This window comes from Gymnogyps californianus, chromosome 5 (assembly GCF_018139145.2).
Source record: "Gymnogyps californianus isolate 813 chromosome 5, ASM1813914v2, whole genome shotgun sequence".
Lineage (NCBI taxonomy): Eukaryota > Metazoa > Chordata > Aves > Accipitriformes > Cathartidae > Gymnogyps > Gymnogyps californianus.
Window position 1 is genome coordinate 9,234,829 of NC_059475.1, and position 109,466 is coordinate 9,344,294.

The window sequence follows — 109,466 nt, forward strand, 5'->3', positions numbered from 1 at the left end:
CAAGTAACTCTTCAGTCATTAGCGGTGTCTGTTGCCACTGGTTATTGCTTCTCCAGAGTACTTTCTCTGAAAGTGAGATGGTGACTTGGTGTGCAATAGGACAATGTGTTACTGTGTTCTGTTGGGGGATGGGAGACAAATGTGTAAGAGGCTTATTCTAGTCAGCTAGGAAGGACTTCTAAAAGATAAGAAGTTCTTGAAAACTAATAATATGGGGGGAAGTGTAACCCTTTTTAGTAGTTATTTTTTTGTAGTTCTTAGTTTTAACTGAAAGCTTTTGAGTATAAATGCACTTTCTCAGGAAAAAGTGGCTTAACTCACTTTAAAATGTGGAGGTGGAAAGGCAGTTTCTTGTTCTTAGAATTTCTGAGTATGTATTTCTAAGTTACTTGTGGTGTTGCATCGGTTGCCTCTTCAGCAGTAGTATATTCCCTTTCTAACTCCTGATGCTGTGTGCTGTAACATCACTGTTAAGAGGATGAGATTTCTATCTGAAAAATGAGTTCCTGCCTATGGGCATTGCCTGCTGGAGTACGAGTTCTGAATTACAGATATTGCTGCACTGTGAGTCACTGGTTGGCTTTGGTGCCAAGCTTGCTTTCAGGCTACTGAAAAGCAGTCAGTCTGCAGAGAAGAACCAGGCAGGAGAGACATCTGCGAGGGTTCACTGATGGGTACAAGGCAGGGCCAGCGTGGCCTTTCCTCTGTGTGGGTGGGATACAGCTCATCTAACAGTACCTAACATTTAAGTTTGACTGAAGGGACTGATGGCCACGGTGTGAGCTGGATAAGGTGCACCCCAGCAGGACAGCAACAAAAAGCCATAGCTTCTTTCCCTGGTTGCTGGGTGGATTTAATCTAAATAAGCGCAGTGTGATAGGGGTGGACACCTATTTATCTGTGTTAGAGTCCAGGTGGAGGCTGTTAGGGTGCAGCTCTTGCTCTGGCCCAGCTGTGATTGCTGTAGGGACGTGCTCCTTGCTTAGTTCCACACAGGCAACCCCCCCCCACTGCCCCCTCAAAAAGCAGCGGGGATCCATAATATTGAGGTCCGTTCTTACACCCTTGGTGCAGAAGAGAGCGGCGCCTCATCCCCGCTCCTCTCGGCCCACTGTGAGGGGGGAAAACCCCGCAATAAACGCACAGAGGGGCAGCGAGGGCTCCTCGCCCCGCCCCGGCTCGGGGAGGCGGCGGGGCCCAGCGCGGGGCGGGCCGCCGGGAGCCGCTCCCGCGCCGCTCGGCAGCCGCTGAGGCCCGCCCCTGCGCTGGGGCTGCGCCTCCGGCCCAGCCTCGTACCGCCGGCCGGCAGGAGGGAGCCGGGGCCGGGCGCCCGCCCCGTTAGAGCCGGTGGCCGCGGCTCCTTCTCCGAGCGGCGGTAAGGCGGCGGCGGCGCGGCCCGTGGAAGGCGGCGGGGGTCCCGGCTCGCAGCGCAGCCCCGAGGCGGAGGGCGAGGCGGCTGGCGGCGGTGGGGAGGTGCGGGCCCGGGAGGCCGCCGGGCCTCCAGCGGGCCTGGGGCGGCGGGGAGGGCCCCGGGCCCGGCAGGGCTAGGAGCGGGCGCCGGCGCGGCTCCGGGCGGGAGGCTCTCGGGCCGGCAGGGCCTGCCTGCGGGACTGGGCCCGGGCAGCCCTGTCTCCGGGACCTGTTTGCTGGGGAAGGTGGCTGGGATTCAGTGCTGGCCGAAGGATGCTGTTACATCCGCTTTTCTCTCCGTGCCTCGCCCGTTTGGCGTCTGGAAAACCACCCCCCGGCTGCGCTGCAGGGGCTCGTTTTCCGTGTGGCCCATTTATGAGCCTCTGTGGCATCTGTGCCTGGAGCTGCTGCCAGCACCCCGGCTGGGCAATGCAGAGAAAGCGCCGTGAAACTTCTGAACCCATGTGAAAGTATTGCAGGAAAATTGGTGCCCGGAACTGGGGAGGGCAAGGGGGTGGTATAGTAATACTGCTGCTACGTGGTACGGTATTTTTGTTCCGATACCTTGTGTGCTCTCTTTTGGTAGACCCTGCTGATGGACCGGGACTTTCAGGGCCTTACACAGAACAGGTTGCAGATAGGGAAAACGGTAGAAATTCACAAGCATCCCTTTTAATTTGGAAGAGGGACAGAGGATGGGCTGTAGCTTCACCACGGAGAGCTGAGGTGTAGCTTGCCTTTTAGTAGATTACAAGGGAAAGTAGGTTGTGATGTGGCCGGTGAACAGAGGGAAGGGGAGAGGGTTCAGCGTTGGAACGAAGCTTGAAGAAAGGTGGCCCTCAGGGCTTGTGTGTTTGGCCTGGAGGTAAGGGGAATTGTCGAGTCTTATCTCATACAGGACAGTGGGGCCACGCTTGAAGTTAGAAGGAACTGCTTCAATCCTGTGTGTACTCCGTAGAAGCACAGTGAAGTTTATTTAACGCTGGTGTGCATCACATGATTTGAGGACCTTTGACAAAAAGAACCTGTGGAAAATATTTTGTTAAAATTTTAATTTGTTGGGTTTTCTCTTGCACTTCTGTTTTTACTAAAAATAAATTGAAGGGAAGTTCCAAGAAGTAGACTTTGTTCCTTTAAGAGTCAGAATTGTTTCTGTGAAAGGAAAGATGGTGATCATGCTTTTGGAAGAGGTATTGTCAAGCTTATTTACCCAGTGGAAAGAGAATATGTTCTAGATGTGTTCTAGCAAATAATAGCAGTAATCCAGCAGAAAAGAGTAGACTATTGCAAACTAAACAACTAAGCCAACAAGTGTGCCTGTTTGCCTCATCTGCTGAACAGTCATTTGGTAGAGTGGCCCAAGAGTTGTTGTATCCACAGCTGAAATAGGACTTTTTTTAAACAAATGGTAATTAAATGAAATTGTTGGTTTTGAGACTGTAGCTCTTGAGCTGCCATTTTATGGAAGGCGGTACTTTAGGATGTGGTCTGCATGGTAGGAATGATGGCCTGGTGGGCAAAGCTGGGGGTAGTAATCGTAAGACTGATTATCGTCTTGGCCCTGTCATTTATCTTCTGTGAGTCCTCAAGCAACTTAACTCACACCTCAATTTCCCCTCTGTAAGTAAGGTATATTATAATATTTCTCTACTTTTCTAAGGGTAGTGAGGATAAAGTGCAGTCGGAGATCGCAAGGCACTATGAAGTGCATTGTGCATTAAAGACCTAAGTGGGTCTTAGTTGAGTCATCTTTGTGCTTCAGATTTTTATTTCAGGAGGATGCTTTGTGGAAGGGAATGGATAGGAAGAACAACTGTCTAGTCTGGTTGAATGAATGTCGAAGCCTTTATGATAATGCTTTTATTCTAGCCAAATTCAACATGATGTTTCTTTCCTGTGTTTAACCAGTCCTATCTTATATTTTCTATTGCAACTGTTGCTGTGATCTTCTCTGTTAACTGCTCCTTTATTAACAGAGCTCCTTGTCCTCTTGCTGCTAGAGTGTTTGCAGTAACAGACCTTTTGTCCGCCAGACCGGAGATCCACTTGTCCTGGAGCATGTCACTGGTTTCCCACCAGTGGTTTCCCACTGGTTTCACACTTGCATGCTGGTTTGTATGCCTTGCGTTACACCTAGCTGGAGGCTATCTCTGCCTTAGTTAAAAGGGTGGCAATATGACTGCAGCTCTGCACACACTATCGCTTTCTTGTCCCAACTGGGATTATCTGTGTGCGTGAAGGGGGAGATAATCAAGCATTTGGAGCAGGGACATCAGTGACTCTGTTCCAGCTAGAGGTGGAGGCTAATATATGGGTCTAACAATACCTGTACTGATCTCTTAGTTTCCTGTGTGATTTATCCCATGCTTTTTATGCTTTGTTTCCTTTTCTAAAATAGAAATCACACAGTGCTGTGGACAAGTGTTGTGTGTTGTTGTGTATCTTGTGCATCTAGCAAGATGATGATCCTGAGTCATTGCTGTAGAACAAAACCGTGTCTTATATGCACTGAGCTTTCCAGCTGTCCTGTAGAATCACATTGGCGCAATCAATTTAAGCACTGATGGAGTAGGGTTAGTTATTACAGCTGTTGTATGAAAATAAAAAAGATCTCAGTGCTGCGTTTTATATTTCTACACTGTTGCTTGCTTATGCTGCATCCTCTTCAGTGTAGTCTTTGACGCTGCAAGTATTTTTTCCTAGTAGCTGTGAGGTGCCTCTGGAGGCTGTATCTCTTGCTGAGAGCTTGCTTCTTTCAAATTTTGAAAGTGGGGATGGTGGGATACTAGGTGAAAGAGGAAGTTGTTGTTTTTCCAGGAGCTTGCTTTTTTTTTTTTTTTTTGAAAGGCAGGCTCTTCCTGACTTCCCACTTCACAGAACATCCAGGTTATTTAACTGAGTTAGAGACAACATATGCTCTCTAATAGATTTTTGTAAAATTGAAGTCTGAACGGTAGCTTCCTGTATGATACAGAGTTTTCAGTGGTAAGATGTGCAACTTATGTTCTTCGGAGGGAAATCTGAATATGAAATAAGTGAAGACGATGAATGGTGAGACATGCTTTTCTAATGGTCATTTTTTCAGTGTAACTTTGGGTACACTGCAGGTATCTGTGATGTAATATAAATATTTAATATCTAATGTTTAATAAACTAATATTTTACATACTATAACTATGTTTTTTACTGTCTTAATTTTTTTTAAATAATCCTGATATTTTATGCATAAATCATGACTCTTGCATGGAATGAAAATATGGGAGTAGAATTTTACATTAATTTATCTCTAGTCCTTTTCCTGCTTCTTAATGCCTTTGGATGGCTCAGTGAAAACTTTTAAGTTCTGAGCAGCTGGGGCAGATCATAGTTCAGGAGTATGTTATGTTCAGGAAGATTTATTGTTATGTAGTGGAGAAATGTCTCATTTGGCATAATCTTTTCGTAAAACATGTTTGTAATACTATTCTGAAGGTGTTTTTCACTTCTCTTATAAGCAATGCTAAGAAAGAAAATTAAATATATTTTTCTTTCTCATCTGTATGCATTATGGCAAGGGAACAGTTTCAGATTTTTGTGAATTTACTAGGAATGCAGATTACGTAAATGGTAGCTGTGTTGAAAGCATCCCATTTTGTGTAAGATGGGAAGTGAATCATTGAGTCCAGGTCCCCTACCATTATGGGAATGACATCATATAATTCCTCATAAGAATTCTTTCATTCTTGATTTTTTTTTTAAATCAAGAGAACTCCTGGTGATGTTTACCCACTCAGCCATGTCAGAAAGTGCTTATTCATTCCCTGTTTCATCTTATTTTCTTTTTCTGAAAAGAACCAACTGAAAATGTCTCAGAATTCTGACAAGCCACATTCAAGTGAAGAAAAGTTGGGTGGTTTGGAGGATGGTCAAGAGGAGAGCTTGGACAACCCGGATCAGTCTATCAGAAAAAGAATACGACAGAATGCTCCAGGGTCACACAGAGATGATACACCAAAATGTAAGCAAAACTGCTTTATTTAAAAAAAAAAAAAAAAGTAAATTCTATAATTTTTTGGTGGAGACAATCCTAGCATTTTATAGCATCCTGTGCAAGGTTGACTGTTTTGCAGTTAAATATTGTGTGACTCCTGATCATTTGCTTTGAAACTGTTTGTAACATCTTTCTCCCCATTTTGTTTTAGTACTTAATAGTATACAATAACCGTGTTGCTCTGAGCCACATGTATCTTAAATACCTTTGCATGTCTGCACTCACGGAAAGGATAAGCACTACTCCAGTATATTCTAGCTAAACTGTTGCTGCTGTTTGCATTATCAGCTGAACCTTCTGGATTGTTGCAGCCTCTGTTTCTACTGCAGGGCAAGGAAGGCTGTTATCAAAAAAGTAATGTCCTGTCATCCCCCTCCCGATACAGATGGAAAGTTGTATATTTAATCCTAATACTACTTCGGGTGTCAAGCAGGACTGCATATTTTAAATTTATTCCTAGGGCATATTTTTCTTTGTCATTCTGCTTTTAACATGAGGAGCTGGATGCAATATGGCTACCAATTATTTCCGGCAAATCTATAGATAAAACGAAGGGGAAGTTTTCTGGTCCCAGGGATTCAATTAAAAGAAGCAGAATTGCTCAGATAACCAGTTCCAAATTTCTGTAGAGAGTGTCTCAGCACGTAACATTTTATGTGTTGCATTCTTTTTATTTTTTAATAGTGTTCATTATTACTTGAGGTTCAGTGTTGTGTTTAGTGTCATGTTGCACAGAGGAGATGTTCTGAGGGACTTTATGTTCTTATGTCTTGCTAGTTGTCTGATAGGAAACGTGGTGTATGTATGGAGAGAGGCTATGAACACGTGAAAGTAAAATGCATAGCACAGTCTTGCACTGCATTGTACCACAAAGAAGTTGTTGGTCTCAAGCCCTCCCCTTTTGTAAGGGAGCAGATATAATATGAGAATGAAGTAACATGATTTAAGAGCATTCTTTGGTAAATGAAAGACTCTTAGCTTTCAGTGCATCCACTGCTAGAGTGAAGTCATTTGGCAGACGGACAAGAGCACTCTCATTCAGCTGTGAACTTTGTTGTCCTGCTAGTTCTTCTCAGAATATCAATCCTTGCTGTGTTCCCAGAATCACTATGCAAGATTAAGCTCCAAGCAGAAGGAAATAAGGGTTTAGGAGGGCTGCATGAAAAGAGCAAGATATTAATGAAAATTTAGCGCATTGGAGCCATACTGTATATACCTGGAACAGCTCTGAATGGCAGACAAGTGATGGACAGTTACTTTTAAAGGACCTTTTCTATGTTACTAACTTAAGTCCAATCAAACTGGATTATCAAATGAGACAGTTTGATAGTTTGCTGAAAGCATATCTCAGTGAGCCCAGCCTATGAAGATCCCTGGTTGGTTTCTTTCATTTTGGGGATTAGTATGTTGCTCCTATGCCCAGACTGTAGTTGAAGTGAATGAACTACAGAGAGGAGTTGATCCATTAGGGCAATTCTGTTGTGGCTCTTTCCCCTGCTTCCGCTCCACTAGACGTTTTCTGGAGGAGCCGAGATGAACCTTGCCATTCTTGTCTGCCTCACCTCAGGACAATAATGATCTAGCCTTCTCCTTTTTCTCAAATACCTGGACCAGGGAAGAGCTGTGGTGCTTTTAACTTTTGGCAAGGTGTTGCAGGGCACCCACATGCACTCCTTGCACTGATGCTAGCACAGCTAGGAGGAATCTTTACCACAAAGAATCAGTGGCAACAGGTTTCACTTGGCTTCATGGGGATGGGATTACTCCCCTAACCAGCATGGCCTAGACCCTTGGCACCTTCTCTGCCTTTATGTTGACTTGTTTTTAGGGCTGTGACACTTCCTGCACTGTAACAATGCTAGCAGTGTCCCAGGAGGATGTTATGTAGTCCAGAACAATTAGGAGCTGTAATTCCCAGTGCATCCAGGAAGCAAATTAAGTTTTCTGAAACTGTCCCTGTCCCTCTTCTACCTTCTAGATTTCTACAGTCAGTCACTACCTTTGTCTCCTGCCTAATGAAAACTGGCCCATTTTTTCAGGGTTGGTGCTTCCTCCTACTCGCTTGTATGCTCCAGGGCCCAATCTGAAGCTGCTTGCCTGTCCTTGTCAGTCCCAAATGCCTGCCAGAGGAAGAGGTCTTAGGCATTGGTGCTGGGACTAGGTCTTGATGTCCTTTGTTGCTTGGATGGTGGCTTCTGGGGAAAAAAAGAGTTTGGAGAAGTGCCAGTTGCACTGGAAGCAGTGAGAATAATTAGCTACTAGTGTGTTACTGCTTAATGTTAATGGTGGTTTGTTTGCAGACTGCTTTAGAGATGAAGTCACTTCCTTGAAAAAAATAAAATTGAAATGGCAACATCTGCACAATAATTGGGGAAATAGTGTGGTAAAAATACTAGTACTTTCAATGATTTCTTCCTACAGTATGGAGAAAGATGCTAAGATGCTATTAAGCAGTCCTAAAGAAGTGGGGGTTTGGGTGTGGGGGGTTTTTTTGGTTTTGTTTTTTAAAAGAGCTTGATAGAACTTGGAAGCAGTTGACATACTGAGCCCGGAATAACAACTGGGGTTCACTCCTTTGTTTTCTGTCATACTCCAAACCTGTGTCATCCACCAGCTGGGAAAGGAAGGGAAGGAAAGGAGAAGAATCTTCACGTGATACTGTCTTTTGGCCCTCTGTACTGTCAAGAAGGTGGAAAGGGTCCAAAAGTATTAGCAGACGTTTTTCCACAGACTTTTATAGATAACTGTCTGATGGTTTAATTTATGTTGCAGCTAGTCCTCCTCGGCCTGTGTCAATAGAAGAACTCATGGAAACAGCGAAGGGAGTAACCAACATGGCATTAGCACATGAAATTGTTGTTAATGGAGACTTCCAGATAAAACCAGCTGAATTGCCAGAACACAGGTAAGATTGTTACCAAATAGATACATAAATAAAATTTGCATTTGTAGAACTGCAGAACAGCTCTAGTGGATCAGGTAAAGGCTCTGGCTAGTATCTTATCTGGCAGTGCCTGGCAGGAGGTAGAAAAAAACATAAGAAGAAGGTGGTAAGCATGCAGTTCTGCTTCCCCAGAAATGTGTGCGCGTGAAAGGTGAACCTCTTGGAGTAATTGTTTGGGCATGTGTGGTGCAAACCCCAGTGTGGTGTGGTTTCTGTCAGTGTCCCCTTTCCCGGGAGTCTGAGACTGCAGTCTTCTGAATACCCAAGTCTAGCTGCAGATGCAGGTAGTGCTCTTAGCATCTTTTAAGCTTTCAGTGCCTGTGGGAGTAAGATGAAACTCTGATCATTTTAGCTTTTTCTGTCTGTTTCTCCAGGGATTTTTTGGGAAGAGATTCCTATGTTTTATTAGGTTAGTCGTTGCTCCTTTTAAATTTGAAGTCTTTCCTTCTCTGTCTGACCTACAGTAATTCTATCCCTTGCTGAGAGGAGAGAGGGAGAACAGAAGAAGCCTTGATGTCTGGTCACATATTGGCCAGCGTAGCTGACCCAGTCCTATCTACAGATGCTTTGTCTGCTGTTCCTTTTTCTTTCACACACAGAGAGATGTGGCTGACAATGTGTTTCCTGGGTTGACTTGTGAAAGTAAGTGCATATTTCATGGAAGGAACTTGGTCCACATTGGAACCAGTGTTGTCTGTAGGTGTCTGCATTTGAGAGAGAGACCCCAGAGCACATTACCTTCACGGGTGCTGCAGGAGAATGTGCTACAGATGGCTCTTAGAAGACTGGCATTGGTTGTCCTCTATAGAAATTGGTCATACTGAGACAAAAGGTCTGATGCCTGTCTCCACCAAAACATGGTGACGGTGGTTCCTGCTAGCATTAGTAATGAGAGGATGTTGCTTGGAACTAGAATTGTCCCTGACTGAGAAGGCAGTAATGGGAACGGTCTCATCTTCCCTTCTCACCTGGACTATTGCTGTCTTTCCAGCTCTGACACCAGCGTATTATACCAGTGGTGTTTTATTAATGGCTGTGGACTGTTAAACAATAGTAACCAAAGAAAATCTGCTTGTCCTGGTTTCGGCTGGGACCGAGTTAGTTTTCTTCCCAGTAGCTGGTACAGTGTGTATTGGTTTTAGTGTGAGAATAATGTTGATAACACACTGATGTTTTAGTTGTTGCTAAGTAGCGCTTATCTTCAGCCAAGGACTTTTCAGTTTCCCATGCTCTGCCAGCAAGCAGGTGTGCAAGAAGCTGGGGGGGAGCAGAGCCAGGGCAGCTGACCTGAACTAGCCAAAGGGATATTCCATACCATAGAACATCATGCTCAGTATATAAACTGGGGGGAGTTGGCTGGGAGGGGCAGATTGCTGCTGGGGCATCGGTCAGCGGGTGGTGAGCAGTTGCATTGTGCATCACTTGTCTTTTCTTGGGTTTTATTTATCTCTTTTTTTGTGTGTTGTTATATTCCTTTTCATTACTATTCTTCTTCTTATTATTATTATATTTTTATTATTATTAGTTAGTATTGTATTTTATTTTACTTTAGTTATTAAACTGCTCTTACCTCAACTCACGAGTTTTACTTTTTTTTCCCCGATCCTCCTCCCCATCCCACTGGGAGAGGGGAGGGGTAAGCGGCTGCGTGGTGCTTAGTTGCTGGCTGGGGTTAAACCACGACAGTGCTCGTGCTATTAAATACACTGAACCTCGTGGTCCCAGCAGGAATTGCCTTTCAGTAAGGGTTGAATGGAGCAGATGAGGGTCTTTGCTATACTTTGTTCACTTGTCTCAGCCTCTGAGTTGGTAGGAAACGGAATTGTAGCCTCCTTAAATGCTGAGAACAAACAGCATTTAACTGAGCTAGCACATGACTCTTGACATCTCTGTTGTCCATCAAGACTCATATACTTCAGAGCTCAAGCAATGATTTGATCTGTCTTCTCAGCACCGTCTTCCAGTGTCTGCCTTATCTGTTAGACAGACCCAGGCAGTGAGGTCCAGTCCTCCTTTGTTGCCTTACTTGCATGTTGTGTGCAATTCATCTGTGGCCCCATGAACTGGGACCTGTCTCTAGCCTGCACAAATGCTGCCTCTGAAGCAAGCATTTGCAAAGTATGCCTGAGACATGCAAAGCTCATTCTCCCCATTCTACATTATCTTCTCTGTCTCAGCATCTTTTGGGGGAACTTCCATCCGGTGTTTTCTGCTTGGCAGTTGATGGCTGAGAATAAATTCTTCATCTGAAGTCCCACAGTTAAGAGAGTGCTGTTCTGTTCAGTGTCCGCTTCTGCTCCATGTTCCTTCAGACGGATTTCTCACGTGAAGATGTGCTGTGATAGTGGATAACTTTTCTGGTATGCCTCAGTGCCATAAAATTGATCTCAGCATTTTTCAGGGAAGAAGGGTTTTAGCATGTTTTCTTTTTTCCATCCTTTCTTCTTTCCCCGTCCCCTTTAAAAAAAAAAAGAAAAAGGAGGGGAAGAGCTGCGGACCTATGCTGTACTTTGGAAAAGTTGGATGCTTTTGCTCACTGATGCTGAGCAGTGGCTGTAGTTGTTCACCAGAGTGTCTGATTTGCATCTCTTCTCCTGATCACAGAAGCAGATGTATTGCGGAGGTGACCTTGCTCAGGAGTGCCTGGGCTTTGTGATGGGCCAGGCCTGCTTTAGTACAAGATCCCTGTATTTGGCTTTTGTGAGGGTTTTGTGTACAGCTATTTACCACCTAGAAAAGAACGAGCAATCATTCAGATTTTGCTTGAAGAGGAACCCTGGAATCTTCCTTGGATTAAATGTGGGGTTTTTGTGTGTCTCAAGCTTAGAGTCCCCTGCAGCTTGAACGTACGTGTAGACACGTGGTTGGAGGAGAAAGCAGTTGTGACTGTATTTGCAGTTGTATACGCTGTCAGTAGAGCAGTATTGGCTGCTCTGAGGGCCACAGGGCATAAGTGCCTCTGGGCGCTGCCTGAACCTCAGCTGCACATGGACTCAGAGCCTTGGGAACCTGGTGTTTGTTGTGGGCGTTCTGTATGTGCGCACGTGTAGGTGTGAGCATTTTACTTCTTCGGTGCTGAAGTTAAACCTGGTGTGAACAGGAGCCTGCCTGCTGAAGAGGAGTAACTTTCAGTATTTTGAATTGGGAATTGGTACTTAAGCAGTGGAATTCATTTATTTTTTTACACAAACTGAACTGGGCCTTTATCTCAGAGTAGTTGCAATATTTATGCATTGAAATGCAGAAGCTTTTGTGTCAGGGAAGTTACTGCATTTCTGTTAAGTTTACTTAATGAATTCTACTTAGTAGAATGCATTTACTTAGTGAGACTTTTAAAAGGAACATGAATACTGGTCTTTTGAAGACAAGCTGTAATTTTTGTGATTTCTTTTTTTTTTTTTCTTCCAGTTGTTTAGTTTAGAGGTAGCATATGATAGATACTTTCAAGGATTTTAATTTGTAGCTGGCTTTGCTTGTGTGTATCCCTTTATTAGGATATAAGCCATTCCAAATCCTGTGTCCAGTTTTTCTTGCTTTTCTGAGTAACTTAAAATGACAGAGCTCTTCTCTGTTAATTGTCATATATTCATTATTGGATTATATTCATATGATTACGTGCTGTTCTTCAGGAGCTGCAGGTTATCTTTGTAAGGTGGTGCAGAGACAAGTATTGTTCTTTTTAACTGGTCATATTTACCCACAGCTTAGAAAAAAAAGTAAGAGATATTGTACATAAAGCTTTCTGGGATTGTCTGGAAGCTCAGCTAAAGGAAGATCCACCGACATATGACCATGCAATTAAACTATTGGGAGAAATTAAAGAGGTAAGATGATGTGATATCAAGGTAAATTAATGAATTTGAGTAGCTGCATTGATAAGAATGAGCAAAAGTGGTTGAAGTTTGGCTTTTCATAAAGGACTCTCTTGATCTTTTTCATTACTGTATCATTTTCTGTGAACATACATAAGTTGTATAACCCCAGAGGAGAAATTTGAATGTAAAAACAAATGCAAAACCATGTAAGATGATTAAAGGTAAGTAATACTAGTTTCGTAAGTCCAAGCTTCCTTCATGTTATGACAGTGGTATTAGTTATGGAATCAATGAGATGCTCCAACACTGGGCTGACAAAACCAAGCACAATAGTCTTAAGTATGATCTGTACTACAGAGTATTTACCACTTAGCAACTTCAGTATCATACAGAATGAGGTGAAACATTTGGAGCTGGTGAATGGTTGGTTAAAAAAAAAAAAAAAAAAAGTGATTCCACTTGTAAAGGGCAATTAGTTTACATAAAAAGTGATTCAATAACTGTTTTGATCCTTGTAGTCTTTGATATGTAGAACTAATGCACTGTTAAAAACTTTCCATTTCAGAACCTCCTGTCTTTCTTGTTGCCTGGTCATACTAGACTGAGAAGCCAGATTACAGAAGTTCTTGATCTGGATTTGATAAAACAGGAGGCAGAGAATGGGGCCCTTGACATTTCTAAGTTGGTCGAATTTGTTATTGGGATGATGGGGACTCTCTGTGCTCCAGCTCGAGATGAAGAAATTAAGAAACTGAAAGATATTCATGAAATAGTTCCTCTGTTCAGGTACTGAAATGGTATTTATTAGTCATGTTGAGAGTCCCTTAAATAATTTTAGATGGGGGGCATTTCCAGCAGGGCAACCTGCAAATCTCTGTAGAAAAAAAGAGTGATAGGGAAAGGGATATAGTTGTGGGTGTGAAGGGGAGAGATGCTCCAGAAGTCTTTAACAAGGACCATCTTTGTTCTGGTGAATTGGAATATCTGTCTGGCTCCTGCATGTCACTGAAAGACATTTTCTTAAATGCCAAATGCATATAAGCCTTAAGATAGTAGGTGAATGGTCAGTTTGTATCAGAATTTAATATCAGAATTTAATATCGATAGCAAAAGGGGAAAAAAGCAAGCAGGAGCATAGGAAAAAGGTATTATTGTTCTCCAACCAGTTTGTCCTTTCATCCCAGTTTGAGCTCTCTTTACCTCCCACCCCACTCCCTGTATAATAACCTTTCAGTTCTAAAGGGAGTGTACATAACACATCTGGGAGCACCGAAGCTTCTGCTTTGTCACCATGTTCTCAGTTGAACAGTTCAAGGTCTCAATAGAAGAAATTTCATTAACCTTGTTTTCTAATTTGATAAGCTTCCGAGAGTTCAGGATTGACTTGACAGAAATATTGCCAGCAGGAATTAGGTTGCTCTAAAATTAAGGTGTTTTTCTTTGGTGGTGTGTGTTTGTTTGTTTCTTTTCTTTTTTCCCCTTGGGTCTGATTATTCACTTCCCACTGAGGTTGGCTTTAGAGGCTGCCAACAGAGATAGTATGCAAGCTTGGAAACCCAGATGTCTTTTTATGTAGTCAACATATGATATTGCGCATCCTGGGAAATATAATCTATGGAGCTAGTAAAGTTAATTCCATGGAGGCTTTTTTACAGGAGAGCAAGATTTATTTCCTACTTGGAAGAGGCACATGCATGCATGTACATGCTTGCTTAAGCTTTCTCTCTGTCTCATGCTCTTAAATTGTTAAGCACCCTGTTAATGTTTCCCATGCATGTTTTTGCTCTTTCCTTAGACAATCTGTAATAAATCTTGTAAATAGTACCTCTTAAACATCTGCAGCCTTGAATAACTTTTTCTGTTTGTTTGTTTAGAGCAATTTTCTCTGTATTAGACCTAATGAAAATGGATATGGCAAACTTCGCTGTCAGTAGTATTAGGCCAAAATTAATGCAGCAGTCTGCTGAATATGAAAGAAAGAAGTTTCAGGAGTTTCTTGAGAAACAGCCAAGTATGACTTTGTTCCTTTTTTTCTTCCCCTCTGACCTCCCAGTAAACTGTGTGTCTTTGCTTGTAGATCATGAAAAGAAATCAGATTTTTTTTTATAAGTTCTAGAATTCATATGGTAAATGACAGCTTGTGCCCCGAAACTGTGGTTTGAAAAAATCTGCCGGAACAACAGTTCTGCACATAGTACACCGGAGTTTAGTTTCATTTCAATACAGTGTAGGGCATAATTACCTAGCGTCGTCTCACCTCCAATTTCCTGTAGCTGTGTGGTTTTAATGTTGTTTTAGATGTTCTTCTTAATGCAATGAATGAAATGCATGTCAATAACTGATATCATGGGCATTAGTAATAGTAACTAATGGGATTATTTGGAAATCATTGGTGGAAAAACCTAACTTTGAAAAGGAATTTTCTTAACAAGATTTTTTTTTTTTCCCCTGCTCTTCCAGATTCTTTAGACCTTGTCACAAGGTGGTTGCAAGAAGCAGCAGATGATCTTGCAAAGCTGAGATGTAAAATGTTGCCTCCCCACTGTAGCAGTGATGGTGCCACTGGTGGAGCTTCCACTTTGTGCTCCACTGCTGTACAAAATCAGGCCTATCTGAAGCTCCTAAAGTGGGATCATGTTAACAGGCCTTTTCCAGAAGTAGGTATTTAACAGAAAAATTGATTTCTGTGCTTGTTCTACTTTTCTATTTCTGGGATATAACAGAAGCTGTTTGGATTTGTAGCCTTGCAACAAGTACAATACTAAGACATTTATCTCTTGATTGAGAGCTCTTGTAGCTCTTAGGTACTTCTTTTTCAGTATTGAAACTTACTTAGTTGGAAAAGAGGAGTTAATTCTTTTAATTTTGTTCCTGATACTCGCCTGCTGAGCATGTGTTGCTCTTTTCTGCGCCTTTGTCTTATCTTCACTGCTGTGAATAGGTAGGCAGCACAATGTCACTTTACAGCCCAGCAGACTGACTTTATTCTGTGCTGGCTTCTTCATTCTTTGCAGACAGTGCTAATGGACCAGACCCGCTTTCAGGAAATACAGCTGGAGCTGGAGCAGCTCCTCTTGATTGGGACAGTCCTTCTGGTCACGTTCAGTGCAGCAGGCTCGGCACTCGTTGATGTGCCTGGATTTGCTGAGAAAATCAAAACCATTGTCAAGGTGCTGCTGACAGGAATGCAGCTTCCGTGAGTATTGAATAGTCCTAGTCACACAGAGGCAGGTGTAGTTCTGTTTTCTCCCTAGTAAATATTGAGTTTAAGCCTCTTTCTGGCTGGGGACTGCAGAATATGTAGAGGAGGTGATGAGGGCTTTTTATGAGCCCAGGCTGACAATTTTTATTCCGCTTACTCAGACAGTACTGTCTTTTCTTGCTCTTGTTATTTTCTGATATGTACATGCTCCTTTTTTCAGAGCATGTTTTTCATGATGTCTGGTTGGCGCATGAGAGTGCAAGCAGGTGACCATGCTCACAGTTTGGGCCAGGCTCCCTCAAGAATTTGAGTGTGGTACAGTAAGCTGCTTGCAGACTTAGAATGATTGCTGTGCACATTATGGGTTGGTAACTGTTTTTTGCGTTAGAGCTGTCTATGTAGGCAGAAAGTCAGCTCTTATTTGTATGGATTGTTCAGGCTGGAAATCTTTAATGCTATCCTACCTCCTTGGTTTATATCTCAACTTTATTTTTCATATATATAAAATGTATTATTCTTTATAGTTCTGGCTTTATCTGGATTACGCTTCTTCCATTACATTTGATAAATAAGGCAACTATAATTGGATAGTTTATTTTTAAAAGGTGGGAAAAAAGCAAATAACTAAAGTAGCTAAGTAATGCTCTACTCCACATTCTCTAGGTCCTTTAACCTGAAGGAATCTTTGGCTACCATCGGTGAAAAGGTGTGTGCTGAAGTTAACAGCTGCCTTTCCCAGCATGGGTTTACACCATTCTCAGCTGAGAGGGAGACTGTACTTAAAGGACAAATCCAAGCCGTGGCCAATCCGGATAACACCATATGCAAGCTAATAGGTATGCTTTGACAAAAATGCTCTGTTCTCAAGTGACCGCTCGGCTGTCTTTGTCAAACTGTTGGTGGCATGTCATGCATGGTTTCTCGTTTAATCTGTTTCAGCTACTTGTTTGCTGTGTTCAGGCTTTCTGTGTTTCACATGCGATGACACTATTTCTAATTGACTCTCTCTTTTGAAAACAAACCAAAACCCTTGGTCCGATTTTTCCAGATTCTCGAATTCAAAAGTTTCTGGAGAATTATCTTGCATCTAGTCACCAGAAATCACTACCTGGTATTCCTGGAGGATTAGGCCCTATTCAAAGAGAGCTGGAAGAGATTGCTGTCAAGTATGTTCGTCTTGTCAACTACAACAAAATGGTCTTCAGCCCTTACTATGATGCAGTCCTTGGCAAAATACTGACTAAGGAAGAACCCCAACTTGTAGGGAAGTCAGAAGAATCATAAAACCAGTTTGTATGCTACCAATACGGTATTGTCAGCTATTTTAAAAAATTGCACCAATATTTGTCTAGGACAACAGCTTTCCATGTAAATACTGGTTCCTTTTAATTCACTAGTGATGATTGGTGAGGAAAATACGTGAGATGCAAAAGGGGTTCTGAAGTAAATGATGAGAGAGAGATGCATTTTTAAGGTAAGTATGCAACCTGGGGGGGGGATGTCTTGGTAGTTTTCTGGCTGCAATTTTTAGATTTTTGAGCTGATGCTAGGTAGGACAAGTTTAAGAACCAAACTTTGTATTTAAGTAGCTCATTTTAGGGCATTTTACTCTAATTTACCGTGAATTTAGTTTAATTAATCCAGAGCAGATTAGCAATGGTCCTTCCCAGAAGGGGTGATTTGGCTTTAAAAAAATCTTACTGTAAAGACTTAAGAAGAAAGCTAAAATTCTAGGTAAGAAAGAGAAACTTTAACAGGCAAAAAACAAAGCCAAACAGCACTTTATTGTAACATTATGGTTAGTATGGTAGGCTACTAGTTTTTTCTGCATTTTACTGCATTTTTAATAGCATTTTTTTGCTGTTTACCTGCAGATGTTACAAAACACATAATATATTTTTGTAGCAAATTTTCTGGTTATTGGGTAACTGTCCTCTGCTATGTACAGTACTTACAAAGGTGGCAATCTTATAGATTGCAGCTGTATTTATCTCTTGTAAAGACTTCAGAAGGGCAGAGCTAAAATGTTTTGATAAAAGTGGCATTTCTTACCTTTTTTTTGCTAGTAGTTTACTCCTTTTTATGTGAAATACTAATTTTAAAGTAAATCTTTGTCATTTTCAGAAGGTGGATTTAAAGTGTGTGAAACTTTAGGCTGAAAATTTTACTTGTTTTTTAAAACTACAACTGGAGATGGTTGCATATTCAATCATGTCTTCAAAAACATCCAGGAAGTGCAGTGCACTATCGGAAGTGATTTTAACGTACTGGAGAAGTGAATGATTTAACGTTAGTTTGAATACACAGGGAATATTTTCAGTAGAAGATTTTTTTCACTTTGTAGAGGTGTTCTTGAAACTTAAAATATTTGTAGGTCTTGAATTTAATTAGCTATATGTTGTATAGATGAGTGTTCACAGAAGAGCTCAATGATCTTACAGCCTTATTGCAATTTCAAACTCAGCTAGGAGGTAAGTACATTTGAAATTTTCCTCTAGTTGAGCACAACGCTGTATTACAGTAATCAAAATTTGATGATTTTATGAAAGCCAAGTTCATACTTATAAGCAGTAAGTGTCCCAAGTACTAGACTATCCAAAATAGAACGTGTTGTCATCTTTAAAAAAAACCCAACAAGTTATGTAAAATAAAGAAATAAAAGGGCCCTTTTATTGCTAACATCCAGGTTCATTTTATTAATCAACTAGTCAACCAAAATAATAGAACTTCCAGAAGGAAGCACTTGATTATGAATCAGCAGTGATGCTTCCCTTTCCAGTTTTCCTTTAAATGTCAGTGTGGATATGGCTGCACTAACTGTGAGTTTGGAGGAAGGTGGGATCAGTAAGACCTTTCATTCCATATTAGCCTATGCAACTACAAAACAAATCTTCTCTCATTCATTACAAACCCCCTTCCCCAAGGGAAAAAAACCCCCACCAAAACCCTGTAAGAGATCACCAGCTCAGACAAGTGATTTTTCTCTTGGCTAAACGTACTCAGATAGGAAAATGGATGTCTGTCTGTGAATCTTTCTTTGATAATTCAAACATGAGTAGGTTGGTTAGCCAGAAAAAAGGAAAGTTCTGAGTAGGTTTTTGGTGTGGTCATTGTTGGAATCAGCAAAGGATACTACAGAGGTCTTCGGGATTGCTGCATCTGCTTACTGTACTTGTTGTTAGTGCAGGGTCCACCTCAAAATACAGCCTATAGCTCTGCAGCTCCAAAAATTCAGTAGTCTGCATAATGGAAGAGCTACCAGAAACATTATTGCTAGAGATATAAAAAAATAAATAACCAAGACAAAGCTGTTTTCATTTTTGTTAAATGAGAGTTGCAGAAGTTATCAATTGCTGCTGTTACTTTGTCTTTTAGTAGTGCCTAGAAGCTGCCTTTAAAGGCCCCTGTGAACTATGCATACTACAAAAACTTAGATGCTGTAGGGGCTGATCTGAAGGATGGGGGGAGGAACAACATCATGGTGACACAACATCCTTAGAAAAGGCTTTGGAAAGTATGTGACCGATGCCAGAATGAATGGGACTGCATTATCAATAGATAAAATTGTACTTGCTTAATCTAGGAGATGGCTGCTCCCAGTTCTGGACTTCAGGGTCCAGATGTCCATGATGGCCAACTCCTGCTTACTCTGACATTGCAGCATGGATTGTGCTGCCACTAGCGCATGCTTACTGCCCGCAGGGTCGATACAGTAAGTCCCATCTCCCCTCACAGTAGGGGTTTGATCCTAAGGCTTCATGTAGAAAAAAGTGCCGCACCCACATCTGGCTCCAATCTCACCTTTGGCGGCGGGGTACACACAGTGGGAACGAGTGCCTCCGTGGGTGGGGGTTGTAGGCCTTGCAACAGTAAAGATCTAAAGACACCGTAATAAACGCCCACAAGCGCAAGTCACATCAGTGATTTTCCCAGGTTGTTTTTTTTTAATGATAGCGGTTGACAAATAGTTTCTCTGTATTCTCTTTAAAAGTAATAGGGAGATACTGCGAAGTGGCAGAGCAAAAAAGGAATTCTAGGATTGATAAGGCCAGACCCTACCTCCACGTGAACATTTATATGGTTATACATATGCTGTTTCACCTTTTCGTCTGGTAGATGGGAGCGCTGACCTACAGTCATCTATACTGCTGGTGGCGGGAATGTTCTTCAACTTGTCCAAGTATCTGAATTTCCTGTAGTCCGCAGGGGTTCTTATGGTCTTATCAGAGTGCGATTCTGAATAGTCAATTACAAGTTGAAATCTAAAGTATGCATAGAAACTGCTTCAAGAGTTCATATGGTGTTTTTGTTAGCTTATTTGAAAATAACAGGTTAAACTATGTAGCTAATATATTAACATTTAGCTTTGTACATTAAGTGGAAGACCAATGCAGTTATCCAGGAACAGATTGTGTTAGCTAGTACTCCTGGACAATCCACATACATTAGAAATATGTACCGAGTTTGTCTTACAATGCTGTCTTCTTTAAACAGTTATGGAATTAAAAGCAAAAGTATACTGTATCCTCTAGAAAAATGGAAAAAAAGCTAATTCTAATATGTATGCTCTGATCAATTTCCTGTGATGGTCTTATTAACATCGCTTTTGAAGTGGCTGAGTAATATTTAAGAAGTAACTTGTTGTGTTTGAATAAAACCAGAATGAGGCATGATATTATGGATATCCTTTTATTTTAAAGGAATGTTTTTTCCATTTTCAACTACAAAACAGATTCCATACATTCTGCCATAAATAAAAACGAACAATAAGGCAGGACACTACATGAACAAACTGAGAACAACTGTTTTCCAGAAAATGTGAATTAAAAATGCTTCACAAGTATAAGCCATCCAGTTTTTAAAATAAAACTGTTGAAAACCCACAAGATCTCAAGTGGTAGATGTGAACACCCTTGAAGAACAAAATGCAGTTTTGACATTTTGCACTTTTGGTTTTGAAAACCTAGTTTTGTTCAGAGCACATTCTAAGGTTGTTCTGGCTGTTTTCAGATCAAGAGCCATATGGGAGAAGAGGCACCACAGTAACAAAACCATTTTCAAGATTTCTTTTGTTTGCAGCTGTCCCTTTTAAATGCTTGACTTTTAAGAGACTGACGGACTCAATGCAAGTCTTTGTCTGTCACAGTAGAACTCCAAACTCGTTTCACCGGATTCTCTTTTGCTGTCGTGCTCTGTAAATGTCGTGAACAGGGGGAACTACAGATCCTTTCTCCTCATCGTCGTCGGAATCTTCATGTGGTCTCTTAACAGCCTTATTGAGCATAGCGTTATTTTCCACAGGTCCATTGCCTTCCACAGCTATTTCAGGTAGGCCTCCGGTAATTATTCGTACAGCTTCATCAACAGCTTTAGAAAGAGAAAAAGATTAATTTAATTTATGAAACTAAATTCCCTGATTAGGAATAAGCATGCAAACACGGACACCAAGGTAGATACATTGTGGAGATTTCTGGAACACGAGACATTTTCCTGCCCTGTTCTCCTACAGACGTTAAGAATTAAGTCTCAACTGTCTAAAACTCCGAGCTATGGCAAACACTAATTACAAAGTAAATGCTGCTGCTGCTTCAGCTTGAGCCCTCCCTTTATGCAAGTATTGAGGTCATTTGCAAGCTTAATAAAACAGGGCAGCCTATTGGGGAAACAGTGTAACTAGTTTGTGATTCATCAGAAAGTATGCATAGCAAGGCAGTTTCTGCTTATCAACAGAGAAAGCTTCAAAAATACCACGTGTAATGTAACTAGATGTTTTATTTTCACTCTAAAAGAAATTAAATCCTAGCTTGCTTTCTCTCTGATCATTTGTTCCTTACAGAGGGGGTGAAATGTAGCATATTATCACCTCCTGTGGTTTACATGAAGCGTGGAGTATGGATCTGTCCTGTTTTTATATTTCAGAACACCACCTTCTCTGTAGGAGTTCAGAGAACACTGCTCTTGAATTGTTCTCAAGCACCGCAACAATGTGCTTTCAGAGTTATGCCTACCAATGAACTTACCGTACCGCAAATTTGTAATTTAACATTACAGTTACAACGCTGCTAGAAATAATGCCTTGCTTCTTTTAAAGGATATTCTGAAAATCTTCATTTCTTTCTTTTAGTGGTTACCACCAAAATGTTATTAAAGTAGCAGCTGGTGATTTTCAGCTTTTTGACTTTTTGTTGATCTCCCCACAGTTAAATGTACAACATCTCTATGTAGGTTCCAACCTACAAACGCAGCCAATTCAACAGTATACTCTTAAATAATAATTACACATCTGTAAATGAGGTCTGGATTTTAGACAGCAATATCCATATGTAAAACAAAGTCATATGCAGCGCTATCACAGGCTCCGGAGCAAACAAATAACTTACTGTCTGGCAGTTTGCATCTTCTAAATATCTCCATGAGCTCATCCACTTGAACAAAGGGACCCTGATTTGTTACCAAAAAAAAAAAAAAGAAAAAGTTTAGAAGATTATTTTCAGTAGAGTGATACATGCTGTGGTTCTGTCAAAACAGAATCTCTTCTACAACTTTTTGAAGTTTTCACAATTCATTAAAACAAACCTGAAAACAAACAGGAGGTGGCAGGAGCTTCATGAGAACTACAGCTGCTGGTGGAACAGGAAATACACCACCTGGGACGGGATGTAAGCCTGGAGCTGTGGGAAGAAAAACTGTATGAAGCCAGTGCAAGACACCTAGACTTGAATTGCTTGTGCAGCATTATTATTGGATGCAAGTAATTACTACCCTGTCACTTTTGCCTCTACTACTTACATACTGTTTAGTCAGTGATCTGAAGTCTATGAGCAGTGCGTGTAACAGCTTATTACCGTTTACCAGATCCCAAACTACTTGTACTTATTTCCATGTGACCTTAGTATTAAGTAAAATATATATGCCTTTAGCAATCCAATTAAATAACAGCCTAAAATTTAAGTACGTGTTTAGATGACTGAAGACTAGGAAAGTCTCTGTGATTAGGTTCGCTGAACACACAGGTTCATAACTTGCCGCCAGGTGAAATATAACCGCTTCTGACTGAACATTTGACTTACGTGCTAAGTGTCTTGGCTGAAATGGAATCATTTGCTGAGTGTCCGGTTTTGGATATTCAGGTTTTCTGTCTACTTCATCTTTGAGAACAGGCACGATGGAGGGCGCAACCACAGGGTCTGGAATTATAGCTGCCAGCTTGGCACGGGAGACATCCTGCGAAAGCAATTAGAGAGCACTGAACTTGGCAGGATCGCATTGCTTGTTCAAATTACAGAACAAAACACCTCTCTAGACCAGTCACTTATTCTCACTTTGTCATCATTATAATTCCAGATGTCCTCTTAGAAGACCATCTGGGCAAAACTTGCATGTTTTCATCAAACATTTTAGTCCTACAGCGTCCCAGCTGGGAGTGGAAACACTTGTTTTGGTTACCAAATGGGACCATGTTTGTCATTTTTGAGTGGCTCCTTTTTTTAGGTTAAAAAGATTTAGGTGAACAGGTGCAGACCACTAGGCCTGCACAACTATCATTTCTCCCTCATTTCATTCCCTAGATTGCTTTAGCTGGAGGAGAAATAAAGCATAAGGCAGTCAGCAGGCATGCAAAGCAGCAGTTCAAACAGGATTATATTTTGGCATGTTGCAAGCAACAGAAATCAGCCCAAGGGCTGAATCATCTTAGGTACACAACCACCTCGCATGCATTTATCAAGACGTACTCTCTTGTAAGCACACCTGTAACTTCAAAATAACTTTGCCCCCATTGTGTTAAAAGAAAGTATTCAGTGGCTCAATGTGACTCTTGTTTCCACCTATCAGATTATTTTACAACTGTGTGAAGACCAACAATTCAGCTGCTTTGCTAACTTTGATGACTTCTGCATTTTTCAAAAATTACTTTTCTGTGTAAGAAATAAATGGAAGCTGAAGCACCATTTTTGAGACATGAATTGAAGGCGCTCTTCCTGTTCATGCAAATGGCAAACAGCAGTTCCTCCAAGAGAGCTGTTTCTGCCTGATTTTACAATATGCTTAAAAAAAAAAAACCAAAACGAACATTTTATTCTGTTCTAATGGTTTTTCAGTGTTATGGCCTTCCACATGACTAAAACAGTAGTTAAAATACCTGTGGTCAGAAATGAGATGGGAGACCACCAGATACAGGTGTCTGGCCTAGAATTTAAGTTCCGAGTAGCAGCACCAAAGCACTTTAGCCCTAATAAACAACTGAAAAAAAGCAGGCAGCCACTGATCTCTATAGGCAATTTTCCTCAGCCATTCGCAGCAGTCACTGGGACTGCAATATGTTGGGTTTGATATGGTTCTCAATGAAGTGAGCAGAGTTTTGCCAACTGGAGTGGAAGGGCAGCCAGCGATGTTTCATACAGGTGACCTGATTCTACAAACTTCCAAAAGAAGTTTGGTTTTTGAAGGAGCTCAGGTTTAAGTCTGACGTGGAGACCTGTAGCTGAGCGGTGATGGCATTAACACATCGACCTTTCCGTGGGAAGATGAGAGGCAAATATGAATACATGAGGTTGCATCTGTTAGTCGACTTCCTTGCTCCTTTCTGCCCTTGGCCCACAACGCCTGGCACTTCGCTGCCCAACCAGACAACAAGGAGGAGGCATACCAGGCCTGGTTTACCTGCTTTTTCTATCATGGGGAAAAAAGTGTAAGGCAAGTCCTAAACAAGGAATTGCTTAAGTTTGCTAGGACTGAAAAGAATAACAGTAAAATTAAGTGTTCTTATCCACTTACCTTATAACCAAGGGCCTTCAGTTCGCTAGCAGAGCAAGGGTACAAATCCATGAACTTATACCTGTCTACCAGCAGAGCTGTTTCTTTACCCTCATATTCTTCCTTGAATGCTGTAAACCTCCGTTTTTCAACTTTCAGTATACTAGCTAGATCACCAATGTTACTTTCAAAAGCTAAAAACCGAGCCCAGATTTCCCTATAAAAGACAGATAAACAGACAGTTGCTGAAGGAGAAAGAATTACTGATCACGACCCAATTAAAAAAACACACGAGAGGAGAGATTCAAAGGAGGTAATCTGGGAACACATGACTATTTCTATTATTTACTTTAGATGCATCTATAACATGCATTACCTTCCCAGTGCCTCATGTATTTCTATAAAAGCTTTCAATCTAGTGAATCATAAAGGACTTCGTTATGAAAAGGAAAGGATTACTGGTGTAAATGACTTCAGCATTTGAGGTAAGCTTTTATCATCAATGTAAGATGCACAGCTAGACTACTCATCCTGCTACACAGAATTTCACTCTGATCCTGATATGTGAAGGCCTTCTCAACATAGATTATGATTTAGTTCATCTGCATATACTAGCATATTCTAGCAGGCAAGAGCAATACCCTATAACACAATAGGCAGCACTTCAGAATTTTACATAGCCCAAAATATAGACAGTTACTGCTTATTTCTCTGTGGAAAATCTCATCTATAACTTAAGCAACATCTGACCATATTTCTGGACTTGATTCAACTTTCATTTGAGCTTTGGAGTTCACCTTTGAAGAAGATTCAGCTTTTAAATTCTTGGGTTTTCTCACTTTTAAAATGGACATAAAAATATTGCTCACAAAAGATCAGAACTGAAGTGCAGAATGAATGTGCACAGCAGTGCAATGTTTCATTTCTTAGGTTTGATGCCTATGTCTACCAGAATAATAATGGTGAACGCTTGGACTGCAAAGGGTTCGTAACCATTTTTTCAGAGAAATAAATTTTAAAAGTAGTAATGAAAACGTAGCGGTGAGTGGTCAATCCAAGTCTTTTCTGGTTCTTTCACTATTTTATTTTCAGCTGGCTAGGAGTTGTTCAGCATTCTCCTCAATAAATTCCTGACTCACCTTCTCTACTATAACGCTCCTGAAAGATGTTCTCAACTCCCTCTCCCCATCTATCTAAAGCATCTATCTGGTGAGCGATACAGGTCATTAGCCACGCCACCTGCTCAAACCATCGAATCCTTACTGCCCAGGAGGATTTTGCACTCTGTCCTCAACAATCCTGCGTCAATGAGGTTTTAAAGTCAATAAATTAATGAATTTCACTGCAAGTGGGATAGGGACTTTCACAAATCTGTCACAGTTGTTGCTGTTTTAGACAGCATGAAGAGGGGAAGGAACATCTGTACCTCATTTTGTCCTGCTGTTCATTTTTCTAATTTTTTGGGGATGTTTGTAGTTGAAAGGGGTTATGTATCTTTTTTAGTGTAGTGAAACTGCTTTTGCAGACATACCCAGATTTCTCAGGTGGAAGGCTCCCTGAAGTTAAAACACGTTCAAACAAAACTCTTGTATTATTGTCCTCTTTAAAAATAGAAAGAAAAAAGAAAAATCACACTGAGTAAAATATATTAAAGACAATTTAAAATCATGTCCATTCAAAGAAATGTGTACATTGAATTAAATATAAGGCTGATATTTTGACACCTGGATTTGAATTTCAGCAAGTAGAAAAAAAATCTGAACGCCTACACAAAAGTTTACCAACGTTAAATTCTACTGTGAATTTGTTATTTGAAAGTCTATTTTTGTTGATAGCGACAAACCGATTCTAATACAGGTTCTTTTATAACAGCACCGCTATTGCTTGGCATCTCTTCAGGATCTCTGTTTTTTTCCGTTTTCTTTAATTATCACAATGGCATATCTCGGTAATTTTAAATTTGGCCTTTCAATTCATCACTTCCCTTTTAAATTAGGGCAATATTAATAGACTTGTATGTTCCTCAGAAGTCTTCCCAAAATTATTAGACCTGGTTCCCAATGAGCAGTCAGCTCATATGTTGCCAGCTGGGGGAATGGAGTAGTTAGTGGTTTTGTTCTTAAAACTGCTAGTTTCTGCCCTGTCTCTCTCGCTGTGTATTTTACCATATCTTACATTTACAGGAGTTCAGACATCAATTTTCTTGTTTTTCAGTAAAGTCTGCTGGGTTGCTACAACAGAGCAATACACTGGCAAGTTCTAAGATAATTTTTTCTGATGGCACTCTATGGAAAGGCCTTGCAAATATTCATGTACACCTAAAATAATTTCTTGCAAAATTAAATATACTTTGACTTGAAAAAAAATCTCCCTGTTTACAGCTCACAGGAGAAAAAAAGCTCTAAATCTGTTCAGACTTTCAGAGCCTGAAAAAAAAAAGGTACTGTACTCTGACAGGAGAGGTTCACGTGCCTGGTGCCAACAGACCGCACTGGGAGGTTCAGAAGATCCAGCAGCACAGCTACCTGCAGCCGCTGCTCACACCGGCGGCGTGGAGGCTAGCTCACAAAACTGAGCGAGCAATTCGTAATAAAAACCAGCTTGTGTTACACCTCTGTGGTGTTATGCTACAAATACTGAGCTAGAATACTGAAGACATGAAGAAATACCCGAAGAAATCTGAAAATCTAATGAGTACCTGGCAGACAGGACTGTGCAGAGGAAGAGCCTGGGATGAACTGCTCTCCTCCCTCTTCTCTAACTCCCCGTGAAACAGGACCAGGACAGTTCCACACAAAGGCCTCCGTCAGCCCCTGCTCCCCACAGCAGCTTGGGTTTCTTTTAACATATTAACTCCCGCATCAGGGAATCCCACACAGAGACCTGCCGCCGCCGCCGCCGCCGCCACCACCTCCTGCCCGGGGCTCCCCGGCCCCCTGTGCCCCGAGTGCTGGCACGGGCAGGGAGCTGCCTGCCTTGCCCCTGCCCTGCTCTTTGCATTGCAAACCGGCTCGCCGGCAACTTCCAGGCAGGACCAATATTCACAATATTGCTTTTGTATCTTGCTCATCTCATCTATTCGGGGAGAACGAGTTTAAATTAATTCTAGTAGGGACCAACTAATCCCTCACTCCTCTCACGCTGATGTCAACCTCCTATGGATCTCTTTCCTCGGGATTTGGATTTCTCAGTGTACTGCCCACTGTTCACAGCAGATGCTGTAAAACTGCTGCAATGCAAGTGAGTTACAATCTTGAAAGTTCACTCTCCTCTATTCAGTAGAATCAAGATCTAATGTCAGTGTACTTCTGGAACTTCAGTAAGGAAAAAACAGCAGGTTTTGTTTTCAAATTAACTGCTGAGTTTCATGAAGAGGTTTCATTGCTCTTCAAGAAGAATTAAAACTAAAGTACAAAGAACTTGGCCTGAACCTAAACTCACACAGAAGGCAGATTAATGCTTCATTAGACCTCTCAAAGCTTAAAGCTTACCATTAAGGTGAGAAAGGTAGTCGATATATGCCAGTACATATTCTGGAATGTCCCCATATTTTTTCAGCCCTAGCTCAAAAATCTTAAAGGCCACAGACTTATCCTGCAAACATTAAAAAAAAAAAAAAATTAGCTTCAGTGAGCTATGCACCCTTCTGACACTTCTTTAATATCAAATTGAGCATCTACGATTACCTTACTACAATAATACTCCATTAAAGCTGCTGTAACATAGACGTGATGGCGGGTCCGGGCATCCTCTCTTGCTTTCTTAAATATCATTCTTCCAGATTTTATGCCTTCTGCTCGCCTTGCAAATTTCATATATTGGATATAAACCTAAGGTGCATATTAATATTTATATATAGTATCAGTGCTAACAAAGAATACTAAGGTATAATAAAGTTTTTTACTATATCTGAAATAATCTTTACTCACAAAATACAGCTAATAAGTCATAATAGAAACAAGACACTGTTGTGCCTCTATGTTGTTTTGCTATAAATTCTGAGGCAAAGCTTTTTATATACTTTTTTTTTTTTAAATGGAATATACCTAAGACTGATCCCCTGAAATGAGAATAGTTAATGCATAGATTTTTCACGGAAGGGGAGGTAAGTAGATGAATGTAATTTACATAAGCTGGTGCCTTCAGAGAACTAGAGGCTTATTGTAAAAGTGGTAACTTTCTAATAAAGTTAAGACATCCATAAGGCTAAAGAATAGTCAAAAGGCCTGATGAAGCATTTTACTGTACATTATACAATCCAGGATACAAATCATCCTGTCTGCAAATATTTATACCCGATCAAGGAAATAATGAATGTGCTATTTAATTCAGTGGTGAATTTGTGATTTGCATTTCTTTGGGATTTAACTTTCCTTCACTCTGACTTAGATCACAAATAAGAGCATTCCTCAAATAGGAGGAACTGGTACATGGTTTCTCAGAAAATGTGTATTTGGGAAGCATTATGATCTGTCTTTACTGAATAGAAAGTGTCAGTAAATGGATACCTTCCCTCTGACACTGACCTGTTGTTTAATTTTAGACCCCAGACCTTTTTCCTTCTCATACTTTGTCGTGTCTATTTATAAACTAAATAACTTTTTGAGGGCAGGTTACTTCTCACACCATTTGTTCAGTACTAGCACAGCTGGCACTACAGACAATGTGGTTTACTATAGAACTTAAGCAGATGTACAGCAATACTCTGATACTTACATGGTGCATTACAAATTTATTTGCAAACTACATGTACACAGGATGGTGTATTTCTAGGTAGCGAGGACAATGGGCGATAGCAATGTGCTTTTAATCAGTTAAGGGGAGGCAAAGTGAAATTTTAGTTGAGCCAACAAAACATACACCAATTCTTCTGAGCTGCGTCATGAAATCTTTAATATCTTATATCTTCATCGCTTGTTTTAAGAGATTTTCCAAAAGAGACAGAGAAGTGCACATGACTTAGTGTATCTAAGTGGATTAAAGGCTATAATTGTCAACGTTGCTGAAATTTTAATCTAATTCTGTCATCTCAGTGCTCCACCTGCTCAATCATCCTTGTGACTCAATGAACTCCTGTAAGTACTTCCCCATTCTTTGCGCGTACTCAGGTGACTATCCATGCAAATGTGGAAAAACTCAATACTAAGGATCATCTTACCAGAGTGGGATCAATGTCTTCAATAGCCAGGAGTCGGTTATATATGCTGTGTACTTTCTCATACTTCATTCGACTCTAAGTAAATAAAAAGGAAATACAGACTGCTTGGCAATACTACTACAAATCACCTGTCAGAATGCAAAAAACAATCTGAAGAAAAAACTACAATTTTTCTGTTTCCTTTTTTCCCCAGTTGAACACTATGTATGTCAGTCCTTTTACTCAGATGCATTTTCTGTCTCGTGCAATCATTTCTTTACTTCCCACATGAATTTCTCACTAGTGCTTATGTACATGCTTTTCAAGAGTCTCTGAAATCTTTTTCTAATTTAGAAATACTGCAGCAGAACTGCCATTGTAGGTGTTTGGGATAAGAAGACTGTTTCCTTTACCTCTGTCTAAAAGTAACGTGCAGACAGCTAGGAAAACCACCTTCTTTGCTCTCCAACCTACGCATTTCAAACAATCCATTCTGTTCCCTGCCAGCTGCAGCCCTCCAAGTTGTATTGGGCAACCTTAAAAAACCTAAATAGCCAGTACGCTTGGGATACAAGAGGCTGCGCTGAAAGCCAAGGAAGGCTTTTTCTTTTAAGGGCAAAGGAGTTTTTTTGCTGTTGTCCTCAGGATCTTTCTGCAAAGACTCTTCCACGTTATGATAGGTGGGCAAATTATATCCTGCAGAGGACTCCGTAGTCCTCATCTGATCACTGGGAAACGGCCTTTATTCCTGATGGTTCATGTGCAAAACCAGCCACTGTTGGGGCATCACTCATTACGGAGGCTGTGCAATAAGGCGGTAGCCTGGGTAAAGAGATTTCTCAAGAAAGGTGCAGGATAGGGTGCCTCCCATCTTCTGTCACAGCCATGCAAATGCAAACCTTAAACCCCCAAGAATTAGATAGGAAAGGTGTTCTTTATCCCCATTTTAAAAGTGAAGAAGCTGATGCTCTGGTAAATGTAAATCTATCAGCCTTTCAACTTCATAGTAATTTGAAAAATACAGTCAATATTTAAGTGGAAAGACAGAAGATTTTCAAAAATTTTGTAACTCATACTATGGGCTTTTCCTCTCCATTTTGTCAGCTCAGTCTCAGAAACACTGAATGGGGTTAAGGCTAGACGAATCAGTAAATTAATTCTATAGAATTCTGTGTATTCAGTATGTTTCAAATAAATGACATTATTGATGGGAGATGTCTTTGGGTTTTAACGTCAGTACATCACTATTTTTGCTCACCTCTTCATAATCTGCATATGCAAAATAAAGAAGCATATTCTTCTTTAATAAAGTGCTGATCGCTCTTTCATAAATATTAGCAGCCTCATCACTGAAAAGTTTAGCATTGTTCATGTCCTGTTATAAAATAAGTATGATAATATAATTGTTCAGCATCTGTGACAGTGAAGGCCAATCTATGGAATATCTTCTGTGTGTGAAAAGTCCCAGTGAACTTCCATGCAGTGCTCAATAAAGAGACAATCATCTCCCCAGTACTTAAGGAATCACAAAATCAGGCCAAAAACCCCGCCCCAGACCTAAAACTGGCCAACACTGAAATAGTTTTTCGTAATTCTTATCTCAAATGCAATTATTTTTATTTCTTAAAATAGCCCCAGTTTTAAAATTCTGAACATGGCACAACTTATGGTGCTAAATAATTTTCACACCCCCCTCCTTGGTTCTTAAGTATTTGAGGAAAAATTAACAGCGCACCATGTCAAAGCAACGAAATCAGAAAGAAAACCAATGGCAATCTGCTTACCCCTTTTTCAGCTAGCAGTTTACTAGATTGCTCGAGGTACTGTGCAGCTTCATACCAGATATCTGGGTGATGTCCCAGAACCAAAAGGCATTGCTCATAGGCAAACATAACTGGGGGGAGAAAATGTAAGAAATACTCCTTGTATATTGTCACAGAAATGGTACCATCTTGCACAATGGAAGTATGAAATACAAAAACCAGCAAATAGACAATATTAACAGTAATTGGCTTTGAATACAACGATCACAACTGCAGTTCTTTTATATTACCAGGAACTTTATGAATCATAACCAGCAGCTAAAACCTGCCTCCTCCACCGAGGAAGAAGCAGAACCCATTCAAGAACACCAGCCATAAAATCAGGCTGTGATCCACCGTTTCCTGACCTCCAGTGAAAGTTCAGTGGCACATGACTACAGCACTGTCCCCCAAAATCCGTGTATTACTTTCAGCTTGGCTTGAGCAAAAACAAAAGAGTAGTTTAAAAAAAAAAAAACACAAACACCCACACAATTCAAGAAACTTGATCAACTTCGGCTCCAGCATGAGCCCTGAACACTAAATCACATCATTACTTACGCTGGAGGTCATTAACGGAGCTAAGAAATACAATTCTACATGTCCTAGCGCAATATCTCATTACCTCTTTTTGTTATGAGAGTTTGATCTTCTGTACGCAGAGGATTGCTCTTTTCCCACTGGATGTACTTCTTCCACATGTCTACCTGCTGAGCCTCTTGTGGGGTATTTTGTGGGGGAACAGAGGGAGCATTGCGGTCCAGACCTTTCATCACTGTCTCATATTCCTGAAACAGAAGCAATGTTTTGAAGAGCAGATTTAAACACACTAAACACTTATTTTAGGTTATGCTCTACAAAACTGATACAAATATTTTAGCATACCAACTTTATTAGTCTAACACACACTTTTATTTGAAAATAAGAACCAAGCTTAATGCTAGTTTGTAGAATTAAATAGAACAAAGAGAAGTCAACAGAAGGTTGTACCTTTGCTACACGTCGTGCATTCATATAATCTCTACTCCTGTCTTCAATCATCTTCTTAGCTAAGTGAATATTGATGCCCTGGAGAAGGGTGAAAAAAGGAATTGGGAATGTGCAATTTCACTTTGGAAATACTGAATCTCATTTCATACAGAAAAGAGCTTGAAAGGGGATGCAAAAGTGAGCAAGAAGGATAAAGTTATTTTAAAATACTGCTCTCGAAAGGTACTGCATTTCTCCTAATAAACGTATGGGCAAGAACTTATTTATCAGAAAATAAACTCACTACTAAAAATCAACTGACCTGAAGCACCTCAGTATATTTTTAATCACTTACAGCTTTCAAAAATACAATGAACTTTACATAAACCTGCTGGGGGAGAGAGTGGAAAGAATGTATTTGTGATTTACATTTTTCCTTTTAAATCACGGTCAGTGCCTAGTCAGAGAGAGTCACAGCTCCCTGCCTTGCTGCTGCTTGCTGTTCACCAGGTGAGACTGAGACAGCATATGAGCAATTCAGTTTTCTTGGACAAGTAGTAACAGAGATTGACCTCCAAGCTCAAAGCTCTGCCTTCTCCTCTGTTCCTGAAGTAACTGACAGCTTTTAAAAGAAGTTATATTCAATGCACACCCTGCTATATGTGTACCTTTGTCAGCTGAGACAGGCTCGAGACCTGTCACCGCAGAGAGTGACACCCCTCCAGGACCGCGCGCATGCGCATGGGGCTCTGCCGTGCTGCTGAGCCAGAGCAGCAGGGGATTTGGGGCAGCTGGGCCCCCAGGCACAACCCACATCTCAACATCCGCAACACAGGCCTGGTCACGGGGTCCCAGGCGTGAACAAAATCTCGAAGAACCACTCTTATGGCAGGATAAGCGACCGCCCCGCCTGTGTCCGAGTGGATTTTGTTGGCGTGGCTTGCCTGGACTTTGAGGAAGGTGGGCGCAGTTTTCAGTCCTATTCCCAAGAGGCACCCGAGCTGGGTACCAACTCATCACAGAAGCAAAGGTACCGCCTGGACTCACGCGGAGTGCTGTCTGGGATAGCTATCGGGGCCAGTCAGCACACAAAACCAGCAGTGCCCCATTTAACCCAGGACTGGGCGGAGGACGCAGCAATGTTCTCCTGAGATGCACTCCCAGCCTCGTGAGGTGCAGCCGTGCGGCTTTGTGAGCCAGAGATTGTCACTTCTCTGTCTCACTAGGGGTGTTACCACTTTTGGCCATTTGTTTAATTAAAGATACTGGTGACCAACAGGCTGATATTGCTACCTGGTGGCTCCTGGTAGAGCTAAAGGGAAGCTTGCGAGTATTTTAATTGCAGCAAATAGCCAGTACACTTTCATACTGAGACCTGCACACGATCTCTGTGTTGTTGGGCTACTGACGTGGCAAATCACTTCCCCCTCAAAGAGCCCTTCTGGTGAGGAGCATTTCCTTCTCTGTGTCAGGACACCCGTAAGTAGCACCCCTTTCCCTCGGGGCCAGCCTAGCGAGAACGGGGCGTGCAGAAACCTGTGTCCAAGCAGAGTGCCGGCCCTCAGCTTCCAGCAACTCTGAACAGCCCGAGGTACTGGTTTGTGTCACAGGCGTCAGCCACAGCTGCCTCAACTAGAAGAAGGTACGGAACAAATGTAGGGCAGGTTTCAGCTATCATTTTGACATTCTCCCTACTTACTAATGAAAGTAGTAGGAACCAGCAGTGACAGCCTTCATTTGCTATGTGGGAGGGGAAGAGGAGGTTTACAAGGAAGTTATACTGGGGATTTTCCTACGCAGGAGAAGGCATGTTGCTGGTTATCTTCCCTGGTGGTCAGCAGGCTACCAGTGGTATCCCTGAATACCGACAGGGTGATGAGCTGTTACAGTACACGCTTGTGGCTGCGGATGCCCAGAGGTACTCCCACTGGCTAAGCACAGTGGCCCTATTAACATCAGAGGTCACCAAGGCTACAACTTGCATAATTAGCAACAAGGAAAGAGAAATTGTCCCCTTCTTTCCTGCTCAGTGCACAGCTGACCCATAGCATGCCGGCACCTGCAACCCCGAGCGCAAGAGGCAGGACAAGGGAGGGTGCTGTATGAGCATCCCTGCTTGACAGTGCTGAGCACCAGGGCACCTACCCTCAGTTCTGCATTCCCACCTCTGCTGACTGGGGTAGGGTAACAAGCTGTTACCAAATATGTTTACAAATACACTATAAAGGTGCAGCTACAAATTAGCCTGCAAGGCCAATGAGCTGAGGTTACGCTTGCTGAAGACAGTGTGGTAGCAGACTCACCTGAATTGACGCTGTAATGGCTTCAGGTGAAGGATGGTGAGGAGCGTTTTATATGTACTTGAGACCGTATAACTTAATACCGTGAAGGAAGTCCAAACCTTCATAGCTGAATGCCATTTTACCCAGTTCAACTATAACTGAAAGGAGGGGAGTGCCTCCTTGGGGAAGTAAGCCCTCATTGCCAGCTGACCTGCTCTAGCTTCCATTAAATATATTCTCCATCATTGATGACAGTGATTTCTAATTCACTAGCAATTCCACTGGGCCAACTGGGAAATGGGACGGTTAAATGTATCCGATAGAAAGTCTTTAAAATAAATTAAAAAAATTAACTCAGGTACCTGTAGAGTTTTGCCACAGGTCTTGGTACATACTGCACACGCAAAACGTGTTTATATTGCCAGTGATCTATTTAAACATAATTATTTAGTGGATACAGTTTGGGCACCATACTTGATTATACGATTATTATTTCTTTCTTAATGTCACAAACAAATTTCATATTCTTGATTACCTCTTCGTATTTGTTATAATCTCTCCAGAGCTGTTCTATGTTTATCATTGGATTCACGCAACCACGCTGGTAAACCCTACGGACAGCTGTTATCCTCTGGTTTTCTGCATAAGATCCTACTGCTTCTCTAAATAGTGGGGAGAGAGATTAACGTCAGCTATTACAGATCATAACTGGTATGAACATCAACATTTATTAACTGAGCTTAAAAAAAATTCTTTTAAGGTACTTACACGCCTTTCAAAAAATTGATGTAATCCACCCAGATCTATGTGAGAAAAAATATTACATATAATGAAACCAATGTTTAGTTGTACTTGTTATAAAGTTAGAAATAAAATGTGTTTTGATAAAAAAAACATACCTGGTATGACATGATTTCCATGCCAATCTTATCCAGAGCAAAATCATAAGCCTGAGCCATTTTTTCTCTGAGGAAAAAAACAAACCACAAAGACCATAGAGCAAGTGTTTAGTATTTAAAAAAATCTTTATTTAAGAGTATTCTTTTGTGCAGCAAATTCTAGCCAAACATTGAGGCATGAAAAGTATCATTCAACAGCTGCATGTAAAAATTGGCATTCAGATAGCTTTAAATTCTGCATTTAGGTTTTTTTGGTTTTTATTGAAGAAAATTATTTAAATCTTTTGGTGGCAATCTAGCATACTAACAGTTCCTGAGCCCCACCCCCCCCCCCTTAAGTAAGCGGAAATCCACATATATTATGTGAAGTTGAGAAGACAGAAAACAACTGCCCTCTACATCTTCTTAGCTGACGGATGTACCCGTGGTTTCTTTTTTGTCTCAGAATTCCCCAAACCTTATTGTAATTCTCCAGGAACACCAAAAAGCTGGGACAATTAGGAGTAGCTCCCCTGTGTGGAAACTGCCCAAAATCTTTCACATGATTTCTTATCCCCCCAAATTCAAAGTATTTTTCCCCAAATTTAAAATGTTCACAGAATATTTCCTTGGTCAAGTTTGAATGAAGACAGCTTTTTCTCTCTCCCACTTTTCTCCTAGTTTCCTTTACTCAAACGTCTTTCAGTACCTTGCTACTTCCTTAACCACATTAACAGGAAAAATAGAGGAAAGTTATATTAGATAAAAAGATGGGGGGGTGCTGATACTTTTTTAATTGTTTCAAAACAGTCTTGTAAAAATAAATTTTAAAAAACTGATTTTTTTTCTGTTAATGCATTAGTTACCTTGCCAGTTATAGTACAAAGAAATTATGGTGGGCTGGGAAAGAAACAGTTTATAGATGCTGAAAGGTACCGATATGTTTTGAAACCTCAAACAGGAAGAAAAAGCATTAAACTCAGTCCACAGGATTATAAACAAGCAAAATGTAGTAACTGAAAAGGGATGAAGATTAATACACCCCAAAATTTTGACACCGTGATCTTTTATGCCTTTTTATGCATTCCGAAACTTTATCTAATTACTGAATTATTTACTATTGCCAGTCAAATATAGTACCTCAGCTGGAATCAGTGCTGAATTTTGTGGAGACTCTAAACAGGACGCTAAGGGGGAGGACAGCAAAAGGTCCCGACTGAGGAAGAAGTGTGTTTCAGATTGGCTCAAGCACCAATCTCATCCGCAGGGAAGCGGCATGGATACGCCAGCTATTCCCCCACTCTTGTCCCACCTTGTTATATGGATCCAGGCTAAGGAAGCAATTTTACCCAGCACGCTCAATTAAAGATACTTTAAAGAAAATGTTTTCTAAATGCAGATTATGTATTATCCCCCCCCAGCACTCTACCAGAAGATCCCCAGGCAGGTTTGCCACCCGGGTTCCTCCCCACCCCCTAGTCAAAAATCAAGAGATTCACCGTAAAACTAGAATAATTCAGAGCAACTCTGTTAACTTACTTGTAACTAGGTAGCTTCCCCTTGGTTTCTCGTACATAGGAAAGGTAACATTTCCATAAATCAATGTGTAAAACCTTCATAAGGCATCGTTGAAATAACTGTTTAATACATCAAGAAGACGTGATCAGGATTCCAGATACAGAAATTAGGTTTCTACTTTTAAAGCTATACAGTATGAATTAAAATAATCTTTGTAATTATGATTGAGATTTGTAAGAAAGAATAAGTTAAACTACTCATCCTTTTGACTAAAGCATCTCCGTGCTATGCAAGGGAACTTGAGAGAATTAAGCAGAGAAATTCCTCTGCGCAATTCACTGATTACAGCTTGGTAGCAACAACAAATCGACTTTAGTGATATATCTTATCTGTGTTTCTGAATAGCGCATTCAATGAGAGCTATAGTTCTTTTCAATCTGCTTTAGCCTAATCACAAGATACTTGTTCTTGCTATAGAGATATATTACATATATTGATAGGACTCACCTTTTCCACTTTGTCATAATTTTTTGCTTTAATCTATAGGGAAGCAGAAAAAAACAAATCACTTAAGAAACTATTTTAGAATAGTAGGAATATATTCTTCACACAGTAGTTTGTACTTCGGCTGCCTAAACTAATTACATTGTCACACCATATAATGTTGCAAAAATATAATTAAACATACAAAAATCATGTACTTTTCTTAGCTTTTTCAAAATTAGCATTTTAATTTTTTTTTTTATTTTTCACTTCCACTAGGGCCAAAATTTAGGTATCAGTGGTAAAGTTGCTTTCCTGTATTCTGGTTTGGACACCCAGACTTAGCCTCTTATTTCAAGGTACTCTGTTGCCTTAAGTGCATATATTGACTTAGGTCCCAAAGCCTCTAGATCAGGATTTAGTAAATTAAGGGTAAAATACCGTATTTACAAAACTAATAGGCTACTAAATGTATTATATTTGAATATTTATTTCTCACAGTACACTTTGCCATAACATGCTGATGCTGAATAAGGGAATAATAAACCATGGAGAACCTGTTTTTCGACAGGTGCCTCTAGCCCTCCTGCTCCCTTCCAGGAGGGGCCAAACCACGCTCACATCTCGGCACTCGTTTCATTCAGACAGCATGCACACCGCAAGGGTAGAGGGTGAAACCTAGTCTCAAAGTAACAGGTTGCCTTTCAGACAGGACAAAGAAAAGCACGAGATGGATGCAGAGGGCAGACCGGCACCCTTCATGTATTTATTAGCTCCAGTTATAGACACACCCTGAAGAAACAAGGAAAATCGACAACGCCCTTAGAAGATGCTTAACTGCGTTGAAATAAAGAGCCTTTAATGAAATAAGGATTTGTTATGCTGTGTTGCGTTTTTTTTTTAAAGCATCAAAACTCTCTTTTAAATCTCATTGCTCTTTGTTTACAAAGATTCACAGCTTTTATTTTGGTGTGAAACACGAGAGCCACAGAGGCAGCTCTGAAAGCCTTTCCTTTTCCCCAAGGAGCGCGGCGGTAGGCAGCAAACAGCACCCTTTTGCACCAGGTATTAATTATATCATTTTTATATCATTCCCATTCTAAAGCACAAGAGAATTTTTAATGGAAGCGTTAGGAAACACCAACTCATCTGCAGGAGACCTAAAATAAATATGTCCTGTACTGCACTGTGCACTGCCTTTCGTGTCTGCTGTTTCCCGAGTTTCTATGCTCCTGCAACACCCCAGCCTCCGAGAGCCCTAACGGAGCATCCCCATTTCTCTCACTCCTGAACAAGATCAATTAAAAACAAGAGAATTCAAACAAGTTTTGCAGGAAAACTTTAATGGCACACATGGGAGACCGGACCCTTGTGTCTGTACCGCTTTCGAACCGGAGCAGTATCCTGCCCAGGTTGAAAGGATTGCACAAAATCTGGGTTTGCAGAAAGTTAAGCCTAATTATGTCTTGCACACACAATTTTCACACAGTCTTTCTGCAAACTATTCAGTTAAAAGATAGCTAACCAGAGAAATAACTGATTACAGAAATAACAATGCTCTGAAATAACACAGCTAAAATCAGGAGGTCGCATGTCCATGCTATGGAGAACACCTCTAACCCCTGTGGTAAGACACACTGACCCAACACACCCTCAGGTACGTATCCTACTGCCACTTTCTCACAGCTTTTTGTGAGTAGAGCACAATCTTTCAACCTTTAAAAAGCACTTACAATAATTTTGTTCTTGTTTGTTTAGACAGAAGTCTTTTATGGACACAAATTAAGGAGTCTGATGCTGCCCTACTTCTAGTTGAAGGAAAGTAAATTCTTCTATTTTAAATTTCTGCTCCACTGTAAAGTCCAAAAAAAGACATCTCCCATTTTTACTTCATCCTTTTTTGACAGCAAGAGTAACTTTTCAGGTTCCTCAGCACCTCTTAGAATACGACAAAAAGGATTCAACTCTCACTAAAGAGCCAGAGCTCTCAGCCTACGCCTCCCACTCCCTGCAAAATCCTTTTATCCTTGGTCACCGAGTGGAAAAGAACAAATGAATCTTGGTTTGTATGTCTAGCACAGAGCACAGCTGCCTGCACTTTCTTCTCCTTGTACTTACTCAAGTAAAGTCTTCAATAAGATGAGCAGAAACTTTTTTAAAAAAAAAAAAAGTGAATACCCAGGAGATGGTACAAATCCTTTTTTTGTGAAAATTAAATAAAATTAGTCAATGGCTTTGCCACTGACAAAAGGCATTGCCTTGTAGTTATTCAAGAACAAGACCAAATATAGTTTTTAAAAGCTCAGAATGAAAAGCTATAAGCAGGCAGGACAAAAATTAGCATGCCTTCCAGGTTTAGCCATGTAAAAAGTGTTTTGCATGTCTGCCTTGAGTTACTACACCAAAGACAATTCCTAGACATAGCTGATAGGGCTGTGAATGCTCTCTGCCTGCTTAGCACGTCTCCTTGCCCCTTGTCACCCAAAAGCCCAATGACAACTATTACTCAGCATAAGTGACCTAGACTGACCTCAGTAATTGTATACAGCATCAGGTAAGTGCACAGTAATCCCACTTAATTGTTTAGTAGAGCAACTTTATTAGCACCTGGCAGCACTGTCACCAAGCAACATCAAAAGACAGAGCACAAGGAGTACTTATCAATTAGACTACATGCACTTCCAATAACCAAAGACTTTGAAAAGTAAAATATTTTGCTAAGAAAAAAAAGCTATATTCTTTATTTGCATGTGTTATGACTCATAGAACAAAATATTTTCTACATGAACTATCAGATACATGAAAAGCTGCTGACCACATCCGGACTTCAAGTCCGTGTTACATATTTGTTAAATCCACACAAGTGGTTTGATATTGGTATGTGAAAATTCAGAAATCTTGGTACCGAAGAAGTTAGGAGGTTGGAGATTGGCAGGATTTGTTAAAAATAAAGAAAAAGCAATATTGGCCAATGCTTACTGGGTCTCTCTCAATGGGGAGTTTTTATGAAGCCCCCAGAGCCAAAAGCTCTCTCTCCTGCAGGAATTTGTTTGCATTTCTTGGCTCACTGCTCCCAAGCAAACATCTTGGAAGCCCTGGCTCACGGACGCCACAGGGATGGGGAAAGCCCACCACCAGAGAGGGTGGGTCCTGGCGGCAGCGTATGCCATCACATATTTCTGTTACATTTCTTGTTTTTCCTATTACAGACAGCAATATGCAGTGACTAGACATGGACAAGCATTAAAGGATTGACATTAATACTGTATTTTTGTCCTTAAAGACAAACATAACAAAGAGAACTACAGACCTTTACAGTAGATTATCCTTCAATTTCTAACACTGCCTGTATTCCTATTCTGATTGCTTTAATTCAAGAGGTAGGCATTACCCTTGTGGAGGCTAACATATACGAGTGTCTCCACCACGAATCCACCACCTACAGAATGAGCTTAGGCATATTGGCATTCTAAGGTAAAATGGGTATATATGAATCTCCCCTCCATCCTTGAAGACTACATAAAGGCCACCTAGTCTGATCAGCTATACTTAGACACTCCTGTAGTAAAACACATCTGACCTTGCCTTCCTCTGCCTGTGACAATGAGAAATTCCACCTGTTTTGATGAAAGAGTAACTTCAAATTTGATGCTCCAATAGGAAATTTAAGTCGCTACTGTATCCACTTTGTACAAGAGAATTCATAATAACAGGGTCAAATTCCTTCCCATAATACACAACGCGCTTCCCTATAACAAGCTTCACAAACATTCAAGGGCAAAATTTAATCAAAAAATTACACTGCACTTCACTCTTTTTAATAGACTTACTAAAAGACATATGTGTCATTTATGATTATGCAAAGCAAGTGATTTTATTCATCTAGAGACTTAAGACTACTTGTAGTTGTCTGGCAACATACAACACAAGGCTAAAAAGTGTCCTAGTTTTATTTTAACCTTTTCAGTGTTTCTTGGTTTCGATCAAGCTCCTAAGGAAGCAAGTTTAGTATGTGGTACTCAACAATCGGCATGGCTTTTTCTGCCATCCATTTCTATATCCCAACTCCATCTTCTTTTTCAGTGGTTATTTTCCAAGGAAAAAATTTATTTTCTCAAGCATAAAATCTAATGTTCCCTTATCCACTGCCTCCAGCTCTCTCCCTGGTGAGGTAGACCCTCTTGCCCTCTTCTCTCCCCACCACCCCTGCACTGCTCTCCAACATTTTTTGGAACTTTTTTTGGAAGAGAGACCTGAAGAGAAACACACTGGCAGACTGCACCAGCTGATGAGGGACAGGCTGGGAGAGGAGAAAACGCCACAGCAGCGCCGGTGTTAACTTTCCGAGGATTTAGTTCATAGTGGCTGGTATTTCTAGAACTACTATTTCCTAAAATGTGGTTTTGTTATAAGTATTACCATGTATGCAATATCTTTAATGTTTTTTTAAAAACACATACACAACATATGTTTCAGAGTACAAAATTACAACCAGAGCCTACATGTATGTATTTGGAAGTATTGCTTTTGTTTATTAACTGAAGGGAGCTCACTGTGAAAGACCTATATTCACTCACAGTTAGGTGACTAGGTATTAGATAATTAAAAAGTTAACATTTCAAAAATAAAAATCAGACTACACAAAACTTATCATCACTGAATCCATGTGTTGACCATTTGCCCCCCCCCTTTTTTTTATATCTTGATTGTTAAGGTAAATTATCAGTTACCCACTGTCAAGCCCAGTGGGATGTAATTTGGGTCTCTACTAGTACAGAACTGTAGGTGTAATAAAATACATTCACATTTCTCTACCTGTTTCCAAAATATAGGCTAGGGCTGGCTGGAGAGATGGTTGCACTTTATTTGCAGAACAAATACTGCTTGGACCATAACAGTTCAAACGTTTCAGACTGCCCCAAAGAAATGTAATCTTTAAAAGGATGGAGAGAGTGTAACATGCTAATTCACTCTTGTATCTTTAGCACATTCAGCCTTTTGCTATTTGCTGAGGCTTCCAGTCAGTGACTAACTGTGTGAGCACTTTCCTACAGGTCAAATAACAGCAACTACCTTTGCAAATAGCAAACCAAGCTCTGTTCAAGTACACAAAATGCAGGTGAAATGCAGGACTAACATTGCACTTGCATGTGGTCATTAACCCAAGGAGGCTGGATTATAACTGCTTAGATAACTGGACGTAAGACTTATGTATGCTGAACAAAGCACATATTTCATTTGTGCAAGATATTCCAAGGCTTAACCAATGAAATCCCTTATTTAAAAACGTTAGCAATAATTGCAGATTATTATATTTCTGTAATATATAATTTTACTACAATTTGTACCAGATAAGGATTGAATGATTTGGTATTTTTGCAGCCTTCATTCGGAGTTTTAATATTCCTTGTGCAAATACAGCCTTTATCTTGCCATCAGTAAAGACTGCAAGGAAGAGATACAGTACACCGAGTATGGGAAAATTCATTTTCTCAAAATGTAATAAGATGAGATTTAAGTATTTTCATTCAGTATGGTATAATTTTTCACATTCACATCATTATGTGTCTCAAAGTCTGCCATAAAATGGGATCTGAAAAAGTTCCTTAAAATTACTCTAAATGAAATGCCTCCAACTACTATTACATGTATTATTTCTAGAGCTTCCAGAACCATGGCATTACATCAAAATTTAAAAGTTATGTTGTTTCCACTAGATATATCATCACTTGAAAAGCAGTCACAGCTGCCATATAAACGGCTGTAACGTAGAGCAAAAAAAAGCACCATTTTGCAGTCTGCTTCTGAGGAAACCTAAGAACAGAATATTTCAGCTGGAAAGGACCTACAACGATCATCTAGTCCAACTGCCTGACCAATTCAGGGCTGACCAAAAGCTAAAGCGTGTTGTTAAAGGCACTGTCCAAATGACTCAAACACTGACAGGCTTGGGGCATCGACCACTTCTCTAGGAAGCCTGTTCCAGTGTTTGATCAACCATGCTTCCTGATCACAACTATCTTTTAGGTTTCACAGTTGTTTTTTGATTAACAAAATAGTGGTGTCTCATGCCCACAATCATGTATTTATATTTAGATATACTTTGAATTTGCTCACAGTATTTAAGAATAAACAAACTTGTCAGTAACTAAGAATATTGTTTAAGCTAATGAACAGGACCTGTAATTCCGCAAATCCAACTACCAGTTAATATCTTGCATACATAAATACAAGAACAGGCGCTTACTGAGGAGCTAGTGAAAATGTTAACTTTCTATAGCAAAATTCTGGGCCACATCACCATTTTCTGTTAGACTAAAGACAAAAAAAACCAGTAAAAGGCAGCCACGTCTACAGGAAAAGTGATCACTAGTAAATGAAGGGCAGCGTTTTTCGTAAGGAGCTAAGTTGCAGTGGGAGATTGGGACAGGACAGTGGCAGAGCTAGAGAGAGCTGCTGCATGAACAGCCAGCAATATGCAAGGTTGCTCCTCACTCGCTAACTTCTCAAAAATTGTCATTACAGCCTCATGACCCCAAGCCTTTAATAGCCTTCAGGAACAATTAACCAAAGCACATCAGGTTAACACACTACCAACCTTTCTCCTCGCAGAGGCAGCAGCCTAGAGATCTCTCTACGTGAACATCTCCACCATCTGACTAATTTAAAAAAAAAAAATAGGCACGACTGAAGACTTGAAAAGGCTATTTCCAAAACTGTGAGCATAAAACTAGATTTATCTGGAAGTTCGGGAAAGGGAGGAACCCAGCTGTGCCTGCCCGAGGGCGGTGAGGAAGCAGCTCAGAGCAGAAGTCTTTTCAGAAAAGAGTGCAAAAGAAGAAATTGTGAAATACTACTCTGAAGACAAAGTAACATATGCCCCAGCTGAAGCAGAGTTAAATCACTCTTAATTAAAAAACCTACAAAACCAAGTAATTACTAATTAAAAAAAATCTGCACATGGAAGATGTCTTTTTGTTTCATCTGTTAGACTAAAAAACCCAATACCTTTAATTTTCAGATGCATCAGGAAAGAAATTAATCCAGAAGAATACATGAATATAATAATCCTTGGGTATCAGCAAACTGTCTGCGTTCCAGAAGTGCAGTAATGCAAGGATTGAGAATCAGGACAACTTTGCTGAACAAACTTACAGTAAACAGACTGTAAGAAGTGAAGAAAGATTAATGCATTGCAGTAAAGAAACTTAACTTTGCTACTAATAATATAGTTTGGAATATTAAAGAACTATCTACCCCATCTAATTCTTAAATATCTACTCTAGTGTAAAGAAGGACTTCATTAAGAAATAAGAGACCTCAGCATTACTAAAAAATAGCTATTGTGCTTTAGTTTACACCTTAGTGCAATTTGATTTAATTTCCACATATAGACAAATCTTTAGGACTAGCATCTGCCTCTACTCCCTTACAAAAAATGTTGGCCTCCTGGTCCTGCAGTGAGGCACTTTATTCACGTTAATACTTTGAAAAGCAAGCATAACTTTCAGGCACCACTATCAAGGGACTAGCCAGAGGCTGTACAGAGAAATATTTATTTACAGGCAGCCTTAAAAAAAAAGTTGTGTGGTGAAAAAACCATTAAATTATTTTTCTAGTTGGAGAATAGTACTGAATTGCAATCACTGATTCACTCACTATCTCATTTATTTCTGACGTCACATATACTTCTCTTTTTTCTTCCCTTTGTTTTCAATCTGGATTATAAAAATGAAGAAGTGATTTCTCAAGTGTATTTCCTCTTCCATCCCATCTATTGTGTTCTACTGCTATCTCTTCTCATTTTGCTTGTTTGTGCGTTTTACTTCCTTTCCAGAACACACCTTCAGAAAAAACATTTCAGATTTGCAGTTATGTTTAAACACCAAATCCACCTTATGTTTTTACTTGCACTGCTATTTTCCTTCCTGACAAACTGAGTCCCATTATTGCAAATCTCTTGTGGATTAGTATAATTCAAGTAAAGCTGCAGAAACAGCCCTTTTCAAGTCATGATGAAAAGCACACTCCATGCTCTTCAAAAAAAAAAAAGAAAAGACAACTTCAGTTATCTGTTACTTCTCTGCCCTATGGATCTGACATTTAAAAATTGCCTAGAAATTGGGGGTGATGAAGAGAGCTGCTACATCTCTAAGTTTTGTTTACCTCAAGTACTGCCTCAGTCTACTGAACTGACTGTTCTTTGCTGTATTGGGTAAAGCTCACATATATATAGCTCATATAAAGCAGCAGCACTGCCAGCTTTTCTTCCTTGTTCTATTTCCTCAAACTCTTCTGTGAAAAATGATTAAGTTTCTTCTATGAATGTTTTAAGAAAACTGTCCCCAACAGAATCTGATATTAGGTATATAATCAACAGTTACGCTTTCCCCCACAAATCACTTTTCATATATCTGCTCTTTAGGTAGCGTAAGCAGTTCTTAGGTGCTAATTTAAAAATCAATAGACCACAAAACCTCTTTAAGAAGCACCTTCTGTTTGTGGTCATACCATGTTTAGTAGATGGCAACAAGTATTTCCTGGTTAGAGAAAGACAGGACTACATTATCACTAGTTACTTTAAAAAAAAATTTTATAGAAATTTTGATCCCTTCCTTCCTGTTTAGTCAATTTTGCTCCCATATTACCTTTTGCTCACTTTTTCCATCTAACAGTTTCACACGGTCATTCTGAGATACCGTTCCTTACCCACTGATTTCACCTGACTGAACTGCACCATCCACTTCACTCTCCACATTCTAAAATGTGCCTGTAAAACTCCAGCAACCTACCCACACACACACCTGCCTAAAAGCACCAAGTCCTCCTACCGAACATCAGGAAGGTGCCTTTCACACTCCCTGCTCAGCACTATTCAAGAAAACAAGAACTTGTCTTAGGTGTTTAGGTCTTGCCATGCACAAGCATATTTTCTGTAACAGTGTCTAGCTTTATGCTTCTAATTGGGAAGTACGAGCTACCTACTCCAATCATTTTTCCAAATAATGGGAGACAATCCAGTGTTCTTTGCTCCTTTGGTCTGCATTTTATTGTACATCACATCTTGGTCTATGGTACCCATTCTTTAATATCTTCTCCAAATCAGGCAAATCATTACCTTTTTTATTCAGGCAATTTGCCCATTATCAAATTTAATGTAATATTAACCGTATGAAGCGATTTACCCATGCTAAGCACCCTTCTATTTTCCACTTCTTTCTAGCCAGATTCAACTTCATACTTAAGATTCCTAATTGGTCTGCAATTCTCATTTTAATAAAAAGTCAATTTTCAACGTGCCCCGTGGCTTGTAATTTCCTCTTCAATTTCACACTCACTTTAAGCCACAGCAGAAAACAACATCCCACCTTCACACTCCTGCAAACTACCTTGCTTCCTTCCTGACTTACGCATTTTGGTTCTTCCTATGTACTTTAGTTCACTTAGGCTTCTTGTTCCTGTTTCTCAATGTCTTTTGTATTTTACAGAAGCAGTGGGAAGTTTTAAAACATGTTTTCAAATGGCTAACATTAACAGATCTACCGATATCCTTTGCAGTTATTAGGAAGTATGCCATTTCACAAAGTAGTGCTTTTTTGCCTAGAATTAATTTTATATTGGTTTAAGTCTCAGAGGAACAAATTTATAGGACTCAAAAGCACATATAGCGCCTATGGATTGCAAGATAATCTGTTAACATGACAAAATGCAATGAGATAAATTAAAGACTTGCTGTCTTATCTATTGGCCAGATCATTAAAGTTAAAAAAGTTAAATTGAGGGAAGCCTAAAAGCAAGGTATTTGGCCCATCCCATTGGGCTAGAGATCCCTTATTTGTAAACTCAGATAAATTACACCGGTTGTCTACCTCAACCGCATATCATCAAACAGTCCCTCAGTAGGGGCAATGGAATTGGACATATGCACTCCTCTAATGCTTTTTTCAGCTAATTTAGTAAGATAATAGGCACCAGTATCTTGCACAAGGTTGCCAAACTGAGAAGCACAGATATGTTGCAGTCTGCCATCACCACTAGCAAGGCACTAACCCCATAACCCAAGCTAAAAACTCCTTGCAATACTAAGACCTTAAAAACAAGGCAGGGATCAGATTGCTGCAACAGATTACATATCATAAGGGGTACGTGAGGCACCACTACCTAGGAAAAAAAAAAAGCAAATTGTTTCATTACACAGATCTCTCACCTTACAATGCTCTAACTTAAGATCTAACTTAAGACCCTTAATTTAAAATTGTCTAGTTGCTTTTCACTTTGAAATCAGTGTTCATTACAGCAACATACAGCTCATTAAAAAAAATCATTCCTCCTTTGATTTTGGTATCCTTAAAATATCTGAGAAAATAAGAAAGCAAAATTTGTAAGAAAGTGTGATTTACTATGTAATTTGATGATACAGCTGGGGAAAATGGGACATTTTAGGGGGCATTAAGTTCCCCATTAGGTTTATAGCTTGACGATTTCTCACTACACTCACTGCGTGCCTACAGTTTTGATATATTCTTTTCAAATATGCTTGCATAAAAGTGCAGAAAAGGATAAGTTTAATAACCATAATTGTTTCACACTGTGAATTATGATATTTCAGAAAATTTATTTTTGTAGAATAAAGTTATCAAATAATAATTTTTGTATGGAAGGTTTTAAAAATTCTCCATTAATTCACCAAGATTATATGTTAGTAATACACCTGAACAAGCTAGAATTTCAGAGAGATCTTACTTTTTAAAGGGATCCTTGAATATCTATTTAAAAAAAGAAGCAACACATCTAGAAGGCAGCAAAGGTCCCTTAAACAGTCTCCACACTGACTTAGCACAAAGGGCTAATAGTCCAAATGAAGACGTCTTAGGACCAGAAAGAACTGCTGCCCTTTTGAGTGGTCAAATGCATGCAGAGACCATGCATTAATACCTCCCATTTTCTAGCATGGAACTGGTCTAATAAAGGCTCTCCCCAAATTAAAGACAGCCAAACAAGCAATTCTCCTAAGGAAAAGGTTACACAAGTTGCTCAGAGTAAAAAATGGTACTAGAAGATGTAATTGTATCATACAGCATAATCTTCTTACGGTTACAATATTAGCACAAGACTAGCTTGGCCTATCAGCAGAGGACAAATTGTTCTTAATGTTTTGTCTCCACGGCTGAAATGTAAAGAGTAATTTTCCAATAATTTGTTGCAAAAATGGCCCAAAGAATGGTTCTCAAAACCATCAGATTGGTCCTAAGTCTCCAAAGGTGCCTAGGGGCTCTAATGTTCGACCACAGAAGAGTTAGTTGTCTCATCGCAGGAAAACAAGAATCAGAAATCTAAAAGTTAATAGTGGAGAATAATGCTCAGGCAACAAGTAAGTCTCTGCAACTGCATCGCTGCATCAATTTGCGGTTGACAGGATGTATACTGCATTACAAAATAAACCTTACTAAACCCAAATGAAGTGCACTTGAACCACAATGCTACAAAAATAATCTTATAAGGAAGGGATGTGGGTCCTGGCTTTGCCATGGATTTCCCACAAAATGATGAAGAAATATTTTTGTCAGTCATTTACTAAACTGGGAAAATAATCTGCCTCAGAAATGTAAGATTAACCTCATGACTGAGCTGTTTTTATTCTACAGCAATGAGATATTCCAGCTGAAGTTCAGGGAAATAGCGTATTTTTCTAACACAGGCAGCTGCCCTAATCAGAAATCCTTCATATGTCTGTCAGAAATCAAGGAAATTCTCCACTGTTTCCTTTCTGAGAATGCATATTCTTAATCATAGTTACTGAAAAGTCTCATCTATAATGTTAAAAGTGGAAAGAGTGTATTTTAAAAGCTGATTACAGAATTAAATGTCCAGATTTCTGTCTTTTGGCAATGAAGAGGAAACAAAATTCACTATAAAAGTAGCATTCAGTGGTAAGAATTAATAGTTTCCCTCAACATCCAAGTTTTACTGCAGGGTCTTCTCAATATCTAGTTACCAAGTCTGGACTGATCACAAACAGCCTAATCCAAAACCACACGAACAATTCAAATCTTTTCGGTTAAAGACTTGATCCAAAAACATTTAAGTGGATAGACTCAGCACAACTATTCTGGGACTTCGGTTTCCAGAATACTTGAATTTGAGTGTAATTACTATCCCAGCTAATCAGACTGCTTCATACATTAAAAAACAGGTTTCTAGAATATTTAAATGCTATACTGCTTTCCCTACTTAAACACTGTGCAAGTACAGTTTTTAAAGTGGCTTCCCCTTCTCATTCCCTTTTAAACTTCAGCTTGATGCCGTCAAAGGTTAAAGCTAAGCCTGCTGGGCTTCCATCTATGGGAATAGTCCCACTATTCGTAAAACAGGATAAAGACAAAAATATATGTATGGCTACTTTTAAATTTATATGAGCTGATATTAGTGCTTAGATAACTTATTAAGCTACCTTACACTTGAATAATTGGCTACATAGAGAAGCACTGAAGTTGGAAAATAAAAATACATATTACACATTCCCATGCTTTAGAAACAAAAGCTATGTAGGTGACATTTCTACCGAAAGCAGAGAGGGGTTAGCTCTACACTGAGGTCTCTAATTTTACAGGTCAACTCAAAATAACTTACACCTTACGTGAGGTTGGTTTGTGGTTTTTTTTTTTATTTTTATACACTCCATGCGATTAGAATTATAAGATTAAAACCCATTTAAGTCAGCTGTACTTTTTGCAAGACAAAACACTTGTAAAGACAATTCATTATGTTGTTCCTATTTGAAATTCATCGGTGTCGGATTAGCAGAGAGAAGAGCTGCTCTGACTTCAGATTTCAGATTTCAATATAACAAAAATGTCATGTGCAAACATTCATTTCACAGGCAGCTAGGCAGGTGCATTTACAGTTTATTTCACGTCTTATGAGAAAGGTGAAATGCGAAAGCCCATCCTAAAAGCAGTACAGAAACTCACAGCCCATGTAGCCTAGCAAGAGAGATAGAATACAACTGACATCCCAGTTTCCTCCCACCTCTCCCCATCTCGGTATATAGAGAAGAAATACCAGAAGTTAGGGTCAAGTATTTAAGCTAAAGACTCTGATTTTGGAGTAATGAAAGGACATGGGCACAGGTAAACCCTAGACTTGCTAAAGAAAGGTTAGCCTTGACCCATAAGCTAGAAAGAAAACCCTGCTTACTGATGAGAAACGGAAGCGCTACTTTTACATACACCTGTACAGAACAAATAAATACAGCTGGTAGTTCCGTCCCCCTTGCTAGAGAGCACTCTGAATAATTAGTTTCTTTTCAGTAAAGCCCTGTTTGATACTAATCATCTCATTTCTTTGTTGCTTTTCACAGTGAAAAATGTGTTTGCTTCTACACCCTGACACTAACAAGTGGTGTTCATGTAGAATTAGACATATTCTAGGAACCTGCTGTTTGAGACAGCAGAGATCCAGTCAGTTTGATACTTCTTCCCCTTACCCCTCAAACTGAGCATTTTGTGACTTTTCTGCTATAAGTGATGATTCAGAAACCCAGAGTAAAGTGTTCTAAAACTTTCTGTGAAAAAGAGCCTCTTCAGTAGACGGACAGCAGGTAATTATTTGATTCGGACCAGGAGGACTTTAACTGCCAGGATAGATGCACTGTGATGTAGACAAAGACTGGACAGAAAAATACAGAATACTTTCAGATAGCACTTGCATTAAAGAATGTTGCAGAACGCCTGCCAGTTTCAAGCATTGCATTAGAAAGTGGTATGTAGGCTCTCAGCTGCTTTCTTACATCTAATTTGCAGAGGCACACAAGGGATCTCAGAAACACTAAGACAGTTCTTTTCTGCTATATTTGGCTGCTTTAAGGTAGGATGCCAAGAGCAGCACTTGGTCTGATGTAAAGACACCAAGCACACGATACCAAACCACCATCATCTGTAAAAGCAACATGTAACTAACACAGTAGCTTAGCTGATAATCTTTATCACTGGCAGAAAACATTTGGTTAAGTATAAAACAGAGAACTGTTACTAAAACATAACGTAAACTACCTAAATTGAGAAGATGCAGCTCACAGCAAGGCAGACAAGGTTCTCAAGAAAAGGTGTGAATTTCCCCGCACTCAAACTTTAGCGTAGTTTGGAAGACGACGGTGCTTGACTTGTTTTCGGTGTACGTCATCACAGTGACGCAGCACGCTTAAAAAAATCCAGTCTGAAGATTTAGAAACACAGTGAAGCATCACTACAAAACCTCCGTGATTCACTGCATCAGCCAGCGCCTGAGCAGAGAGCTGACCTCAAATACAGATTGCAGCAGAAAACTCTGCTCACACAGGTGAAAAACATCATAGTCTAGACAGTTTTTAGCAACTCTGGCAGCATGGGAGAAAGGTAAAACACAGATAATGCTACCGAGTCAAAGTAGTTAGTGCAGCTTAACAGTTGGTCAAGATTTCTATGCGTTGGAGGCACAAAAGTACACTCTATGAGCAATGAAAAATGTTTGACTATGAAGCTTTTGCAAAAATGACAGACCACTGTAAGTCTGTCGTGCAGGCTAATGATAACACCTCATCAGTGCAGTGTCTTTCAGACCAAAGATTAACAAGAATTATCAAACTTAATTATTTAGAAACACCTATATTTTTCTCATTAGTAAATTACAAAACCCCACAGATTGACCTTATTCACAAAACTCTTCTGGAGGTAAAACTGAATTTAAGGAACATCAGTAAAATCACAAATAAACATGTAATATCTAACTTTGTGCCTTTTTTTTTTTGTAAATAGGTGAGATTTCTTATGCAACAGTAATTTTTTTTAACAGCTAAGACTAGTAGCAAGAACAGCAGAAACTTTGTGGCATTATGAAGAGACACTTACCTCCATTTGCTTAGAGCCAGAAAAATATTTCTGCTGAATTAAAGTCTGTCAGCTAATTTTAAAGTTCCATAGTACTTCCCTTTTAATACCCATCTATAACACCCACAAAAAAGCATGTGGGATATAATTTTTAATTATCAGTCTTAAATTGAATTTACAAAAAAAAAAAGAGCAAAGCCTGACTTATGTTTAGTCGCATCTTACATTGGAGAGATTAAAGTTTTATCCTTTAACAATAAATCATACAGTTTCCTGCTCGGGCTTATCAGCACTGAGATTCTATCAAGGGCAAACACCATGGAGTATTCTGAGGTTTTAAACAACTAATTATACTGCCCATCCTGCTCAAGTACTCCTGTGCAGAATTTCAGTTGACGTAACTATATTGATAACATTTCTCTGAGGAATGCTAGCTAGTGGGCAACAATAATGGGCAAGTAACATATACTTACCAGGCCAGCAATTCCTTTTTTTGGGGGTGGAGCAGGGATGGGGACACTGCTCTGTATTAAACATCTTAGCTTGCATGCACAGCATTTTTTCAGGCAACTTGGAACCAAAAAGTCATGCATTGGGGACTATTTTAGAGTGCATTTTTACAAAGAAAACCTTAAGTAGCTAGTAGGGTTGTCAGGGGCACCTATTTATACTTTTAAACATTTATCCCAGTCTATTTAAGACCACTCCACTTGAAACTTTACATTCTTCATTACAAATGAACTGTACTTTCTTTCAGTTACTTTTTATATAATGATCAGTCATCATCACCATGGAGTAAGCATTTCTAGCACAATTTTACAATTAAACAGAATTTACAATTCCCAAAGCCACAGTCAGTCAAGTACTAGAATGATGAAATTCCCCTACTGAAATCAAAATGGCTAGACTAAGGCTCTCGGTGTAAGGCTTGCCATTCTAATTTAGTATGAAGGAAATGTTTCTTCGTGTATGAACTTGTCAGCACTATCAGGTTACGAAGGTAGACTTTCAAAGCATACTGCTTGTACTAAAACTATTAATTACTGCAACGTCTATGGAAAATCTGGGGAGAGGGGTCAATTGACATAGCGGAGGGAAGGAAAGCTGCAAGCTAAACTTCCATCAGCAAGACATGTTACAAAACTTATTCACTGACGCTCATCTTCAACTTATATTAATTGCATGTTAGTAAAAGTGCATAACACCTTTAAGTAGATGAAAGCCTACATGTATTAAATTACCATCATTCTATTCTCCACAATAGTAACATCAATGAGAGGGCTTCTTAACTCCTCAAGCTCCTGCATAATACGATGTAACTACAATCTTACCTTCTAAGTATCTGTGATACAATACAAAAGAGTAAACTATAGAGATTAACTAAACCAAGTTTCAGGGAAAGTTTAAATGAAACTCATTCAGAACTGTTCCTACAACATACTGCGTATCATAGGCTGCTAAATGTGTTTGAGTGCTTTACAAATGCATTATCATTACATCTCACCAGCAGCTATGCAGTTGCATAAGAGATTGTTAATCTCTTATGTTAAGAGCACCAGATTTCTTCTGCAATAATTAGGATGTAAAAAGGTTTGTCATGGGATTAGTTTTGGATTTTTTTTTTTTTAAACAAAATCAGGAAAGTTACAGAAAGGTGGAAAAAGTTACAATTATTTCATTACTAGGGAATCTCCCCCCTCCCCGCTTTCTGCCCCATCAAAAATGGTAAGTAGAATTATGATACTTAAATTCAAAGAACATGTCTGAACTGTCCAAAGACAGCTTCTTGATAAGGACTCCTGGGACCTCCTTGTCATCTGAAAGATGAATTGCAAGGGCACATTAAAAGATGTGGCCCACAGCAACACCCAACAGTCCACAATTCTTACAGCAAATACACTTCTAATTCTGCCCATGAAAACATACAAAAATAATCTTCTCATGGATAGGGAGGAATGGAGAAAAGGCAGGCCAATACTGGGTTCAAGACAACAAAAGTAAAGCAGGAAATCTAGCTGTTTTTCCCACTCCTTTACATACTGCATTGTCGTGTCTTTGCACTCAGACTGAAGCTGTATATAATTAAAAAAAATTTCCATTCATTGTTATTCTAAATACATTCCACTTCAAGATTATGCACAAATTATTTTGTAAGTTATGAGTACCTATGAACTTTTAAGTAATCTAAGTTATCTGTAGACAATTTGCACTGATATGCTCATACACTCAGATTTCTATTTAGTATGATTTTAAAAGAACATTAATTATACTGTGTGACCTTATTACATAAACATGTATATACACATCAATGAACATGTATATACATACATAATTTGAGATTCCTGAGGAATCCACAGCCATGAAACCTATAAGCATGTTTTCACTTAACCATAAAACCTAAATTAATCAAAATCCTATCAGTGATTTTAAATGGTGCATTTGATTGTTGCTTTACCTTCCTTCCTAACTTTGGAAATAGTAAGTACGCTTTTTTTTTTTTTTTAACACTTCTGATCCATCACTTGGTTATGTAATACATACATGTGTGTATATATTGGGGAACATGCCCCTAATGGAAGCTGCAGGGATGTGGAATTTGACAGCAGTCAAATTCAACATTCATTTCCTCCCCTTCATATAGCCTGAAAGCAGATTTGAGATGAATGGTATCAGTATTAAAATAGGACAAGTCACTTCATAGTTCAAATTCCAATTTGAAACTATTTTGAAAATACGCTAGAACAGCTCCTAAATTAAGAGAGAACTTAACAGGAAGTTGTACCCGCACCCATACATACACTATAAAATGCCACCAACTATAGCCAACAGTGTTACACATTTTATTTCTCCAAGCAGGAGAAATAAACAGAAGATTGGGGGGGAGACCCTTGCAACTTTTTTTCTTTGACAAGGCATCTTCCCCTTTCCTAAGGAAAACAAAACAAGACCCAGGTGCAACTGAGTTGCCCTTTTTCCTATTTGGTCACACTATGAAAATTTTAAACGTACTTAGTTTCATGTATAAATGTAGTTCCACTGAGCACAATGAAGTTAGCTCACATGCTAACTTCACCACGTCTGTTTTATCTGCAGGACAGCACATACATAACTTCACACCTGCCACCTCATTTTCATAAATCTAACCCATTTTAATCTCTGAGTAGAGAGTTTATTTTTACTTTGTTTAAACAGTAAGAATGGTGTTTGAAAACCTGTACTTCCAGGAGGAATGATATCTGAAGGAAGTTGATGGCTTTGCTGCAGTCTGGACATAGAAAATACTAAATCAACCAACGAGGCATCATTTTGCAAGTTATCTTTCTAGTCCAAATGCATGACTTGCAAAGCATTTTTTAAAATGTATTTGATATTCATTCTCACATAAACCAATACGGAAGTATCAGCCTGTTTATACTAAGAGTTTGTTCTGCTATGGTCATGGGTTAACACTTCAAAGAGTGTACAGTCATTTCTCTTTCTAGTTTCACACACTGGTTATTTCTTATTCTCCACTTCATGCGCTAATGCAAGCCATGGGGAACTGGAGAGAATAAGCTGCCCTCATTAGAAAGTCTAAGTTTTATATAGTCATATTACAGGAATCAAATGAGGTAAGACTGCTGACCCTCCATCACACTACTAAACTTTTCAATTTAGTTAATTCACAGGAACAGCTTGAATTAATAATGATAAAGCCTATAATTTAGATATATGCATAAGCTCCCTAACTGTTTTGCTGAAACACAGAGCGAGCATGAAAGTATGAGTAAAATTATCAAGCTTCCTCAGCATACCAACAATTCTAGCTCTCCTCCTTTTGGAAAAAGTCGAAGATGTTAAAGCTCTGAAAGCCTTTAGCGCAGCAGTCAGTTTACACGACCTTTGGTTACGGGATCTACTAACAGATCAGCAATGTGTGCTCTCACTGGAACTTGCGAAAAGTACGATGAGTACAGGGACCCTGCCACATGGCTTAGCACAATCTGCTTCTAAGGGAACAGACCCAGACGAAATGTTTACACTTCAGGTTTGAAGTGAGTTCTATTAAACAGTCTTGTCTCAAAATGCAATAGGACTCTGCTCTATAGCAGTATTACTGAAAATTGTCCACAAACTAAATTTAAAAAGAGTATCTTTCTACTTATAATGCCTATCCTTAAAATGAAACATTTCTGATGCCACAGTTCCAATGAACTCCGGAAATGCTCCCATGCTTCTACGCTACGAACATTTGTCACTACCAAACTAGTTAAACCCCAATAGGGATCAGATTCAAATCACCATAAGATCTTCTCATGTGTAGTTAACTGCATATATACAATGTGCCACAAAAAAATGTGAATGCTGCCTGTGCAATGGTACCGTTATGCACCAATGCATATCATTTCTTCTCACTTTTGAACTGTTTTATGTAAGGAAGGAAAAATGCCAAAGCTTACGGTATTGGGTTACACAACACTTCATTGCAGAAGTCCAAAATTGTTACTGGATGTAGAGCACCTGTCACATTGAAGCCATCAGTGAGAAAAAGCATACCCTAACAAGGGAAAAAAAACAATGCACACTCTTAAACAAAGAACATTTGTACTAACAGGACACAGGAGTGCCAGAATGAATCGCTTGCCTTCAGAGAGTTTCTAGCTAAGAGAAGCCACTGTATTTCATCACAGCAGTGACTCAAAGCCTTTTCATAGTCTGCAAAGAGATTCTGCAGCAAATAGTCAAGCATTATTTTAGCACTAGTAGATAAGGCTTAACGGAAAGTGTTCTCTCAGCCACCAGGCTTCTCAAAATCTGAATAAAGAGCATCAGGTCACTCAACCAGCTGACAACTGGAAGCTGGAAGAGATGCAGAAATGAATGAGAAATTAGGATTATAGTTCCCTCACCCATGCAGATGAAGATAACCAATCTGTAGCTAATATAGGGTACACAAGAAAGCTCTGTATTTTTACTTCTGGTTCTTTCAGGTTCAGACATGAGAAAGAAGCTCAAGTTTGTGCCTGACCTAACACACATATTCCCCCCCTCAAAACATCAACAGAAGGATCAGCAAATGACTTCAACAAAAGCAAGCACACAATGAGAAAAGTTTTCACTGTCCTCATTACATTTGAAAGTGAGACTTCAAAAGTGTCGTGAACAAGAGTTGTATATAACTAACACTTCTAATAGGGATGTTTCTGTCACTCCACACGGAAAGAATACAACAGAACAGGAAGTAGTTCATGTTTATTCATGTGAAAATAGCAACACACTATAGAAGAGGGTTCATAGTAATCTCTTCATTAGGTATCACTTCCACTTCAAAAATTAAAATTCCTAACACTTTCCCATGATATTTTTAATGATCAAATACAGACAATAGAATTATAAAGAAACCCACTAGTGTTGTACCGTGCATCTTCTGAAACTACAAATGTCAATTTATGTGGATAACTTTCTGATATTATACAACTTGTAGGACCACGGCAACTATGCAAGATGTACATGCCTGTATTTACATATTGAGTAGAAAAGACAGGAAAGAAGTTGCATTCACTTTCTAGTGCAAGTCTACAATAATCACACAGACAGAACAACATTTATTAACAGGAATGGAACAAGTCCACACATGAATAAGAAAAGATCATAAATAATACAGTTGTAAAAAAGATTAAAAATCTCAGACTGAGGTAGTCAAGAATGTGCAATATGGATGTTTGTACAGAGCACCTGTACAGCAGTTTCTCAAAAGCAGAAGTTCACTATGAGAAATGTGGTAGACTAGCAGGGTGGGCATGATTATGGGTATGCCTTCTATTAAGAAATTGTAACAAAGATCAGCTAGTGATATATACAATATTTTCAGTTGAAAGTACCACTAAATAGAATCTCAACCAAGAAGTCTATTCTACTTTGACTTCTGATCACTCCAACTTCATCCTGACAGAAGTCAGTTCCCATTATTCCCCAAGCAGAAGAATTTTGGTGGTATGTATAACAATTTTTTTTCTGCACTCAGAACCAGATTAAAGTAAAACAGGGGAAGAAAATGCTTTGAAGAAACACAAACATTTTAAACAAAAACAATCATTTTTCTAAATGGTTTTATTTACATTTTTCATATACAAGTACGTTAAATGATACATTCTGACTAGTATCCACACCAGCGTGAATTACATGAATTAAAGATACTGATGTATTGCATATGATGAAATGCAAAACAATCAACCCTAAGCTTTGGTCCCACCCTCTGAATCCTCATACAGCATCTGGTTTGTTACCGAGACATCTAAAATTCAAAGTGTTCATATCAAATAGAAGTTATGTGAACAAATATATCTAGTTTCATTTCTTTAGAACAAGCAATAACACAGGAGTCTTACTTGCAAAAGTCGCAAGATGAAAAATACATATTAACAGCCAAACACTTTACACGCATGTTACTAGCTTTGTATTTATTGTTTCTAGACTTGGGGTATTTGTCACAACTGTCTTGTGCTTATGATTTTTAAATCTTTAATTATGGTAACCTTTCAACCCCTACTAACAACAGTTCAAAGTGACCAGGATATAATGCAATATACTCAACGAAAAAGGTAAAAAGGTGTAGTGTGAACTGGCCTGAAACATTCAGGACAATTACAGATTAAAGTTTCCACTTAGAGCAACTGGAACTAAAAATTCTGTAGATCATTGAAATTTTTGCAAATACATGAACATAGTTTAATAAATGTGCTTAAGAGGATTTTCAACCTGGTGATTTCTCAAAGGAAACTAGCAGAGAAAAAGGTGACAACTTCAAATGCTTGCTTCAGAACTACTGAAATATTTACAACACTGGTAAAGTAAAAGTTCTTTCAAGTGCATGAAAAGCATTATCAAGTCTTTCTGTATCTAAAAGATGGTTCAAACAGTCGAAGAGACAAAGGAAATAGTAATAGACAGCTGGGCCTATGGGATCATAGGGTATTACATCAGAATTTATTTTTACATTTCTGTAGCACCTTTTAGCCAGATGCCAAAAGCACTTTAACCACTAAAGTGAGCCTCACAACAACCCTGTGAGGTAGGTAGGTATCTGTTTTAATAATGGCAAAACAGGTTAAATAACTTACCCAAGAAGACACAGCAAATCAGCAGAGCAGGCTAGAATCCAGATCATGTGATCTATGAATTTAACATTATGGCACATGTGGGACTGAGACTTACATGCTCCTTTTTAAAACTGTGAAAGAGGCACTGATATGTGAATTGATTCAAGTTTTCTGGAAGTAGATTTTTACAGGAAAGGTATCAAGAGAAAAATGTGCCTTAAGCAACTACAGAAAACAAGAGTCTGAGTAAGAAGAGTGGCATTACTGTACCACTTCCTAAATTTTAGTAGATGCAGCACAGCAAGTTAACTATTTTACTTGCTAAAATACGTATAAAAAATAGACCACATAGTCTGTCAAATTCACTAAATGAAACTATCCTCACAAGTCTTAAGCATTCAAATGCTATGACCCAAAAACGTTGTGAGCTGGGAGTTGTTTCATCCAAGTCTATTATTTCTATGTCCTGCAACTGCTTCTTTGAATGACAAAAGAAATAAGAACCAGTGTGAGAATCAAAATTTTTTGACCAATTCAAACTTTAATAGTAGTGTTCCCATTAACAAACTGTCAAAGCATGCTCTTCCCAGTTAATCTCCATGTTCTACTGACTACCAGACCAGTCATAATAGAGAGACCAGAGCATATAAATTGGTGCTTGGCACATAAAATGGAAACGTGAAGTATTCAGTTACTTCAGCACAGTCTGTATATCAATAGCAGTAAGTTAGATGATACACTAAGTGCCGAGCACTGCTTTACACTATATTCCACTAGGGAACAAAGTCATACACAAAAAGGAAAACAGTCGGTGAGCTGAACAAACACTGTCATAAAAACAAGAGGTAATCACAGCAGTAAGGCCTGCGCTTAAAAGTTTTACATTACAAAATGAACTAGCATATTCAGGGAAACAGTTTTTGTTCATACAGATTATAAACAATGATTTCTACTTGAAGATTGGAAGTGACTAAAAAGAACACATTCCTCAAGTTAGGCAAAGGGAAATTTAAATATTTCTAACAATTTTATAAAGAATACAGCTGTTAAAGGGCTAATTCCTTTTTTGTAAGGCCATAATCATAACCCTCACCACCCTAGCTCATCTTCCAATAATAGACCACCACTATGTAATAATATTCAGCTCAGATTTATGTCGTTCAGAGGACAAAATTCTCTAGTGAAAGACAACCTGCCAGAAAACAACCCCCACTTGCCTCTCCTTTTCTGTCTTTCTGTGATGCAAAGAGGAAACGTTATCACGTTAAAGAGGAAAATGATATGCTTGTTTTGACATCAGGAAAAACGCAGCTTACAGATGACTGAAGATTTAGCAATTTTCAGGTTTAAATACTGAGGCAGTGAAAGTGAATCAAAAGCGATGCTAAACAAAGATGTACCACAAGTTTACTTTCCCAACTCAAGGCTGGAAAGATCTATACTTCTGAACTATCCAATAGAAACTTTCTAGCAGGAGGAGACTACTAAGATTTCCAAGGAAAAAAACTTTTGGAAAATAACTCCCCTATATTCCTTATACATCTTAAGGCTCCAATAAAAGAAGCCTCAAAACAATTCCTCAATCTCACATAGCCTTCAAAAATTAAAGTCTTAATTTATATTCAATCACGCTGTTAAAAGAACATTTGAGAAAACACTTCATTTTGAATTTACTCTCAGACGGGACTGTACATATGCTATGCAGCTTAAAACAACACTGAGAACAGTGCCCAATTGTGTGAATATATATTTTTTAGCGAGGAATTTGGAAATAAAAAGTTATTTCAGCTTATAGCTATAAATGGTTACATATACTAAAAAAAGACAGAGTTAAGTGTGTTGCTTTTTAGTTAAATCGGTCACTATGTGAGTTTTGAGAGAAGTTACTGGAACCAGGAAAGAAAAGTTGAAAATTTAAGTCATAACTGGAATTTCAAAAATTTGCCTGTTAAGATGAAAGACAAATTTCTAAAAAGTAACCTCTTACATTTCTTTCAAATATAACCCTTTTCAAGTGTAACCTCTACCAGAACTCTACAGTTCATGTTTTTCCATTGTTTTGAATAACAGATTCATATATTCCATTTCTCTTATATTTGAAGTGTAGTTATAGGCAGACACACACACGTGAGCTAGTGATCTTTACGTCAAATTTACCTTGTGTTACCTGGTTACCATACCTGCTGGGTAGAAGCTGATCTTCCTTCCTTGAAGAAGCACGTAAAAAATTATACCCTAGACTGTTTTAAGCTTTGCCACTGTTAATGTTTCTAAATACTACTAGATTATAAATTAGTTAAAAGGTATTGATTATGGGAGGTAATGTCTGTCAACTCATCTCTGAACGTGGTTCAAGACAAGAAGCCTCAGACAAGAAGCTTTACACTGATAGTAGTACTTTCTGCTGAAAGATCTACAACATAGTACAGGCTTTCTGAGGTGGTCTTACTCAACTCTTAAATTTGAGGCATGGGAAGGATAAAGGTTTTAAATAAGCACAGAAATCAGGTAACAATGTAATCATCAAACTAGATTAGATTCTAAAGACTAGATCCTGTACCAAACATTGCAGGGTACAAGAGGCTAATGGATTTGGCTGCAGGGTCCCAAAAGGAAAAATACAGATCTGTATGTGTTAGTGCATTCATGATCTCCCACGTGTCTTGTCACCAACATTCCAACTACTACTACAAACTACTGGAAACAAAATGGTGAAAATACTACGATACTTAATTAGGTAATATTAAATTTAGGTTGCAATATTTTGCACTATAACATCTTACTATAAACTGCAATATAAAAATTTGTTAGATTCCCATGATCCCAATTTTATTTAATAATCTTCAAAATTTACTGCCAGAACACATTTGGATATGTAATTTAATGTTAAATAAGATATGATAACTATACAATGCAGTTTTGCCACTCAGATTGCTGCTTAGCAATTTTTACAGAAAATGGAAAAAAATTTCGCTATCTCATTTCTCATCTACAGAACACAGGTCCCCACCCCTGTAGTTTAGCATGTACATCTGTCTCTTAAGAAAAATGTGCAGCTAGAAGATGCCCACAAAAAGCATGTGTATTAGTATTAAGTATCAGCTACAGAAAATTAAAAAAATAAATAAAAATACTCAGATTACACAGTGCATTTCATGGCATGTCATTAAAGACTGTTTAAATGATCAATGCACTTAGTGGGAAGTTTTATATAGTTACGTAAACAAGTACAATTTTGTTGGGATTTTTAGAAGCTAATGAGTTGTGCTAATACATTTTCCCGGCATTTGCATTCCAGAAATCAGCTTCCATCCCACACCCTCCCTGAAAATACTGTTCACAGAAACACTCAATTCCCTAAGAAAGCAAAAAAATTAAAAGATCCAAACATTCACAGAAAGTCATTCAAATAAGTCTGTACGTATAAATAAATAAAGTGTCCTCTAAATAAATGACACGGGAGGCAATAAATTGACACGACAAGTAAATAAAAGGCTAAAGCACTCCAATACCATTGAAACGGTTTTAATGTTGTTGCAATTCCATAATGCAACAATCATCAACTCATAAAAGACCCAATACTTTAGAATTCATTTTAATCACTCCTTTGTACCTATTTTACAAAATAAAGGCAAGGCATATTTAAAATCCCCTTATTCCTAGATACTATGCGCCTATCTTATTTATGCTTATGAAAGTGTAAACTTAAACTCCTATTAAATGTTATATAAGAAAAAACGTAAAAATATTAACCTCTGCTTCAATGTACAGTTTCCAGAATCTGCCAGAACTGGGGAACTGGGCAACAAGGCGTTCATAGGTCTTCCGTGCTTTGTCTATAGGTTGATTCTAAAAATTGAAAATCAAAACAGCATTTACAATATTATGATTTATGTAAATGAATATGCTGATTTTACTCCAGAACCAAATAGTGTGAGTGGACCATAGATAAGGAAATGTAATCCTATGTCACTAAACCTGTGCCTCTCGAATGAGAATGCTCCAAGCGTCAAGGTCATATGGATTTTCTTCTAGTTTCTTTTCAGCTTTCTTCACTTTTTCTGGAACATATTCAGCAGCCTAGAAAAATTAAAAAGACGACATGAGAGACCACAAGTAGAGTTTGAAAAGTTCTGTCCCAGCTACAAAGTCAAGCTAACGACAACATTCTGACAATGTAACTTTCCAGATCTGAGTTTTTATGCTGGAGTTACTATATTGTAATTTTATCTGGAAAACAAGTTGTCCCAGTAAGATAATGTACTCTCACCACAAGAAGTTCTACATATTTGGTGATCCAGCAAAAAGCTAGACTAAACTGACTAAATGTTTCTAAAACACTAGAACAAATTTAAGTTTGCCAGAAAATTTATTGCGCTATGAATTTTAAACAGTTTTACCAAGCTGAAACTTTTAAGATGCAGAAAGTAAATTCAGACCAATTTTTCTATTACAGACCTCAGCCAAACAAATCCAGGTTACTCCACGAGTCATTCTGTACATGCAAGACAGTATTTCGTATCATAACTTACAGATTTAACAAGAAAATCAGGAGATTACAGTTCTAGCAGCAACATATACGTTATCCAAGCACAATTTCTTTGTTAACTTTCTGATCTGTCAATCAGTGTATTCTTACAGTTGCCTTCCTGTAGCTTTGGTGCTAACTACCATAAACCACTTTTTTTATACTCAGACATTCATATCGGAGTTTAAAAGCTTTTTTTGATACTAAAAGCTTTACCAAACTGAATGTTAACTTGTTAACATGGTTACTATTATAGTATAGGATTAAGTGTTCTTTTAAAGACTTGTGGAAATATCTTACTTTATGATCTCCAGAATTTTTTTTTCTAGATTTAACACTGTTAGGACAAGGCAGATGAAAAAAATTACAATCTGATGATCACATACAGACAAGCCTTAAAATACATGCTTGTTACAACCCTAAATGATATGAAGTTTTTTATTAAGCATGAAATATTGTTCTGACCTGTACTCCAAACAGCTTATTTACTAACTTTCCAAACTTGACTCATTTTCAGGCAGATGTTAGCAGTCCCAAATCACACGATCAAGTAAATTCTTGCCTTCATGAGATGTAATGATAATAACCTGTAAATTATTACTACAAGACCTTTCTTGTGAAATTTAAGAAGTTAGCTACATAATTACTGTTAGAATATACGATTCTGTATTGTATAGCGACTGTACAGAAAATTCTAAAAAAACCCCCTGTCAATTGCTAAAAGATTATTTCAAGGAAATAATTTTAATTCTTAATATTGGATCTAGGTCATTACATAGCTCTGAAGATGAAAAAGACAGTGAACAGGACAGAGAGAACTGATACTCCTCTCTATCAAAGGTGCCACCACACACTTATAAAGGGAAACAGAAGGTAACTAGACACTACAGAGGTATGACTTCCAGTAGAATTAACAAGCATTACTATTGTGCATCACTATTGCACATCACTCCTGAAGGAAAGCAGATGTTCCAAGAATACAAATCCAAGGTATTATTAATGGATTTTACTGGAAGACCATTTACAGTGGCATTATACAAAGATAAGCTGCCAGTGAAGTACTGTACAAAACAGTGACTTAAAAAAAGAAAAGAAAAAGCTGGGGCTAGCAAATGCAGTAAGCCTGAGTTACTTAGGAGCATCAACTTTATTTTCAGGAGTGCCCTGCCCCTTTGCTTTCATCAACCTTTGCAAATGCACTACTATACAACAGTTGCTTATGTTACACATTGCAATTCAACTTGATCATTTAAAAAAGCTACCATATTTTTGAACATTTTTCAGCACTACCAGTTTTTGTGTCAGTCCTACTATAAGGATATAATTTAAGGCATATCCCTTAATAAATTTTTAAAATTAAATTTACTTATGAAATGGACAAATTATCAAAAACATTGCAGAACTGCTAAACTGACATGTAATAGCAGCTATGCATGAAAGGGAAAAGGAAAAAAAAATCAGGAGGGGCTTTATAGGAGTTTAAAGACCATTATGCTTTTCGATTCAGTTTTCAAGTCATTCTTAATATTAATTGCTCAGCGCAAAGCAGCGTACCTTGGAAGGCAAGTATCAAGTCCCACAGTAAACTAAATTATAAAATTAATTTGATTAAAAAAATCAAATTAAAAATTAGTAGCTCAAAGTTGTCAGCTCAAAAGTAGTAAATCTATAAATTTCCATATGAATATTTTTACATCCCTAAGTCCATCAAAATTCTGATTTTGTAATACCACATGTTATAGTTCAACTGATATAGGCTGAAGATGCAAAACACAGTATGAAAGGAACTAGTGGTTTTATTTCTTCCAAAATGACATGCATAAACATATTTCAGCTTACAGAAGACAGCAGTGAAGCTGAAATTTTCAAAGTTTAAAGACTATTTATGTAAATGATCTCTACAGATGACCCAAAGTTGAAATGTTGTTTATTCAATAAAGCACTAATTCAAATTCACCCACATCAGTGGTAAGCATTGCTTCTCATTATATTCCATCTCAGTGAAATCTACTTGTCTCAAATATTCAATCAAGCATATAATATTCTTCATTCAATTAGATAGCAATGCCTATCAGGAGTACTATTAATGTCAGCTACAATTAAAAAAAATCCCACCTGACAAAAAACAACTGAAACATTTGCTGAAGCACAGGGTCCTGCACTGTAAGTAGTGACTTTCAAACAGGAAAAAGCAGAATGGGCCACTGAAGCACACCTCAACTATTTTAGTAGTAGTTCAGTTGTACTATCTCAAACCTTTCCATGTGACACAAAATAACTCAGCTGACACCGCAGTGAAACAATTAAGGCTTCCAGGAATTTGATTTCACCTATGCAGATACAGGGCAATAAACTCAGAAGGGCTGAAATAAATTAAGCTGGTGAAAAAACAGATGCTGATAAGATGCATAATCATAGCAATGCTACATTAATTTTCTATGTTTGATACACGACTCCTAATCTGTGTAAGAAGCATAATAAAATGTTCATTCTTTTATTGGAAAAAATAAAAGACTAATTTCCTAAATTACCAAATACTCACTTAGCAGCAGATAAAGTTCTCCATGCAGTTATGTAAGACAAAAATGATAGGAGCTTTACAGAATTGAAAATAACTATATGATCAGGGTTTTAAACTGGACTGCTTGGAATTGCTTGTATCTTATGTCATATGTAAGAAAACACTCAACTTCTTAAGGCCAGTGAGCACTCCCTCTCCCGTCCCTATCCACCTCCAGGATGGATAAAAGCCATTCACATTTCAGAGAGGCAAACTGCACTGCAGGCAAATCAGTGTCCTGGTTATATCTGAGCCAAAACAAGGCCTCATTACATTGCACCTTCACAAATAATCACTCCTAATATATTGGAGAAATCATCACTTAAGATTTCCAATCTGGACTGTTTTGCCAGAACTAGGAGTGTGAGTAAAGATGCATTCCGTTACACATCAAACCTGTGAGGACATCTACTGCAAGCATGCAGTGAAAGGGAACAAGGAGCTTGACTTTTAACCTAGCTCAACTATAGCCAGAAAGACATTCAATCCCAGTTTTGAAAACTGCATGTTAACTGCACTCTGTGCTTAGATCTGCTGTTCTCACAGTTCAAGGGTATGTGACTTTTGACTATGTATTTTTAATTGTACTGCTTGCACAACAGCCAATATCTAACACTGTGAATACTTAATTCTTGGGTGTTTGTTCACTGCCATGATCCTGCCCCTAGATAAGCATTTTCAGTCCCTCCCTCTGGTTAACAGAGGCACTTGAGTTAATCTCATCCTGTAACAAGCCAGTTCAGGGAGTTAAATCAGCAGAAAAATAATCCTATTAGAAAAGTGATTGACTTTTTCTAATGGTTCAACTCCTTGATTTCAGGATCAGATGTGATGCAGAATAAAGAATGCAAAACCATACAGGACTTCAGCAGTCCCAACTTAGATCAGCTTAAACTACCATAAAACTGCACCTAATCAGATAAGATACTAGCTTTTAACTTTTTTTTACTGCCTGAAAAAAAACCCCACTGCAAAGAACTGTTGCATACAAACTGGAAAAATACTTTTTTCCTCTGCTTTTGATAACTGTGTTCAGTATACCTCCCACATCATCGGGCTCCTATCCCACAAACAACCCTCTGAAGGTCACAGAATTATTTTAGCACTTAAGGTTCCATGTCCACAAGTATCTGTATTATTACCATCTAGTCTGATTCACAGCTTCCCTTTGATTATTTACACATAGATAAATAGCAATGGATTTTTAGTTTCACAGATACTAAGAGTGTAAAATGATCTTTATGACCACAGTTTCCAAAATCTGAAAATACCTAAAAGCAAATTATCCAACAAGAAGTCTAGGAACTCCTTCCTGCAAAATACATCAACTGCACAAAATCCAAATTTGAATTCATAAAGGATGTCTGAGGGAACAAGAACAGAAGAAACAAAGTTGACTTTTAGGATTTACTAAAAGTTATTTATCAATCACCTTCAAGGAAAAATTCTTGGTTTATACCTTACTGCTAAAAACAACAGTTAACAGTTTCCCCAGGCCTCTAAGAATGAACCTTCATGACTCCAAAGTGTGTAAGAAAATACCTAGCCAAACACCTCTTTCAACTATTTGCACCACTTAATGCATCCACTTGCTTAAAGCATCCTCCTGTTTCCACAAAAGGATCTTCTGCAGTGAAAAGGAAATGTATTTAAACAGCTGTTCCACCTGTGAAGTGGCCAGTTTAAGATGCTTCAAAAACTACCACTAATTATGAAATGAGAACTTCTACAAACAAGACTATAGGCCATTGTACACAAAAAGGCAGGAAATTTAATGGCTAGTTCAGTCAAATTGGTTCAACATCCAAAAGGAGTTTTATGTCCATTAAGACAGAAACTGCTGTTTGGAGGTTTTGGCTGGCTGTTGCAGAGTTTAGCATAGCCTGGACTGTAACAGACCCAATGAATATAATTTCAAATACATTAACATGCAACTTAACGAGCATTGTTAGTTGTCCAGTTAGGTTAATTTACAGGTTTGTCTAGCCTAAGTTTTTTTTCCTTAAAGTTTAGTTATAGCTGTATGTGCACAGAACAAGTTTTAAAATCCTTTCTTCAGTAACACATCCCTTCATTACACTATAGTTACACCTTATCAATCCTTGCACTTTCTTAAATCTGTTTTTAATGCCTTGCCTCCTTCTATTCTACCACTAAGTTAACTCAACTGTGAACACAATCTTGAAAAAAATTTTGTCCTTTAAGACTGGGTCACGATTAACAGACATAACCCAGCATATTCATCTTAAATAATTGAAAAAGGATACTTTTGTAAGTACTGCCCTCCCCTCACCCACCACCCCCATCTGGGCTGTTTTATATCTGTGAACAAATCAAGAGTTTTAGATTAGTAATGATTACCATTCTTTCCCCATGAGATATTTCCCAAACGTTAACCTTTAGACAGACACATTTTCTGCTTTAACTTCTTCTTGGTATACCTGGAACTTACTGAGCCTGGAAACGCAGCTAGAATGTAGAGATTATTTACAATTGTGTAAAAATTGGAAAAAACCACTGCATTACCAAATCAAAAGTCTTCCTCCACCAATCCTTGTGTTCATTCTGTTTACAACCCGTTCCTACAGTAAATGTAAACAGTGACAGTAAACCCATTTTACTATATATCATATAAAACAATACACTTTTAGAGGAGTTTCTTTCAAATGGCTCCTCCTGAGATGTTAAACCCACACAATCCTGCAAGAATAAACTTCTGCTTTCAGTATTGTGCTCAATGACATCTATTTTTAAAATGTTAAGCTAAAATTAACTACAGTAACATTTACTATTGCATTTAGAATTCAGAAACTTACATGATGTACGACATCAAACAGACACAAGGCGTGAATGAGAGGAAGGAGTAGGAAGGAACAAAAGTACCAGTAAGAAACCAGAATAGACTGCTTTAGCGGTCTTTTCCATAGTCACAGAGACAATACAGACTTTTTTTTTTTCCCCACAGCTCAATCTTGGACCAGATTCATATTCATGTAAAGTAACATGCATCACAGACTGGGGTACATATCTCGGAAAGTCACAGGAAGCGTGAAATGCATGTTCTAGCCTTAAAAGATTAGAAGGCAACTAATGCTGGGGTAAAGCAAATATTGCATCAAGTCTTCAGATAAAATTGATGCCTGGCAAGTATATATTTATTAAGTGGATAAGAATAGTGGTTCTGCCAATGTAGAAAGAGGCAGAGAGCACAACGAATTTGGGTCTTGTTAGAGAGTACATGAAACAAACAGCACACAATTGAATAAAACTAGACATGTACATTAAGGTCCAGAAAAATGTAAAGACATACACAGGTGCAAGCGTGTACTCTTTGTAACCTCAACATATGGAAAGACTGGGAAGAGCTTGTCAGGGAATTGTCTGGCAAACAGTGGCAGATGAAGCCTTTCAGTCCACAAAGGTGGATTTCTATGATATAGACAGGGCTAAGTGTTTGGTATTCTAAAAACTGACCTTGGAAATTCTGGTTTGTTAAACATCATGTAGACCTTGCCAGGAGTCTGGCAGGGACCTAACAGATTTTAAGTCCTGACATCATTCAACTGCTTCTGCAGAAATTAATTTGGGTCCAGCATAGTTAACACAGTGCAAGAATTTAAAATATACTTCAATAGTGGTGGCTACATGACATTTCTTTGCTCCCCTGCCCCAGTCTGTTCTACAATAATGATGCAAGGAGGAGACAACCTACATAACATAGCTTATGCTCCTGATCTATACAGTAAAGCAGCCTAACAATGCCTGGAGCTAAGCTCAGCCTAAAGGCAGTAAAGCCACATTTCAATTGCACTGCACCTGGTACAACAAAGCCTCTTAAACCCCAGCTGGGTCTTTGGCCTTACAATACATTTACTCCCTCACCCTCCCTACATCCAACATACCACTCTCTCTTCTTCCTTCCCCCACTACCACAACTTCGTACTTGCTGGAGACAGCATGGCAATTTGTTATTCACCTGGCTGCTTTTGGAAGTCCCCTTCAAACCCTAAGATCTGGGAAGCAAGATGCAGACACCTCTGCGTGTCAGTGAGTCAGAGCTAACAATTCTGATTTGTCAAAGTACACACTATCATGTGTACATCTTATGCAAAACACAGATGCAAATTAATTGTACAGTCACCCCCTTACACTGAACTATGTGCCTGTCAATGAAAATGGCACCCAAAAACTCAGAAGCTGGTCGTGGAAGCAGCAGATGAAACCTGAAACAGGCAAGCCAGATGCAATCAACCTCTGCCTAGCTTCAGCTTCCTACAGAAAGGAACATTTAAAACCATAAGCATATTGTGCATGTAAAGTCAGAGAGCCCTTCAGATAGCACTAGGTTACAATATATAGCAGCTGCACTGTGGGGAAGGGATCAAGGCACAACTGCCCCAATCATAATGCTTTGCTGTTCCTCCTTCCACAGAGACACAGTGAATTTAGGTCTATTATGCTCTGTAAGACCACAGTTAGACTGGCATCAGCGCTTACTTAAGGTACACCTGCCTCACTACAAAACTGGATGAGTGGTAGCCTAGGGTGCAGAAAACTTCATGGTAGTATTGCTAAAGACACTGATATCAAATTATGGCCTATCTTAACATTAGGAGTAAGAAACAGCAGTCTGCCAGGGTAAGGAAAAAAACCATAGAGGACAACTTAGTAGAACTGAAGAAAACTGATGAAGGGAGGTAACTGACCATAACAAAATTAGAGACTTCTAGGAAACCAGAATCCAGAGGCCTTCATAAAGAGGATGGATTAGGAAAAAAAAAAATTTAACCCAATCTATAAAAGAGTTTTTTTTTAATTTAAAGTGCACCCAACGTGAAAACAGTAATCACAATGGGTAAAAAGGATGAACCTTAATATGGATCAAGAAAACAAAATCCAAGCCATATGTTAAACTATATGCTTTACATCGGCTGCAAATAATGATTTGCAATTTTTTGAATGCTAAAACCCTCTGTGATATGGCATCACAATATTAAAGCTGTTACTTTCCAGAACAACTTTTACTTCAGTATGCAGACAATAATGTATCCTTTTGCATATGAAATTCTCCCTTGCAAAAGAAAATAAAACCTTAAGTCAGCATTGGTTTTAAGTTAAATAGTAATGTATTACAAGCTACAGAAACACACTACTTTAACCAGCAGTTTAATTATGCAATTAAACATCAATGTAATTTTTTAAAAAATATATTGGCATGGGTAAGCTTAAATGTGAAACATAGTACACATCAGGATTACCAAAATTTTATTGTAGCATATTCTTACTTCTTTGTAGCCATCTACCTTGTGATGAAGTAAATAATTCTGAAGAATCTCTTGCTTAAACATACTACAAGTATACTTATTAACCTGACCAGCTTTGAGCATACAGGCTGGTAACTCAGGATATTTTCCTAATAAGACAGAAACTGGGTATTTTACATTTGAGCACTTATCTTTCCTAACCCCCCCAGAACTGGTGATCTTACAAAGAGTTTACATGCCACCCTTTCAGAGTACAGGCCCAGACACACAGAAAGATAACCTGTTTTGTAAAGAGACTGACATTCTACAAAGTAAAGCTTCTTAAGGGAGCACCAAGTCATCAGCTTAATTTTAAGTATTTTTGTAGGCTACAATGGCCACTAAGGCATGCCACAGTGTTATCAATCGCTCCTCCCTCAGTCAGGAACTTTCATCCCTACCCCTCCAATTAACACCGATTTTAAACATAGCCATAACTATTAAAAAGACCTGTTTAGAGAAATTCTGCCAGTAAGTAGGAGATAGTTCATTGTAATACCAGATTTAAAAAGATGACATACAACGCTGACTGCACCTGCCTAGAAAATAATTAGTTATGACAAATACATGTTTTAGTATATTAAAAAAACCCAAGCCAAAACTAACTGAAACAGTAGTTATTTCCCCTCCCAAGAGCAAGAATGCTGTACCACAAAGAAAATTCTTTATTAAATAAGCATATTTTTATTGTTACTAATTTAAAGGTGTTTTAATAATGTCTTATTCTGGAAGAAAAGGCTATTGTTAAAGAGGCACACAACCTTATCTGTTAAGCGTGTATGTTCACCAAACGCTCACTTTACAAAACACTGCAAATGTATCAGTGTAAACAGCTGATCCGCGGTTCAATTTTCTTCCGGAGTGCGTGTACTCAATGGCCACGAATAAATGGGATCGGAAAAGCGAAGCTCCCTGGAGTGTCTATTGTCCACCTCGACCTGAATTAAAGTTTGCTTACCAGAAACGCGAAGGCTGAGAGAGACATGGCTTTCGGAGCATGACCAGTTTTACCGAGGGCGGACGTTGGGAGCGGCTCCGCGCACCCCCTTCCCCCAGCGCAACGCTTCGCTGACGGAATAAACCCGAGTTCCTCAAAATGGGTGTGTGCGGCGGGGGAGGGGAGCCCTTCGCCGATCGCGCCACTGAGGAGACCGGCAGGGTCTCCGGGCGTAGGGAAGAGGCAAGGGCCGCGCTCCCGCACCCCGGCCCTGCTCCCCTCAGCCCCCGGGGCGGCCCGCGGCGCGGCCGCGAGCGCAACAGCAGCTCCGGGCGGCGGCCGGCCCCACACGTTGCGCCATACGCTCAGCCCCACCGCGGACCTGCACAGCGCGGCCACCACCGGGCAGCCCCGAGCCGGGCCGCCCCACCGCCGCGGCAGCTCTAGCCCCCACTATCCCCCTCAGGGAGCGGCCTGCGACCTCACCCTCCTCCTGCTCACCTGGTCGCCAGCGGCTCCCTCTCCGGACATGGCGTGTTAAAACAGGGCTGGGGCACAGAGCCCCCAGACAGATTAAAAAAACTCTTTAAAAAGCGCCCGGCGCTGCTGCCGCCGCCACGGGCAGCTCCACCGGTCGCGCCAACCGCTGCGGCCTCACCGTTCCAGCAGCGTTAGCAACAAAATGGCGGCGCGGCGCCTCCGGTCCGGCTTTCAGCGGGGGCGGGGGGAGGAGCGGCGTCGCGCCGCGCGGGGGGCGCTGGGAAAAGCCGAGGGCGGTGCTGAGCGGCTGCTGTGTGGTGGCGCGCGGGGAAAACGGTAGGAAGTGCGTCATGGTAGTGCGCGGCTCTGGGGCGGAAGTGGTCAGTGAGTGCGTTCCCCGCGGGAAGCGCCTGAGGGAGGCTCTGATGGCTGGGGGGCTGCATCGGCCCAGCACCCGCGGTGGGGCCCGGTCTTCTTTCCCGGCGTTGTAGGGAGCAGGCCTGTCTCCTGCGGGCCAGCCCCGCCTGCATCCCGCCGCGTAAGGGCAGGGTGAAGTACCGGGACCTGCCCCAGAGCCGCGAGCAGGGCGCTCCCTGAAGGGGGGCCAAGTAGGGCCCTGGGGGCCGAGGTAGTCGTACTCATGGCGCTCGTAAGGGTCGCAGTGTGGGCATTTTCTCCTATCGCTCGGTTCCCGCTTCCTGGCGGAATGCTTATTGTTGAAGCTCTGAAGGACAGTGGGCAGAAACTAGGAGGTTTTGGTAACCTCTAGCCCTGGCCCTGCAGGCTTGTCATGGGCTATTCTGTTAACGAAGCCTTGCTTCTTGAGCAGTCGCTTCTTTGCAACAAGCCAGCACTCTGCCCTTGGTGAGGTAATGTCAGCAATATCTGCTAGCAGTAGACCCATCCTTTCTACCTCACAAGAGCTCTTGTTAATCAAGGAGGCAAGCTCAAAAGATGGGCTAAGAGGTCATCATCTCACAAGACCTCAAGGACACAGGAGGCAGCTCCCCCTAAAGCTACTTAACTTTATTCACAAAGTAATCACCAGTCTGTCTGTGAGAGAAGGGCTTTGAATCAGCCACTGCAGAGAAACTGTCTGCTATATGAAACAAATTCATTGAAGGAGGCTTGGCAGATACCAAGGTGAAAGCTGACTTAGCTGCCTTCACAACAGCAGTGTAAGTGTTCTTAAAATTGTATAATACAGTCATATTTATGCAGAAATACTTGAAGTAACTTGATACTAGCACTCATTGGGTTCTTTTCTGGTTCATCTTCCAAAAGTGACCTTCTTAAACCACAGTAATATGTGGGAAGAGGACATAAGAAAAACATATGTAACCTTTTCTTCTGAAGCTTGACTCAAAAAAAAAAAATGTTTACTATCTATCTGCTCCCTTATTTGACCAATCTGTGGAGTAATATTTTTCTTCTCAGTATAGAAGAATTTTGATTCTGTTATTTTTCAGAAGTGAAATACAAACATGCCTATCCATCTGTCTTGATAGAGAAGCTGTCCTGTTCTCTGATTTCTTAGAGAATAGTGATTTTGTGATACAAGGCTAATTTGTTGTTTCTTATGGGCTATTTCTTCCATGTCACAACAGACTCCATTCTGAAAATATTTGATACATAAATACAATTTCTTTCCAAAAAACTGCTTTTCCAATTCATCAGTGTAATGTTTTTCCATTTCCCATCTAGGAACCAATTCCTTATAAGTAATCGCTTAAAGCAATGCTGGTGAAACTTCTAATTAGATAATACATATGTTATTCTAGGTCTACAAAGTGTCAGCTGTCTTAGTGGCCTGGTTGAAATTTTGTTCTAGTTCTTTGGTTTTTTGTTCAAGTATATTTCTGTTCTAATTTTAGCTGCTTCTGGTTTGGGGATTGCCTTCTTCAGTTTCATAAAATGATAAAGGTAGTTTTGAATGATGACAGCACCAGCGACATCTTGCTTGTCTAATAGAATGAGTTAGTAAAGAGCAAAATAAGTGATGCCTAATGTCATTAAGACTTTTGCTCCTTATCTCCTATAGCCCCTCACCCCACATAATAAAATCATGTGCTATCTCAACTGGTGGTGTTCTTGATTTCTGTAATTTCATGCATAGAACAGACCTCTGGCAAAACCCCAGCTGCTGTAAATACAGCTAGTGCCTGTTCCCTTTCTGTCAAGTGTTGCTGTGATAGCTTGAATGAACTGCAGCTCTAATACATGGCCTTACTCTAATGTGTTAGTTGGAGAATATTAAAGGGAGCACTAATATACAGAAATAAAAACTAAATTTTAAATTCTTATTGATATGTTGTACCTTACCACTTCAGCCCTAATAGCTTGCCTTGTTCTGCAGTTAAATGTGAACTTTTTCACAACTGCGTGATAATGAAGATGTTTAAGTTTTGGTGTGAATCTCACAAGGGTCAGTATTACTTACAAAACCTGTGTGTAAATGATAGGTTATGTTTCAAAGTAACTTTGAAAATGTTTCCTTGTCTTAAATTTAGAGTTTAGATATAACAGTGTTAGCTTAACTCAAGTTTTGTCTTGCTGTAACTTAAGTTTGGGCCTCGTGCAAAAGTCTACTGGCTTGAGTTCAGTAGTGTTGTAAATTTATGTTAGTTGACCCACTTGACAGACTGATTTGGAGCTTTCTTGTTGATGGTATGGGAGCAAATAATGGGGATGCAGCAACTAAGCTTACAGCTACTTAGTTGCTAATTCCTTCTGCGTAGCTGAAACATTGTTTTAGAATGTGGCTGTTCCTTCCCTTCCTTCTGAAGCTGCATCATCTCGAGTGGAGTAACTCAAGGCTTCTAGCCCGAGGTAACTGGACCAGTGAAGACATGATTACAGGCCTGTCTGCTTGGGAAGGCTGCACTTTAATTTTCAGATGGTTTGTGATATCAAAGCAACAGGACATTGCTAATATGCACTATGCTGTAGTGATTCATGCTTAGTTCAGTAATTGACATGAATCTTAATGGCAAGCTATGAGTTAACAAGTAAACTATTGTGGATTGTACTGCTCTGAGTGTTGCAGAAGTTGAAAACAAATCTGAAACTGAACATGAATTGAAGACTACTATACCTACAGTTCAGTGGTACTTAAATATTTCTGTTTGGAAAAAATAGACAAAAATTATGTGTCACTTAGAAAAAACAACTGGAAGAAAATGAGATCTTAAAACAAATAGATGTTGAACCTTAAAGGCTGCCAGGCCAAGATCTTGGCAAACCATAAAGTGGAGCAAACTTGAAAGGAAACTGCTTTCACAGAGTTGGGGCAGCGGTTATCAAATAGAGCTGACATACCTGTCTTCCAAGTGTTTTTAGCTGCCACCACAGATTATTTTTTAATACTAGTTATGAAATCGCAGGTTTTGTGCAACTCTATAACCACTAAAGACGTTGTTCAGAAACTTTTTTTCAGAAGGATTCACTCACAGATATAATTACATCTGCTGAATGCTGGAGAGAATGTTTACAGCTTAGATTTGAACTGCCCTACTAATTTCTGTGTGTTAATGCTGAATCCCAAACTACCTGAATGCAGAGGATGCTGGGAATTGTCCTCCCCACTCTGTCGTAATATTATTGGAGGCTGTGGGCTGTGTCACCCCTCATCTAAGATAGATTTCAGCATACATAGGGTGAACACATGTTGACCTGAAAACTGAGAGACCCTGTCTTGCTGTTGGCCAGGGTGATGGTCGGCCCTGTTGTTTCCTCAGCTGAGAGTTCTGCAGTACTTGAGTACACCTATAGAGGCCATAATCTGTCTTTTTGTATTTCTAAATTGACAACACCATGGGAATTCTGTAAACTAAAAAAAGAAGGTAGTCTAAATTTATATTCCCATAGGCCATAATTAAGAATGAAATTAATCTTTCTGCCAAACTGGTTTTGCTCCCCATTTGACATCCACTGATTTAGAGTGAGGTGTGTCTCACTAATTGGCTGCATCAATGGCAAAGATGAGGAAGGAAGCAAAACCCAAGCTAGCAAGCTTTGCTGAGTTTGTTTTCTTGGGCTCTGCACTGGTACTGCTGGAGTTTGTAGTGAAGAGTGAAGGAAGCAGCTAGGGGGATTGGGTGGTGAGGAAGAGAAGACAATTGTGCTCAGCTGAAAATGGTATCCTGTAAGGACCTTTCAGCTGACAGGAATGTCAGTGTGTGAAACTATTTGCATGGGTATGTGACTGGTAGGAGCTGTGGCATCAGAGCTGTTGCCTGAGTAATATTCTCTGAAATAGGTTTCTTTCTGGGCATTTTCTCACTCTGATCACCGTGTCATGTGCAGCACAGCACTACAGAGAGCCTTTCTTTGCTCTAAATGCATGTTTTACAGGTGCTGAAGTAGGAGATTGGAGCATTGAGCCGCTTGCTTATTATGTGAGACTCAGACTGGTGCATGCACTGTGGAGTTTGGAATACGGAAGACCTTAATATGTCAAAATGATGCAGCCGGGGTATTGGATCTGTTGCTGCTTCTATGTTGCTGGATCCAGTAGTGGTCTCTTACCATCAGTGGCTGGGGAGGAGATGCCTCATTTCATTCGTTCTGCCTTGTTTCCAATTCATGCCTCGTGTTGCCATCTTTCCCATTTGACTACTGTAGGCAATCTGCACAAGAAAGGCATGGTAAGCATACGCTGTATGTCCATTATTCCAGCTACCAGTGTCTCGAGGTGCTGGTGACTGTCCTCGCAGTAGAGGTTTACAATATAGAAAGTGCAGAGAGGGTCATGTGTCATGAAAGATGTCTAGATTACAGAAACATAAGTTATGACAGCAATAGCAAAGGATGAAATTCTGTGTCCCCTGTTACCCAGTGAATCGGGCTTCATGATCACAGTCTATTATGAAATTAAAAAGAAGGGAATCAGTGACATGCATTGGTAAATGATGTGGGTGTAATGCAATGAAAGGAAGTTTCTTTTCTGGAGAATAGAGAAAAAAATTGTCAGTTTTTAAAATTAGTTTATTTAAGGAGTTGTTGTGGTTTAACCCCAGCCAGCAAATAAGCACCACCTCCCAGTGGGTTGGGGAGGAGGGAAAAAAAGGTAAAATTTGTGGGTTGAGATAAGAACAGTTTAATAACTAAAGTAAAACATACTACTACTACTAGTAATATAATAATAATAATTGTAATGAAAAGGAATATAACAAAAGAGAGAAATAAAACCCAAGAAAAGACAAGTGACACACAATGCAATTGCTCACCACCTGCTGACCGATGCCAGAGCTGCGATCCACCCCTCCTGGCCAACTCCCCCCCATTTATATACTGGGCATGATGTTCCATGGTATGGAATATCCCTTTGGCTAGTTCGGGTCAGCTGTCCTGGCTATGCTCCCTCCCAGCTTCTTGCACACCTGCTTGCTGGCAGAGCAGGGGAAACTGAAGAATCCTTAACATAGGATAAGAACTATGTAGCAACAACTAAAACATCAGTGTGTTATCAATATTATTCTCACACTAAATCCAAAACACAGCACTGTACCAGCTACTGGGAAGAAAATTAACTCTATCCCAGCTGAAACCAGGACAGGAGTGAAACTAATTTCTAAATTTAGTATATAAGCAGAGAACAAGGTGAATGGATTAGTGAATAACTAGGGTGAATAGTAGAAAATAATTGTAGCGGACTGCACAGTTGCAGTAATGTATTTTAATGAGATGTTAAAATTATGGATTGAGTTCTAGCCTCCTCAACATCAATTCATTTGCTTGAATTGGCTATCATTTAATGCTGTTTAACACAGTATTGCCTCGTTTATTTTTTGTAAGCAGCTTTTCAGCTTTCCAAGAAAAGTATAAGTAATCCACATGTAGACCAAACAAGCTTTTTCTAAATCTTGTTCTGTTTTTACTCCAGTGTTCTTTTCCATTGTAAGTAGTTGTTCTCTTTCTATAACACTACTTGCTGTTGTGGATCAGTATTAGTATTCATCAGCATTTATTTATATTACTGTGTGGATTCTTTGGAAAATTTACCATAATGAAATGAAATCTGAAGATGGATCTCTGTCTCTGTTTCAAACTGTATTTTAATGATGAAACATTAAGCAGTGAAAATAGTGCTCAAAGTTGTTTAAGCCAACAGCTGGATATCCTTAGAGGCAGGGTTACATCGTTTTTTTTTCTTAAGATTTGTGGACAGATATTTATGGATGTACCATTTATAGTCTGCATGCAGTGAGTCCAACATGTCCTGAATGCTTTGGGTGTATAGTATGTGTGCAGATCAGTTCTCCAGTACGTGCACGGTCAGTCTTGCATGTCCAGCAGCCATTTCTATGTCATTCCTGCATGCCTACCACCAGGCTGCAACAGTGTCCAAGTGTCTGAAAATCAGAGAGAGACTAACATCCTCCAGTTCTGCCTGGACAAAATTTCCAGACAGAAAAATAGAAGAAATCCAGAAAAACTCAAATTGCAGAACAAAGTTTAAAAAAACCAAAACAAAACCAAACCAACTAAAAAACCCCACACAAACAAACGAAAAACCAAACCAACACCACCCCCCCCCCCCCCAGCTGAATAATGCTGTTTCTCTGTATACTGGATTAAAGTGGAGTCCAAAACAAGCCTTGCAGCTAGAGGGATAAAAAAGAAGTAATGTATACAAATACAGCAGCACAGTTCACTAATTTCAGTGTTCTCAAATTTTGAGTGTTTGACTTTAACCTAAGTATTTTTGAAGTAGTTAAAATGTGTTTAATTACCATGGCTAGATCTCTTCTTGCGGCTTGTCCCTGTTGGCTTGTGACCACTCCGTGTCCCCAGCACTATGACTCACCCGGGAGGTGGCAGACAAACACTGCTCCGGCTCGGCTGGAAGCGGAGCGAGGGGACAAGCAGCACGTACCTGGCAGCTGCCCAACAGAGAAAATGGCATGGCAGTAACTTCAGGTCTTTTTATGTCTAGATTACAGGACTTTTTCCTGCCACATTACTACTTGACATCAGAAGTGGCTTTCTATGAATCCTACTATGAGTCACAGCTTGCAACAATGAATCATTTTAAAAGTATTTTAACTTTACCTTATTTTAGGTAAAAGTCACGTGCATCGTGGTTTTAAGGGTATTAATACTCAAAGGTAATAATAAGGGCAGAAAGTAGAAGCATATGGAAGGAAAATAGAGGCATCAAAGGATGATTGGAAATCAAAGAGGGAACTTGTCAGTATTTAGCATAGCAGTCATCATCCAACAAATAAAAAGGAGAACAAAGTGAGGTGGGGCAGAACATACTTACTTGTAATTGATGTTGCACACTTTTGCATACCAGTATTCAGCCTCAGTTGTTTTCTAGTGTATGCTTACTCTGGTTGTAAATACATAGACAAAGCTTTTGAAAACATAGTGTTGATTGCAGTTATTTCTCACTTAGAATCAGTGATACAAAATTCAGTGTTAATTGTGATGATCTGATACAATACTGGACTGTTTCCAAACATGCTGGTGATTAACAGCAAATAAAAATCGACTAGCTAAGCATAGTGTTGCTTGCAGTCAAATGCCTTCTGCTTAGCTGAATAATCCAATCATCATAAGATGAGGGTGTAAAAGTAAATTTATAAGACATTAGATGCTATTCATTTTCATAATGTATTGGAATACATAAACACAGAGCACCACAGGTTTCTACCTCAGGCTGTTTTGGGTAGAACTCTTGTTTTCTTAAATACAAGTTGTCCACAAACTAGGAAGTTCACCCTGCTGACATAAATCCTACCTATTCAAGTGCTGTGTTTGTGCAGCCTAGAGAAACAGGAAAGGTGGAACTGGCCAACCAGTCCACCTGTATGGGGGGTGGGGAGGTTGCTATGTGACTATAGTATTTGATATTTTAGTTGAAAGCTCAGCTCCAGGAAACAAGGGTTTACATAAGAATCAATCAATCTTTCTTTCTTCTAAGTTAGTTTCCCTCTGTTACGAAACAAAGCTTGTTTGTGTGATCCAAGTACATCGCAGACTCTGAGAAACCTAGAAGCAATGTGAAAGAAACCAAAGTTTAGGGTTGTTTTAATCTCTTTATTTTAGGTAAGCTTGACTTACAAATCTTGGAAATGCCGGTACCCTCCTGGTGCTGGAATAGCGATCACCCCCTCCTTCCACATTCATGGTGTACAGCTCGATCCACAAAGTATTCCTTGCCTCAGTTCACCTTCAAAACCTATTGTGACTGTCCTGTGTGTCCCACCTTAAGTTACACTTCTGTCTCTAATGCAGCTATTGTCAGAGTTTATGGTTATCAAAGTTTATTTTTAAGAAAGAACTGATGTTTCTGACCTCTGTGCAAATCTCCTATACTGGTTATGTTACCTAGTCCAGACTTAGACCTGCATGCTGCACTTGAAATAACAGCTCCCTTTGAGTTTATCCCTGTGTAAATTTGCCTTGGCAGATTGCGTGCTCTTTGAATTAAGGATTATGTTTTCATATTTATCTATAAAGCATCTGGGTACCATGGTGATCAGATCAGACAAGCAGACAGTTAAATTTGCACTTAATGTTAACTGACAATGCCAGGGTCCTTTTCCATAAAAGTTTTCCATAAAGCTGGGCTTCATGTTAACAGAACTGTGTTTTCTAGTAAAAACAGTGATTCCAAGTGTTAGTGTGTGCTTTTTTAAGTAAATTAATAGGGACACGAAGCTAAGGAGGTGCTTTTACATTCTCTTTATTAGCTAAGCTTGTAGTTAGCAGTGAAGTTACTGCATTTGAACATCAGTCATGATACCTCAGCTCAGCCTCCACATGCTATAGTAGAATTTGCTTTGTTTTTGTATTTCTGAAATAGCATAACACTCCACTTTGAAATCTCAGTTAAAGGAAATATCTCAGCCTAAATATAAGAAAAAATATCCTTCAGGTCAACAGTCTGAAAAGTATTGCGTCTTCTAGGCAGCTCTACGTACATATTGATTGTACTTAAATCTTACATTATGGTTCATTTCATGTTACATTCATGCATTTGTTATTTTTTTCCTTGTGTTATTCTGACAGTTTTTAAATAATACATGGACGAATGTTTACTCTGGAACAGTCATTTCATTTTATTAGCATACGGAGGGCAATGAGGCAGAAAAGGGAATGTCATGCTTATATATTAGCTCTTGTTCCAAGTAGTAACTTTCCAAAGACTGACTGGGGACAATTCCTGGGGAAAATTCCTCCCTGATTATGGTACACATTATCACATACTGTTTGTGAGTTGCTATCGCTATACAACAAAGCAGTTAAAACCCTCAGTGGTGAACTACAAGACAGGCCATGAAGCAGTTGCATATATGTGTATGTATATGTAAAATTACCCAAAACGTAATGATCCTGCAGTGATTTAACACAAAAATGAGTGGGCCATGGATTTTTATTATATTTGTTTGCTCCTTGACCAGAAATGATCTGCCTTTATTTCTCATCGAGTCTTTCTGTTGCCACTCTTCTTGTGGTAGTTCGTCCTGGTTTTTTTCCTTGAAGCAACAGAACAAGAGCTGCTGTGTATCAGAAGTATGCATCCATTCCACTGTATGAAAAACAGAATTTCAATGCAAATTTGATCGAAAATGAATGAATCCCACAACTTTCCTTTTTATTTCTGTAATATGTTAGAAATTATGAGCACAGAAGGATGTATGTATCCCAGCCCTTTGGGAATGCCATCCACTCAGACGTGACAGTACATTTGGGAATATTGTCAACACTAATTACCTTGTAAATCCAAGTGCCAATTGCAACAACTGTAGCTTTCCCAGTTAGGAACATATTGCTAGCAGATCTGAAACAATTTAGCAGCAATTGTTTTCACAGAATGGTAGAAACATGCCTTTGGGCTATTGTTTGGATGCTAAAAGTACCAGGGGACTTTCTCACAAAGCTGTATGCATATAAAAAGCTCTGGACCTACTGTGAGTTAAACATCAAAATGTGCTTTCTGCAGTATGTGCTCATGGTCCTGAGTGAAATATAGCCTATGCAACAATCGCTGGTCTGTCAGAACAGAACCAGTTCAGTCCGTGGATCTGTGTCAGTGCAGTCTGACAAAGTTGCTGCTAATGCTTTTGTGGCTTCAGCTCTAAAACAGCTTCTGAAACTCCCATTGCTATCTCCTTGCAGAAATGTTGCATGCCTAAAGAGCAACAGGTCTCTATCCTGGTAATTAGGGAGAACAGAATCCATTTCTGTGTCGTGTAACAGACTAGCCCTACAATAACTTTGTTACTACTAAGAAATTAATTTCAGGGGCATCCTTTATCCCGTGATCCCCAAGATGAACAGAGAAGTTATCCTTTAATTTCTTTTGGGTGCAAGCAAGAAGTAAGGTAGTATGCTGTGGTCCTGTATGTCTCGGAATACAGAGCCGGGCAGCTCTATTTATCTGCATGCTGGTGAGATTGAGGGTATGGCAGCAGCATGGAAACTATCAACAATGGCATGGTGTTATGGAGGGATATACAAGTCTTGTTGAAAAGCATGTGATAACTTAGTTCTTGGTTCACATACTGAAGACAAATGTTTAGGCAGTATGATAATCTAACTGATTACAGTGTGCATATGTGATAGACTGAAGGATGACACGTAATAGTGTCTTGTAAGTTAGTTGCTCATCAAAGGATGTAATTGTGTTTAGAAAAGCTGAAAGACAGCAGGTTTGGCTGGTTGTGTTAGAGTACTTAAAAGACTTAATGCATTGTGTATGTTATCTAGCTCAATGTGCTTTTTTCAGCGGTATCTTTATCCTCCCACTTTGCTTTTTGTTTCTTCCTTTGCTGTATGACTCATTTTTATAATACGCTTTTGTTACAATTATCTGCTGGTTTTCATAATGAATCCTATTCCTTCCTTTTGCTACTTTCCTTTTCAGGTTTGCTTTGAGAATTCATATGTATTTAAATTCATGATCTTTTTTGCATTCTTCTCACAGAAGCTAGCTCTCTGCACTAGTTACCAGTGTTAAAGAACTGTGCCTAAGCTATTTACCAAATCATTATGTATCTTTTGTTTTCTAAACATACTCAAGTCTGTAGGGGAAAACACTGCTGTATGCACCAGAAAAGTGAGAACACTGTGAGAAATGTAAGTTAATACCAAGAGGTAATGAAGAAAAATGCCACTGTTTCCAATACAGTGGTAAATGACCCTTACAATCATGATAAACTTTGAAACCATATTTACTCATCTTTTCAAAGCCCTCAGAAGAATACTATGGATTAAAAACTATTAAGGCTTGTTTTATCCCTCTCCTTTGTACTTAAAAGTTAGAGCATCTGTCACTAATATTCAAACAGAAGCACTGCTATCCAAGAGAACTAACTAGTTAGATTAAATACATTTTAAATGTTTATACAGCTTTTTCAAATGCCTATATCTACATGCATATATAAAATTGAGGACACAACTGCAGTTTCTCTTTCCCAGCTGTATTTCATTCATTCTCATATTGAAACAGAGGACATATAGCACATGACAGTAACAACATAAACAAAGGTATTTATAAAACCCAGGTATAAGGTGTCTGGGTGGAAAGGCAATTTCAGTCCTGGATCTGGAAATACAGATTTTTTTTTTTTTTCTAAATCTGTTTAAAATATTTCATAATGTTAAAATATATTTTAGTTCAGACAGGCCTTAGGAGCTATTTGGGCTGATGCTGTTGTTTCTGTATACTCAGGGCATTGCTGAAACATTTTTCTCATATTTTGGTTACCTGACATAGGGTTCTAGAAAACAAACTGAACTGTTACCAAATGTGGGACATAAGTTACATACATCTAAAGTCATATAGCATGTTGTCTCAGAGCGATCTGATAGAGCTTTCTGGTAGCGTTGCCATCTATTTCAGTAAAACATCTGAGTGACAGTGAACAACAAATGACTGAGAGATTCCAATAATGTAAGGAAGAGGAATGAAACACAAGCAACTATTTTGAGAGAAACTATTTTACCTTTCATTTTTGTGAATTCAAAAAAATATTATTCCTAATGATTATCTGAATATATAGGATTCAATTAAAGTAATTTCTTTTGTATTTTAGAAAGATTTTGAGTAAATACATTTTCCCATTATATTCTGAGAATAAAAAGGTAAGGGAATACTTTAGGCACTTGTAAAATGATAAAATTCGGAGAAAGGTTTGTGTTAATTTTCTGTGATCAGTACTTGTAAATAACTATAGAATATCCTTTATAGGAGTTGTCCAGATTTTTTACTGGGGATAAAGAGGAGATCTCATTAGTTGGCCTTCTGCGTGGTTCTTTTTAGGGACTAATGCAGTTTGTTTCTATTAAAAAAGGGCACATACTGAAAAAATTGTCTGAAATAATGTTTAGAATGCACTGTCAAAATGTATAAGAATTAAACCTGCCATAAGCTAAAGCAGATACCAAGAGCTCGAGGGAGGACAGAGTAAAGAAAGAGTAATAGCCCTTCTTTGCTTTCTCTTTATCCAATTTTGTAAGCAAAAAAATGTAAGATATGAAGCGAAAATCTTCAATGTGTCAAAGCCTGTCTCTCTGTAAGGAAGGGATTCCCTCCTTCAAACTGTAGGCACTCTTGAACCAACACTGAAATTTACAGTCAAATCCATCTCTAAAGAGTATTGAATGCTTAAAATTGGAGTGTAATTTGAAAAATACTATAAAAATAAACAACAGCCAGACCTGGGGTCACCATTACTAAAGGAAGAAAAAGTCCAAACTCGCCATCTGGAGAGTTTGTGCTTTCCACATGGCTATCATTTCATATTGACTGTTGGATCCTTGTTTCTTCTCCTTAGATTGTCCTTGTCTTTGGATTAAATTCTGATTGTAGGAAAGTTAATTGTAAAGCTCATAAAGATCTTACTAGTGGACTGCTTTAAAGAATTGCTTGTAATTTGCAGAGCTTTGGCTGTGAAATGGGGTTATAGTATACTTGAGGTAGCCATCTTGTTCTGAGTGCAATGCTGTTTTCTGCACATCAGATCTGTCAGATCCTGTAGACTGTTGCATTTGTCCCCTAATTGCCAGAATAACGTCATGTTGTCCCTAACAATTACTATAAAAATGTGAAGAGGTGCTGTAGTTGTTCCCGAGCAAATTGTATTTTTGACACCTATTGACCCTTCAAATCCTTTTAGGAACTGGCTATCTTTGAAAAAATCACAAAATCATTATTGAATTGGCTCTCTGGCCTGCATCCTGTGCCTGTTTCCTGACCAGAAAAGCAAAAAGGTAAAAAAAACCCCAACAAACAAAACAAAAAAAGCAAACCAAAAAAGGCGTTCAGTCCAGACTGATATAGCACCTCTAGGCTGTTTGAGTAGGGGGAGAAGTAAACAGCTCTGATAAACAAGGTTCCAATTACAAAGAGCAAAAAGGTAAAACCAGCAGAAGACATATTAGCTTGTTTACTTGCTTACTTCTTAAACTTTCCCTACGAGCTTTTGAGAATCCTATTGCATCCATCTCTGCTATTCATAAAGCATCTGTCCTGCTTTTTTCATTGCTGTTTTTGCTACCAATGGTATGCTTGCAGCTCACCAGTTCTTCTTTACTATGGACTCGCTCTGTTAGCAAGTCAGCATATGAAATCCAGAATGTGGTTTGGGAACTGTAAAACTGCACTAGTCTAGTGGATACTGAGCTGGGCTATTTTCCTTGCAGGATCTTCCCTATTCTCTCTAAAGGCTCATAAGACTTTCTTTTATCCCCCCCCCCCTTCATTTTTTTTCTGTCGTTTCTTCCTTACAGAACATTTTGTTTAATAAAATGCATTCAGGCAGGGTTAAAAAAAAAAAAAAGTAGAAGATTTTTAGGAAAAAACTCCAAACCCAATACATAGTTCTCTGGTATAATTTGTGTCAGTAACTGTGTCACATTGCTCTGCACAGCACTGGGATTTGCACATGTGTCATGGGTGACAGAGTCTACTTCATATGCTCTTTGTAAATGTCAAGGTAAGCAGTAAACAGCCTCCTCCCAGACACTACTGAAGTAGCTTTAGGACTACAGAGTACGTGCCATGGTACTCATTAAATTGTGCCCTGGTTTCCTCAAGTATCCTAGTGTAGGAGTTGTTACTGAGGCAACACAAGGACTACTGTGCAACTCCCATAAAAACAAGTCACTGGGGTGTCAGGCATCTACATACACATACATGGTGGCTCTGGATTGAAAATTGTGCCCCCCCCCCCTTTTTTTTTTTTAAGTTAAACGACTGAGAAAAGCAAATGGCGATGGAAATAGTAATGTAAAAATAATGCTTAAAGGTTTTTTAAATATTTGGATTTTATGTTGCTTTTCTGTTCCCTGCTCTGGGTAGGAGAGAATAGAAATGCTGCTCATCAGCTGACCTGAGCCTGCATGAAGCTCGTGGGTGGGTGGCTTTACCAAATGGCAGTCTTCTCACCTGTCAAGTCTGATGCTGAAGGTTGAGCAGAATCATTCCCAGGTTGGACTGGGAAGAGTAATTTCTCTATGTTATGTGGAGAAATTTCTCCATGGAGCACTAGTGTTTTTTCTGTGCTAGCCACATGAAGGTGCGGAGCATCCCAATGAAGGATACGACTATGTTGTTCTAAACAAGCACGGTTGTGATAGTTGAAGTGGTCTGCTGAAGTCACAGCTTTTACATTTGGCTAGAAATAGACAGGAAGGAGAAACCTTTTCAATTAGACCCAAATGAAAGAACAGTCCTTAGAGACAGGCAGCAGACACAGTTCTCTCATATTAAGTCATAAGTTGCATATAGTTGTTTGTCTAACCTTTTTGGCTTTTTGTGTCTGTACAGCAGATGTTAATGGACCTGAAAATAGAAAGTCTGAAGCTTATATATTCATCCTTGTTTCATATTTTAAAGCATATGTGTATATTTATATATGTATATGTAAAAATATGTATACAACTATGTATGTCAGGTCCCTTTAACAGTAATCCCTGACCCATTCATTGGCATCATGCACAGCTGACTACCATTTATCTGCTCTGTTCCCCAGAGCCCATTTTGTAATGTTAACATCATGTTGCTCTTGCTGGTAGGATGGGCAGAGACCGTAACTGGAATTACAAGACACTGACAGGCTTCCTGCATATGCCATCTCTTGGAAAAAAAATATTTGCTCCTATCCTTCCTTGAAGCAGGGTACGTGTAGATACTGTTCTATGGTGGCTTCCATTTGAAAGTCCCCTTGAAAATCCTTCTGAAAGTATAAAAGGCAGGCAAGCCTTTCAAGTTGTTGCCTAATACAGGTATACCTCCAGGTGTATTTTCTGCTCCAATCCTGTGTTCTAGAGCATCTTTATTTATAGTGGCTAAATGTTCTGATAATGGCAACCTTGGACAGGTAATGCAAGATCTTCATGTAGTGGTGCTTGTTGGGTTAGCTAATTTCAAAATTACTTGTTTTGGCAAACTACTGTATGTTGCCTAACACTTGTTCCACAGGTGCCACAAACAGATCCCAGAAATGAAAGATTCCTTTGAAATGCACCCAGGTTTTTGTTAGTAGGATTTGGAGGAATTTTGGAGTAGCTTAATTTGCCGTGGTGATGAAGTATGAGGGCATATATGAATTTAAGACCAGCTTGAAGGACCTGGGAGGAAGCATATTTCAGTAAGTGCTTTGGCTGTGGTGTAAATACCTGTTAGGAAAGGGCTCCATACCAGGCTACTCTTCCACTTGCTGCTGGGTTTCCTTGCCAGCTTAGTCAAGTCATTTCAGACTGTAGCCAGACAATAAGATGGCATATAGGCACTCTGAATGCAAAATCAAGATTAAAAAATGGAAGAAAAATAAAGGTTGAAGCACAGAAGTGCTAGAAAGAGGAGAAATCACTCTAAAGACTCTGAATTACTGATGGTCCTAAGCTTGATTAGGCTAAAAATTCTCTTCATGATCATAAATGTATGTTTAAAATACTGAAACCAGAAGAGTGTCAGGAGTTACTAACACATGTGGCAGCATCCTTGTGTCTAAAAAGGTTAGGCAGAAACAAAATGTATTCTACTCAAAACACATGCAGAAAGGAAAAAAATGGGTACAAATGGGGCCTTTATCTTAGTGGGGTGTCCAAGAGAAGCCTCTGTATCTACTGGATGATTTCTGTATCGGCGGCTACATCCATTGACCTCCATGCAAAGCTTTTATTGTACCAGCATGTAGGTACAGAAGAAAGATTAGCTCTGAGAAACAAGTTTTAAAATAATTGCTTTAGAGCAATTTTGAAAGATTTTTTTCTTCTATTCAACCTGAAATGGAATTGTCCTGCTGATGGCTCCAGCATATTTTTTAATTGAATAATTAACACAGATAATAGGCATTCAGCAGTGTTTTTGTTGGTAATCACTGGATTTACTAGTCTCCCAGAAGGTGGGATGATTCAGAATCTTTTAATGCCCCAAAATAGAAGATAATTAAAACCCTACATACACAACTTGAAATAGAATTGAGTACAAATGCTGAAGAGGAAAAACTAGAAAATGAGCTTGGGGGAAAAATAGGAGGGGAAAAAGAAAAATAATACTCCTAAGTACTAATAATAGTAAGGATACTTATGAAATTACATTTTAAATATTTGAAGTTTTTCTTACTCTGCTATGCTTTGCAAGTGACCAAGACTTCTTTCAGAAAAATCCTCTGTCTGTGCTAGTTTCTTAGCAGGGCTTTGCTGCTTGCTGCGTGGTAGGTGGGCTTGGCTGGACTGAGAGCAGAGCACTCACAAAAGGCATGTGGCCACTATGTGATGGGTCTCAGGAGAGATTCAGAGTGGTGACACATATTCGTATAGTGTGGGTGCTATACTAGTCAGCTGCTGAAAATTGTATATGTAGTAACTATCTGGTGAGCTGTGTCATGGTGAGAGGAAACTGTAAGGGGTTTTTTTGGGGAGGGCTGGCTCATATAATCTTCATTCCTGAAGAAAGTCTAATGAGCAAATACACATCCTGGGTGTACGGCATCATACGTATATTAATGATGACTAGGAGTTATAGGCTCCAGAGCCACGCTAACAGGCAAAGTTGCACAGCTTAGGTTAATCTTTGGTGTAATGTAATCTTTCGTTGCAGTAGTGCAGTTCTGGATGCAGACCACTACTTATGTTCTGTGTATCACTTACTACGTATCACTTACAGTTACTTGACAACAGGGGGGCTGCTGCTTGCCATTGGAATTAATTCTCACAGTAGCGAAGAACTAACACAAAGCTAACCACTTTCTCTCCCAAGTGGAAGAGGTATTCTTTTAACCTTAACTTTTCCTCCTCTGGAGGGGGTGGAAAAAGAAACTGCAGGTGACAAATGTTAGTCCTATCATTTACTTGACTAGATGAAGACAGTCATGTTGAGGTGACTGGACGTAGGATGGAACCCAAACAGAATAGGAAGTGAGTTACTAATCTTATTTCCAGTGTCCATAAAACAAGGCTATTAATTAACCTGTGTAATAAGTACTCTCTTTACAGAGGTATAGTGGACACTTGAGACTTCACTATTCACTTCAAAGAACTAGTGATCAAGTTAATATTGGCACAAGTAGGGCAGGGGTGGATTTCTCTACACTGTGCTTCTCTGCCAAATTCTGTCTACTAAAATACATGAGTGTGTGTTTGAAACATTATTTGCAGGCTTTGAAAAAAAGATGCTGTGCAAAGGCAAACATTATTTGCCAATTTGGAGCTGCCCTTTGGTTTGTGGCAAAAATCTGTCATGAAATCGGGAATCTCTAGAGAAGTCTTGTCTGCTCCCATAGAAATTTTTGCAGTCCCAAATACTGACAAATGGGTCCAAGAGAGATACAGTACAACAGCGGGCAGGGCATTCCCACCAGTGTAACGTTAAATTGCTCTGACTCTCTTCTCAAGCTGTGATGCCTTCCAAGTAAAGATTGAACATAGACCAGTTGTTGCTCATCCAAGGAACGATGAAGGCCAAAGTACCTTACTGCCACTAAATGATTCCAGATTAGATTAGACAACGGCTTTCATGAAATAATCCTGATACAATAAAAGGATACTTATGTTATTATACAATATAGCAAAGCAGCATGCATGGGAGCCATTTTGGACATATGTCCACGTCACTGTATCATGATTGTTTGGCAGCTTCTCTGTGAGTTTTCCCAGGACCTGAATAGCAGAAACATTGCAAGTCAGTAATACTGTACATTGGCAGAACTTTGAGGAAAAGTTAGGCTGTGTCTTTTGGGATCGTGCACGCCTCTAGCAAGTAGGATTGTTTTCTGTCTTGGATCAGTACTCTTCTGCAGACAAATCAACAACAAAATAAAGCAGACGCAGCTTAACAGAAAGAAAAATGGATTTGGAACGCTGCTTTCGATGAGAGAACAGACTCTGCCCAGCTTTTGTGCATCGGGTGGTATAAGAGCTACCAGGAGCATCGTGTACTCTTCGGACAACAAGTAGGCAAGAAAAAGCACATTAATTTCTCCTGCTGTGTGTGTATACCTGGGGACAAATGTTGCTGGAAAGGGGATGGGCAAGAGTACCAAGATGACTCTATCCCCCATTTAAATCTCTACAAGACACGGGAAAGGCTGCAATGCCTTCTGATCAAAAGTGGCAACTCTTAGGAGTCTCTTCTAAGTTTTACAGCAGCTGTTTGGTTTTTTTTCCTAAATCTTGCTGTTCTTGAAAAATACATTATAAGTTTAGTTTAATTGGGTTTTTTTTGAGCAACTGTTTTAGAAAAGAGAACAAAGAAGTGAACTTCAAAACCACAAAGACTGGAATTCAAACTAACCCACTATTTATTATTATTTTGAGATCTTTTGGATGTCTGGCTAACTGCTTTAGTTTCTAGGTCTATATTATGGTAGCTTTCACACACCTTCTCATACCGGCTATCTCTGGGAGTGAGTGTCTTCATAAAAGCACTACTTTTTCCCCAAAACTCCATGGAGTAGTATAGTATTTTACACTGCAATGCTATGGATTTTTGGGCTGGTGTTTTTTTTTTTTTTTTTTTTGAGCATCCATTAGCATCATGTTTATTAAATACTAAGAAAGGTCTGATTCTGCAAACTCTTAATCCCAGAAGATTACACTGGGAATTCTTAGGCAGTGATTATTCATGTGACTAAAAATTGTTCATGTAAATACATTTTTACAGGAATAAAATTATATACCCTAAATATTGTAAGTTATTTGATATATAGGGATTTCTGAATTAAAACTAGGCTTTTTAATAGAATACAGATATTATGACTGACTGAGCCTTCCTACAATCTGTCTTTTGTAAATTTTCTCCCCTCCTGACTTTTCATTCTTTCAAAAGTCATAATCCTGGAATAGATGGTTTTGAACCTGAATTTTAAATTTCAGGTTTGTATAAACTAAGTAGTAGAGCCATATCAGTAGCTCTGAATTCACTTTGGGTTGCTCTGTGCTCCAAAAATTCATGCATTTAGTGCTTTGAAGTTTAAAAGATGCATTCCATATATATAAAACTGTGGAAATAATTGTGTTCTATCTGATTTCAAAGATACTTTTAATATACTTGAGTATTGTTCGTCTACGTGCTGATAGAATTATTGGAAATTCAAATCTGTGCTGGTGCACCAGAGTTCATTCACTTTTTGTTGTAGTCACAAGACATTTTTTTATGGATGACAATCTTTGCATTTTTTAAGCTAGGTATTAATATCTTGAGCAGCTTGGGATTTAAGAAAATATTTTCTTTTAGTGTACATTTAATCTGTTTTCATTTTCATAAGCCTGCGTGTCACTTGCATGGCATATTATAGGACTGATTGATTGAATGACATTGAATTATGATCTGCTGTCTGAGCTGGCTTCACTACTCCAGTGCCTTACTACTTTAGCATGCAAAAATTTTGAATTAAGGTCGCATTAAAAGGTAATGCTGTCCTCTCATTTGCATATGCCAAACATGGTGCTTAATTGCTTGAGAGAGAAAACTCTCCGTATGCATCCCAAGTATGAGCATGCCCCAGGCTGCAAGAAAGGGAAAGGAAGTCGTGCCTTCAGTTGTCTCATCTTCCAGCTCTGTTGGCAGAGTGAAAGAAGTAAGGTGGTGGGAGGTTTCCTCTTCTTTTCTCCTGTGATTAGAGAAAAATATAGGTTAGCCTTTAAACTTTTGTGGGAAGTAGGATACTAAGCAGCATTTCCCTGTGCTTTGTTAAACTGTCCCTGACTTGAAAGAGAAGGGGGGAAAAACCCCATCCCTGTTACTGCTGGTAGAAGCTTCCTAGTAGTGCTGCTTTTTGACTTTGACTTTTTTTCTGGTGAATTATTACTTTTGGCAATGTGCATTAGTTTGTGCTATTAGCAAACGTTGGTAAAAAAAATTAGCATATAAAAATGAGAAATAGCTTATTTGTATCAGGTGCAACTAAAATTGCCTGGATTATCCAAAGAAAAGACTGAGTACAAGTGGTGATATGCCATTAGAGACTTTGCTTGCCGTTAACTTTGTATATCGCCTTCCACTTCCAAATATTGAAATTCAAGCTAGTAAAATCAGTATTAAATGTTTTATATTGGTCAGTTTCCCTGGTTTATTTTGTATTTTTATATGTTATATATAAAGAAAAATCTATTTTAAAAGCTTTTTGAGAACTCTTTGTCTTCCATCTGGCATGAAGAGCATTTCTAGAGGGGAGGGGAAAGAAACAGAGTACTGTCTGAGGTAAATTTGATAGTAGAAGATGGGATAAAACAAGAGGCACTTAGACTAATTTAATTAATGCCATGGTGAATTTAAGAATATGCTGTCCTGTACAAGCATAAACATAGATCAGTAGCTGAATTAAGGAAGCAGTATTAGACTGCACCTGTTGGGTTTCAAACTGAATTCAGACCTTGTTTCAGTATTGCAGTTGGGACTGGCAGTTGCTGAAGGGATTAAATTATTTAAAGCCTTCAGCTGGCTAGTGTAGGCTAGCAGTAGCTTATAAAACACTTAATCTATTTTTTTAATCTCTTCATATGTTTGCTTTACTTAGACAGTAAAACTATACATGACACACACCTGCCACATTCTGAAGCTTCTTTGTCAGATATTTTAGATTTATCAATTAGAGCAGCCTTTAAACTGTAACCATTTGGGTTTCTTTGACAATACACTTCTTGTTAGCCTGTACGTTTTCTTTGACGAACTCAAAACCAAACATGAAGTATGCAGACATGAAGTTCTTTTTCCACAATTTCTTATAAAAGAGAAGTTCCCCTCTAAAGGCAAATGCTGCTCTCCAGATAATTAATGTTTACTGTTACCATTTGGTTTGTGATTTAAAAAAGAAACTAATTCCAAACGGTTTGGAGCTCTGGAACTATTTTTGCGGTGCATTAGCCAACTGCTTACACAGTAGTACAGTCAACCAGTTCAAAAATAGGTAATACTGTTTAGCTTGTTACGTGATATGTCACTTGTTTCTAGAAAGCTAAGAGTAAGTAATGAGTAGTTACAATATGGATTGGACAGAAAAGCAATCTGCATAGCTGTGCAACACAGGATTAATTAGGTAAATCCTCTTAGGTTTGATTAGCCATTGCTTAGATCTACAGTTTATTTTGTCATTGGTTGCTCCTATTAATGTCTTCTTTCTGTCAAAGTTTATTACTCTGGTTTCAGTTTTGCATCATACCTTTTTTGTGTCAAAGTGCCACTGAATTAACTTATAACCTTCCAAATAATAAGCAGAGTAACACCTAGAGTCAATTCAAATCCATGTTGGCATTCTCTTAAGAGTCTTTTTAATAATAAACTTTTTATATGGATAATTTCTGTTTTGTTTGGCAAATGATGTATTACATCTTTTTAATTCGGCCTTCAATGTTAAGTTACAGGACAAGTAGGCATATATATCTGCTAACAAGGATGAGTAAATGCTTATTCATGGAGATAAGATGGTTCCTGCAGTATGTTTTTTCATAAAAAGCATATGTTGATATTTCTGGCCAACCTTTAATTTTTTTCTTCTTTTTCATTACATTGCGAAACTGTGATTTTTATTTCTGTAAAATGAGTTTTTGTAGTACCATCAGTACAAAATAACTTAGCTGGTTGATCTACTCTAGATTTTTTTAAAATAATGTATAGTGTAAACTTGAAAAAATTAAAGTACATATGTTGAAGTCGTTTCACTAATTAGTGTTCCTTATCTCACACTCTATCTCAAACTTTTTTTTTGACTGGAGAATATGCCATTCTTCAGGAACAAGAAAGGAAAAAAGAGAGAAGACATAAAAAATCTGAACACCCTCCCCCCCAAGAGACACAGAAACTAACAAACAGACACTTCAGGACTATTGTTAGGTGGCTCAGCCAACTAGGGGCGAAAAATATGCAAAAAGGCATGGGAGGAATTGGGCATTTCAGTGGGTGGTAATCAGAGTTTCATCAGTGCTGGGATTTCATACTGTTATACAATGCTTTGTACATGTCAGGCTTTCTATTTGATACCATACACGTAGCACAAAATCTGGAAGAACAGTGTCTCTACTTTCACTACTCCTTCTGCAGTGCAATTTGTTAGTTAGAATTTATTGCGAATGTTTGTTCAATAGTCATCTAAGTATTGTTTCTTCTATAAGAGGGTATTACGTCTGAAATTCTGTTTCACCTTGAATGACCTAGGAAACTTATCATCTTCATCTATGATTCATCTAGTATGATCTATAGAAGCGAATTGGGTTAGCTGCTGTCATGTCCCCAGACCAAACCAAAATAAAACTTTATAATAATAGAAATTTAACTCTGAGAATACAATGCCCTTTAATAGAAAATCAATTGAATATCGTAGTTGTTTCTAAAACCTGCAGGAAAAGACAAACCAGAATGCTAGCTGGAAGAGAAAAGTGGGGAATGCAGACGATTAAATGGTACCTATACACCCTTCCCTTTCCTAAAGTTAAAGCAGGAGCCGGGTTAGTGTCTATGAAAGATGAGAACTATTCCATTTTGCTTCAGTCTGACAACCCTCTTGGGGACCATTCCAGCAGCTACGCGGGCTTGGAGTACAGCATGTGCCCTGGCACACCTCTGTGCTGGAGGCTCTGATGGCAGTGGCACAAAACTGTGGTGTAGAAACCTCAGTTCCCAGAGTTGATCAGAATTATGGCACACGAGGAGAAAGGGAAGGGTCTTAACCTTTGAGTGTGTGGGAGGGAGAGCTCTGGAAATGGAAAAATAATCATGCAGCCCAGGAGAATTGTGTTCTTAATATAGGATAAAGAATGATTAGATGTGATTAAATTTAACAATGTTAAATTTGTACAGTGTTGGCTGAGCTAACTGTAAAGTTTAATATCATCTCATTCAAAGAAGATCAAAACTTCACTGATAGTACAGCTGATTTGGTACTTCCTGGCAGACCAGTACAGAGCACTATGCTTTCCCTTAACTGGAAAGTGAATTTACTATAAAGCTTTCTGATAGGGAAAAAAATGGCACGATTTTTCCATTGTTTCACTTTGATTCCTTGGCTGGTTTTCAGTCCTGCCATGTTGCTGGACCATCAGGGACATAAAGCAACACCACAGCTACTGTGGACACATCCATGGGTGGTTTAGCTCTGCATTGAAACGGCATCCGTGAAAGGAAATTCTGCAGGTGACTGCAAAATCTGTCACCATATGCCTCTCATTCCCTGACTGAAGGGGACAGTTTGAAAAACATTGAAAAGTCTTTGGCAAAATGGTACAATTACTACCCACCAGCTTGCTGCTAGGAAGAGAAAGATGAGCTTAAGCTCCGGAGCATGAGTATCTTCCCTTTCTGTCTGTCTTCTGGATGATGGTGGGGTGCAGCTCCCCACATCCACTGTCATTGGTGGGTGTCATTCCCAGCCTGCTAAGAAGCATTTCAGATAATTGAGCAACATGATGAATACATGATTGGCAGCAACCACAGCTTTCCTGAGCCACTGCTTGGTCAGAAACTGGTATCGAGGCATTGTCAGTCAGCACTCCCTGCTGTGGGATGGGATGTACCAGTTGGCCTGGTGAGACAAACTCATTTCAAGAGCTTTAATAATAGGGGAGTGACTGTCAATAGAAGAGGAAACAGCTTTTTTTTTTTTTCTTTTTATTTTTTTTAAAACAAAACCAGAAATCAAACCACACAATTTGCAATACTTGCACATTCCCAATGCCAGGGATTATATTTGTAAGGTTCTCTTATAGAATAAAATATTCGGAGAGTTTTTATTTTGAGTAGCACCTAGATTAGGTTCAGCAAGTTTTGCAATATTTACCATTCTTTTCTGGGAAATACTGATTAAACCTGGTTTTCTACTAAGAAAGACTGATTCAGCTACATTGGAAGAATTCATGAAAGTGTAGTGATTTTGTAGATATTTGTAATAAATAATAACATGTTGCAATGTAATCAAACTGTTGCATTTAAATCATGTTTTTCTTCCAATATACTTCAGCTCAGTTACTTCTGAGGGCTGTCTTGATGTGTCTTAGGTAGAAGAATCTTTCTACAAATGTCAAAGCAAATGTTCTAGGGGATGTGTTAACTACCTCATTGCATCAACTAAGCAAGACCAGTATACAGAGAGGACTACTGAGACACAAAATTATTATAAAGTGTCTGCGGGGAAAAAGAAGTGGACTTCTCATTGTGATTTGTGGAAATAGGAAGTTGTGAGTTTTCTGTGGACTGAAATTAATTATTTTTAAGCAGCATTAGATATATTCACTGCCACAGATTACTTTTAATGGTAAAATATATGCTCTCTAGCTCAGACAAAATAATTCTCTGAGCTAATATTGACTTAGAATTAGACTGAAAAATAGATTTCACTTCCTTATGTTAAACTAATTCCAAATTAAGATTTAAATTAAAAGGTTAGAAAAAGTTCTCAAAAATAAATCACTTTGGAAGCCTCACAACTTCATTATTGTTTGTCTAATAAACATCAAGCTTTAAAAATTATACTCTGAAAAGAAACTAAATGAAGAGTATTATTCAGAAGGGAGCTTTGCCAAAGATGTTTTAATGAGTAAGTTTGATTCCACAGTCACTTAGTGAGGCTAATAAGGTACAAAAGGCAATGTAAAATCATTGTAAATAATGTAAATGCAAATGATGCTAGAAATGACAGAATTGAGTCTGCTAGACCAGAAGGCATTTCTGAGGCTACCATTGAAAGATATGCTTACTGAAATGAAAGGGGAAAAGGATAAATGACCAGGTTGCTGCAATCAAGATACTCCATCACTAATCAGAAATACAGCTAGGAGCTGATTTTTTTCTTAGGTATATAAAGCAAATCAGTTAAGGGACATGAGTTAACCAGCTCGTTTTTAAGCCCCACTTAGTGCAAAGGCTACAGACAGTGATTAAATTAGTTTTAAGTGCCTTATACTAAGAAGTACACGGTTAAAGAACTAGATAACTAGGCAATTTCCTATTGTATTTTTAATTAAAGATAATATTTTGAGCTTGGAATTGAAACATGAGAAAGTTAAAGAAGTAATTATTGAATTAAACTAGTGCTTTTCAGTATCATCTGCTGAGTGGAATGCTATTCTGGCTTAAAAGCCTCATATAAGCAGCTAAAGCAATCTTTCACACGTGTAATAGATACAACTGTTTAATAAAAAATGAATGAAGAGCTACTCATACCCCGCTGTGAAATAGTTATTGGTTTCTAGTATAATACATGAATTTGCATCTGCTAAAGAAATGCATTTAAATGGTAAAGAATGTTTGATGACTGATAGTTACATTTCCTGTGTTAAAACAAAAATATTTATACTGCTTTTAAATTCACAAGTAAATAGCTGTCATCATGCCAGGCTATAAAAAGCTGATTTCCATGTCTTTATGGCATGTAATGATGAATGGAACCACACCAGCAATCCAGGGTTTTTTTTTTTTGGGGGGGGGGGGGGGGGTGTTGTTTGTTTTTAATAATACTTTTCTTAGTAAATTTTGATCTCAAAGTACTGGCTTTTGAGGGTTTGTTGATACACATGTAATCAGCACTTGAAGAAATGGGAAAATATCAGAGTAAAATCTTGATCCCACCCATGTCAGTGATGTACTTTTTGAAGATTTAATTGAGACTGGTGTTATATTTCTTGAGCTTTACGTGGTATACACATTTTTGTCTTTCAGGAGAGGGAAAATGTTGGCAGCCCTACAATAATGAATAACACTGGCACTGGCAAACTTTCTTCTTTCAGGAAATAAGGACTCCTGAGGCAGGTGGGCAGCTGGTGCACCGATATGACTCTGCCTATAGTGCTGGCCAACTTTGTCTCCTTTTTCCTTGTATACCCCCTTTTTCTGTCTGAATCCATCTGTTGTCTCTTGTCTGATACTTAGATAGCAAGCTCTGTAAGATTTAATTCAGAAGCCATCATTTTGTTTTATATTTTAGGTGACTCCTGACCATGAAATTCTGGTCCATAATTTGGGCTACTTTGCTAATATTACTGTCTCTATGTCTATTAAAATTAATACTAATATTCTGTGTATTTCCACTAACTCCTGTTAATTAGTAATTTAATTTAAGCATTAAGTGATTTTGATTGAGTTTTATGTAGTAGTTATAACACACAAAGCACTAGGAGATACTTGAATGAAAATGGAACTTTAACTATTATTCCAGCATTGATCTTAATAGCTGTATACATAGAAACTTGATAAATAAAATATTCAGTGCGCTAATTTTCTTCAGTAATCAATAAGCATCCGGAGCCATATTCATCCTAGAAATAATTTTACTGACCATAATGGATTTGCACCAGTAATTCATTTAGCCAGCGTTGCTTGTGTTGTGCATAACTGTCCATTAGCTTCCTTTCTACAGTCAGATGTTAGAAAGTTTATGCCCAGCCCTGACGCTGCTGATCCCCCCCAGCCTGTTCCGGAATATATTATGATAAATGGCTAATCATGCTGGTGGTGATAATAATCATATTGTGTGATTAACAACTACAAAGAGGAATACTAGGTATAAAAGGAAACTCTACGAGGTATAGGGAGGAGAGCAAAACTAGTAACAGGACTGCTTTTTTGCATGTTGACTGTAGTGTAGGATGTGGTACCCTGTGTGTGATGCCCACCACTGTTGCCATGGAGACTGTGCTGAACACAGACCTTCCGGCTGCCTGGGACCTCTGTCGTGTGGGGAAACCCGCAGGATTTCTCTCCAAGTAATGACTCCATTTCCACGGCCTGGGATGCCGCTTCCCAAAACCTGTGCATGTCCTTTACCTGTTTTGTAATCTCTGCTTAAGTATAAATGATAAACAAGTGAATAAAAACAGATATAAAACTAGCTATACACGTGTACGCTAAGTACTTACGGCTCAAAAATAAATACCTTAAAACACGTTCAAGGAATTAAACGGTGTTGCTTTTACTCTATAGACAGATTGGTTGAAAAGTCCATACCTGTTGATTAAGTAGTACTTTTGTCTGCTCTTTTTCATGCCTTAATTTCAGGGTATTTCAGTCTGTGCCCTAACATTTGCTCTTTTAGGTATGACCTTGAGCTGCTTTTAGGTATTTTTGTGAAACATGAGTGATAGATGATGTATTTCCTCACAGGATGCACTTTTAACACATATTGAGGTATTATCCAGAATAAGAACTGTAGATTACAGTGTTTAACACTTATGAAACTGAATAATAAATTCAATTGAGTAACAAAGCATATTTTTAATTAAAAGATCTGGCTACTCTCAGATTTGTATTTTTTATTTTTAAATTATTTTATAAAATGCATATAGAAAAATAAGTCTGCAAATGTGCTTTTTGTCATTGAAGTAGGAAAAGGATAAATTAATTTACACTTATTAAATTGTATTTGTCTAGAATAGCTGTACACCTTTTCCTTTTTAAAAATATGTCCCAAGATGTATGAATGGAAGTACTTTAATCCCTGGTAGATGTACTATTTATGTAACACGTGCCAGTTCATTATCTTATTCTGAGAGAGAAGCAGTTTGTATTTAAAAAAAAAACCAAACACCAAACCAAAAACTGGAAGTGGTCTTGAGGTTCAGTGCACGTATTAGAACTGTAGAAATTGTGTTTTCAAAGTCGCAAGTACAGTGTTGACAAAAATAGCATATTTGTAGAAGGATCTCCAATTTTCTGTTTTCTTGAGACCTTCAGTCTGTTTTAAATAGCATCCGAGACTGATGCTGCGGGCCTTTTCTCGTGCTTCTGCGTCCTGATGGCAATTCTTCCATTACTTGTGATCCCCTCCAAGAGAAGCTACAGCAAGATCATTTCATTGTTGTTGCAAAACTCTGAAGATAACGTTAAAACTTTTGCATGTACACATTCAGTAAAATCTCATCATGATCTAGCAAGGCTCAGTCTTCCTTGTGTAGCAATAATGTTTGATGCTTTGCCGTCTCTGTCCCTTCATTTTCTCACCTGTTGTATCTCATCACCGTTCATTTTAGTGTTGAGCATGACATGATGTCTATGACCATGTGTTTGTTTATAGAGATTGCCATTTTCCTTTCCACTTCTGCTCTGTCATCTTTTTTTAAACATCAGATCATATATGTGTAGTGTTGTACTCTCTGTTCCAATAACAGAGAGTGGTAATTATATCAAAAGATGATAAAGCCAGAAAAACAAACCGATTTCCTGTCTGCCTTCACCCCAAATCTAATTAAAATGTTACATGGGTAGACATGTTGTCTTCAAAAACTGATGCTGCGATGATATTTTAGTGTATTTTACACTAAAACATTTGTTTAATCAAAATTCTCTGTAATGTAAGTGAGAAAACACGAGCTTTAAGTCTTACTAACAACAGTATGTTAAAAAAAAAGGGGGGGGGGGCAAATGAAAATATTTATAAACCTTTTCCCATGATTAAAATGCTTATAAGCTTAAAATGTTACAGGCTAAAGCACTGCCACCACCAACTGCTCATGCAGTTAGCCAAGTAGAAATGTTACCTTATCTTCCCCTCCATTGTTTGAAGAGAGATTGCTCAGAGGTTACAGTATTTTGTGGACCACAATGACCGCCTGCTGCTATTGTTCTTGTGATATAATACTTTCTGCCAAGTGTCTTGTTACTAGGAGTGGACATGGTGTATTTCACTCGGTCAAAACAATTCATTAAACTACTGCTGAACATCACATTTTCCTTTGGAACAGATTTGGACTGTTACTGGTTTGGAACAGAAAAATAAGAAAAAATAAGCACAAGTTAGTTTTGTAACATTTGGAAAAATTTCATTAGAATATTTGTATCTCAGAATAAACACATTTATAGGAAAATATGTTCTTTGCTAAAGAAGGAAATGTTTTCTTCCTTATGATGGTTTGATCTGGTTTCATAACTCACATAATTAAAATGTGCCTTTTCTGTTGTTCATTCTAGGAGGAGAGTCTTTAATGTGGTAATTTAAATCTTCAGAAGATATTTTAAAGTGCTGTTTCATTAATGATGTGTCATGGGGGGAAAATAAGGAAGACTTTAAGATATCAGCTTTTAAAAAGTAGGAAAACATATGGATAAGTTCCTGATGTATTAAACTATTAAGGGAGGGTGTAGGTGAACATTTGCAAGCCATGTGCAAATTGACTCACGTAGAACTGCTTCTCAGGAAGGGTTTGTGCCACAGACAGATTAGTAACAGGACCTTAGACCAGTGCAACAAAAGGGGTTTTTTGTTTGGTTTGTTTTTTGTTTTTAATGTGGTTGGACTCTAGCTGCGAACAGCAAAGCCCTGGCTCAGTCCTCACGTGCTTTCATGGTGAGGTTGGAGGGACCCAGGTAACGAGGTCGTCTTCCATTTAATTCTAAAATAGGTTTGAATGCGATTCAGTGCCTGCCAGAGTTAAACTAGGCTTCACTGCTGTCTGCTGTGGTTTGTGGGGGAGAGTGATATGTTCTCCATTAAGATAAAACTTCTTCTCTTTGCCACGATAAAACATCCGCCTAAACCAGGAGTCAGTTAATCAGACTATTTACTTTAAAAGGCTTTGGAATATGTCCCAAAAGCACAACCCCAGAAATCTTTATTCAAGTAAATAGTTTTCCTGGAGTCAGTAGACCTGCTAATAAGCAACTACTCACTTGAGTAATGCAGGATTATGTTTTAATTCTGTAATTTGACTGCCCGCTTATGTTTAATGACGTTTATTTGTAGGAATGATGCATTTTGGAAAGTGAGGTCAGCTGGAACATTTGTGGTGTTCATCTGTCTGCAACCCTTGATCTTGCAATGTATCAGTCACTAAAAAAAGAAGTGATTACACAACTGTAAAAATGAAATGGTTGGTAATATTAGTGGATGGTACCCTATGAATATTCTCAAGTGTAGGGTGCAGAAATGATGCTCATTTCAAAACAACAGTAAAAAGTACAATATTTTCTATTAAAGATTTTACAAATTAGCACTATAGCATCGGAATTTTAGTTTGAAATAAGTTTTTTATTTTAAAAAGTAATTTTTCTCCTCCATGGAAAAAGTGCTTTAATGTGTTTTTAACTTTTTATGTTAAGTAAAAATACTTTTTTCCAGTGTTTAGATATCATTAATTTGGTAACGGATTATTTTTACTACTTGGTTCCAAAATTAAATGTAGCTTTTAATGCCAGCAATTTTAAAGCTGCATTTTCTTTTTTTTTTTAAATCTGTCATTGTGTTTCTGTGTTATAATTCTTATTTTTCATTGATTGCCTTGGATGTTATCTTTCTCAGATTATATCAGATTCTCACAGTTTTGTTGTGTAGTATTCTGATATTGTAAAATGTTATATTTGTCCTTGCCAAGTGCCTCAAAAATAGAAACATACCGGATTTTTGTACACATTTAACATTTGTTAATCCTAACAATGACTTCAAATTATTTTCCTGCTGGAGAGAGAGAAGTGTGAATTTTAAATATACTTATGTGAAAGACACTCAGACACCACAAAGGCTAATAACTACATGAAAATAGCTAATTAGAAAGCCTCTTGCAAGAACATTTACCGTGTCAAACTACAAATTTACATTATCATGACACATTTCATGAAGATACACCCTTTCCTTGTGGATCTCTTAAGGTGTATGCATGAGGAATGATCTACTTCTGTGGCTCTTACAAAGAGGAAAAACAGACTGAAAATGAAAATATAGACTGAAAAATACAATACTATGATGCATTATCATTTACATGATCCAGTAAAGATGTTTAAACTAACCTGTAGAATATTTTATTACTTTTAAGTCTTTATGGTCCTCTGTAAATATGAACAAGAACTTAGCATAGTTTAAGACACAGCGATTAAGCATCTGTCAAATCTACACCTACTGATGTAATGTGAGCACAAGCAGAGAAATAAGCATTTCACCGTATCCCTGAAGAAAATAATCTGTGACAATTGGCAGGGTGCCATTTTTTTTAAAATATAGTTGTCCCAGTTGGTTGTTTCAACAACTGTGGCACTTAAAAAACCAATAAGGTTGAAAACAAACAATTATTAAAAAAAAAAAAAAAGTTCTGCAAATCCTAAATTGAAGTAGTAATTATTTATGTAATTTCAATATAAACCCTTGATATTTTTCCACTTCTGTGTGTTTTCTGCTGCTTGATCCATAAATGTCACTCTTCTATAGTGTAGTCATACTGCCTTTCTGTGATGTGAAAAATAAGGGGATTAGTGTTTTAGTTTGGATGAGGTGTGCATTTCTGAAGAGATCCTCTTGTGACTCCTAATTTACCATGCTTTGGTTGCATCGCGGAGCAACCTTGGAATGAGCAAACTTTATTCTTTTTGGGTGAAACTAAACCAGAAGATGTAGTCCAACCGTCAGTGGATGTTAGTATTCATTTAGTATGGATAGCAGGTCCTCAGCACCAGCTCTTCAAATCTGCTTCTGTCGGGTTGCATCGGAGGAAACATCAGAGGTTTCTTGCAGTTTGTTTTAATCTTTCAATGAAGAAACATAACCTAACAATTCTTCAAGGCTGTTTTTTTTCTTTGGTGAGCACTTACAATTTTTTTTGGAAAGCTGTAAATCCTTGCACAAAATTGGCTGTTCATTATTTTTCTTAAGGAAAGCACTCATTACAAAGTGAGAAGAGGCAGTTCATCTCAAGTCAGCCAGCTTTTATCTACATGATAACCAAAAAGATTTTAAAGATTCCTTCTACATTTCCTAAGACTTACCATTTTAGTCACTCTGTCATTATCTTTGTACACAAGACAAGTTAATTTCCTGAGTTACCATTAACACTTGGTAGAATTTGAAATAGCAATGTCAGGATGGTGTGTGAGGTTCCTTAGAACTTGGTTTTAAGGGCTGAGGAAGAAACAAGCAGAAAGGCAGGCAAGCGGAAGAAATGTTTCAATCTGGTTTTCTTCTCTGGAAGAGCCACGGAAGTGGATCGCTCCTCATGCATACCTTAGGAGATCCACAAGGAACGGTGATGTCTTCCTGAAATGAACATCGGCACAAGCATGCCCCTTGCACAAAGCCCCAGAAACCAGCACTAACCCATGGAAGGTGTCTTCTGTCCTTTGCAGCTTTTAAATCTTATGGAGGAGCCAGGCTGTTTAACTTGCAAGTTAAACAGCAAGGAATAAACAAAATGCCTCCAGGCTCCCCCACCTTTTTTTTTTCAGTTCTGTATTAAAGCTGTTTTAGTAAAGAAAGTAGTATTTTGGTGCAAAAAAATGAAGTGGAAATAAAAGCTGAAATTTGTGTTTGAATATCTGTGCTTATTTTTGCAAATTACTTAAATAATGTAAACTGCATAGAGAAACCTGTGTGAGTTTTTTAATTGAGGAAATACAGTGCTTTTCAACTGTCCTTCCAGTTGTTGCAAAAAGAGCAAAGTGTATGTTTGCTTTAAAATTGAAAGTCATTTTCCATTTACGCCCAGCAACAGAAGGTTGGATTTTGGATATGTATAGCAAACAAATCTATGGGGAGGGGATCTGGGGATCTTTGAACTATGTTTATCTGAATATAATGGTAATCAGTGGAAAGTGTAAATTTAAATTTTTATGTTTTAAAAAAAGCACTTTTTATCAGTTTAACTCTGATCCCTTTACAGGTTTCAGCATGAATTTGGATCTTGAAAAGTTTTAATCCAAATGCATCACATTGAATGCGTGTTTCTCATAATACAAGTCATACTTCAGTGACAGTTACATCAGTTTAAAAAAATACTTTAGCTAAGGAATTGCAGGGATAAAAAAGTAGTCAACTTTGTCCAGTCTTATCTCTGTTTTGGGAGGATAAATACTGTAAACATAAAATATTCCAGCCAATGTGAAAAACAGTGAAGTAATACTATAATTTGAAATTGTACCATGAATTAATTCCCTGCTTAACAGATATTGCTAAATACTGTGGGAGAAACTAAAGACTATGGCCTGAAAGTTTAAAAAAAAAAAAAATTGAAGTGGAACCTTCCCCTATCCCACCCTCCTTGTGTTGATCTGTACTTGCTGCTCGTACTCTTCGGGTTTGGTGACTACAGCCTGGATACCTTCAGTGGTCACAACAATGCGTTGCCAACCAGCACGCTTCTGGGTTGTTTGGATTTCATATTTTCTACCCAGAAAACTAAACTGAAGTCTGTACAGCTCTACCTACTAGCTGACAAGGAAAAACTCTGCCTTCCTCTTTGTGTTAGCCCTGACATTCTTTGAGTGTTTTCCTGAGCTGATGCAACTCACCCAAGAAAACCCTCTTTTGCTGGGTGAGTTGAATCTGCTAAATGGGAGGTTCAATGCCGGCAATGGAGAGTTATCCCTGGGAGAATTTAACTGGCTGTGTGGAGAGCAGATCAAGAAAATTGTAAGAGACCAGTTCTCTCCCTTTTCACGGCAATGAACTTTGAGTGTGGCTTGCTGTTTCATGCAATTGCACCCTATGTTACTAGCGACTGAGTGAAGGGCCTGGTGGATGGAATTACAGCCCTACGGTCTTGCCTTCTCCCGCCCTTATCTTTGTGGTTTTGCTCCTCTGGGCAGCTCTAATAGCACAGCCTTGTTCAGGACTCAAGTTCATTCAAGAATTAAGAGCCTAGCTTATATAAACAACTCGTAAGCTGATATAAACAACTCACACTGGCCGTAAAAAGTGTTTTGATGATATAGCTTATAGCTATAGTTCGATGAGTAAAACAAATCGGTCTAGCCAAAGCATTTTCTGTCTGTGTCTACGCTTGGGATTTTGATAACAAAAATAGCACAAAATGTCATTGGTAGGTGTGCTGACAAAAGCTTCTAGCCTGCATTTGTCCTCAGATCATCTCTTTTTGTTGCATAATAGATTACGTCTATTGGAAATATCTTCTTTATAACTTCTGTTTCTTCTTTCCACTCTGAGCGCTGGTACCTAACTACCGCTTATCCTCTGCAAAGGTATAGAAACAAGGAGGAACAAAGAGCCTATGGAGGCGTGTGTGTCAATGCTGAAGTTTATAAATGAATCTAAATGACATGGGCCTCCTTCCACTGAGTTACTTAAGTACTTTGAAACAAAACACTCCCCTCCAAATGGCATCAGTAGTCCACATCACTTACAGGTGTAGCAGGAGTTTCCGTATTAACCCCTCAGTCACCTACCAGCACAAATGTACTTGCCAAGAGAAAATTAGGACAAAGAAGTGTTTACTGTTTTTCAGGTGACAAAAAAATCATGCAAGGGCTTCTCAGACAGAGTAGTATTTAACCTCTGATAGAAATGTTCATCTCAGTGTTTAAAACTCGCTGATACATCTAATGTTTTCTTACCGCATGTTGTGGGTAGTTAAAAACTCTTCTGTGGCCAAAGTAAGCCTTACGAGTAGTTGACTGACGGAGGAGGTTCAGCGCTTCAGCGTGCAATGGCACTAGCTGGACCTTTCATGCCGTTTAGGCCCTTTAGTCCGAAGTATGATGAAATTTGCACTCAACACAAGGAAGCCTTTAATTGAAACACCTCCCAAGTAAGGACAAATGATGGATCTTCAGAGAGATGCTGTGCTCCAGAAAAGCAACTGAAGGAGTTTCGAATAGATTGGAGAGTTTGATTACACGCTGATGATACTCCCGTTGCAGGCTGAGTGGAAGTCTAGCTTGATCTAATTAGCAAAAACTGGAACGTGAGGACAAAACTGACAGTGGCGAGATGTTTTGGGAGGCTCTGTTATTTAGCAAACATGACCAACTCAAAACTCCAGAGAGAGACTAGTATAAGGAGAGAAGTTAATCACCCCAAAATCACCCCCTTCTTTTCTAAACCTGAATTTAAAATCTGTTTCTGAAAGTTGGTGAAAATTGTGCAAATGTATCAGTGAGGCACTGGATTCATAATTTTGTCTTTTTAGAGGATCAGTATGACTCAAGTTTACAACTATATTTGGATCATTTTGGTTATCAAACTATAAGAAGTTGCATGGTGAAAAATAAGAAAATCGCTAGAAATAGTTCCTAAAAAACAGCTGTAAAAAATGTCGAGACTAGTTAGTAGCTGAGAAGGAGGATTTTTTTTTTTTCAGTAGATCACAAGCGTTTAATTTGGGGTGACATGTATGCCAATTTATGTTTGCGGATGAAATACACTTACAGATCGAATCAGCATATACATAATGCTTTATTTTGTTAAGTCATTTTAGAGTTTGTATGGTTAAGTAATCAACAAGAATATTTATCAACATTTAAAGTCTTTTAAAATAGATTATATGTTAATAAAACGTATATCTGAATAATTCTGTGGGACATTATTTTTTAGGAGATGTGTGAAGAGAAGCTTGATTAATATTTATAAAATTAGTAAGCAAAAGATGTGATGAGCAGCTCTTGAGAGCTATAATTTACTAACATTGACACCCACCTATTTTTCCCCACCCCTGAATTATATGTCTCATTACGTACAAGACTGAGTATTGGTGGTGTTACGGCAGTAACTCCAATGTTAGGTTTTAGTACTTCTGTACGATAACTCTGTTTTCTGCAATTAATTAATTAAAATTCTGACTGAGCATCCTGACAATCTTTATTTCAAGGATTGGACCTAAATAAAGGTTAAAATCAAGCAGAGACGTGTTGAAAATACTGGAACAAGTAGTAAGAGAAAAATAGGAGAGTACATGTAGTTGTGCAAGTAAATAAAGAAATTGTTGGTTATTTCTGGCAAGAGGTGGAGAAGCATGTGATGTCCAGTTGTAGCTGTAGCCAAGGATTTATCTTGGGGTTAACTACTTTATAGGCAAACAGTAATTCCTTTTTCGCCCCACATCAGCTGAATACTATTTAGGGTCAAGAATGCTGTTTGCAGAAGTTGACCAGTCCTACAGCCAACCACTAATATTTAAGTGATGTATAATATTAGGGGCATGTTGTTACTGAGGGTGTATCCTGTTATTTTGTCAAGAGTTGAGCAAGGCAAAATGCTGAACTGTAACGTGGGGCACAAAATAGTCATTATGTTTGCTCTGTCCTGTTACTTGTATAGCAAGTGGTGTGTTTGATGGTATCTGGCTAACGTGGCAGGGACTGCTCGGCAGGGAAAGATGGCGGACTGGCTCTAGAA

At 38.7% G+C, this 109,466-nt stretch overlaps 2 protein-coding genes and 1 long non-coding RNA gene across 7 annotated transcripts; 2 read left to right on the top strand and 1 right to left on the bottom strand.

Moving 5' to 3' along the window:
* Positions 1 to 1,330: 1,330 nt before the first annotated feature.
* On the top strand, positions 1,331 to 20,052 carry TCP11L1 (t-complex 11 like 1). Of its 4 annotated transcripts, none has more exons than XR_007766563.1 (11): positions 1,331 to 1,375; positions 5,242 to 5,407; positions 8,213 to 8,345; positions 12,088 to 12,208; positions 12,765 to 12,985; positions 14,074 to 14,210; positions 14,660 to 14,856; positions 15,214 to 15,395; positions 16,065 to 16,237; positions 16,450 to 16,875; positions 17,808 to 20,052. XR_007766563.1 is itself a non-coding variant. In XM_050898307.1 (11 exons), exons 2-10 carry the CDS (start codon positions 5,254 to 5,256, stop codon positions 16,683 to 16,685), a joined length of 1,554 nt encoding a protein of 517 aa, XP_050754264.1. In that variant the 5' UTR covers positions 1,331 to 1,375; positions 5,242 to 5,253; the 3' UTR covers positions 16,686 to 16,710; positions 16,799 to 20,052. The 4 variants fall into 4 exon arrangements, 2 of the variants coding, with proteins under 2 accessions (XP_050754264.1, XP_050754263.1); XR_007766564.1 differs by having other exon boundaries at positions 16,450 to 17,872; positions 19,393 to 19,403; XM_050898307.1 differs by having other exon boundaries at positions 16,450 to 16,710; positions 16,799 to 20,052.
* A 22-nt stretch (positions 20,053 to 20,074) lies between these two features.
* CSTF3 (cleavage stimulation factor subunit 3) lies at positions 20,075 to 73,147 on the bottom strand. 2 transcript variants are annotated; one of them, XM_050898304.1, is made up of 21 exons: positions 72,997 to 73,147; positions 63,146 to 63,247; positions 62,921 to 63,016; positions 37,249 to 37,281; positions 36,763 to 36,860; positions 35,245 to 35,311; positions 35,114 to 35,148; positions 34,881 to 35,007; positions 32,085 to 32,162; positions 31,720 to 31,882; positions 31,077 to 31,186; positions 30,551 to 30,667; positions 29,314 to 29,388; positions 27,842 to 27,985; positions 27,647 to 27,749; positions 25,687 to 25,756; positions 24,177 to 24,372; positions 22,472 to 22,625; positions 21,978 to 22,072; positions 21,782 to 21,842; positions 20,075 to 20,768 (listed from the first exon to the last, which is right to left on the bottom strand). In XM_050898304.1, exons 1-21 carry the CDS (start codon positions 73,024 to 73,026, stop codon positions 20,566 to 20,568), a joined length of 2,157 nt encoding a protein of 718 aa, XP_050754261.1. In that variant the 5' UTR covers positions 73,027 to 73,147; the 3' UTR covers positions 20,075 to 20,565. The 2 variants fall into 2 exon arrangements, with proteins under 2 accessions (XP_050754261.1, XP_050754262.1); XM_050898305.1 differs by lacking the exon at positions 30,551 to 30,667.
* A 973-nt stretch (positions 73,148 to 74,120) lies between these two features.
* LOC127017407 (uncharacterized) lies at positions 74,121 to 100,231 on the top strand. Its single transcript, XR_007766580.1, has 3 exons — positions 74,121 to 74,153; positions 99,083 to 99,172; positions 100,003 to 100,231. It is a non-coding gene; the product is annotated as an uncharacterized LOC127017407 (long non-coding RNA).
* The last annotated feature ends 9,235 nt before the right edge of the window (positions 100,232 to 109,466 follow it).

Excerpts from the sequence above, each read along its gene's own strand:
- TCP11L1 (XM_050898306.1), top strand. The coding sequence starts at position 5,254 with ATGTCTCAGAATTCTGACAAGCCACATTCAAGTGAAGAAAAGTTGGGT. Across the intron at positions 5,408-8,212 it reads CAGAGATGATACACCAAAAT|CTAGTCCTCCTCGGCCTGTG; the intron begins GTAAGCAAAACT and ends TTTATGTTGCAG. Across the intron at positions 8,346-12,087 it reads GCTGAATTGCCAGAACACAG|CTTAGAAAAAAAAGTAAGAG; the intron begins GTAAGATTGTTA and ends ATTTACCCACAG.
- CSTF3 (XM_050898304.1), bottom strand. The coding sequence starts at position 73,026 with ATGTCCGGAGAGGGAGCCGCTGGCGACCAG. Across the intron at positions 24,373-25,686 it reads CTTCCACCTGAGAAATCTGG|GGAAATCTGGGCTCGGTTTT; the intron begins GTATGTCTGCAA and ends TGTCTTTTATAG. Across the intron at positions 20,769-21,781 it reads AAGATGCAAACTGCCAGACA|CTGTTGATGAAGCTGTACGA; the intron begins GTAAGTTATTTG and ends CTCTTTCTAAAG.